We start from the raw sequence: 144,179 nt of genomic DNA on the forward strand, positions 1-144,179 counted from the left end.
AACAACAGGGATAGGGCCGTAATCATAAAAATGACACATGAAGAGGTTTGAACTCATTTGGATTGGGAAGGTTTTGTGTTTCGTGTGGATCGGGTGAAAAGATTTAGCAAGATCCTTCTAGGGAATAAAATGCAACCCCTTGTGAAAAGGAGGTAGGCCTACCACCCCAATAAGCATACTTTTAAAAAGAGTACTTATTATGATAATAATAGACTTTAAAAAGAAAATACTTAAGTGCTAACTTAATGTAATGTTTTCAGACAGTTAATTGCATGTTATTTACAATTAAAGGTACACTATGTAACTTTCATTTGTTCAAAATACAACAATTCAGCATCAGTCCTTCTTTCAAAGTGTGTTTTTGTCTTGCCCTGATTCACTATGGTAAGTGTTTATATTTTATATATATATATATATATTTATTTATTTTTTTCCGGGAAATTGTGTACATGCATCACTTGCTCATGTGTGTTTCGTTATGTCAATGTTGTAGTAGTTTTTCACGGACGTCCCAGTCACGGCAGTGTTAATTTAAGCGTGTGTTCTCCACATTTCAAGGATGAGTGACAGTTGAGAACAATCGCAGTTTGATGCTGGCTTTGCCAGAAAACTTTTGTACAAGATAAGGCCGTGTGGACTATTCTGGGCTACACAACGACGATGCAAACTGTAAGTAATGTAGGCTATTTAAAACTTAAAACTTTTTTAAAACGTTAATTGCAGTTTAATTCATTATGAATAATCACCGTGTTTTTTAGCCTACTTATTGTTTTATGACCGTCATGTTCATGCCCCGTAGGCTATTAAAAGATGTAGGCTGTTAAACTGACAAAATAGTTTCACACTTTCTATGTGGACGGGCTGATGCATTCTTAGTTGTGTTGATGGTTCATTTCCTCTGATTCCGACTCAAACATCATTGCAATCGCCTCGCACGCATCACCCGTTACTATGGTAACGGTAAACACAGCTCCGCAAAATCTGCACGTTTTGACAAGGGGGCGTTAACAATTGATGCATAGGCACTGACGTTATCCAATCATAACAGTGGGTGTTAACACTGAACTCTTAAAGGGGAAACACCCCCAAAACAGACTGTTTGAATCAGAGCATGAGAAACAGGGTGGGAAAAGGTCATAAATCACTAAATTTTAAACGTTTTTTGTCCAAAAAACTATAGTAATACTATAATTGCACCTAAGGGAACACAATAAAAGAAAAGAAAAAACCATGTCATGACCCCTTTAATTGAATAAAAAATTATTATCGTTTAAATGTATATTATATGCTAATAGTTGTACTTTTAGAGTGCTTTTTGACCCACTTAAAGCTGTAGTCCGTAAGTTTTTTGGGTTAAAAATGATCCTAAATAAATTTCTGAGCAAGCACATAACCAGCCAGTGTTCAAAACTCTCTGCTTGCCTTCGCTCGATTCAAAACGGTAAGCTTGTAGTAATGTTTTTAATTCCAGTGGTACTGGTGGATTTCCGCGGGAAATTCGAGCATGTCTTTGCGTCATTACGTCACATCTGTACACATAAAGAAGAGTCCTGGCTAGTAGGCTATATTGCGTGTGAAGATGTTGGAGGTGGAGATTTATAGCCTTTACTCACAGCACTTGATATAAACGTATCAGTTTGATGGTGAAAAACGACTATCACCAGTGACAACTAGAGATTCACCCGTTGTAAAATGCAAAAGACTTCAGAGTGGCTACAGAAAAAAAAGAGACTGCAACCGAGCCCATGCGAAAACAAGGATAAATATCAGAAGGGCATTTAATGTAGTCACGCAGTGCTGATGTTGTTAACAGTAACAATTTGAGAACAAAGAATAATTTGCATGGTTTGACGTGATATGATAGCGATCGTTAGATTTAATCAGCGTGATTTACTGCAATGCTTTTTTTTCCCCTTAGTTGGTCAGAACAAAAGTGGATGTTACTTACTTGTTCAGACGACATTTTCCAGTGAAAATTCTAATGTTGGTTATTCTTCCAAAAAGTAGAATCTGTGATTGCGAATGCCAGTATCCACACCGGCGCGGTGACTGACAGCCGCACATTCTCCTCAAAACATTGGATTCATCCGCGCTGTGCCGTGCCGAGGTACAACCCACGTAAAGTTGATAATTCAAGCGAATAACTGCAATTGCAGATTTCGAACAGAGATGCAATCCAAAGAAGAAAAACTACAGACTGCAGCTTTAAGTATGACTGAAGTACATCTTTATTTGCAATTTCATAATTACATTTATTGTCTTTGAAATATAGTTAAAGTATACTGCCAAAAGTACTGACAAGCATCTCAAGTACTTTGCATGTGCTTTAAAAACTATTTTTTTTATTTGACTATTATAAAGTGCACTTTATAAGAGCGTACTTAAGTGTGTTTATAAACATAGCCATAAAAGTGGACCTTTTATTTCATTAATATTATATAATCTGCAGGCACAGTTTAATATTTAATATGATAATATTTGAAGTGCACTACAGGAGCACATTAATTGTTTTGTTCAATGAAATGATCGTACTATATTTTAGTTGGATAATGTTTTTTATTTAATATTTTGTATTTTTAGGGGATTTTATGGTACTAAATTATATTTATGCTATAGTCATATCCATTTATTCACTTTTTGAGCATAGACCTGAAAATGAAATTTCTAACTTAAACTGTAAAGTCTTGAATGCCTTAGAGCACAGACTTAAAGGAGAACTGCGGTCAATTTTAACATTGAGCTCATTTTTTTGTAAATTTGGAGTGCTGTCAATACAGAGAACAACGACAAAAATCGGTGTTGCCTACACCGTGTTATCCTCTTTTTAAAATTTGCACCCTGTTGACTTCAATAGGGGCAAGTTTTAAACCTGCTTTTAGCCTGTACATCCTTGATGTGTCATTACAAGTGCACAGCCAATGTGAGTGATTCCTTCAGAGTGAACACGGGTGAATCTGACTGCAGCAGATGTGAAAGATATGAATAAAAGTGATGTTAATTCAGCCAGCGCACATACCTGTATTTACTTCCTGTTTTCGGTCGAAGTCCAAAGTAGTCGATTGTCGAGTTCACGCGCGTGATCATAGGTAACTAAACCTATGCGCGTGAACTCGACAATCGATTACTATGGACTTCGACCGAAAACATGAAAATAAATACAGGTATGTGTGCTGGCTGGGGGGGGGGGGGGGTATTTACGACAGTGCAAGTATTCCACAGCGACTCTAGGGGTCGCTGTTTGACAAAAACACAATTTCTCCACAGTGTGCCTTTAAGTGCACTTACATCAATACATTTAGGAATTGTAATTTAACAATAGTAATAGTAAACATTAAATATAATTCACTACAATACAATATTTGTGTTTCTCATGGATTTAAAAGGCTTATGCTTCAGTTCAAATGAGTTTTGTAGAAAGTATAAATTGTGCCTACATTTGAATTTCATTGAAATGCTAATGTGAATTTATTTTTGTAGTGGATAGTAAATGAAAAGTAGCCCATAAGATGCGGCAAAACTTTTGACTATTATTGTATGTCCTGAAATTCTCCCTCAGGATTACCATGTAGCCACTGTTTCTGGGTTGTAATTACTGTTTTGAATGGTCTTCTCAGATAAAGAGTCATTTGTGAGCATATTTATGGCTGTGTTGTTGAGGGTCATGCTCTGCCACGCTGAACGCTGGGATATATCAGCAGACATTCCTCTCACTGACTGACTGAATGCCTGGCTGCTCAACAGTTGTTGCTGTTAGATGCCGTGAGCTTCCAGATTGATTATGTGTGGACTAAAACTAGAAAATGTGCTGACGAAAAATTCCCTCAACCTCTGCTATCTATAACATGTATATCTGCTCAGGAATGTCGAATGCCATGAATACCCCACTTACAAACATGGTGACAATTTAGATTTATGTAAAAATTTGTCATCTGATGCTTCATAAATTTAAACGTAGTGTCATTACACACCTTGACATAACAAATAATGAATGAATAATATGATTTAATGTAAAATTATGAAGCATTTGTATATCCAAATACCATTTTTGCTCATGTCTCACACCTGTGGTCTCAGTGTTAAGATATCAGCCCATTCTTTTAAAACATGACATTATTTCAAATGAATTAGTTTCATATACATATTACTTTACACCATGTTAAAGTTCCTTTTTTTGTTTGCATGATTTTTTTTATCTAAACCTGTCCCACACTTTAGAGTCCTTACCGCAACACTGAAAAAGACTCTTAATATGACATTTGTTCAAAGCCAAACAAATCTAGTTTCTATGGAAACAGAAATTAGCATGTGAGCACATGTCTGAAAGATTGGTCCATCTCCATTAGGTCACTCACAAGATTATTTAAAATGTATTTAAAACATTTATTTAAAACTTATTTTAAATAGTAATAATATTTCACAATATTACTGTTTTTACTGTAATTTTTATCAAATAAATTCAGCCTTGGTGAGCAGAAGAGACATACTTAAGCAGAAAAATTTCAACATTAAAACACTAAACATAAAGTCTTGCCGACCCCAAACTTTTGAACGGTAGTATATCATTTGCATAGTTCTTGCTTTGCTTCTGTTTTTTTTGTTTTTTTCATAACCTGGAAACTGAACTGAGCTGGACGATGGCATCACGTTTTTCTCCATAGTGGCTATATATATATATATGTGTGTATATGTATGTATATGTGATGTAACCATCACTGAACTTCCTTAAGCTGGTCTATGACACTATTTTCTTCTAGATCTGCTGTACAGCAGAAACAAACTTTGTTGCATTATTTTCCTGCCATCATTGTAAAGCTGCTTTGAAACAATCTATATCGTAAAAAGCGCTATATAAATAAAGGTGACTATTATTATATAAAAACAATACAGGTCATGCAAGTAATAAAATGACTGTATGCCTATACCTCAAGGCGTCTCGTAGCTTATTAGTTTACTAATTTCTAAGGTTGTTTTTTTCTCCTTTTGAATACATTTACATGACATCAAGCTTTTTTGAATTCCTGAACTAGTGCCAGTTAAGCCAGAGGATTTTGCATCATTATCAGGGTTTAACCCAGGATTACTTCACAGGTCACATCTGAGGTGGTGCGATTACATAACAATTTAGATTTGGGTTCAAGCTCATTTTAATGTTCATGGATTTACATTTCATGATCAACTCAACCAAGGTTCCAGAAACTGTGCAGACTTTACTTTTTCATAGGAAATTCTCAAATCTGTATTCACATCCAGCCAGTTTTAAATAAAGAGATATATAGATCCACTGCACCCTCTAGTGTTGGAGCGATCCGAAGACTCTGTAAACCGCGGCCTCTGATGGGTTATAGCCAAGGAAATGAAAAATGTTACACAAAGAGGCATTTTTAGTGGAATCTTCATATATTTATAATCTTAAGAATTACCACAGAAGAAAGTCTCTCACACACACATACACACAGAGAGAACATATTTTATGCCTAAAAGGACATTTCTCAAATTTCCAAGCATGACAAACGGAGGTTTATGATGTGGCCTTGAGACGGCAACCATGACTAAAGCTAAGCATCACATAAAAGACACTCACTGTGCGGCTACAATTTCAATTCATCATTTTTTATGCAGTGGTGAACATTAATCAAAGATGTCTAAACAATTCAGCTGACGCATGAAACTAAATCATTGAGTATTCTGTGAAATAAGATTGTCTTTAATTTTGTCCTTTTTTTACCTGAGTCTCAAAAGACTGAAGGCAAAAATTGGCTTGACGTTTGCATAAAACATATTTTCAGTGACAGCAGTTCACCAGCAATGTAATGTGCTGCTCATCTAGTCAGGGCAAACTTTCTATAATAATTTACAAGCATCAGCAAACTATTATAGAAAGTTTATTAATCCACATTTGAGTGAATCTGAGAACATTAAGTTGATGAAAAATAAAGAAAATCAAATTGGCTCTGAACATTCATGTACAAAATTATTCAACCCCAAAAAGTCAAACTTTGTGCAGAATCTTTTATTCTTTATAACCTCCAAATGCTGCCTATAAGTGCTTAGAAGCTTCTGTCTCCTCTCTACATGCAAACATGGCCAATTCCTCGCTTGAAAAAGCTTCCAGATCACTGATAATCTTTGGTTTTCACATCACCATGCTTTCTTCATATTTCCGCCAAATATTTTCAATGAGATGTAAATCTGAAGACTGTACAGGCCACTCAAGAACGTTCTATGACTGATCCCTAAACCAGGCTTCAGTAGATTTGGATGTATACTTTGGGATGGCAGGAAAGTCCATTGATCATCAAGCTTCAGTCTCTGCACTGAAGGTATCAACATCTTTTGCCAAAATGGCTTGATCCTTCAAATAATTCATGATGTCCTTCATGCAGTCAAGATTTCCAGTTCCTGCAACAGCAAAGCTCCCCCATAACAAGACTGGACCGCCTCCATGTTTGACCATGTTCACCTCCATGTTCTTCATTAGCTTTGTCTTTTTTGCACCAGACATACCACAGTTTGGTCATATCACTCCATAAAACATTCTTCCAGAACTCCACAGGTCTTTCCAAGTGAATTTTAGCATATTCAAGTCTGCCTTTTATGTTCTTCTTGGTCAAGAGTGGCATTCGGCAAGATGTCCCGACATCAACCCAGACAGCAACATAGTGTCGGCCCAGATCCGGCCCACATCTGGGCCGTGTGGAATCCACGTGTACCAGATGTGGGCCGGATCTGGGCCGACACTATGTTCCTGTCTGGGAAGTCCATGCTTGTTTTTTCCTTCTTTCATCAGGTCATCTTGCAAGTCTTTAGCAGTAAATTGAGGGTTTTTTCTCAGTTAATAATAATAATAATAATAATAATCTTTTATTTTTATCCCCCTGAATGATATTGTGTTTTTTCTTCAAAACCCTCAATGGTTTTCTGGTACAACACATTTTAAACTTATGAATAAGGCTGCCAGCTGTGTCTTTAGGAACTGTTAGTGTTTTGGAAACCTTCTTGTAGCCATAGACTTTCTAATGTAATAAAACAATTGGTTCTCTATAGCTTTTATGAGAGCTCTTTTGACTTGGCCATATTTGCTACTCAACTTTAGCACATGCATGGGGTAAATGTAGCCTATGTATGGTTAACAGCACAAGCTAATTCAGTTTTGTTAAAGATCCAGACATACATGTAGATTCAACGTGTACCAGATGTGGGCCGGATCTGGGCCGACACTATGGTGCTGTCTGGGGAGTTTCCAAAGGCTTGACTGTGTTTTAACACTATTTTGTATAAAAATAAGTGACTTAAAAACAGCAGCGTTGAATAATTATGACATAGATGTATAACAAAACAAAACAAAAATCCTATAACTCAAAACATTACATTATTGACAGTATCACTTTTAATTTGCCACTAAACTGTTATATATGCAATTAAAATTGTATCTTTAGAAAAGCCTATATTTGTAAATTACAGTCTCTAGGGGGCTTGAAATTGATTGCCAGTGTATATAAAATCCCATTATCATCTCAAATTTCAAAAATCTTTTGCATTTTGATCCAGTTTAATAAGTAGAGATGTAAAAAGTCATGGTTGATATCAGTTCAGATTCATTGGAAGTTCATTCAAACGGAAGGAAATGGAAAGTAAAATCGAGAGATGCTCTTTGTAATATTATAAATTATATAAATTATAAATATAAAAATATAAAATAATAAGTATAAAGATTCTTATTTAGATATTATATAACTTATAAAGTATATAAATATCTTTCTTATTTATATAAGATATATAATATTCTTTAACATTATATAAGATGCTTTTCTTGTATAATGCACATGTTGGCAAATGTAGTAGGTGATCCAAATACTTCATCCATACTGAACTTTTGTTCAGACCATCCTCTATAGGCCTACTACACAAATAATACAAGTAATATGGTGGTATGCTATTCTGAACATATAAGCCCGGGCTTCATGCTGTGCTTTGGAAGAGAGCACACATCGTGATCAGTTGAAGGACAGATAAAGTGCATTATTAATAAATGGCAATTTTTAAAGGACACTGCAGATAAAATGGCCATTGTCAAATAAAGATGTGCCACCTATTATAGGTCCACATCCATATTTTTGTCCACTATATTTTGGCCTAAGCTTGTTTGCAAAATGATTCTGTTGTGTGTAGCAATAATACAATGTACAGTAGGGATTAAAAGTGATGTCCAGTCTAGGGAAATTGACATCTATATTCAATCTTAGCTTTATTCAAATATTATAAAAAATGTGTTAAAGAATTTGTAAGCATATTGCATAGTTGTGCTTGGAGTCAATTGTTGTATTTGTGATAACGAAATAAAACATGAAAAATTGAGCGGACATAATTTTTGGCCAAGCTGTCATACAAAGAAATTATGAACACATGCAAAAACAAGAGAGATCCATTGAAACATTAATAACTGTTTATGTTGTAGTCAATGTATGCTTTTCCTGTGAGTTTTTGTTTTTCTATACATTTTTTCATAGTAAAGCCTGTAGCTGTATTTCGCCTCCTTTTTGCCAAATAATTTTGTCAGATAAATACCTTAATCAAGTTTAGTGTTTTGTTCTTCCCTCATTTCAAATATATTCATATTTTGATGATTTAATCGAACTTGTAGGGTCATTAAAAACAAATATCTCCTCCGGACATCTCCTCCTCGGACTTTTGGCCACTACTATAGGCCTACTGCAAATTGATCATTTCACTAGCTAAAACTGCAGCAATAAAGTCTTCAACACTGCAACAAACATCTTTCAGTCTGTGTTGTCCATTAGCATGCAATAGTCCACGGCTAGCAGTGCATTAAACAACTTCAAAGCAAGACGTGGAGGCAAAGAACTGAGAGAGATGAGAAATGCGTGTGGATTAGGCTACCTGTGTCTGTTCAGCGCCTCTCTCAACAAAACTGAGTTTAATTACTTCAAAAACAGCGGTTACCCCATCGTTGCTGAGAAATATAATGTAACGATTCAGTAGTGAAGCTATTTTATAAATAGCAGTGTTGGTAAGTTTGTGTGTGTGTGCGCAGCACAATCTCTGTGTGTGTGCACTTCAATGAAAACGGAACATAGATTCTTCAAACATAGAATGGTGATTAAGCTGACTGGAACTAAATGTGCATTACGGTAAATGGTTTTATTGCACAAATACCAGCCAATCAGAATCACTTTGAAATTTCAATGGTTCACCGCTGAGGATGATGATCTCAGTCAACCCATGAATCATGAGTCACTGAGAACCAATGAACAAGTGTCTGCGGGTCTTACCAGATCTCTGATCAGTTTATATATATATATATATATGTTACCGGAAAAGTGTGAAATCCCGGCATTCTATAGAATACCTAGGTAATGTATAGAATTAGTTATTGTATTTTTTGCAAAATACATCAGGAATTCTATACATTGCCTAGGCATTCTATACAATACCGGGATTTCACACTTTTCCGGTAACATATATTATATATATATATATATATATATATATATATATATATATATGCTTTATTTAAACAGGAAAAGTCCCATTGAGACACAGTCACAGTCCTGTATAGCACAATTTTCAACCATGAGCTGAAAAACAATACATTACGTAAATTAAAATACAATACAGATTTACACAAAGTTTACAAAATATTTACATAGAAAAAAAAAAAAGCAATGAGTTTAAAATATATATACAAACGAAATAAGGACTAAAAGTCGAGATCTACCTACCATTAATTAAAAAGAAAGAAAGACATGAACATGAAAGAGATGTTCATGAAAGACATGAACATCTTGGATGGCATCGGGGTGAGTAAATTATCAGGAAATTTTCATTTTGAGGTGAACTAATTCTTTAAGTCTCTTGTTGGCCTGTTTCGCAGAGCCATTCATAGAACAAACCCTGACAACTGATAAAACAACATATAGACACTTGATAATCTTATAGGATGATTAGATAATTGCATTTGAAATATTTTACTTTCAATAATAAATTTGCAATCGATTTGTAAAAGGTGTTTTTATGCATGTTTGGCCTGGTGTTTGTGTTGCATTTAGTGTTCTGACCACTAGGGGTCACTGTGGAGACGGGTGTCGATTGATTCGAAGCCTGGACACTCACATAACTGTTTCGCTGTTCAATGAAGCCTCGATCTGCCCACCCCTACTATTAGCAATACAGTAGGATACTTCTGATCCAAAATACTGTGCAAAAATAACCAAGTCATTATTTAAACAATTAATTTTTATTTTCATTCACAAATAAAACAGTTATGAGTTATTTCACGATTGGAATCACTTCTACAGCAGAAGCATGACTCAGACCAGACTATACAGAGCAACCTCAGACTCGTAAAGATTCATTACTGAAGCTCTGGGGTGTTGCTAATAAATTACAGGTCGGCGATAGGCTTGTACGGCCAGTATGGATATTTTTCCTTGTCCAGCTTGGTCTCCGGGAAGGTGTTGTTGAGATCCTCTATGGTCATCTGGTCGAAAGGAATCATGTTCCTGAACTTCTCAAGCTGCCAAGGACAAACAATCAGAGAGGGAAAATCATTCAAATGCTTCATACTTGTGAAATTTGATCAAATCATAATTATTTAATACATGAGTATTATGGGAAAACTTTATTAGCATATATCTTTGGTTCTGTAATAAGTACCATAATGTGATGGTGCAGGTTGAACTTACCCCTTTCTCGTACTCGGTGATACGAGCTTTAGATGCTTCCAAGTAAGCAGCTGCAGTTTTGTTCTGAATACATCAAGAGACACAACATAAGGATATGTGAAAAAAAAAAAAAAAAAATTATATATATATATATATATATATATTTTCATACATATATATTTGGCCTGGTACAGTAAAACTCCCTGCATTTTCAGAATGACACCTTGACCTGCCATTACGATTAGCTACTTTGATTCAAAACTCTGATCTCTTCAATCTTTAATTTGCATTAGGACTTAAAGTTCACTGAAGCATTGGCCCTCCAGGAGCGGCATTTGATCTAAAACATCTCCTGGAGAGAAGAAAAACTGAAGTATGAAGAGAGACTCACAGAATCCTGCTCCTGGGAATCAATCTTCGCAGTCTGAGTGTCCACTGGCTCAGGGACCGTCAACGCAGAGAACTGGAGACAGAGAGACGGGCAGACAGAGAACATAAGACACACTGCAGAGGAAGAGATGGGGTCAGAGAGGAATCACTGGATCTCACCTTCTTCTCAAACTCATCCACCATGCCGGCTTTGGCCACAACTGTTCTGTAGTAACTCCAGTCAATGGGAGCCGGTTTCTCTGGCAAGGATGCAAGTCTGCAAGTAAACATGGTTCAGCACAAATTTATAATTGACTTGACGGATACAATCATTTCTATATCTAAAAACCTTGACAGTCAGACTTCATTTTTAAATGTTTTTAGTTTATAAAAAGCCTCTTATGCTCACCAAGTCTGCATTTATTTACAGTACAGTAAAAAAACAGTAATATTGTGAAGTATCATTTCCATTTAAAATAACTCTTTTCTATGTGAATATATTGTAAAATGTAATTTATTCCTCTGATGCAAAGCTTAATTTTCAGCATCATTACTCCATTCTTCAGTGTCACATGATCCTTCAGAAATCATTCTAATTCTTATCAAATCATTTGGATAGATAGATAGATAGATAGATAGATAGATAGATAGATAGATAGATAGATACTATTTAAAAAAGAAAGCAAAAAAAAACTTTATTTAATAGTTTTATATTGAACACAAGAAATTGATACAAAACATTTATATTTAATATAAATGTTATGTCAATCTTTTTTTCCATCAAAGAATCCTGAAAAAAATGCATCATGATTTCCACAAAAAAAATATTAACTGTTAAAATATAACTGTTTTCAACATTGATAATAATCAGAAATGTTCATCAAATCATCATATTAGAATGATTTCTGAAGGATCAAGTGACACTGAAGACTGGAGTAATGCTGAAAATTAAGCTTTAATCACAGGAATAAATTACATTTTGCAATATATTCACATAGAAAATTGTTATTTTAAATGGAATAATACTTCACAATATTACTGTTTTTACTATACATGTATAAGCATATTAAGACAACCTGCTTTTAAAAAAAAATTAAACAAGAACCAGAGATACTGGTTCATTATCATGAGAAACATGAATTGCTATTTATGCATCAGAGCTTTAACGAAGTTTAGCCAGCTTGTCCATTGACCTGCACCTGACCTATGGTGTTTTGCTCAAGGGCACAATGATGATGGCTTATGGATCATCCCGTGCTGGGTTCAAAACATACCTTTAAAACCATTAGCTTCCATCACTCCTGTATAAACTACATGCTGGAGATTGTGCAGTTCATGTGCAGTGATGTAGAGACTCACTTTGCTGTGATGGAGTCACTGCGGGTCTTCAAGCTGTTGAACATGGCTCTCTGGTTCGGTGGGACCCTCTCCGCAAAAACCAGCCAGTCAATGGCCTTTACAGCTGCACGTCGGCCTGCCATCTTTTACTCCTGTCAAAACATTTTATGAAGTTATGGTTATTAAGAATAACAAAGATCTTTCACAAGTTAAGCTAAGAGGTTCCAGCTGCATGTCAAGCAAATTGTACGGTCAAGTCTGACTTTAAGAAAACATATCATAATAGTGAAGCCAAGCACATAATAATGATTGTTTTCCACATACAAGACATATAATATATTAAAAATGTAGCCTAGATATTATCAGTCACAGAATACCAACATATAGGACACTAGCCAGATGGCTCTAATGTAGCATACTAAAACACTGTTTTCGCATTTAAACAGTATTTATAACTAAAGTGTCACTGTTTTCTATTTTGATTACAGAAATTAGGTTTATAAGAACAACTGAGATGTAAAGCCTTCACTAATGCACACAAGTCGACAAGACAAGGTCAGCGTCCGGATTATATGTGATAAAGACAAAAATAACCACCACAAAACCGCGACATTTCTTGTAAACATGAAAGATAAAGACTAGTATTCATGGTTTAATCGAGTAAAAACAATCGGGCGCTGTATTATTTAATAAATGACTAGATTTTCGACACATACTCACTGCTCAAGGATCAAGCCGCTGCAATGACAGAAGCGTGATGGCCGCCGGACCGAGAGCGGAAGCGCGGTTAAGAAAGCAGCGCTCGTTACTGACACCCAGCGGACTGGAGAAAAGCTGCAGCAGACCTGCGGGTCCACTCAATAGTACACTTGCGGATCCACTCAGTCAGTAGTAGACTTGCATGTCCACTCAATAGTAGACTTGCGGATCCACTCCAGTTTGTCGCTTTCAGCTCACCTAAAAACAGAGGATTTCAATCCTTTAGAATAGATGCATCATGGACCCCATCCTAAAATTTAAAAGGAAGTTATATATTTTTATGTATAAAGACCAAATGTATACGGTGAAAACTACTATTATAAACGTGTAAAATAGACTAGTATTTGGAGAATATTTAGTTTCTATTATGTTACATTATTCCATTTTTTTCTACTCACTATATTACTGTGTTGTAGCCTGTACTGTAGATGTACTATTTATTTATAAGTATTATTTATTTATTTACAATACTTAAATATTTTTTTTTAAATAAATGTCTTATTTTATTACATTTATTTGTGTATGGTTTTTATTTATTTAGTCAGTTAGTTAGTCTAAAGGCCTGTTCACACCAGGAACGATAACTATAAAGATAACTATATTAGCGTCCACACATAGCCTACAGTCTTTGGTCCACACACCAAAGGACGATATCGTTCTGATTATTCTAAGCACGTGCTTGTCTGTCACTTTAAATGCTCGAGCTTGTTACAACAGGATGGATTCTGATTGTCTGACAATCCCACTGCGCATAAACACGTCGAAACGACGTCTTTTCTACGTCGTTTTTGCACGTCCAATTTTGCTCCCCTGAAGGTGCAGACTGTGACGCCAGATGACGTCTTTTTTCCGACGTCTTCCGCACGTCTAATGTTGACGTCAGTCCACAAAAGTTCGTTTGTGGGAAAAAGGAGACGGGGTCGGCTTGCTGTGGATCGTGTGTTTTATTAGTTAAGTGTTTTCCAAACAATAATCGCGCTCAGTGCGCTCAAACAAAAGAGCGGCTTCTCCTCATGAGACCGACCACACACACACACACACCTTGCTTTCACTGTTTGAGCTACAGCATCACACCTTGTACGCGTCTCCAGTTATGGTTATCACCTGATGCTGAGACGATCAAATGGAGTTTTTGGGAAATGATCTTAAATAATTATTATAAATAATCTGTATTCATATGTATTAATCATGTTGATAATAACAATGTTGATATTTTTTAATGTTGACCATTTTTCCTGCCGACCAAAATTTCGTTATTTCAAATGTAGGCGCATTGCGCGTGGCAAGCGCGCTCATAATGTAGGCTAAGAGACGCCGGCGCGACCACAACATTGCCCAACATCAAATGGCAAACGTAATGCAAGCGGAACGAAACTGTTCGTTATTGTGTGCTGGTTGAAGGACCGTTTATCAGTTTGGACCATGGTTTGGACCAGTGCAGCGCGAGCCGATCGTGATCATGCGACACTGTTACCGTACTACACAGCGCTAAGAGATCCAGTAAAGAAAGCATTTGAATTCGCCACAGAAGTAATAACATCGCTGCGAGATCTAGTGAGAAACATTCACATTTCTCCGTTATTAACGGATCAAACAGCGCTGATGTGGAAACCAGGAAGAAACATTGTGCCATGAATGAACGCAGTGTCCACAGATCAGCAACATTCACCATGGATTTACTGTAGTAACACTCACTGCAACCATGGAAGTTTGGCAGGAATAGTAGGCATAATGCCTTCAAGTAACATTACGTCGGTTTTATTTTGACATTATGAATACAATTGCTGCCCTCAAATGTTAATCTGAACTAAAATAAACCTTTGTTTATAACTACAATAGCCTATTACATTTCATTTTTTCCAAGGAGCTGTTTTGTTTTATATGCTCTAAGAAGAGTCAATTATAGCTCTAGAATTGCTCAAAGTAAAAAAAATCATACTTTATGATTTTAGTTTTAATAATAATAAAAAAAAGAATAAAAAAAAATTAAATCAAGGAAATTTCCCTGGCATTTCTTTCTTTTTGCTGTATCAAAAAAGTACCGAACCGTGACACAAGTGTATCGTATATATCGAACCGAACCGTGAATTTTGTGAACCGTTACCGTTAAACCCCTAGTAATCATGTAAATTTCCTGCACCTGTCATAGACGTCCAAATGACGTCCAAAAAATTACCCAGTTCAAAGGTCCAATGTTGAACGTCAATATGACGTCCAAGTTGGGTCATGGTTGGACGTCCAAATAGTGGACCTAGTTTGGACGTCGAATAGATGTCCAGAATTGGTCATGGACCGACGGACCCAATATAGACATGATCTGCACGTCTATCCGACATCCAATGTTTAGTGGGATGTTTTATTGTTCATCAGCTGGATAAAATCGCTCTAAAAGTGATTCCAACAATAGTTGTGGTGTGGACTCTGCTATTCTTTAATATTTAGAATGCTTTATTTAACTATATATTTATCTTTATAGTTATCGTCCTTGGACCTTTAGTTAATCGTTTATATTATTATTATTTTTACGAGCAACAAGTTGGTGTCTGCAGTTCACTTAACGGCCACCGGTGTCGCTAAACAAGCGTTTCTGAATTCTACATAGAGCTCGCTTGATCAATTTCAGCTACCCTCAAGTTCAACTGCATCCATGCTCCTGTTATTTTCATTACCATGGTAAATTTACTATTTTCATTTTATTGCCATGGTAAATTTTATGGTTATGCTAAAGGTCAACGAGGTACTCCATATGAAGTAGCCAACATTTCCCCAAAATACAACACAACACAACATAAAAAATCTAATTAGCTGTTACAGTAGGCCTAATTGGATAATAGATGACCCTTACATAAAATAAGCATTCAAGTTCATTTTATTAAGCATACTTAAGTAAAGTTCAAGTATATTTTAAGTATACTTTATGTAGTAAGTATACTAATTCCAATGTGCTAGAAGTATACTTTTAAGTGTACTGTTTTACTTACTGGCTCACTTTTTAATTTATAAAAGTATAATTTAAATATACTTTAAGTGTAAAAGTACTACACTTCGAGTACTGTTTTTACTGCAACTATACTACAAGTAAACATATAGGTATACTGATAGTTTAGTCAAATACTTTTAGCACATTTTTAGTTAATGAAAGTACACTTTGTAGCTGTAGTAGTTTTATACTGTAAGTATACTTGTTGTTAGTATTCTTTAAGTCAACAACATCATTCTTATAATGTATTATTTATGTATTATTTTAGCACTCTAAGTACACTACTATATGTTCCTATTTAGATAATTTTTTTTAATACTTAGGCCTAACTTTAACTACTTTAACTCCTTCCCTTTTAAAAACATTTAAACAAAAAATCTAAATTCAATGTTCAGCTGCCCCATGGCATGTTACCTTGACTGAAGGGTAGCTGCTCTTAGCATTGTAAGTTTGGCATTGACAAAGGTCGCATGTGATAGAAACGTTTGCCTTTTTTATCAGTAAAAGCACTTGACTTTATCTCGCTTTTTGACGTCTTTCGTCTTTTGTGGAGTATGGAGACTTTTTTGAAGTGCCTATGATATCTTGACATCTAAGAAGTGAATGACACAAGTTTTCTAATAAGGCAAAGCCATTTTGACCTGTGACAGTCAAAATGTCTTAAATGTCACCTGTGACTGTTTCTGTGACTTGTTGACTCTGTGGCTTATTCCACGAAACGGGCCCCTTTTCCGTTTATGTCACCCAGCATGGTCAGCCATAGCCTATACTATTGAAATAGCTTTGTCAATCAATGCACAAAATACATGTAATTAACCCACACATCAGCAAAACCAAAACTTGTTCTTCTCACAATTAAATAATAAAATAGACTAGTGAAATGATAGATTGGATTAAAAGAATGAACTGAGGTGTAAGCCTATATAGGCTACAACCTATCCCTAGTGGTCAGAAGGACTACATCAAGAAAAATATTTTATGAAACACTTCATAATGGTCTTTGGCCATACGCATTGACGTGGCTGAAATTGTCGAGAACGTCATTTTATTACGTCAGAGTAAATAGCGTGGTAAAGGGGCAGTGAGGAAGAAATCATGATGGAGTTGACAAAGTACTGTCACGAGCTCTCTCTAATCCCGTCTAGCGCGCGCACCACTCACTCAGTGCGCGCCGCCGTTCACTCGCGCGGGTCACGCTCGGGCCAGAGGGAGCGCGACTGGTCAACAGCAGCACACGCGGAGGAGGACCACTTTACGTCAAGCACAGATGTAAACGTACTAAAGGTGCACCTCTACGTACCTCTACGTACTAAAGGTGAGGAAAAAAACATATAATGTATTCAGAAGGACATAATAATACCCTGCTGGCTGCTTTATTAGAGTTGATGGTTTGGGTGACTTCATGACGGATGAAAAGAGCAGGTGTGATGTATTTATCTCTTTATCTCAGCTTTGTTTGCGTTATTGTTTAGGATGGGTGGTTTAAAGGTTAGATTTCCGATCATATAGGAAATTTAACTCGTGTTTCAGGGAGTCAAGGCAGTTTTGTGCATGATTAAATGAATTAGGCTCTACTGTGCCAAAAAAAAAAAAAAAACGATAACCTGCGGCGCGTGCAAGTTTAGCTTGTCAAACCGCTCTCATGCTGTGAACAAAATATGAAATGTAGAGACGCATAAAAAAAATTACTTTCGTAACAGGTGCGGATTACCGGTGCTGTTCACGAGCTGATCTCGCGTTAAAGGCTATGCGCGTGATGCTGCCGGTGAAAGTAGACTTATTAGCCTCTATGAACAGAATAATTATAAAAATCTTTTTCGAAGTGAGGAGGATTTGAGATTAAAATTGACAGTCAGAATGAAATCTATAGGTTACTACAGAAGATTAAGACTATTTAAATGTTTTGACTAATGCACTTAATGCACCATATGTTCAAAAATGTAAATGAGAAAAGGCAAAAATGCAGAAACCCTAAGATAAATAGACACAATGGTATAGACATAACCAATAACAAAATAAAACATTGAAAAAAATATGTATAGCCTATACACAGCCATGATATAATGTAATTTATTATAATACAAATATAATATTAAAATATCATGTGAAGAAAAAATGCAATATTGTAAAATGAATTTAATTAAAATATTATTCTAAATGTATATGCACACAATGTTATAGATATAATCCTAACCTTAATGGCAAATTAAATACTTATATTTACACAGCCATAATATAATATAATATAATATAATATAATATAATATAATATAATATAATATAAAACATGCCTCAAACACTGTAACTGAAAATGATTAAAATAATGAAAAATATATTTATATTATTTTTTCCACTTTTTTTGTTTTGCATAGTCACAGGAGAATTTGGCTTTCAGTGTTTGACACAAACATGAATCTAAAGAATATCAAGTTGCTCAGCACTCAATCCCACAGAACAAACAGGGTTTTGTGGCAGAATGTGACGATTTCCATAGTGGAGATTTAAAACCAGAGAACTTTACTGCATGCAAAACAAGTGCTTATAATCAACCCCTAGTAATATAAACAAGAAAAAGACTATTTAAGGAGATGTGTTTTTTAGATAGTATTAAGTAAAAGGATGATAATTAGCTTGTCTAATCCCACAGGCACTTGAGTGAGGAGACGCAATGACGGAGGGTGCAGAGATTCATCAGACCAGGGCTGATGCGGCCAGGACGTCCTCTCTGCGGGCCGTAGAAACAGATTCCGGCCCGGCAGAGACGGCCAGCTGTGAGTCAGAGGAGCCGGAGCACCAGGAAGAGGAATCCTCCTCTTTTCCAGAGGTGCAGCATCATTCCTCTGCAGGGCCGGAGGACAGTGGCCATGTGGCACCCGAGGGTGGCTGGGGCTGGGTGGTCGTCGCTGCTACCATTCTGGTCTTAGCCATGACTCTGGCTTTCCCTTCGTGTATCGGGATATTTTACACAGACTTGCAGAACGACTTCCAAGCCAGCAACACTGAGACGTCATGGGTGCCAGCTATCATGATGGCAGTGCTGCATGCAGGCGGTAGGGAGGGTTCTCTCATACTAACCGATACATGCATTTGATCCATTAGTTCATCCGCACTTTGTGACGCAATCCTCACGGCGCTCCCGCATTCACCCTCACCACAGGGTCAGATACAGTATCTGAAAAACACTTCTATCAAGTTACTGTACTAATCAGTTGTGCAACACTGATCTGTTTCATAACATGAAACATAAACAGGCACAGAGGTCAGAGGATGACAGCGGTGGTCTGTTCACTTCCAGTGCTCTTGAACTCTGGGATTGTACTCAAGTTCTTTGGCAATCTTAAAGGGTTAGTTCACCCAAAAAATTGTATTATCCCATAATTTACTCACCCTCAAGCCATCCTAGGTGTATGTATACTTTCTTTGTTTCAGAAAAAACACAATCAGAGTTATATTAAAAAATATCCTGGCTTTTCCAAGCTTTATAATGGGAGTGAATGGTACCTTGTTTTTTGAAGTCCAAAAAAGCGCATCCATCCATCATAAAAGTAATCCATAGGGAGTTTAATAAAGGCCTTCTAAAGCAATATCCATATTTATAACTTTATAAACTATAATCACTGGGTTGCGGTATCTAGTTCCGGCGGAAGAGTGACCTTTGACCCGACGCATTTCGTAGGATGTAAGCGTAGCGTAATCTTATGTGAGAGTCAACGCCTCTCGCGGTTCAAACTAATAGGGCTGGGCAACAAACTCAAGCTCCTCCGACATTTCTCTTTAAAAATTCTCATTTTAGACTTCTAATTCATGACCGGTGTTTTGTTTTGCTCTTTCCTCTGCGCTTCCGCGTTCATCAATACATCATCCATCGGGAACTAGACTTGCTTACTGCCAGAAGCCAGTGATTATAGATTATAAAGTTATAAATGTGGATATTTTTCTTACAAAAATGCATCACTTCGCTTCAGAAGGCCTTTATGAACCCCCTGGAGTTGTATGGATACTTTCATGATGGATGGATCTGCTTTTTTGGGCTTCAAAATCTCAGGTACCATTCACTCCCATTATAAAGCTAGGAAGAGCCAGGATATTTTTCAACTCCAATTGTGTTTGGCTGAAAGAAGAAAGTCATATACACCTAAGATGGCTTGAGGGTGAGTAAATTAAGAGATAATTTTCCTTTTTGGGTGAACTAGCCATTTTAGTGTGATTCTTAATCGTAAGGAGTACACATGCTCAGTCAGGACTCTGCATTAGAAACATGTGTTATATCCCTTCACTGGGAAATTCATCCAGTCATTGCGGTACAACTCAAAGAATAGCTGATGTGGAGAAAGGGATTTGGGGACTGGCATTTTTATTCAGCTTAATGCAGCTCAGTATTCGTTTCTAGGCAGCAGCAGTTCAAAGTACACCATGCAAATATTACAATCCATTAGCATGGGTTACATAACAGTAGAATACAAAGGGTGTATATGCACAATAATTTTGTGAACTGTAGTGAACATATACAAATATTGCTTGCTGAGTGTGCAGGGAGTTGTGAACACTGCATAGGGACAGTCAGCTCTGAGTCAGGCAGGAGGTTGCTATTGCTATTATATTGCTGAGCTGGCTCTGGAACAGCCAATATGCCATTGTTCTTCTGTGAGAAATGTTTATTTGTCTTTGTCCAAGTTAGCGCCAAAGACAATGTTAAGGTGATCGCTATTGGTTTATTTTCACACAGTGCCGTGACACCTAAAGCATTCATTTAAGCAGTGCAAATGTTCAGTCTCCCTTGGGGTTTTAAAGAGCTTGAAGTAATTTGCACTATACTAACTGCTGTGCTCAGTGGGTGCAAAGTGTCACATCAAATCAAGTTTCTCGTTTTACAAAGGGGCAAAAGTATGATATTGTGTGACACTCATTTCCCCTCTTGATATGATACCCACTTAGGTATAACTCAATCGATAAAATAGCTTTCTAAAAGTGTGTTGTTTTTTCTTATCCCAGATTAATGTGCAAAGACAGCTCTAAGTTAGCCTTATAGGCTTGTTTCATGAAAAGTAAACAATTTCAGGACATTGCTCTGTTTGTTTGAGTCGTGTCAACGGCGTTTGAGTTTGGGGCAGGACTAGGAGGATCACTATAAAAAAAAATATTCCAGTATAAATTACTAATTACTTACTAAAAATGGTGTTTAATACTGACATTTATAGCAAACTAAAATGTACTTGATGTCATTTATATTTTAATGCTCATGCTAACTTTTGTCAACTTTACAATAAGTAAATCCACTTCACCAGCTAAATACTCTTCGACAGCGATGCCATAGAAATATACAGAGCTACCGCAAAAACGGAAATTCAAAGACAAATTTCTTAAGATGCGCGCTTGTTTCTCTCGCGCATAAGGTCTGTAAGTTCACTTGTAGTATGGTTGCAGTACAAACGTTTACTTCTGTTACACTTAAAGTATACTCACTTTTAGACACTAAAAAGTGGGCCAATTTAGCTTCAAGTAGCATTGAAATACAGTATTTACTATTACTAGTACATTGATATTAGTAGCCTATACATAATGAAATGAACTTGAAGTGTACTTATTTTTGTAAAGGCAATTAAGTGCACTTCTTTTTCACAAGGGACCAAAATGTGAATAGTGATGCAAGTTTAACAATTCAATATTGTGAATTACAACAGGGCGAATTTAGTCAGTGAATACTTCATTCGTGGGCATGATATGCATTTTTCCCCCCTCCTGCATGTCATGAAATGACATGACGTAGGGGCAACGGTAACTTGTCCTTAGTAGTGAACACACACACACACACACACACACACTGCAAACCGTGGAGACACACACACACACACACCCGGAGCAGTGGGCAGCCATTTTTGCTGTGGCGCCCGGGGAGTGATTGGGGGTTTAGTGCCTTGCTCAAGGGCACTTCAGTCACTTCCTGCCGGTATAGAGAATCGAACCCATGACCTTCGGGTCACCAGTCTGACTCTCTAACCATGTGCGGGTCTCCGTATAAACCCAGCCCATGTTCAGGAGGGCAGTACAATATTACTGTATTGAAATGGCAGCCTAATTCCATAATCAAATTTAAACATTTCTGTCAAAGCCTATCAAATACAATGAATGAACTTTAATTTGCATATATATAGTGTTTTAATACCAAATGTAAATAGCCAGTGGTTTGGGTGAAAGAAAACACACGATTGTTTGTCATCATCTGCATGTGTGTGAGCGTGAGGACATTAAACAGGACCATCTGTAAGTCAATGCAGCTATTGTGCTCACACCGTGACCAACCATGTTCATTATTGTTCATATTACAATGCCATTGTCTTTCCGTAGGCCCCTTATGTAGTGTTCTCGTGGAACGCTATGGTTGCCGTGCAACAATAATCATCGGCGGGATCCTGAGCGGACTGGGAATGGCAGCCAGCTCATTTGCACAGACAATGGTAGAGCTGTATATCACTGCTGGCATTATCACAGGTGGGTATATATTACTTTCGCAGAAACAGTGGTGTGAAAATGATTCTTGCTCAGTAGGATGAACCACATGAAATGGACTGAATTCTCATCTTTCCTTCAGGAATGGGGTTCTCTTTGTCTTTCCAGCCATCGATCACCATGATGGGCCACTACTTTGTGCGTCGCAGGGCTTTCGCCAACGCTCTGTCTTCCACTGGCACTGCACTCGGGCTGAGCACCCTACCATTGCTGGCCAACTATCTGCTCAGCTGCTTCGGTTGGCGGGGCAGTTTTCTGGTGCTGGGAGGGGTTCTGCTGAACTGTTGCGTTTGTGGGGCCGTGATGCGCCCCCTTGGGGCCAAACCAAAGAAAGAAGCCAGAACCGGACCTACGGACAATCACCACCTCAAAACCAATTGCCTTTCCGTTCATCAGGAAAGAGAGGGTCTGAAGGGTCGCCTACGGGCCACTCTCTCCACCGTCATGCCTTTCCTGCGCAGACACATGGCTTTTGACCTGCTGTGCAGTAACCCTTACTTCTGTGCCTATGCTCTTGGGGTGTCCTGGATGATGCTGGGCTTCGTGGTGCCCCTGGTTTACCTGGTTCCCTACGCCACCGCGTACGGTATGGAGCAAGACCGGGCCGCTCTACTGATGGCCATCCTCGGATTGATCAACATCACCGTTCGGCCCGCGACGGCGCTGGTTTTCGGGTTGCCTCGTTTCCGAGGAAGCCATTGCTTTGCCTACCTGTTTGCCACGGCGGTGCTGATCAACGGGTTGAGCAACTGCATCTGTGGGATAGGAACGAGTTTTTCAGTACTGCTGGCGTATGTTATAGTGTTTGGGTTTTCTATGAGCCTTGTTGGCTCCTTGTTGTTCACCGTACTTATGGACACGGTCGAGATGAGCCGCTTCCCATCCGCCCTGGGCCTCATCAGCATTATGGAGAGCATCATGCTACTGCTCGGCCCCCCATTAGCAGGTGATGTAATGTTTCTACAGTTGACGTCTCTGACGTCCGTTTGACGTACTACATTTATTAGTGGGTGAAAGCAGAATGCCTGCGTGTATTTGTCAAGGCCAACAAATATTCACCCTCATGTTGTTTTAAACTCATGTGATTATTTTTGGAAGTACTTACACTTTACATGCTGCTCTTTTCCATGAAACAATTACAATGAGTTTCAAGCTCAAGGAACAACAACAACAAATAACATAAATGTAGTTCCTCTAATGCACTATGTAGACTCCCAACTCATGCTCTATATCAAAGACTATAGATAAACCAAGACGGTTCATTCGTATTGCTACGAATGGGAGAAACTGTAACGTGCAATATGGCGGAATAAGTCCCGCCTTCTAAATAAAAGAGCCAATCGCCAATTGATAAAGTCATTGCGTCACAGTAGCTGTTGTTAAAGCTGCAGGTCCCATAGCAAGCTTTTAGGACTTTTAATGCTACTTGAGCGTAAGAAACAACCCTTATGAGACAGCTCATGTTAAATAAAATGTTATTTAAATGCGAGTTTGTCAAGCAAATTTTGCCATTTCTTCATACATGTAGATAGGAGTTGGTCTTGCATGAGCAAAAAAGCTCCCTAGAGTAGGGTGACAGTCCTGAAATTAGGAGCTTTGTTCCTGCGTCCTGCAAGAAGTAAGCAGTTTCCTGCATTTCAATTATGTCTGTATTATTTATCTTCCCTGAAATTACAATATCACAATAAGAATAATTTTTTTTTTTAAATCATCCTCATGTTGTTCCAAACCTGTATATGAGTTCTGTTGAACACAAAAGAAAATAGTTTAAAGAAAGTCGGCAACCAGACAGTTTATGGTAACCGTAGACTTCCAAAGTATTTTTTCCTACTATGGAAGTCAATGGCTACCATCAACTGACTGGTTACCGACTTTCTTTAAAATATCTTCTTACCTAACCTTAACTAACAATCCCATTCAGTACACAGTCTTGTGTACTTTATTTCATCCATGCATTTTCCTTTGTGAAATGCACATGGAGAAAATGAATGGGAAAACACTTCTGGGGAAAAAAGGCCATTGAGAAATGACCAGTTCACTCTATTTCAGGGATTGACTTAAAAGTAATTTATGTGGCTTATTAAATTAATTTTTTTTTACAGGAATCCTGGTTGACGCCACTAGGCAATACGCCTATGTGTTCTTTGCCTGCAGCATAACCGGGTCCACAGCTGGTCTCTTCATCATGCTGTCCTTCTACTGGCTGGACAGAAAGAAAGACAGAGAGGTTAAGAGCTCCTCCACTCATAAAGACACTAATACACTGAAGCCAAGCATTAAGATGACCATAGACTGTGATTATAGTCCAGTGCCTTTGCATAGTAAGAATGACAGAGACAGAGAGACTGATGTGTGATGTGTGCCAAGACACCACCTTGAGTGCACTTTACCACAGGCTATTCATTTTTACCTTAAGCCTTCTAGTATTTACCCATCCTCCTATTATTGGTGGACAATCAGCTGTATTTGCCATAGATTATGTACACAAGAGATAAAGCATACCATTTCCTGGACTGCTGTAGTAAAAGGATCGTACCAGAATTGCAGGTCTAACTTTTCATAGTGCCATATGGAACTGTTATCACTTCAGATTATCTCACAAAAAACATTTGCAAGGCAGGGTCATGCAATGAGTGTTTTTTTATTATTATTATTTCTAGATGCCTTAAATGATAAATGTTAGATCTTATATATATATATATAAAAAAAATGTTTAGTTTTGTATAGACACTGCTTTTTAAAATCAGAAAGTTATTTATATATTTGTATGTATTAAAGAAAATGTATGCAATTGTGTTGTCTCAGTTTTCCTTAACTAAGCGCTCTTTGTGCTTGCTCTTCTGTAGTCAAATCACGCTGTAGAGGAATTCCTCCAGTTGTGCCATAGTTTGTTTTAGGGTGTTCACACTTGGCAGGTCTGGTTTGAAACTAACTCTAGTGCGATTGCTTTCTTAGTGGGATTATTTGAAGGTGTGAACGCTGTCTGAACCCTGGTGTGCACCAAACAAGCAGACCAAGAACCACATTTCAGCTTCCAAATGAACATAGTGTGGTTCATCTGAAATATGATCGCAACATGGACCAAAGGCATCTAAACTAACCAAAAACTGGATGTGATGTCACAAGATGCGACCCTGAAAAAGGACAGATGCTCAAGCATATATTCAAGTTATGTTGCTCATTACCGTCACGTCGAGCTCTCAGAGACGAGAGAAGGCCGGATCCAAGTGCAGAGTAAATTTGATAGAACAATATCAAACAAAACAACCAATCAAATACAAGAGAATCCAGATAATAGAGTTGTGACGTTCGCGAACGAACCGATTCTTTTGAACGGCTCATAAACATGAACGATGGGAGCCGAGTCGCGGCTGGAGGGGAGCCGTTCTTTCTGTCGTTCTTTTTTCCTATGCGTGTTTCACACAGATGCACACAAATTAGCTTCTCCGCGAGACAGAACAGTTATAGGGGGAGGGGCGCACCCAGCGCAGGGGTGCTACTGCCTAACAGCATGATGATAGTTGTGCACGCATCCTTCACGTGAATACTCCAGTGGAAAAAAAACCTGCGTGCCTCTGTCATGGGTAGGAGCGGAGCCATGACTTGTGCACGCTGCCGTCACATGCTTACTCCAGTTAAAACAAACAAAAACAAAAAAAACACGTGCGAGTGCCTCTCTGTCTTGTTCTTGTTCTTGTGTGATAACAATGTTCTTGTGTGGAAGTGTTTGTAGTAAAAGCTGTTTTGCACAGAAATTCATTGCAGCCGGCTTTGTTTTTGATGTTTATTTGTGAGTAGGTATTGTATGAATAACCTAAGTCAACGTAGCTTTACACATACACACACTTTGTACTAAAGGTAAATCCAAAATAGTGATGTACACTGTCTAAGCAGAGGGATGTTGTGCAACCCTATGTAATATAGTCCACACATGACAAATGAGGTAAATAATCAATATTTCAGAATAATTCAAACTCAGATATTGGTGTGTGATATCTGAGTTTTAATTATTTGACTACAAATCTCACCTCATCATTCCTCCCAGTGATTATTTCCAGGATAAACTGAGATGCCCCCAAGCTGGCTTCTTAAAACTGACTAAATATTTAAAAAGAGCCAAAAGAGTGTGCATTTTGACTCGGAATTGGCTCGTACTCGAACATATTAGGACTCGGACTTATTCCCGAGTCCACTCGAGTCCCATTCAAAATATTTCATGATTGTTACTGTATGTTAATATTTCTTTAAATTGTTGTTTGATTGAAACGTCCAATGATTGCTGACTTTCTTGTGCGCAACTGCGCATGACTTGAGACTATAACGTTCGCGCCACGCAAATGCAGCAGGAGCCTGGTCAGATGTGATGAGCCTCTAGCTCAACTATGTATTGAAAATGTCTGCCTTATATAGATATCTTTAGGTCTGGTTTTTAGACCCAACCTTAGGTTATCCAACCTCTCTGGTCTCGGTCTCGACCCTATGGTCTCGACTCGACTCGGACTCGACTCTCTCTGGTCTCGGTCTCGACTCGGAGTCGACTCTCTTTGGTCTCGGACTCGACCCTCTCTGGTCTCGGTCTCGACTCGGACTCGAGTGAGCTGGTCTCGACTACAACACTGTGTTTCTGCCACAAAATAAAACATTTTAAAAGATAGCCTAATTGCGACTTTTTATCTCGCAATTCTGACTTTATATCTCACAATTGCGACTTTATTTATCACAATTCTGACTTCATATCTCGCAATTGTGAGATAAAAAGTCGCAATTATTATTATTTATTTATTATTCAGTGGCGAAAACAAGCTTATACCAGCTGCGCGTTCTCGCTCTCTATTTTCTCAGACGGCGAATTTACAGTTTGACACACCGCCTCCTGTCACAATAGTGCTTGCACATAAATTTACTCATTCCCGCAGGTTTTGCACTCACACCACTGATCTATACAAGTTGCGCTCTCATAAAGCCGCCTCTCAAACAGCTCACGAGTACCAAATTGACTACTTTTTCGTGGCTTATTGCAATTAAACAGTCAAATACATACAAAATGCCTGTCTTGCCGAGTAGGCTATTCATGTAAATACAGTCTGTTTTGGAACGTAAATAGTTGAGAGAAAAGGCATGTTGTGTAACAGGCTATATTGGATCTGTGCATTAAAGTGTCATGTTGATAAAAGAAAAGACAGAGAAAAATCACACTGATCTTTTTTTGTAACTTTAATTGCAAGCATTAATCCTTATTTAATTTTTACAACGGAAACTATCCAGTGTTATTTTACATTTGATTACTTTCATTTTTGTAGTATTTCTTACCCGAATAGTCTTCGACTCATCATGAAAAACTTAAAGCCGTGTTTGTTTCATTTGTCTCTTCATTCTGTTGTATTTATTTGTGCTATCGTTTGCAATTGGTTTAATTTTTTAGTTCAATGATTCAAATAAAGCCTCCTTGTGCTGTGTGTAAGCTATTATAACAAAATTACCCAAATTATCAACAAAAAAAGTGAGATAAATTGTCTGTATGGTGGTATATTTGTTATCTCACATTTTTTGTTTTTTTTGTTGATAATTTTGATTTAAAAAAAAAAGAAAAGAAAAAAAAGATATTCAATACCACGGGGAAAACTAACATATCGTATATATGGCCCGTGGTATCAAATACCGATATTTTTCAAGGGATCATATTGAAGGTGGAAGTTCCGGTATCGTGATTCGTGACAACACTAATATGTTCAGTGTTAAAAATGTCAGTGAACAATAAGTGAACAGGACCAAAAATCTGAGAGAACCGAAAAGACCAGATGTACGTGTAAGAGTTAACTAGAGCTCAGTGCTGTCTATATTGACCTTTATCTATGTTTGGCTGCTTGTGCAGGTTTTCGAACTGATTTCAAATAAATGATAGGGGTTTTCCAAAGCAGAGCAAACTTCTCTGTGCAGATAATGTCTCTAAGAACCACAAGAGGGCAGTCATGTTGTGACTTGTGCAAGATAAACTCTCAGGCCATATACTGAATCATTCAAAAGCGCATACCAACTAACCTTTAATACGTGCTTGTATAATTTTTACATTAGAGGTGCAAAAGTTCTGATAGGATTAATCTTTGTTTTAATTTTTACCTCACAAAACAGCTGTTTTAACAGTGGTGTGTAGGAGACTTTTATATCCACTATAAAACTTCCTCTCTTCAGATGAACACAAAGGGACTCAATCATGAAACACGAGCAGAATGAATTTGTGGAAACCATTTATAAAGCCTTTGTGACAAATTTTCAGATTTATGAAAGTGGATTCAACGAATTAATTTGCCCATATTGGTAATATTTGGTAAGATATTAAGGTAAGGTTAAATTCACACATAAATCACTAGATTTTAAGCTATCTGGTCAAATGAGGTAGACAAAGACATAGTCCACTAACATTAAACCATGCGGCCATTTTAATTGATTAGATGAGATAACCTATAAATCTGAGTACATCAGGTTTATCAAATTTAAGTTCTTTACAGTACAGGTTGTGTCCACCCTGTTACCTTTCCACCCTTTTCCAACAATTAACTAATCTAAATAAAATGTTGACATCCTTCCATGAAGTGTCCTTCCTTACAGAGCTCAAGAAATGGTTTAATGTCTGTTAATAGGCCACTCCTTTAAAATGTCAACCCTTTTACCATGATTATACAGTAAACGAAAAGTGGATTTTTGTGAAGTATCTACATTAAATCCTATAGTAAGCGTCTTATAGTTTCAGCTTGGGTACTATAGGTCAAACTATAGATTAGTAAACCATTTCTGAAGGCAAAAGTACACCATATTGCATAACATTGATGACTTGATCACACTTGTAAAATTTCATGAATTTCCCAGACTCCTGTTTACTGTATGATTATTAAAGAAACCTTAACTCAACACTCATTGTATCCCTTTATTTATTTGCGCATATTAGACAACCAATTTTACATTTTGATATATGCTTTTAAACAAATGCACAGTATGTAAAATTCAATCCTTGTGTCAAAACATGCCATAACGTTTCTGAAATAAATTAAACAGCAAATCAGCCCAATTTTAGTATCTACAGGCTTTACTGGGCAACGCTGCTAAGTTTACAAATCTATATACATGAAATATAACAAGACAAAAGTGCGTGTGAAATCAAAAAACTCAAAGGAGTAAATAAACACTAACAAGTGCTCCTATACTTGAAGTTGAAGCTTTGCATAAATTAACTGAACTTAAACACTGTGACAAACAGAAGTTGGCTTCCGTTCCATGAGTGAAATAAATAAACAGTGAATATCAAACTCACCAGCAGATCCAGAGGCACATGGGATAGAAATGAGGTTCGTACAACCACTGACAAAGTTCTGTGACGACGGTCACATTGCACAGAGACTGAGTTACAGTCAAAGCAGTTTGTGTGTCAATACAGGGTGATGATGACCATGAGATCTTACACAGTAAACACTTTATAACCGTGGAAGTACAGAGTGGCAAATATAGAAACATACATACGTTTTGAAGCCCTAAAAGAGAGGTTGCATTACGCAGACTGGTGTCCAGCCAGCTGGGTTAATAATTCATTAAAGGGGCTTTTAAAGGTAGGTGAAGTGGTGTAACATGAAGGTTTTCTTGCATTCATTCTAGTTAAACGCATCTGCTGACCTCCACATTAAGACCCTTTACTGAACATGTAAATCAAGGCTGAGGGGACGTTCATATCTCACACATGCCCCAAACACTCACACAGTGACGTTCACCTCAAAGAAAATCTTTTTCCATTTTCATTCTTTTTAATCGTTTTTATATTTGCTAAACATCTTTTAAATTGTGCGGCTCACTAAAAACACTCACGCTGAAGCTGCGGTCCGACTCGGACCCTTGTCGTTTTGCTGGCTTTAAGTGAGACCTCGTGAGAACAAGAGATCCACGCGGGACGCTCACAGGAACACCCCCCCCCTTCCCGCGCCTGACATGTATCTGTCAGACGCGCTCGAGGCACGTCATCTCAGTCTCTCTTACGCACACACTCACACATTCTCTCTCTCTCTCTCTTTCTCTCGAGTGTCCTCTCCATTTCCACAATGTGTCCGAGCTTGTGTGGAGGTGGGACGTCTGTCACACGCTGAGAGGGAGCATGCCGGGAGGAGACACGGCTCGTGGGGAAGCCATGGCGGTCAGGGCACCAGGGTCCAGTCCATTTATAGTCCTGTGAACAACAGCCATGAGCAAAACATCAATAAACACAAAATACCATTATTTCACCAATAATACTTTCACTAACAGAGGGGGCTGCAAGCTACGCGCTACTTTAGCCATGACACACTTAACCTGGACGTGATCAGAGGACACCATTATCGGTTTAATGGTAGTTTGTAGTATGCAAAATGGACATAAGGTTTTCTGGTTTCATGGTAGTCACACACTATTAATGTCAAACTAAATTAATACTGTTTATTTTGTACTACATACCATGGTTCCACACACACACACACACACGGGTGAAAGCATACCGCAAAATGAATAACTAAACAATAAAAATAATCAACTAAATTACACTTGCAACAACTACATTTGCAGAAAGCATATACATAAAAGCAAAATAATAACCCTAATTATAGAAAAGATCCATTTTCAAAAGCACAAACATAACATTTGTAGAGTTAAAAAAGCTAAATTACTGTATACAGTATATTATTTACGGTCTGTGAAAATGAAAACATTAAGTACAATTTAAAAAATATATTTTTAAACAAACATCATAATTATAAATTATTAGAATAATAAATGAAACCCACAACAATTAAAAAGCAAAATTTACAAAAGTGTGTTGTCCCCGTATTTGTAGTTCATATATAATAAGTGAGATTTCAATGATATTTTGACCACTGAACTAGGAAATGTCCCTGGTTTACATTTCAGAAATCTGGTTACCTTAATTTAGACATTCCTTGGAGAATAAGAATTAAAAAAAAACCTACTACTACTATGGCAACAGCAATACAAACACTTACGTCTTGTCAAAATACGTAGTGTGGAGTGAATGAGAGAACTTGGTTGCGTTGCTGTTGAGGTTTCCATTTCCTGTGGCGTAACTTTTCCGTGCCGCCTGGTCCTTGGCAAAGTTCCTACAGGCTGCTAGTTTAGACTCAAGAGCCTGCACAGAAACAGACATCCCATGTTTTCCCATCAGTATTTGTATCTCATTTTATTTTGAATCTGTTTGGATATAGGGATCACACAAAAATCTTAGTAAGGATTGAAAGCATTCAGGAATTACCCCGACTTTCCGCAGGAGGTCACCAACGATGTTAAGGGCTGAGATGCGTGCGGATGGTGTGAGGGGAGAGTTTCCATAGCCATTGGTCAACCCTTTGGAGAAAAAACATAAAATAAAGGTAACATGAATGTTACTGCTGTCAGTCAGACTGTTAAAAGAGTTTGCTAAAATAACATGAATATTAATGGATAATACAATGTTGATATCATTCACATAAAATTTTACAAATAAAAAACAAAGAAAATGTTTCTATTTTACAGTATCCACTGGAAAAACTAGGTAGATTTTTTGAACGGATGCAAAGGAAACCACCTCTACTGTTCATCGGCTAAGAAGTGAGAGTTATTGGTTGATACTAATAAACACCAACCTTTGGAAGCAATGAAAGGGTGGTCCATGGTCTTATTCCCCACAGGTGTGGCCGGGAGGGACAGGGACGCTTGCACGGCAGAGTCTGTCTTATCAATGTCTAGGGTGGGAGAGCTGGGGGCCGACATCCTGACAACATCTGAAGTCCTCTCTCGTACAGCCAACTCTTGCCGCAAGTCTACGTGAACATGCACATTTTGCACTGATAAACCAGAACAAACTGAAATGGAATGTTTTGTTCAATTCTTCAACTTGACAGTATCTGCAAACATATTGATCACCACAGAAAAACATGTTTGTTTGATAAGTCGGCATTACAAATACCTGTCCGTGGAGATTTTGGTTTCGATTTCTGCCCAGAATACCTTGACTTCTATTGTAAGTTTACATGGTACACTCCTACAATACAATCCATTCCCAATTGACAAAATCAAGTCCTGTCCTACGTGTTTCTTCCTCATTTGATAAATTGCAATTGGGAAGAAAACTTGGTCGTAATTTCCGCTTAATCTCCTTGAAAAGCTGAGCAGTGAGTCAGTTTGTGTCAGCTACACGCCTTTAATTGCAGTGTTGCAATGAGGTGTGTCCTGTAGCAGGGCTTGACATTAACACCCACAAACCTGCCAAATGCGGGTGGATTTCAGCAGTGGTGTGTAACGCAGTCACTCCTACTAGACAATTTGGCGGCTCGAATTTTGGCGTGGGAATATTGTGCGTATTACACATAATTGTACTCATTCCCACTGATTTTGTGCTCAAAGTGTGCGCACAAAGCCGGCTCTCAGCACTAAATTGAGTTATTTTTCACTGCTTATTGCGCTTAAACAGTCAAATAAACACAGAATAATGACAAAATGGCGAGTATTCACATAAACAGTCAGTTATGTTTTAAGTGAACGTAAACAGTTGAGAAAGAAAACGCATGTGTAACAGTAAAATGGATCCGTGCGTCAGGTCTTAAAGTGATAGCAGCCAAATTATGAGATAATATTAAAAATATCTATATGGCAGTTTTTCCAATGGTATTGATGTCAAAATTGTGGCCAGTGAAAATGCTGAGTGGCTAGTAACTTTGGAAAACCACAAGCCACAGTGGCTGATGAGCAAAAAAGTGAATGTCAAGCCCTGTAGTAAAGTTTACCTCTAGCTTCATCCTTCAGCCTCTGCACTGAGACCAGGAGTGACTCCTTCTCGTCCAGTTCGCTCTCCAGGAATGCGTTCCGCTCTATCGCCTGGTTTAGCCTCTGTTCAAAGTCCTCCAGAGATGTGATGGTGGCCCTGCACAAATCCAGACCGTCATTGTAAATATATCTTTAGCACAACACTCGCTCCATGTAGTTTGGTCAGGGTTTGTTGGACATTAGTGCCGTGTAAGCTAGTCTTGTCCCATATCTAAACGGTCTATACAAAAGTAGTCTAGCAAATCAGAGCAAAGTTAGTTTAGAAAGACAAAACAATGTTGTCGTGTACCTCTTGGCTCTCTCGAGGTCGTCGTTGGCCTGCTCCAGCTCTCTGACATATTTGTGCAGCTGTTCCTTGATGCCACGCGTCTGGACCAGGTCGTCCTCCAGCATGGAGATCTGCTTATAGCTCTGGGCGTACTGCTGCTCCAGTTTATCCTGCAGTCAGGGACACAGGGGAGACAAAGTCTGAGACACCAACCCTCATAAACTATCTGAACTTTGACAATGGCTGGTGAGAAAACATATCAGCTATAAATACTAACAAAGAATTCCCCTTAAGACAGGACTACTTTTCCTTTCGTGTTCTTGTATCAAACATTTCAAAATTAAGAGGCAAAACCATATCAAGAGCACATGACACATCCAGACATTCCCACCTCAACTACAGAGAGCAAAGTCCTATCCGGATCAGAGATCCGTTCAATAACTGTAGCTCAAACATTGATTTGGAAACTTGCTTATGACATTGGATTTATTTTTTATTGCAGTGGCAAAATGGTGAAAAGTCGGCCTCAGTTTCTTAAAGAGAAAACAATATTTGTTTTACTTGCTTTTGTCTTAATATTTGGTCAACTGTCCCTTAAATGAGGAATCGCAGTGCACATGGCAACCTTCCCGACTTCTCCTGTAGGTAACCTACTTTATCCACCCCATTTCTTTTAGTCTAAATAAGCATATTGTTTTGGACCATGGTAAAATAATGAGTGTCCTATATTTTCCCAAATGAATGCAAGGACAGTGGGCAAAGGCTAGTTCTATGTTTTGGAGCATGTGATCAGTTAATGATCGTGCTTTCTGGGACATCACAAGCAATCCGTTTAAATGTTATTTGGGTAAGTAGACCTTGCCCAAATATAAGCAAGCTGTACAAATCAAGTGTCTAGCTAAACTCAAGCCATTATCAGGATATTTCTGTCAGGGTCTTAGAGGAACAACTGTGCTACAAGTGAACTTTTGTGCTGAGCCATTAGTCTTCCTCTTCATCCGGACACCCAATTACAGCGCACTTGGGATTAACAGAGACCCTCGACAGCTCTCACACTGGGCTCTGCTGCATCACAGCACTGTGGGATGTTCTTGACTGAGCACATGGGCTAATCTTTTAGAGATAAAACTGCAGATTAAAGGTGTGTGGAGATATCTCCGTCATTAGGTGCTTTTGTATCCATTGAAGGGCCAAACTGTACACTTTTGTTGCATTTGATTTCCCCAAAGTCCACCTGCTACATACTCTTCATGCTCTCAAAAACATCATTAGGTTACTAGTACCTACATTTGTATTTATTTTTTGCAATTCCCATTCTTCTCAGGCTAGGTTTACACATCTGGATACAATTGAAAACAGGGTTTTCATTTAAAAACGCTCTCCGTCCACACTAGCGCATCTCATTCATACTGAAACTTCTTACATCCATGTACTGCGCATGAGTAAAACATAATACGCTTTGACGTGTCATTTCTGTCAGGCGTTTATTTACTTTCTGCCTCTTTGATGTGTTGCAGCAAATTCGAGGACAGGCACAAGTTTTTTAAATGGAGGGACAATGAGGTGGAGTTGCTGTGGGTAAGAAAAAGTTGACATTAATCTTTAACAATGCTATCAAAATGGAGAGCAGCCAAAATAACTGTGGTACAACGTTGTCCGCCTTCTTGCTTTAGGATGAATGATTCATATGACTAAAAATGCATCATTGTTTTCGAAAGCCTCCATTTTCAGTCCACACTACAATGTGAAAGCAGCGTTTTCAAATTTTAGGCAGAGAGAAAAAGATGTGTTTTCCAACAAAACGTATTAGTGGGGACAAGGCCTCAATAGTGATTATCACTAGTTTACTGAATATTGCTTACAGTATTGGAATAAAAATATCAAAATTCTAAAATATAACTGCATAACTGAAATACACACAAATACTACCATTATGTGCATACAGTACTGGAATATTAGAATGATTTCTGAAGGATCATGTGACACTGAAGAGTAATGATGCTGACAATTCAGCTTTGCATCAGAAATAAATTATATTTTAAAGTTCAAAACCATTATTATAAATTGTAATATTTCATAATATTACCGGGTTTTTTTCTGTATTTTTGATCAAATAAATGCAGGCTTAATGAGCATTAGAGACTTCTTTCAGAAACATTAAAAATATAATTTTTTCCAAACTTTTGAACGGTACTGTATATACATTACAATTTAAATAAATTATTTTTGGCAGTACTATAATGAGAATTTGGCTGGTAAATGACAATTTATTAAATATATTACATTATAAATTAATTTACCATAATAATTCAGACAATAAATATAACAAACCAAAATATCAATAGTTTGGGGTTGGTAAGACCTAATGTTTTGAGAAAAAAGTATCTTATGCGCACCAAGGCTGCATTTATTTAATAAAAAATACAGAAATATAATAATGTAATATATGTTAAAATGCATTTTATTCCTGTGATCAAAACCCCATTTCTGTCCTGTGATTTTCAGCATCATTACTCCAGTCTTCAGTGTCACATGATCCTTCAGAAATCATTCTAATGATGATTTGATGCTCAAGTAACTTTTCTTATCATAATCAATGCTGTTTTTCTGCTTCATAATTTTGTGCAAATATTTTTCAGGATTCTTTGATGAAAAGAAAGTTCAAAAGAACAGCATTTATTTGAAACAGAAATATTTTATAACATCATAAATGTGTCACTTTTGATCAATATAATTCGTCCTTGCTGAATAAAAGCAATTTCTTTAAAGAACAAATATTGATCCCAAACCTTTGAATGCTAGTGTATATTTTAAAAATGTATCCCAAATAGGCTTCATTTTAAGGAAAATATAATTTACTATTTCTTTCTTTATGCATGTATTGGAATGAAATATGTCCTAGACATGCTAGACAGGTTTTATGAGATTCTCTCCAATAATGTGATGATTTCTGAAAAACCCATTTCCACAGCTTGGTTTCCGCAAATGGCCTGCCTGGATTTTTTGTGTCCTTTCAAAAGAGCAAGGAAATTCCTGCTCTCGTCTACCTTGAGTGTGTCCACCTCGCTCTTCAGCCGCTGGTTCTCGGACTGCAGGTCTCGGATACGGTGTTCAGCCTGACCCAGCTGTGCTTCCAGCTCGGCCTCCAGCTCCCGACTGCCTTCCTGAAACTCCTGCAGCTCCTCCTGAGCGTCATGACAACTGCAGATACGCAAACATATAAAACAATCACACGTCACCAGCCATCTGGAACAGTGGCGGCACATTCATCACATTAACTATGCAATGCAAATTGACACCCAGACTGCAACAAAGAGCTGACACGCTACAAGCATTTAGGCCTTGACAGCTGGTGCTAAAGCAGATAATGAATTACGGTCACTCAGGACTGTGGCCATTCAGACTGGAGGTCCTAAAAGTGGTCCAAAGGTGACACCCAGTTAAGTCCACGACACCGTGTAACCTAACACATATCAAAAAGAAGAATTCAGCAGTTCCTGTTGTTTGATAGTGAGTCGGAGCATTTCATGACCAGAAATGATGCGGTTGTTGAAAATATCTACTTCATGCATCTGCACAGCCAAATGTTCACTTCGAACCCTTGAAGGTCAGGGGTCAGGGGTCAGAGACTGGCTGGAGATGAATAGTGCGGTCTGGTGGCAGGAAATGAGCTAAGCAGAGTGAATGCAGGGTCCTGGTTGTTTTTAGACTGCGTTTCCGAAGCCATGTGGTGCTGTTTGACATGACACATCCCTTTAACCCTGGTCACTTCCCTCAGGCCTCCTTGTGTAATGTGCAGGGAACCTTAAATCTGTCACCTCCTCCCTCCTTCCCCAAAATACCAGACACGTGCGGCCCGCCTCCTCGGCACAAAACACTCACTCCACAACAGGAAGCTGCTCAAATGCACAGTCAGTCCATGTTGAAGGTATTACTCACTACTGTTCAAAAGTTTGAGGGTCAGTAAGTTTAAAAAAAATAAAATTAATATTTTTTTATCAGCATTGATACATTAAACTGATCAAACGTGACGGTAAAGACATTTATAATGTTACAAAAGATTTCTATTTAAAATAAATTTAAAAAAAATCTTACCGACCCCAAAGGCACATATAAACCAAGTTAATGAGTAGTGTTTTCTCACCAATCATGATGTCAGGGTGTTGTGGGTGGTTGGGTGTTTGCTTGCGTCTTTTAAGGCTTGATGTTCTGTCAAGTGAGTTAAAAGGCAGACTCATTTGTGTGGCTATTTCCAGGAAAGCATGTTTTGCTCCTTCCTCACCAGGAAATTCCTGGGATTTGAGAACTTCCTGTGCTCCACCAAGGCTCCGAGACAGTAAAACCACAGCCCAGGAGGAGCATGTGCACGTGTTGAAACTGTGTAGGAGTTCAGAGCGAAACAGAGAGAGACCACCAGCAGACTCACGGTCAGCATTAGTGCCAGCACCAACTGCCGGCCAGCTCAGTTTTAGATCAGAGACACTCTTTCGGTCAAGTCAAGAACACGTTCTGAGCTAAACAACACCTAAACAATAAAATTGTCAATAAAATGTCTCAGTGAATGATTGATGTTGTATTTAAGTTTATTGCCATATCAGCGTCACAGGCTATTGAATAACAAACTACATTTAAAAATTATAATAAAGTACTTTCCATGTGCTTTAGTATGCAAGTCAACACACCAAAATAAGTGCACTTAAAAACACAAAAAGAGTATTAAAACAATTATTTAAGATCTACTACAAGGCAAAACTAAGTTTAACATCATTTTTTAAAAGAGTACTTAAGAAACACTGAAAGAAAATGGAATATCTTCAAGTACATTTACAGCTAATTCAAACTGCACCAACATAGATCGACCAACGGCAACAGGTACATTCGTCAGGTTTTGTCGGATCAGTGCGTTACCCCTGTTAGCGTTCGTTGGTGGCCGTTTTAGCCGAGTGAACGTTAAATCGGCATTTGTTGGGTTGTAGAATGATATATGAAACAAACTAAAGTGTTCCGAGGAGTAGTCTAAGATAGGCTCGCTGGCAAATCACATAATTGCATTGAGTGCATTTTGGGCCTGAAACTACATGCATTTCCCACCACTATTGTTCTTGTGAGAACTAGGACATACTATTTAATTGATCACATCAACCAGTTTCTTCACTTCAAGCACTGTGAAAGGAAATCAAGCTTGTTGACTATAACGAAACCAAGAGCTCAACATCATATTTCAAGCATTACATGTTTTACAAATGACATTGTGAGATGCCCAACACAATAACTGGAACTGTGGAGCATTTCCACAGTGTTTCAGTGCATCTCTTTTGTCAGGAGCAGTGAAAGGCTCTGTGTGTTGTGGCATCTTCTCTGTTTTTCCATGACAAAGTGCTATAGTCATATTTACAACCATTCACCACCTGCAGGGCTTGTGATTGTAGGTATGACTATGAACACAGAGACAATCATTACTGCCTCAGCCAGCCAAAGTTTAACTAAAATAATGTGGCCATACATTATTTTATTTTTTTTTAAATCCAGATTGCTTGTTAGAACATAAACAGCGGACTCCCCATGGCTTTTATGTGAAGGTAAACTGCACAGTTGTAAAAAAGCTCAGCTAGTTGCTACATAAAGGCTAGTAGTTAATGACTTCAGCTTACCTCTTCTTGTATTTGAGAGACAAGCATTTCCAGTAATCGATTTCCTCATCTTTTGAGGAGAATTTTGGCATCATCTCTGTGTCCATGGTAGAGACCTGTAGAAGCAGAGGGGAATTAGAGCAGTCCTGAGAGACACACTGAGTCTGTTCATTTGCACCTCCAACTGCAGTTTTGTCCTGGTACAACCCCACAAACAGATCCCAAGGTGTGTGTCCTCATCTGACACAAGGCCAATACATTTTTTTGTTCACTTAGCTCTTTGTTTGTAAGCTCACAGTTTTTCAGGTTGCAGCCTTCGACATTTTAGATTTTTACACCAGACTAATTTAATTTCAATCCTATATCGAAAGAGAATTAAGGGATGGTTGACCCAAAAAATGAAAATTATGTCATTCACTCAACCCACAAGACTCTCGTTCCTCTTCGAAACACAAACATAAAGACATTAATAATGAAACCAGGGAGATTTATCTCTCACCATTGAAAATACATATGCAACCAAAACTTACTTTTTAAAAAAAAAAAAAGTTTAAAAGTAGGCTATATAATCTACATGAACTGGGCAGTTTACTCAAAGTCTTTAGAAGAGACAATTGCTGAAGTGATATAATTTAAATTGCATCTCTGGATTACGATTACTTTCGCGATGTCTTTTCAAAGCCTCAAAGTTTTGGTTGCAGGACTTTCAATGGTGGGACAAATGTCTCAGTTTTGTTAACTGGTCATAGTTTGGTGACCAGCAAGGACATTCTGTCTAAGGTCTCCTATTGTGCTCCACAGAAGAAAGTAATAGAGGTTTAGAATGAAATGGAGGTGGGAAAAAGACAACATTTTCAGTTTGGCATGAAATAAGCCTTCACATAGATCACATGTGAAACCATTTATCACAGTAGGACAAGAGAGCAGTCCTTCCCTGCTTAAAAGCTTGCTCAAATTAAGATAAATGTTTACAGATATTGCCCTTTTTAAAACATTAAGCACACTTGGACGTTTATGTGCATCTAGAAGTCACGTGTGACTAAAACAACGTCTCATTAACATTCTTCATCCTTGTCTTGTTTTGGGAAATCATTTGTTTAGCAAGCACAGAGATCCAGTGTTTTTCAGAAACTTTGACTCAATTAATTCCTATCGTAGGTCATTTAGTGCGCAATCGCTCATTAGATCTGACACGATGAAGAGCAGTGAGCCGAAGACATCAGTTTCGCTCAGCACAGGGCCTCTAAACTAGTAGCAGATGAAGCTGTTCTGCTACTAAAACAGTCCCAAATATTCCACACATCTCTGAATTCTCCGGATTCTTCTCCGGATTCTCAGCGATGTCACATGATGCGACCCAGCGCTTTCCCACACCTTCTACATTCCTGTTGCAAATGACTAGGCATACAATTGGGCACATTTAAATAGTAAGTGGAACTATCGCACCCTCATTATTGTAAATATGGAAGAACAACAAGCAAACTAACATCAGGTTTCAAACTTCTGACTTAAGATTTCAATGATCACACTTGAAGTCGGCATGAAACAGAAGCTGCGATAGTCTTTTCTTGCCTATTCTTGTGACGTATATCCGAGTGAAACAGCTTCTCGAACTAGAACAAATTTAGTACAGGACTTGATTTTGTCCATCAGTAGCCTAATTGATTGGATGGTTGTGGTTTTCTATTGGTGGATGTCATGTGAGTGACAGGTTGATCCCGCCCTCACGCCAGTAAACACGTCATCAGAGAAGAGATGAGATGTCGCAGCAAAAGGGAAGGAAAGTTATTTTGATTAAAGATTATGGATTAATTGTTTATAATAATGCAATATTTAGACATCGGACGATTTTACCGATAAAGATTATCATGTTTGATTCATCAACCGATAGTTTTTAAAATGAACACTGACTGAAAACAAACATAACACATAAAATAGTACTGAACTTTAAAATGTACTGTACTTTTTAATATAAAAAATATATATTAATTATAGCCTACCTTGATCATTCGTTAGTTGATTGTTAGTGCATTAAGTAATGTTAAGAGATACAACTTTAAAAAGTAAAAATGTATTGGTTAATGATGAAATTAACAATGAACAATACTTTTATTAGCCTTAGTTAATGTCAACTTACAAATGGACACTTATTGTAAAGTGTTACAATCATATAAATCCAAACAGTCATGCTTAAAGATGGCCATCTTTAAATATCTACACAAAGGCCACAGCATCGAAGTGTCCCACTCTTTGCCGAGCGCAGTTTCACGTGTCAAAACAAACACCACGAGGCGTCAGTGATAGTTTTGTATTTCACCTCTAGAGGTCGCTCTCGCACTATATAATGACAGCGCACCCTTCTCATTCGCTCCAGCAACGGATGCAACCAGGATAAACTATGGGTATGGGTATTTTTTTCGACAACCGGTTGTTCAAGCAATCGGTTATCGGTGCCGGTTAATCGGCAAAACGATCAATCGTCAACCTCTAGCAATATTCCACAGCAAAAGAATTGTCCATTTTGATTTCATGGTGACTTTGAGTATGAAGGTTTTTCCAATCCATTTATGTCTGTTCCAGCCCTGGATGTCACAATTTTAAAATTACTTTCTTTGAGGTTATGTCTAACTTTACGTTTAAAATGCTACACATCATTAACTTGAGAGTAGGTGGCTGTACAGAGTCAAATTATAAAAAAGGGCAAACTATAAATTGAATAAGTTATTTTACATGTGAAAACCGTTTCATGCTGAACACAGTTGTGTAGTAGTGTGCGTTGTTGGGTATGTTCTTTAGAGACTCAACAAATGGTGCCATTTATTGGTTGGATTCGATATTAAACAACAGATTGAGCAGAAAAGGACAAATAGCCTAGCCTATTCATTTTAAAAATAATCAGAAATGTCCCTCTAATTTAATGAAACAGCATGCTAAAGAAATCACACCTGTCCTGTACAGAACAATCAATCCATCAAACACAAAAACAGCAGTGTTTTTTTGTTAACTAGCCTATGTAGCAGAATTTGGCTCCAATGGGATTCACTCTCCTGAAGGCAGTCAAAGCTGATGTCATTACAATTGTTGTCATTTGTAATGTCTTAAGCCGCCACGCAGAGTTCCTCACCCCTCCCAAACTGACTCCTGACAGCGAGGCCATCTGTCCGGCCACAGAGCGCCTGTCCCGCACCCCAGGACAGTGGGATGGTTCCTGTCTAATGCAATGCTTTCCGCAACCTACACTCTGTGCCAGTGACTTACACACAGTCAGAGGACTACAGGATAGGCCAGAATTTTTTTTTTTTTCAAGGATGACATTATTCCCAAAATCACAATCCAGCACACCATATCCTGCTGAGTAATGCACTACAAACATGTGCCATATCCTAAATGATTTGGGGATGAAATCTGTTCTACCATTGAGTTATCTGAACTGCTTTCAAGTAGCGTCACCGTCAATATAGGCAACTTTATTTCTTCTTTTTTACCAATACTTAGTAGGCTATATTATTATTATTTTTTTGGTATGACAAGACTGAAATGACATTAGAAATCTAATCAAACCCAATGTCACAAACCTGTGAACACGAGAACAAAACATTTCTGCATTTAATATTTGTATATATGTGCAAGACATAACTTTAATAGCCTATTTATCATGAATGTTATACCGCAAGACAAACGACAACAGATGAAAGAACCTTATCATATAATCTAAACAGTAAATAATCCAAACACAATGTTCATGTATTTCTAACAAATATCTATGTGAAGATGTGCATGACTTGTCAAACAAATGCTAAATTTGTTTAGCTGAGGTTAAGACGTAAGACCAATGAGGACATATTACCAAATCAGAAGACGACCAGGGGTCAACACTCAATATAAAAACAATAATGAGCCCGAAAATTAATATTAAAACATTAGCACAAATAACGTTACTTGATTCGTTGAGAATCGAAAACCGCACGTGAATCATTTCGGTTGATGTTTCTCCCGGCAGGCCAGCGGATTTGACCAACGTTTATAAATAAAACCCAATACAGACTATTATATAGCATTTAAATCATTACTATCACAACTCAATAAGCTGTGGTTTAAATTCCTCACGATATTAATCGTTAAAGGCGTTTTGACTGTACGTCAGAAGAAACCGGCACTTGAAAAAAAAAAAAAAATCATGTTTCAACAACTGTTGGTCTTCAGTGGGCAGAGAATGACAGCTTAAGATAACAGTCTGATGAAATTATAAAGCCTTTCATTTCATTACCGCCCTTTGAGTGGGATTTATTATCATAAATGAAAGCATAAAGGTCAAGAAAGTGTACCTTCTCATGTCCTATTCCTGAGGTCTGCGAACAGGCTCGGCTTCGTCTCCCCTGAGCTCGAGCGTCGGCTGATACAAATGCCAACGCGACTCCTGATTTCCCTCTTCAACTTCCGGTAAGATGACGACACCGCGTCTTTGCGTCATTCTAACGTCAGTGAAACGCTCGCAAGCCGCGTTCTTGTGTTTATGAGGTACAGACTGTACACAGTAAATAGTAAAGGTCCTCTGAATCTGAAACTGACGCGATCAGCGCGTATGGGTGCTTTTAAAACGGGGAAAGATCAGAGATTCATGTTCCAGTTTACCATTGACCAAATCTCTTCTGTAAATCACACCACACGATGGCGCGTTAGGTCTTTACGTAAAGTTCATGTCTGCCTGGAAATAATAATTGGCTAATAATAATAATAATAAGTTAAATGAAAACATATTTTTGTCATTTCATCTGAAGATCAACATTTGTGAGATTTAGTCAGGCAAACTGATGTAATTTTGTGTCTCTGGAAAATAATGATCCATGGCATTGTATTATCAAAGTTTCTGTGTGTCTATTTGTAAATGAGGGATTTGTGGACACATCAATGTTTTTAGATTTGTGGAGTAAAAGTTTTTTTATTTTTTTATTTGGAAGTAAAAAGATCAAAAGTAGACCCTTGGGGTAAGATGAGCCACCACAGAAGGCCCGAGTGGCATGTTGTTACTAGTGTTATCATTTTTAAATGTAATATTTTTTGTAATTAATGGGGTTATTATTCTGTATTTACATGAATTAGATGTACTTTTCAGACATCTTTGCTTTTATTAAAACCTATAGGTTAGTTGAGTGAAATCATTCCATTTTTCATAGTGTTGCTATGGCATATCTTCAATTAAAATATGAGCACTTAATATTCATATGCCTGCATAAGTGATAGAATAATTTTACCTTTCAGATAAATCTCTTTTAATGAGATTCTGTTTTGTGTTGTCAGTTATTACATTATTCAACTAAATGGTCAAAATTAAATTTTAAATAGAATAGGTGATTTAGTATTTTACATTAATGACACTTTAAAACAAATACATACATTAATAAGAATTATATCAAAAGTCATTTTTTGGCTAACTTACCCCAGGACTAATATAAGATGGCCTCTTTGAAAAAAAAAGTACATTTTACAAATAAATGTCTCTATTTATTTCCTATAACACATTGGCTGATGCACCATCATCCTGCACAAACTAAACTAATATCTAAATATGTTACAATTTAAAAAGGTGGTATAATGCCTTTTTCACAAAATGTAAAATATGTCTCTGATGTCCCCAGAGTGTGTATGTGAAGTTTTAGCTCAAAATAACCCACATATATTTTTATATAACATGTTAAAGTTGTCACTTTTTGAGGGTGAGCAAAAACGCACCGTTTTTGTGTCTGTCCCTTTAAATGCAAATGAGCTGCTGCTCCCCGGCACAGAGGGCGGAGCTTCAAGAGCTTGTGTCCTTTTACCTCACACAGACACGCACTGAACATTTCAAAAACTTTTAGCCTTTTATGTTCAAACCGAAGTCAGAATGATGGAGAGACTCAAGAAGAAGTGACAACATGTAGACAACATTTCTGAATGGTTAGTTGGTGAATTTATGTAGCTTATGTGTATCTATCTTCTAGTCATTGATTAGCATATTCTGTCTTGATAATCTATAAATCGTGTTCAGGGGGCGGGGTTTATGTAAATTTTAGGGTTAGTGATGTCACTAACCCGGAGGACTGTCGTGCAGTCCCTACCAGCCGTTTGTTGTAGTCCTTAAAAAGCGATTTCTTTAAAAGAAAATATCTCTCTTTGCTTTGAACTTTGAGCATTGTAACTTTGCAGATGTTGTTTATACTCAAACAGCAAGCTTACACACTAACTAAAGTTATAAAAGTGAAATCATATTCAACCACCCCTTTAAAAGTAAATGCACATTGTTCTTAAGGGGGGATCTTCCTCCATGTTACCCTATGGAACAGTCTTTTTTTAATGAAATTATCTTAGTTTCCATTCAATTTAGTTGCAAACAGGCCTTGTGTTTTCGGCTATGCGTTTATTTATCCTTTTTTTTTTCCATTTCTTTATATAGACCTAAATGCTTCATACACTGTAAAAAGAATAGATAATTAATGTGCTTCAGATAACATAATATTTTGAGTTTAAATCTCCATCATATTAACTTTTTTTATTTTTTATTTCAATGAACTCAAAATTGACTTACTTTTTTAAGTTAAACCAACAATAATTGTTACAGTGATAAATAATAATAATAATAAATATTGTTATTAGGCAATTGAAAATATTACATAAAATAAGGGAATTATTCCATGTGTTTTTAAACTTTAATTTCTCTCTATAAATGTTTTCATATAATATTATTATCATCATTGTTGTTGTTGTTGAAAATACTACATAAAATAACAAAAGTAGCCAAAAGGCACAAGTACTCGGCTATATAGCCTACTAAAAAAACAGCATAACTGGTCTATTTGGAGCTATTTCCAGTTTCTTTAACAACAGATCTAGTTTTTCAACATTCTTCGCGTGGCGATGTCTGTCGTCACGGGTGTCAGCATGTTATCTTATGGGAGTATCGGTTACCTGTGTCAGTGTGTGTGTGTGTGTGTTTCCGAAGGCTGACGCTGTTCACCTCGTCCAGCATCTCGAGGCGATCCAGCTGGACTTATCGAAAGCGGAGAGTCATCATGGATGAGGAGGCTCAGGAAGACAGCGAGTGTCCGGTGTGTTACGAGAGTCTCACGGACAGCGCCAGGACGCTCAGCTGCGGGCATCACTTCTGCCATGACTGCTTAGTGCGAACCCTGGTGAACACCATCCAGAACGGCTCCATTAAACGGGATGCTATCATCTGTCCTGTCTGCAGACACCTGACATTCATCACAAAGCACCACAGATTAACATTTTCCCCGGCTGAGGGCAAAAGGATCGGAAGGACACTGGAAGTGCCACCCGTCCCCACTCCTGTGTTCCCAAGGAATTCTGTTCCCAGGTCTCACAGTGGCTGTATCGGCAGGTGTCTAGGGAGGATTTCATGTAGACTATGTAGACGAAGACTCGTCTGTCCTAAAGACGCTTCAGAGGTGTTCATCATTAGTGAGTTGGGTCGACCCATGACAGAAGGGGATGTTATTGACATTGGGACAGCTTCAGGCTTGCAGAGGGACTACGGCAGTAATGGACAGAGACTTTGCACCATCTCCTGTTGCCTTCTGATCTTAATGATCACTTTCACCTTATTGGCACTGGTGGCTGCCACACTTCCATGGGTTCTACTGGCATAAAGGCTCCAGAACTGCTACCTCGCGTACGATCAAATGCTTTAAGAATAGTATATATTATTATTAAGCCACGCTTTCTGAAAAAGAGATGCATTGACTGGTTTCACTCAGTCACAATGAATGTTTTATGAAGAACAGACGGTTAATCTGAGATCATTTCCAAGGCTTGTTCTGACATGTCTTGGAGGGAGGCATTCCGGAGAAGGTTTCATTACAAAAACAAAGTCATTGTATATAGTGTTACTTAATGGATAAACAAGTATTTTGTTCTGGATCTGAATCTAAAGGTGTTAAGAAAGTTCTTGAGCTTGGCACGCTTCCCTTGAGCTACTGAGGGGACGGGAGACGTTTAAACCTTGAGAAGCAAAGATGAGCTTGTCGTCTGGTTGACATTTGATCTTGGAGAAAGAAAGACCGTGGGATTCAGTTGCAGCTATACCGTGGACACAGCAGGGTTGAGAATGGAGAAAAGGGAAGGGTGTGATGATGAGGCTTTACATTGAGATTTTCTCAACTGCTTGCAATGCCTGAAAGGAATGATACACACCCTCGCTTGTCCAGAAATTCTTGTAGCGCGGGTTAGCGCTTAGATCCAGCCATGACATGACTAATTCTTCACATTCTGCACAAGTTATCAGTCACTTCTTGATTGGAGGGTGTTTGTGTCACGTACCTGGGCAGCAATGCACACTTGAACCCTTAAAAGTCTTCATGTGTACATGTTCGTACAGTAGGTGTGTCTTCTCCCAGAGGACAAATTTTATTGTTCAGAAAGTTTCTTTCATGGTTCAGGTGACGTAATGGATTTCTCAGTTTTAAGCATCAATTTGTTTAGTGTTTCTCCTTTTTTTTCCCATTCATTTATCTCATAGGGAAAGCGTTATAAGCACTAAACCAAACCAATCAGAGTTTAATCACAACATTACAAAAGTTTATTTGAAGCAAAAAAAGTATTTGAAAGTCAAACAAAAAGACAAAGGTATACAAGACTTTGTACAGTAGTGGCCAAAAGTGATGTTTGTAATGACCCTACAAGTTCGATTAAAATGTGAGGAAAATATTTAATATTTTTAAATGTGAGGGGAGAACAAAACACTAAACTTAAGGTATTTATCTGACAAAATTATTTGGCAAAACAAAAGGGGGTAAATTACAGCTACAGGTTTTATTTGACTTTGCGAAAACAAATGCATAGAAAAACAAAGAAGCTCATAGGAAAAAGCATACATCGAAACATAGTCAGTTATTAATATCTGACAGTTCTCTTTTGCATGTTTTCATAATTTCTTTGTATGACAGCCTGGCCAAAAATTATATCCGCACAATTTTGCATGTTTCATTGCGTTATCACAAACAAAACAATTGACTCCAAGCACAACTACGCAAAAAATCTTTAACAAAAATTGTAATAATTTGAATAAAGGATGAAGATGTACATTTATTTCAAGGCCAGACATCACTTTTGACCACTTTACTGTACTTAACGATAATTGAGGGAAAGAACTATATCCCATGAAGCACTGCGAATGACATAATCTAATTAAAACCGATGGAGAATTATAAAAGTATTAATTTAAAGTTGTTGATTATATCTAGAAACAAATAAGTTTATTGCAAAATATGCATAAATATTCAAATTTTTCAGTATTTTGAGAGCATAGGGAGATCTACTCGATTTGCGACATTCGCAGTGCTTCATGGGAGTGGGCGGAGCTAACGTCATGTTGTTTCGACTCTCTGATTGGTGTAATTTTCAGTACAGCATCATGGGTAATGTAGTTTTTCACCACAAATTCCACTGTTAAACAATTATTTTATGAAGAAATATTCTTAAAATTCTAGATGAAATGTTCATCTAAACATTATTAAGATGAAATAATGCAGGCTGACGGCTGCAGCAGAAGCAAATCGTGTCGATTAACAACCTTGTCGCTCACAGTAAGGCTGTCTTTAAAGGTTTATAAGTTATCATTAAAAATAATTTTCCCTATGGAGAAAATTAATGGAGTTTTTACTTCCGGAACTCAATTGTTGCACTATATAGTCAACATTATTTGGAACTAGATGAGAAATGTTTGAGTTTCATATTGAGATAAACACCTGATTTGTCAAAGATATACGGCAGTTTCAGACATCAAGCTTTTCAATTATTTCCCTTACAATCCTATAAAGGCATGCATGCCTTATATAATGTCAGGACATTGTTATTACAGCAGTTTGAGGTTAACATCACTTCTTAAAACACACAAAAGCACTTACACCAGAAGTATTATTACAAATGTAGAGTTTAATATATATCTATGTATTTCTGACATTCTGATAAGGACTGCGGCAGGCTTCACAGTACAGACTGTGTTCTTCCACTGATATGCTAAGCTGAGGAGGGTGATTTACAGGCAGGTTTGTACATTAGTTCGGTAAGCAGAGCTGGAGAGGGCTGTACATTGTTGGAAAATGTGCACTGATCAACCTTTAAAGTTCACACATCCCTGCTTCATCACTGACTCCCTTTATTATCTGGTATCATTTTAATGAACACACACACGATTATCTAAAGGGAATAATTAAATGCATTCTCTGTTCTGCCACTCCAACTTGCTGGCTTTAACCGGATGATGTAAATGGGCAATATATCAACCAAAATGTTCAATACAGATGATTGAAGTGTATTGAGAAAGAGATCAGATCTTTAGTTCAGTTTGTCTACTTTATAAGATTTGTGGGTTCTTTGTCCATTCCGTTCTTTTTGAACATTTAATTGTATGCTGAAAATGTCACAGATAAATTAATAAATACATGTATCTGTATAAATTAATGTATCTATCTGTTCATTTTAAAATGGTCTTTTGAAAAGATTATTCGAATCATACATTTCCTTGTTTCAAGCAAGTAATGAGAGTCTGTTTGACCCTTTGCATGTTGATTTAACATATTTTGACTCGTATGATAATGCTTACAGTCCCTCAATAAGAATTTAACACATCTTATCATTTAAACGTCTTTCTGCACTGATTTCCCCCCACAATCAGTACATAAAATGCAAAGAAAAGCATCTGGGTGAATTTCACAACAACATGTCCAGGTAAGGCCATTTCACTACAAAATCAAAAGACACTAGTAAGATTTTTTGTTACATCATTGCCATGATAAGTGCATTAGAAATTACTGCAATACAAATATTTTTTTTATTTAAATCTACATCAGTGAAGTACAAATCATACTACGATATAAATACAATTGAAATAATTAAATTTTTCATATTATAGATAGTTTTTTTTTTTTTTTTTTTTATTGCGGTAATGACATTTGGTTGTGAAATTGTGCTTAATTATCATGAAAATTATTTAATGTAATAATTTAAGCTTCATGTTCTTTACAGGAATACAATTTCTTGTTTGTTTTCTTCTAATTTTGGGGTGAACTATGACCTTGACAGTTTTATGACATTCACCTGTGCAGATTCTGTGTCAATCATCAGTTAAAATTATGTTTGTACAGTTCATCAGCTGTGATTCTTTAAAAAGTTCCATGGCTATTACATCCATTCTGTTTTGAGTAAAATAAAAAAAAAAAAAAAAACTGAATTTGATGACAGACTAGCTTAATTTACAGATCAGATTGAGGGTCCGTTTACATGACAAAGACATACTAAAAACAGAAAAGTTTTTCGTTTGCGTTTTTTTTTTTTTTTTATGCGTACAGACAACGTTGCCAAAACGATCCCCATTCAAACGGATCTGCGACTAAAACCGCTGTATTATTCATGCCAGGCCAGTAGATGGCAATGTCACTTTGTAAAGAAATACGATGCGCCTATAGACTGAACGCGTTACAGGCATGCGCATGACGTTACCGTTTTCACAAATACTCGTTTTTGTAGTTACACAGAGACGATAGCGGTATTGCTTTCAAAAACTTCTACTTAGAAACCCATTTTCTGTTGGCGTGTAAATGAACAGCCAAAACGCATTAAAAAGTTTCAGTTTTTAGTTGTGTAAACGGCCCCTTAGATAACGTATAGCTGTGCCTTTTCAGCTTAGAAAAGCGTGTAGTAACCGATGCAGTGTTGGAATGAGAATGAGAATGCATGTGCACACTGTATAAAACCCCCCCACGTATTCATTAACAACAACATTAGCATTCATTATGATTGCTAACAGAGAGAGATGAGCAAAAGTTTTCATGTTCATAAAGAAAAAAAACCATGCTTCTATTGCAGCTGCAATAAGGGGCCTTTACGCTAGTGCACTTCCAAGTATAGGCTAAATCACATTCAGTCAGCACACTCAAACAGACACAACGGCCTCCTCACAGAACACCGCGGGAAACGGCACAGACAGAACCTCACGTACGCACGAAACTCGCCGTTAGCTTCAGGTTATAAATACTGAATGTGAGGGCATCATTGTGTAATCACTACAACTATTACTCAGTCACCAATAATCATTAGACTATATTTCATCAAGAACACACACTGAGGCATATCACAGATTTCAGCAAAAAAAAAAAAAAAGTCCTTTTGTCCCTGACGAACACCAATGCTTATTCAAAGAGAAAAACAGAAGCCATGGCTATCCACCGTTGGAAGTAGAGTCCTTCGTATATCAACAGAGATTGTGTTGTGCCCATTCCTTCCACGGGACAGAAGTGAGCAAATGTTTCTTTGACCTTAATAAAGTCCTGCGTTTTTTTTTTGTGTTTTTTTTTTGTAAAAGTTCAGACAAGAGAAATTGCAGCATCTGGTAGTCTCGTATAGTCTTGTTTACTGATGAAACAAATGGCCAGACTCGTGCCATCTCAGTGTGGCATCCGACTACGTGTCTGGGAAAAGCAATGAGACTCTGAAGGATTTAAGGGCCTGATATCTTTGAACTGACGTTTCACAAAAAGGATCCCTGCCAAGTTATAAATCAGTATCTTTCCATTGATTTTATGGGGAGATACGCTATATAGTGGCCCTAAAAAGTATGTGGACACATTGTGGTTGTCAAACATTAGTGGATCGTGTTGATACTGTAGTTCATGTGATGAACGACACCAATGGGGAACTGACAATGTTCATCCACTAAAAACCACTAGTTGATTAAAAGTAATTGGGGGGAAAAATGGCTAGGTAGTTAGTTCTGAGAAAAGATCTAACATTTGTTTGTAGACATTTTAAGTGTCCAAAACATTTTAGGGCCAGTGTATTTTTATTTATATAATCAGCCAGTTGCTGTACAATACTAAGAATGAACAGATATACAGTTAGTATAATCCGTCGACGACTTAACATATTTTCTAATAATAAGTAGATTGTGTTGTTGATTTATGCTGTTGATTAAGGCTGTTATTGATAAAGTCGGTTTAGGGATAAAATCTCTCTCGGGAGCAAGTCTACCTAAACTTCTGCCAAGTCTGCATTCATATTTCTACATCTAGTTCATGGCTTACAAAAGTGCAAAAAACTCACTTGCTATGTGAACCTGACAAAAAGTGTTCAGGGACAAAATAATACTTAGAACATTATCTCTATACAAGATAAATATGGCATGTCACATTTATGAATATATAACTCATATTTGCCTTTACATTTGTCCTCTCGTTGACGCTTATCTACACATCTTTATATACAGTATTGGTATATACATAAAGGATAGTGTGGCACTGCATTTGAAGCACTTTGGAGGGCATATGGATGCGGAAACACAACAGAAAATGCAAGGCAGTGGATTAGAACCGAACCAGTGGTTGATCTCAGTAGTGGATCCTGATAATGAAGAAACACATTTGCAGAAACGTGTTCGCAGTGACCCATTTTAGCACAAGTACTGTTTCTGTTTTGTGGGTAAAGGGTGAGGAATCGATATTTCCAGGGTTCCCACACCTTCTGACCAAAGAATTTCCATGAACAGTTGTTCTAGTTTCCATGATAAGGATTTTGAAATTGACTTCACAAACAAGGAATAAGTATAATGAGCATATACAGAAAAAAAAGAAAAAAAAGAAAAAAAATCAGACTATAAAAAAAGAAAAAAATCCATATTTTTTAACAGGAATTTTAAAAATGTTATTCTTTTCCCATGACACAATTAACATTCCCTGATATTTTTCATGACTGTGGGAACCCTGGGTTTCCTACCTTGCTTTCAGACACTTTTTTATTTATTGAGTCTTTAAGAAAATACACTCTAATGCAGCAGTTGTCACTGTGTTGCTATTACTGTATTATGTGCGATTCTGGATAATGTTGTAGCGCAGATAAACGCACAAAACATTAATTGAATTGACCCTCCGCTAAGATCCTTACCTCAGTTTCTATTACTCACTCTGACAACCTTTACTGAATCCCCCACACTGAAAATAAAGTTGCTACCTTACATTTTAAGTACAATCAACTGTTTAAGTCATTTCAACTTAAATTACATTAAACTGACTTAAAAAAATTAATAATGAATAAGTTCAAAATTGCTTAACTTATTTTGATTTTGAGTTAAAGCAATCTAAAAACATGTCATAACTTATTGACCATATAATTCATGTAATTTAAGTTGTAATTTAAATTAATGTAATTTAAATTAATGTAATTTAAGAAATGACTTAAACATCCAAGTTGATTGTACTTAAAAATTTAAGGCAGCAACTTTTTTATTATACCGTGTGGGTTTCTTTTATCACTATTTGAAGAGCCCCAGCAACAAGAGTTTATTGTATTCTTTGATAATTTAAATTAAATTCCATTTAAAACTATCTTAACACATAGGACTTCCATAGATCTAAATTTGCCCTGCATTCCATTGTGAAGGACTTATACCTACGCCCTAATCCCTTTGAAGGGTGTACCCTCCAAAGTGAGAGCTTCGAAGGAATGAAGGGTATAGGGACCAAAAAAAACACACATCTTTGCCGAGCCAATTAAAGATGTGCCGTAATCACACAATTGTGTGTGCTGCTTGTCTGTGCAAAGAATCATGGGAGCGAATGGCCCATTAGTTGTACTCTTCGAATCCTTCATTTCGAAGGGCCCTTTGAAGTGGCCAGTTTTGAGCACTCCGATTTGGAACCACCTTTCAATATGGCGGCCATGATTGTTCTCACTTCGAACTGCCCTTCTGAAGCGGATTTATCCAATTTGGAACGCAGCCTAGATATGAGCACTTGTCTGATAATATAATAGGTGGAAATAGTTGCTAAGGCCAGAGAGTAGCAGTAGCATTTTAAGGCGAGGCTTAGCGAAAGGCCAATTGGATTGGATTTCTAAAGTAGTGTATAGTTTAGATTTGGATAGATAGATAGATAGATAGATAGATAGAAAGAAAGAAAGAAAGAAAGAAAGAAAGAAAGAAAGAAAGAAAGAAAGAAAGAAAGAAAGAACTCAGCATTGCAAAATTAGACTTAAACATGCTATATGCCAAGTGACCCATAAAGAGCATGGCATCGACCCTGTAGGGAAAACAACGATGTCCCACTCTCATACTGTGAGGGTGGGTCTCAGTTCCAAGCCTTCAGCAAGATAAAGTTTATGAGGTTCCTTTAAAGTCTGCAGACTGCCCCCTATGTGCATTGTATTGTAATTGCAGCTCTGATAAGGCAGAAATAATAAAAAAAAATCCATCCCAATCAAACAAAACCAACAACACAACAACAAAACAAAACAGACAGAATCGCTCAGAGAGAAACAGGTAACGTAACAAAAAACTCCAGGTTCCTCCAGTGGCAATTTGAACAAAATCCATTCTGTTGCTTTTTATGGCACCTGTTGTGTGGTTGGCGTCTTCTCTAGTCTAGTAACCGTGACTCAGGGTTTGGCCAAGATGGGGTTCCAGTTGGGCCTCAGCAGAAGATGGCAAGTTCTGGGCGAAGTTGCTTGGTGGGCTCAGGGGTCATAGCGTGGTGCTTTGGCCCTCCTCCTCGGACACGGACTCCCCCTCCGGAGAGCTGACCGCAGCAAAGGAGCTCCGACATGGGCCCACCCTGAACTCGTCCAACAGGCTATCCAGATTGACATTGATGGAGGGAATATCCAAACTGAAGTAATCTGCTACAGGATCATGGGAAATGAGAGCAATGGCCACAAAAGTGAAGTGACAAGACATGTTTACAGTAAAACAGAGAGAAACGATGGAAATGGTGATGATGAGGATGTTGAAAAAACACAAGGAGAGAGAAAGCAAAAAGTAATTTCAGTTCCAAGGCCACTGTTAGAGGCGAAGTCAGCGAAGGGTGTTGAATGTGTGTTGCAGCAGGAGAGGGGCACATCAGACTGTTTCCTGGCATTCTACACAGGGATTCTTTCTGTCACACCGAGCCATTGGGAAGGAAGGTGAAATAGGTTTTGTTTCGTATATGAAGCCTGTAGTGCTTGCTCCTCCTGCTTCAATCTCTGCTATGCTCATAAAAATATAAAGTAATACATAAAGCTTTTTGCAGTTTTCCAGAAAGTAAAAATAACTGAATCAGCAGTTCACCACAATCAGTGCTGGGGAATGTTACTTTAAAAAGTAAGGGCCGGATCACACAGAACGCGTTTTTGCTGTTAAATGTAAATGTTTCACGGAATGAAAAAAAGTGCAAAGTCTAGAGACGCTTTTTCTTTTTGAAATTTGAACTTCTTTTAGTTTGAGTGCTGCCTTTTTAGAATGCCGTGTTATGCGTGAGATGCTGCAATAGACATGACAGCAACGGTCGAACACGTCTGTCTAGAGCGTTTACATTGAAAAACAATGAAAAAGCAGCAAAGTGGAATGGCAAAACGAGTACTGTGTGAACGGCCCCTAAAGTGTTACATTTACCATGCTCCTAAAAAGTAGCTAATCCAGTTACATTGTTACCTTTTACAGAAAGTAACATGATATTTTGTGTTATATTGTCTCGCCGTCAAGAAGCCATTTGTTTGTTTTTTTGCTGTGAAAAAGTATTTGTCCCCTGACATAATTTGCCTGCAACAACAAATATAGCATGAAACATGTCACACAATGACTGCATTAAATGTTTTTACACAAGAATTACAGTAGCTGGAAACAATGCATAACACATTTGTCTCCATTTGTAACATGTTACAGATTATAAGGTGGCTTTACTATGCCTTTTATCCGCCAATGCACAGGATTTGAAGCCTTAATTTGACAGTATAAAGATTCTTTATGTTCTTTGTAATATTTCCAATTGTTTCGGAAAATAAGCCAAAAAGTAGTGTAACTTGTTACATATTACCGGTATGTGCCATTATCTGCTACGTGTTACTTGTTTGAAAAAGTATCTTAGCGTGAATTAAAAAAGTAACATTACTTGCTACCTGACACAAAATTTGATTACATAATGTGTTACCTGTAACGCACATTACCTGTAACACAGGTTACCTGTTACGCACGTTACTTGTAACGCGTTACCCCCAACACTGACCACAATGACTAAAATACTCCACACATAGACAACAAGATGGGAGCAAATTGAAGATGTGGTAACATTAAGAACGTTGTCAGTGGACTTTGTGGATTGGTGGACTGTATCTGATTGTGATGACCTCCCCTGTGTAAGCATGAGATGGACGCGGATGGCGTAGTCATGACTGTGCGAAGAAATGCCACCCTGTGATGGACTCGACTCAAAAAGAGTTTGGTTGGGTGTTTACCAATGTCCACCGATGCGGTGGTGAGGATATTAGGAGGGGGAATGGATCACGATGTGAGGTCAGGGCCAGAGACGTTGAAATGAACTTCATAAGCGACGACGTTGGCAAATATGTGGTGTTGCTCAGGAAAGTAAGGCCATAAGCCATGCACAGACCAGTCTCACACCATGCACAGACTACACTGACAGAATGAAGAAGCCAGAAGCAGTCCCGCGACTTGGAGAGAATGACAGAGCTGGAGAAGGAAGTGTTACGGTATGAGACAGAGAGCAAGGCTGCGGTAGGCCCCAGATTCAGCCACAGCACCAGGCCAGATGGTGTGAGATGAGGCTATGGCACGGGCACAGCAGGTTCTGGCTTACCCTAAATGTCCCCCTCACACTCAGCCCACACTCAGTCCCTGGCCTCACACAGCTGCAAGGTGCACAACGATGACAGGGGATAAAAGAGTCATACATCAATCAGTGCTCAGGAGAATGACTGACAGACACGCCTCACATGATAGAACATACAATCAGTGCCATACAGCGGGCCACTAGAATGATACAAAGACCACAGAACCTTACTTTAGGGAAACAGTCGCACACTGAAGCTGAGAAAACAAGTAGGGCTCGCACTGAAGGTGAAGTGTGTAATTTTTTCTTCTTCTAGGTTTACTCAGACTTTCGCCATAAAGACGTGGATTCCTACTGAAATGATTGGATTTAGCTCATGAAAATTCACCAAACTGTAAATGCTTGCAAAATCTTCATGGGGAAATCTTTCACCCTCGCATGTAATTCTCGTTTTACGTGGATTCCTATTGAAGTGACTGGATTTCGCCCGCGAAAATTCACTTAACAACTCTAAATGTGACTGCACTTTCAGTGCGAAAGTTGAAAGTTAAGCTAGCCAATTAAATTGGAGTGGATGATTTTCAGCAAGTGCTTGCTAATTTTTTTTGTACTGTGGGAATCGTCTGCAGGTTGACTACTCTAAAGAGTCTGACATGTCCATCAGCTTCTTGCTCAAGTTATAGCATGAGTTTGAGTTTGGCGTTTAGTTTGTGGTGGGGTGGAAGGGTTCGGTATAAAACCTGAATGGAAACATTCATTATTTTTACATTTCCGTTGGTTGTGCAAAAATTACACACTTCACTTTCTAGTAAAATATATGCTACATCCCTGGGTTTTGAGTGAATTCCCTTTGTTTCCACTATTTCACAATTTATCGAGCTAAAATATAATCATAGGAATTAAAAAAATAATTATCATAGTGTACATCTCAAAGGCAACTGAATCTATGGGTGCCCCATATTTAAGACAAACAAATCTCTTCACATTTCATAGGGGATCTGGCTCTTTAAAGTCCATCGCTTGCGTAGGATGGAGAGACAGACAGTTTGAGAGAGGGACGCTGGACTCCCACTCGTGATGTTGCCACTGAGGCATGTTTACCTGTGGACATGCTCTCTCCAGGGGACAATCCGTCAAGTAGACCCTGCTCCAGGGGCTGGGGGACCGTAGGAGGGACGGTGGGTGGCTGGGGAGGGGGTAGGCTGGGTCTCTGCCTGGGCTTTGGGGTTGGCCTGGACTTTGTGAGCGTACCAGTCAGAGAGGGCGGCGAGGACAACGTATGGGGTCCCCCTAATGGGGTCTGGCCAGGGGAAGAGGTGGGCGCGTGTCCAGTGGGACAGCCCAAACCGTACGGGGAGGGGGTGCTTGGGGGAGTGGGGGACAGGCTAACCGGAGACGGCTGACCTGTGGATTGGTCTGACATCCCCCCCGACTGGCAGTAGGGAATCTTGGGCGGCACAGGGGCCAGTTTCTTAGACGCTGTAGGGAAAGAGATAAGACAAAGTCAGATGCATGCTAGTAGCTTTTACTCCACGACCCCGTTTAAAACTGGTATTAACATCTGTTTTGGGTGAAGCGTGAATTATGTGCAATGCATCTTGGGAATTTGTTTAAATTGAATGACTCTAACAAGTATTCATTACTTCAATGAGCTCATTATTTCTGCCTTAAATTATTACAATTTAAATTATTATTTTTTTAGCTAACTGTGATTTCTATATGTACATTTCTGAAATACGTAACTTAGACCGTTACCTCTGATAACAGATCACTCTAAATTGTAAAGTGTAATTTTCTGTAAAGCTGCTTTGAAACGATTTGTATCGTGAAAAGCGCTATACAAATAAATGTGAATTGAATTGAATTAAATTAAAAATGTCATGATGTAATTATCAAATAAAATGAATAGCATTTTTCTTTCACCTTTAATGCATGTGTGTACACATCTTAATCATCATTTTCATAGTTTTTAAAAAAATATTTTATATTATATTTTATCAATACTTTATAGTTAGAAGTATTTTTAAAATAATAAATAGATATCATTAAGTTTTGGGGGAGTTATTAAAACAATTCTTGCTCGTTTTTTGAAGACTTGAAAAGCAAAATTATGTCTCACGTTTAAGTCTTGTTTTCAAAATGAAGTGTTTATGCTTAAAACAAGTTTTTTTTTATTTTTTTTATCTAAAGTAATTTTCCTTCTCAAGTAAATTAATCTTGTGACAAATCTCGTGACCAAATCAATGAAGACGTGTATACACTGATCTGTCTGATCACCCAAGTCAGATGTTATACCAATTTTAAAGAGGATTTTATCTCTACATGAAATTTTATAAAACCATAAAAGAGGAACCCCACTGGGACGAACCATTGCGTAAGGTGTGAGGACTGTGCTCGGCCGAGTGGGGAGACTGGCTGTTGCTCTGCTGACCGCTGACAGGGGGCACTGTTGCTCCTGCCGCCTGCCCAGCCTTGTGGCCAATCACAGGAGAGAGCTCCTTGCTCTTCAGAGTGCTGGAGAGAGAGACAAACATGACTGCCTGCCATCAGTCTGCACACACCATATCATTAATGACAAGGACCCCTCATGTCCCCAATCATCAAAACTAAAGTGCTAAACAACATCCTGCCGGTTTTGATTGTGTCTGAAAAGACCTTGACAAAGCATCGACATAATTGATCTGGGAATCGAACCCATGTTTCTGGCACCATGCTTAACCAGATGAGCTAAATATAGAAACTTGTTTCTGCCACAGAATAAAAATTAACTTTTTAAAAAGTTTATAAAAATAAACTTTTTTTTCTCACTATTGTGAGTTTATATCTCACAGTTCGGACTTTATAACTCACAATCGTGAGTTTATATCACGCAATTCTGACTTTATTTCTCGCAATTGCGAGGTTGTAACTAGCGAATTCTGACTTTTTTTAATATAAACTTGCAATTGTGAGAAGTCAGAATTTAGAGATAAAAAGTCACACTTATCTTTTATATTTTTTCTTCTGTGGAAGAAACAAGCTTCCATTGCTAAAAAATAAAAATAAAAAATAAAAAGCAATAAAATATTTTTGTTGCTACTGTAAGTTCTCAGATAACATGAAGGAGATTTTAAAACATCCACAACTAAAATCTGCTTTCATGTGAGTGTGATGTTTTTGTTTCTCCAAAGACATGTGAAGGTGGATTTACACCGGGTTTCTCATCCACATCAGCAGGAGGGGGATTGAGTGTCCTTGCCCAGCAAACACACACACACACACACACACACACACACACACACACACACACACACACACACACACACACACACACACACACACACACACGCACGCACGCAGCATGTATCTTTAATATGACTGAGCATGTGAAGCTTGTTTTTCACTCTGACAGCTCTATTCAGGCGCCTCTCTGCTAATCTCTAGGGAAGATGCATCTATATGCACACATGGACACAAGTCGTCCACATATATCCGTGCAGACATGCAGAGAACGCCTCAATGTGACTATGTTTTGAAATGAATCCGTCACATCTATGACTCAATCTCTGCAGTTCCCTTTCCCTGCGACTTTTGAATGAAGGCTCACAAGGGTATATGGGGTGGGGAACTTGTACCATTGCAATACACAGTCAACATCATTGGTAAAATGGCTAATACTGTGCGTTTTGATGCTTAGCGCTCCTAATAAAGATCTTAGATTGATATTTATTGCATTGATGGAGTCTGCATGTGCAGAAAGCGATTGGAATTCTTGTTATTCCATTGACATTCCTCCAACCCTTCAAACAACTCGGGACACTGATGGTCCAAAAAAAGAGCATTCATATACACAATTCCCACCTCAATTAAATTTGTGGCCTACATTGCTGTGAAACGTTTGAATTCTAATTTGATTTGGTAAGCGTTGTTTCATTTTCCAGTGCAGTTGTCAAATTCAGATGGCTACTCAGTAGGGAAGACTTAAATCTTGCTCAAATGATTACATTTTAAGTGGTCATTTCAGTGCTTTGTTCCAAAAATCTAGTGAGTTATCGCAATGTAAAAAAAACATGTTGTCAAAACTTATTGATCATATAATGTTTTTTACAGTGTGAACAAACCGTGTAAGAATTATAAACTTTTGTTGATGCTTATTTTCTGCAATGATCCAAAAGCCAATGGAAAAATCCTGGCTTTTTGTCGAGGGAACCAGGCCTGTGTGATGCTAAATTTCAGGTTGGCCTAAAGATAACCAATATAATCACTGCAGAGCTTCAGATATTACCATAATTATAAGCTAAAAACTCAAATGCCACACATAAATATTGGATTTTACTTCAATGGAACTTCTCAGTACGGAGTAAATGTAAGTGCCTTTACAAAAGAGTTCATTGCAATTGATTTTGGGAAGTAGTCCTTACATTTCTATTTTCCAACGCTATCTTATAAGGCAGAATAGATCAGTTTCCCCTTGTTTGTAAGAGTGTTTGTGTTGCGAGAGCGCCTATGATGACTAAAAGAGCTTAGGTAGGTGGGCAGCTCATTAGGGTTTGGAACAGAGATGCTGGTGTTTACGTACTTGCACATCTAGTATGACTATCCCAGTGAGCAAACAGACCTCATGACTCAATCAATACATTCATAAGCATCCATGTCACCATGTGCTGCTCCATCCACGTACTTATTTCTAGCAGGGGAATTATAGTTCAATAAAACTGATACTAAAACTAAAAGTAAACTGAAATAAAATTAAATGAAAAAGCTTAAACATTACTCATTTTAATTTAATAGGGTTAAGTTGAAGTAAAAAAAAACAACTAAAGTTATAAGTTATATATATTTAATATATATTTTTCAGATATTTAGTTATTAGTGGTCAAATCAATTAATCGCGATTAATCGCATTAAATATATAATATGTGTGTGTAAACTTTTATATAAAAAAATATAGATATATACACACAAACACACACACACGCACACACGTATGCATACATACATACATCAACACACACATACATATATAACTTTTATTTTAGATGCGATTCATCATGAATTATTGATTTGACAGCACTAATAATAACTAAATAACTAAAACTGAATTTAAAATCAATAAAAACTTTATAGATATACATTTAAAAAACAAACTACTAAAGATGAAAAAAAAACATCAAAATTACCAACATTTTTAAAACAACAACAGAAAATACAAAAATGAAAACCGATTAAAAACTACTAAAAATGACAAACAACAAAATTACTGTTTATCTAACTAAAATGAAAATGGAAAATACAAAAATAAAAACGGATTCAATATTGATATAAAATATATAGACATATTTGAAGAACTACAAAAAATGACAACAAAATTACTAAAACCATTAGTTAACCACAACCAAAATTAAAATGAGAATGCAAAATATAAAAACAGATTCAAAACATTAATAAAAACCATAATGGTATTTCAGTGCTACTACAATAGCACTGATTTCTATTTGAAGGATACACTTTTGCTAAAGGCCAGTGACATCATCGGTTGCTAGGCAACCTCAGGCTTCCCTGGACAATGACAATGTTACGGAATCTGTGTGATGAGGCTGATAAAGCAATAACGTCACAAAGAAAGTAAAAAAAAAAAAAAAAAAAAAACGGGATGGAGCCAGTATGGAGTGATCTGAGGTGAGCGCTCAGACAGTGTGGGGAGCCCTGGTGGACGTCACAGTGTGTTGCGAAGGCAGGGTGGCCGCAGGCAGGTGGTATTTACCTAGTCAGCCTGGGGGGTCCTCTGTCGCGGGCACATGGACAGGCGGCCCACGGCGGGGGGGCGGAGGAGGGGAGGCTAGGGGGGTTTCCGAGGGACAAGTCGTGGCGGGTCAGCACGAGAGGGGTTTTAATGTAGAGGGGCGAGGCATTGGCGTCAGGCGGAGCGGCATGCGGGGCGTCACACACTGGGCCGTGTTTGGGAAAGTGCAGGCAGCTAGGCTTGGGGTTGGAGTTGATATCGAGTGAGGAGGAGGAGGAGGAGGAAGAGGAGGAAGGAGGTGGCTGGGGCAGGGGCAGGGGCAGGGGCAAGGGTGGGCCGAAGCCGGTCCAGCGCAGGGGTGGAGGCGGGGAGCTGGGAGGCTGCGACTCGGGGCCGGGGGCCACGGGCCGAGCGCAGGGAGGGGGTTTGGGGTAGAAGTGGTGGGAGGACGAGGAAGGGTAAGGAGGGGGTGGCCGCTCCTCCACGTGGGACGCATAGACATGTGAGGAATCCGGCCGATTGGGCGACACGTCGTCTGAGCTGCAGATATTGGAAACAATAAAGAGCAAACACAGGAGAGAGAGCTCTGGTCAACTGCACACGGATGGATGTTGAGCTCCAGCTGTGGCTCGCTGGCGTTATACAATACTGATCACACTCTCAGGATCCTTCGGTCCGCATGTTTGTCTCAAGCTGGTATGAGCATTTAGCCAGTTTAGCGCACGGCAATGAGCAACAGGTTTAGCAAACAGCAAGCGTAGCAACGAAAAACAGGCGCAAGGAAACGCTTCCATCTCCGTTGGGAGGAAAAGCACAGCAATGCATTAAAATGGAAAAACTGAAAATGACCTTGTGTCTGCGCACTGCACCAAGGGAAGAAACAAAAATCTCTGTTAAAACAACCAAACATCAGAGAGAGTTTGGTGAATATGCAATAATCTATCTAGAGCTGGCGCTTAAACCAAGGTCTCCAAATGCGATGAAAACCCAGAGCAGTTAAACACAGACACAAAAACCCTTTCATTGCCTGAAAGAGTGTCAGAGGAGGGGAGGTAAGCCAGTCAAATCATCAGCCATCGCAAACCCTAAATGCAATGACTGAACCATGGCGTGACCTTTACTTCATTAATGTGTGATTTACATATGGGCTTATGGGTAGAGTTTTAGTGAAATCAAATGAATGGGAACAGCAAGAATGTCTTGCATTCATGAGATAAACTGTTCCAAACTGTGACATTTTAGGCCTGTACACACTGCCAAATCCAGAAGTGAATCCTCTAAATTGGTCAGTGTAACTGTTCATAAAGTATTAAGCATTTTTCAGCACAGGGTCTTGTGATATATATGTATGTGTATTTGATGTGTTCTTTTATATATGTTGGAAATTGTTCTTTGTTTTTTATGCTGCATCTTGGCCAGGTCTCTCTTGTAAAAGAGATTTTAATCTCAATGAGATTTACCTGGTTAAATAAAGGATAAATAAAAAATAAATAAATAAAAAATATCGTTTTGGGTGTGAACAAAATACAGGAGTCACTCTTGAAATTGCAAATGAGAAACTGTAAATATATTTTTAATGTCTTTTTGTAAGAGTTTATTGCAGTTGATTTTGGGAAGTACTTACGTTTCAAAAACTATCATATAAGGCAGATTAAATCCCTTTTATATTGTTTGGAAGAGTCTTTATGTTTCGAAAGAGCTTATGATGACTAAAATAGCTACCTAGGTCGGCATCATTAAAAGCCTTTACTGTCACTTTTGATCAATTTAATACATTCTTGCTAAATAATAATAATTAAAAAATTATATTAACTCCCCACCTCGCAAAAAAAAAAAAAAAAACTCTTTATTTTGATGGTTCATTTAACACGTTCTTGTTGACTATAAGTAATGTTGCACCTACATGTCTACTAACTCTCATTAGAGTATTAGTATAGTATTAGTAGACTGGTAGGGTTAGAATAAGTTGACATGTAGTTCCTTATAGTCAGTAGAATGTCTGTTGGGGAGTATCAAAATAAAGTGTTACCCCCTTACTGACCCCAAACTTTTGAATGATAGTGTACCTGTTTCACTAACTGTTTCTTGTCCCGCTCCAGAAGAAGAGAGACTCACATTTCGCATGGGCTTTTAAGGCAAGACACTACAGATGAATAGGGTAAAATTTTGAACTAATAGATATCACGGTAGCACTTTATTTTACAGTCCTGTTCCCCATGGGCATACTATGTACTTTTTATAGTTATTGCAATAACTGGGTAATAATTACGTACTAACCCTGAACCTACTTCTAAATCTAACCTTTACCCATGTAGTTACCTTATATTGCCCAGTATTTTCTTAGGTAAGTACACTGTAAGTACACGTACTGTAAAATAAAGTGCAACCGATATCACCATGAATTCCCTAGTTGATTAATCGCAGTACATGAAGACAATTGTTTTGTGGACATATCTCCATTTTGTCCACAAAATTATGTTTTGTTTGTCCACACCATAGACTGTAAAAAACGACTATTGCACACTAAAAGGTCCACACTATTTCTCCATAAATTAGAAAATACTGTCAACAGGCAGGAAAAAAAATACACTTTCACCATGATTTTAGGAATAAAATGTTATATAAATGAGGTGAATTATATATTAACAAACCATTCTGTAAAAAACGTAAAATTATTGGTAGTAATAAAACTTAGTAATAAAGATTTCTGACTTGATGCATGAGAAAAAAAGCATTTGAGAAAACAGCCTTTGTAGTGTAATAGAAATCTGCAGATGCAAATAGATACAGTGTGTTAAAAAAAAAAAAACTTAAATGTGTATTTTGGATGTTTTCTTTCCACTAACCTGAAAAGAAAACAAGTTATGCGAAGAGTCCAAAATCTCAAAATTGAGCAGTGCATTAGACAAAGAAACTAAAAAATAAATAAATGTTTTTTGCCTGTAGTGTCTTGCCTTAATTACTGTATGTTACAAGAACTAGTTGTTGAGGTTGGTTCTGTACACACAGCACAGATTTAATGTAAATGTGATTAATTCAGTTGCAGAATGCGGATCTCACTCTGGAAAACAACTGAACTCAGTGTGTACAGAAAAGGATGGAGGACTGCCAACTGTATTCAACTGCAGTGTGTACGCGGCCATACTGACTGCACTACGTAAAGAAAAAATAAATGACGTCTATTTACATAGACGCGGTGAGGCAAAAATAAAACGGTAAGTACAACGAGAAAAGCATGAAAAAGCTGAGGAAATGTCATTAATACACAAATGCAGGGAAAGCAAGAGAGTTAATCGCTGAATGGAAAACAATGATGTCACAAGTTAATTATACTGTGAAATGCATACACAGTACATTGAAATGTCAATGGAAAACAGGTAGAGGATCACGTGTTGTTGTTGTTTTTTTTTTACCTGCCCCTGTCTCCAGGAGGGGGGGTGGGGATTGGAGATGTGGCCAGCTCACCGGGCTGTTCAGAGATCAGCGTGTCCGCAGGAGAGCCGGGCGGTTGTGCGCTGGGAGGCGTGGACGAGGATTTGCGGGACAGCGTCGAGGTACTTTTGCCCTTCACCCACGATGTGTCCATCACTCTGACACCCACACTGCCCACAGAAAGACCACAACTGAGTCAGTCGTAAACACAACACAACATCTAGATGCACTGCACAGAAGCGGTAACCCTCCTAATCATTACATCAACTTGTGCGTTGTTACATACAAGCCAGCATGGGTCATTATCTTTGAGAGCAAAAACAGATGTGGTGAAGTACAAAGTATTTCTGGAACATACATTCAAAATATTGTCATTTATTGCAGATGCCAGATGTGATCAACCCTCAATTATGATCATGTATATTCTTATAAAAAGAAACATCATTTGACATTTACTAATTGATGTCAAAACACTTTATAGTAGCCTAACTTTTATAGTTAAAATTAACATTAATTATTGTAATTATTACAATATATAATGTAAAATATTTTTGTTTTCAATTTTGATTCATACTGTATTCACCATTGTTTAAAAGTTTGGGGTTGGTAAGATTATTTTAATGTTTTTGAAAGAAGACTTATGTTCACCAAGGCTGAATTTATTTGATTAAAAAAAATGCAGTAAAAACAGTAATATTGTTAAATATTATTACAATAATTTCAATGTATTTTAAAATGTAATTTAATTCTTTGATATCAAAGCTGTATTTTCAGCATCATTACTACAGTCTTCAAATGATCCTTTAGAAATCATTCTAATATGATGATTTGATGCTCAAGAAACATATATTATTATCATCAATGTTGAAAACAGCTGTGCTGCTTAATTCATTTATTTTTTCGGAAACCGTAATAAATTTTTTTCAGGATTGTTTGATGAACAGAAAGTTGAAATATTACCTATTGTAACATTATAAATGTCTTTACTTTTTTGATCAGTTTAATGCATTCTTTAAAAAAAATTACTGACCCCAAACATTTGCAATAATAAGGAACGTTAATTAAAGGGGTAGTTCACCCAAAAATGAAAATTCTGTCATCATTTACTCACCCTCAAGTTGTTCCAAACCTGTATGAGTTTATTTCTTCTTCTTTGTGTTCAGCAGAAGAAAGAAATTCATATGGGTTTGGAACAACTTGAGGGTGAGTAAATGATGACAGAATTTTCATTTTTGGATGAACTATCTCTTTAAAGGCACACTATGCAAGATTTGTACTTTAATATAACAGCTTCGAAATAATTTCGATGGTAAACAAACTCGTAGTAGGGCGAATCATCCCGATAGCAAAGCAGGGGGACGCCGCTGGCAAAACCAGCAATGCAGGTTTGATAGGTGGGGCCCCGCCAAATCTCACGAGAATCACGACTTTGCGGCTTTACGGCACGACGTCACATACATCAACAACATATGAAGCAGCCTCTATGGAAGACACTAGCACGCATTTCAGACGTGAATCATGGCAGAGTCGACGAAGAAAACGAAGAAAGCGCGGTCGGAAGAGTGCAGAGACGGCTCTGCGTGAGTGGTATTCACGACAGTAACGTTAAATACAAGTACTCCACAGAGACTCTAGAGGTCGCTGTTTCAGAAAAACAGAAACTGCATAGTGTGCCTTTAAGTTATAAAAAAATGGATCCCACTTTATGTCTTTGACTTTAACTACTATGTACTTACGTAAAAAAAAAAATAGTTAGGTACAATGTTGTATTGTAAAACACTTTTGCTGCTATTGAGGTAGGATACGGGTAAAGAGAGATTAAATAATAAAAGAGATTATTATTATGTTTTTCAGTTAAGACTACATACTGATACAGAATATCTGTGGAAGTGTTACTAGTATCTGATTTCGCAAATAGTTGGTTTCTGAATACAAAAAAATGTCAACACGTAATGCACTTGCTCTGCCACTAGTTTTGGATGAAGAGATGTGCTTGTTGTTGTCGTTTGTTATTGTTGTACAAGCAGAATGTGGCGGTTGGTCGGTGTGGTATTAGTCCCGCCCCTCCTCCACTGTGATTGGGCGGCCGGGTAAAAAGTGACAGTGATGAGCACTGCGTTTTACCCAAACTTGAACATTCTTCAACTCTCGGCGACAGGTAAAAAAAAATAATGCAGAAGCGATTAGTGCTCAGGGTGAAATAGATGCTCAGCAATTCATCTCGCTGCTGTCTTTTTTAAAATATGCAGTGCTCCCATTGAAAACAATTGGGAAAATATGCTAACCCCAAGAAAGAAAGAAAAAACGCTTTGATGGACACACGACCTAATGGAAGGGACAACAGTGACGTAATTACAGAAATCAACTACACCTGTAATTACATGCAGGTATTTTTAAGATATAAGTACAATGTAAAAGCATATATGCACACAATATGTCCATTGCATCAAGTGATTTATTTGAATGTAAGTACATTGTAGTTAAAACACAATATAAATTGGTACCAAAGGTGTTACCAAAAAAAAGAAAGCTCACAGGATTACAGAAAATGTGGTGGACAGTACCTTTGAATTTTCCTAATGCTGCATTAAGTGAAGATAAAACAATGATTTTAGAGGAAACACAGTGTGTTTACATGTGTATAAGAAGGAAATGACATGGAGACAGGGAATGGCAGCTGAACGATGAACCATGTAGAGTGCAGTGGGGGACATGTGTAGTTTGACAGTGTTTGGTGGATCAGGGCGGTCCAGAGGTGAGAACATGTCAGTCTAAATGAGCAGCTGGCACTCTTTCCTGCTGCGACACCATTAAGCCTCATTTACTGTAATTGCCTTTACCCCGGGAGCTGTGGACATAAACAATTAGACACATATCCTCTGCTTTAACAAAACAAATCAGTCCTAAAATACGCTTGATCCGCGTCATTAACTGTTATCTATACATCATTTTGTAAAATATATAGTATATCTCTCCTCTCCCACTGTTTTCATCTTGATTACTTATGAAGTTTCCATCAATGAACTGTGCCTATGTGGCTTGGATTGTGAATAATAATTACATTAATTGATTTGCTGAATAGTTGACCTTGGAAAGTCAGGGTTACACATAAACAATTTTCAGGTGGGATTAAAAGGACAGTTCACACAAAAATTACATTTTTGTCATCAGTTACTCACCATCATGTTGTTCATCTTTAAAACACTCTGAAGATAAACCTGAGAGATTTTGGTTGCTCTGTTGAAAGTCAATTTATGTAAAACATGGTAAAAAAAAATCAAATTGAGCAGATGAAAGATTAAATTTAGGCTTTTATTCACAATTAAACGGAAAATGGAATAGATTCTGCTTTGCGACCACCCGAAAAGCTTCTCCGGCACCAGAACCATCGCTGATATTGCCTTCATTGAAAAACTTTTCGATATTTGTACTTTAGTTTATATTGAGTATTTGTAGCAGTACTAATACTGACAGAAAAACAAATTGTAATCATAATTGACTTCTATTTTTATAACAAAGTCTGCCTCCTGGGGCATAGATTTATGACTTTCAGCCAGAACAGACCACGGAGAAGTCTTCTGTCAGATTTTAAGTATTAGTATTTTAAAGTGCTTATAATTTAGGTCAGATTCAACTTACTTACCTAAGGTGTCAGTAAGTTGATATATATATATATATATATATATATATATATATATATATATATATATATATATATATATATATATATGTAAGTATATATATATATATATATATATATATATAACGTTACATTTTCATAGATTATAGATTCAGGGCCCACAACTTAAACGATTTCAAGTATTTAGTTGTTTATTTGTACATAATTTGGGCTTCCAGCTCATAAAACCCACGAAAACAGGATTTAAAAAAATTAGAATATTACATGAAATCACACAGTAATTACACAGTGATACCATGGTCATTGAACCAGGTTTTGGTTCTTTTGGCAGTGTGGGCAGGTGCAAATCCTGCTGGAAAATGAAGGAAGCATGAAGTGCTCTGGAAATGTCCTGGTAGACGGCTGCATTGAGTGGACAGCACAGTGGGCCAACACCAGCCGATGACATGGCTCCCCAAACCAACACAGACTGTGGAAACTTCACACTGGACTTCAAGCATCTTGGATTGTGTGCCTCTCCATTCTTCCTCCAGACTCTGGGACCTTGGTTTCCAAATGAGATGCAAAATTTGCTCTCATCAGAAAAGAGGACTTTGGTCCACTGTGCTTTATTAAATCCAGAGTCAACGCAGCCGTCTACCAGGACATTTTCAGAGCACTTCATGCTTCCTTCATTTTCCAGCAGGATTTGCACCTGCCCACACTGCCAAAAGAACCAAAACCTGGTTCAATGACCATGGTATTACTGTGTAATTACTGTGTGATTTCATGTAATATTCTAATTTTTTGGAATCCTGTTTTCGTGGGTTTTATGAGCTGGAAGCCCAAATTATGTACAAATAAACAACTAATACTTGAAATCGTTTAAGTTGTGGGCCCTGAATCTATAATCTATGGAAGTGTAACGTTTTGAATGGAATTATGGAAATAAATAAACTTTTCCATGATATTCTAATTTTTTGGAAAGGGTCTGTATATATATATATACACACATAATGTTTTGACACATCTCTGCAGTTAATATTGCCATCAATGTTTGCCAAATGTTTGCCAGAACTCAGTATTTTTCTGTAAGGGGGTCTGGAGTAGGGCTCTGACTAACAGAAGTCTGGATATCCTCCTCCGTATGCGGTATTTTTCCACCTGCTGGAGCATTGCAGGTGGCATGAGTCAGAGCCTGGCACATCTGCCACGTGTCTGTCGATAGAGGCAGAAATCCAGCCCCCTCAGTGAATGATAAGGGAGCTGCGGCCCTCCTTCAACACTCCATCCACGTAACCATAGAGACCGTGGCAGCCCATCAGCCCGAGACCAGCACTATTCGAGGGAGATTGAAGGAGTCGCTGAGATGTTTCCGGAGTTCAACTCCAATTGAGAACAAATGACACAGAAAGGTTACTGGATAACGACATGACTGACGTCCCAGTCTAAGTGAATTACTCGCTGAACACATTAGCTATCTGCCGCTGTCTCATCCGCCACTTCTAATTGGTTTAAGCGGCACTATCTAACCCTGCCGGTAATGGGCAGTTAGTGCAATGATAATAGTGCAGTGTTTAATTTAAAGGGATAGTTCACACTCACAGGAAAGAATCCAAATCCATTCTCAAAACCATGTGACTTTCTTTTTTTAATGGAACATTAAAGGTAATCATCCTGGCCACTCTTCTCTATATAATTAAGGTGACTCTGGATGAGGTCAAGCTCTAAAATTATTTAAAAGACAACCTAAATGGTACAAATAACTCAGAGATGAGTTTGTGAGGAGCGGAATTTACATAGTGCCGTGCTTCACTCTGAAACACGCAGTGCATTTATTTAATTAAATCAGCCATATTGCGATTTCGGTTTCATTTTGATTCACTGTCCAGCCCTAGTAGGCAAGATATTCTTCAAAAATTCACCTTTTGTTTCATGAAAGAAAAAAAAGTCATACAGATTTGCAATGACATGAGGGTGAGTAAATGATGACAGAATCTTCATTTTTGGGTGAACTGTCCCTTTAAGAAGTAAGGCTGGTATGAGAAGGTAATGAAAGCGTGTGGGAGGGGAAATGAAAAATTTAGTGATGGAGGAGGCAGACAAGAGCGCAGAACAACCTACCCATCCTTCTTGTAGAATTCAAGCATCATGTTGTCAGTAGCAACACTGAGTGGGCGTCGGCTCTGCTCGTGCTGCTGCTTGCGATCTGATTGGTCCATATCTGGCGAGGGCATGGAGCTGTAGTTGGAGTTGTGATTGGTGTGTACCGGGCTGCCATAGCTGCCTGTCAGGTTGAACTCAATATCTAAGAATAGCAAAGACAAATTAGTCCAAATCTCACAGGAGAACACGCTCGTGGTTATGTGCGAATATGCTTTCACAACTCTTTCTATCTAACCTCCAGGGAAGAACCAGTCAGCATGCTGGATGATCGGCTCAATGATGCCAACGATTTGCAGGGACACGGTGGTCATCATTTCCGTCATGTTTCTGTGAAGAACAATGACCCATTTGATCTACACATTTCATAATATAAAACTACTAGATCCATTAAAGAAATAGTTTACCTAAAAAATGTCATTCATTCATGTCGATCCAAACCTATATGACTTTTTTTTCTTTTGTGGAACACAAAGGGTTACATTTTGAACAATCTTCATGTAGTTCTTCTCTATAAAAAAAACAATTCATGGTGACTACATCTGTAGAGCTCCAAAAAAAAAAAAAAAAACTCAAATTTTAACATGACTTCAGATATGGCACACAAGCCATATGAATTACTTTAATGGTGTGTATTGATGTCGTTCTTGAAGCTTGATAGATGTGGTCACTATGAATGGTTGTTGTATGGATTCTTCATTCGTTCTGCATTGTCATTTTAAAATAATTGATGTACTATTGTAGTATTATTAATATTTTGAACTAGCTTTTAATTTGACATTTTTAGTTTTCATTTCATTATCGTTTACACCAGGTACTAACACAGTTTCAAATGCGTCTCATGTGACCTCTTCTGTTCATGGAGTTCATGGAGACTCCCTTCTTATTTCATGACACTCTAGCCTACATAATTTTCACTTTCAGTGGACATATAGTATTGAATGAACGAACCCGTGTTAAGCGGCTTACGCGAATGAATCCAATATAATACAATGTAGTATAATATGTATCTTTCACTTGTTAAGAGTGGTGCTCTACCTCTCAGAAATTAGTTTTTGCAGGCTGGGATGTCTGGAAACTGCTATATTAAACACTACATGTAAGGTAATATTGAAAAAAAGCAAAATGGGGCACTTTAAAGACAATATTTAATAGTTTTAGTTAACAATAACAACACTATGCTCCACATAAGAAAAGTAACAAAGTCATAAGTCATATGTATGCACTGTAAGCAATAACAGAATTTTCATTTGTCACTGAATTGCTTTGTGAATTTGCTGCCATCCACATAAATGAGAGAAGTAAGCCAAACATAGGACATGTACTCACCCTTCTGAATGTGTCCACAGAAGGTTGGGTCCAAGAACTATTGCAATGTTACCTGGTGTCATTTTATTAGCGTCTTGATACTCTGTGAGTTTGGCTAAGAATTTGATTAGATATCTGTTTAGAAAAGAGAGGAGAAACAGTTTCAGTTTAAATCTCAGTTTGACAAAAGGGTTTAGCCCTGGCATTCACTCATACATTTGCTATTCCTGTCGCTGTATATTATCAATATTTCAGTAGGTCTGACTCAAGCCAGGTGCAGTCAAACAGCAATGACCCAAAGCCTATATCTGGAAACCTTGTCATGTTGGATAGAAGTAAAGACGTGCCAAATATTCACAGGATTTGACAGTGGCATTGTAAAGAAAATGCATAATCAATATGAACAGGCCTCCTTATTTTCTTAAACCGTAGCTTTGTTCGAATTTATTCCTTGATGATAATGATACAATATTCATTATTGTGGCTTTTAGCTTAGCTGTCTTTAGCCACGTCATTTAGGGCAAAATGAAAGGATGAATTTGTCCTAGCTAGAAGACAGCATCTATACAGTTGGCACATTAAACAGCTTAGACTAAATGATATTTCCAAACTCAAAAACATTCTCAGCAGGGCTAATGAACTCTGAATATGCAGAAAAACACACACTTCCTGACAGTGAAGGAATTGCCACATCGCTCATGATATGACAGAGATGCGACACTCCTCTCTATTAATGAGCTGTTGCATTCATGACTCATTTAAAGACAAAGACCCTGTCAGAAATAACAAATAATTAAGTAAATAAGCACCACAAACCTGAAGTTGTTCAAATTGTCTGATGATAGTTTCTCACATGTACCCAACAGGGCTTGAAGCCTTTTGTCCATATCTTGAATACTAGAGAATGGCCATAAGGAGAGATGCATTAAGGTACAGAATATGGATAAACTGCTGTATGTTCATGCATGGAACTGAACTTGATCTCTTTTGCTATAAACCTACACATAAACATATTTATATTGGGTTGATTTGACAGGCAGCTCTTCCACGGTATGAGTAAACTGTAAGTGTGATGTTAAGTTCACTAAAAGAAAACTTACAAGTATGCTTTAATACTTTTTAAAGTATGCTTTAACATACAAGTATGTTTTTTTTCTTTTCAAAGTATGCTGTATAAAATTTATGAAGTTGGCAGTTTTCTTGGTAGGAAATATTCTTCTGTAAAACTCTGAAATAGTAAACTTACAAGTGTACTACAAATACATTGATGTTAATATAATTTCTACATAAAATATACTTCTTGAACTTTACTTACTAAGTATATTCTGTGTAAGGATATGCTCAACTGATACACCGTATGTCTCAAATCAATATGAAAATGGCAAATGGTGCTGGGAAATGGCATGTGTGTTGGTGTAGACCGTCAGTACTCACTTTGAGGCTTGAATCCATTCATCATAGAGTTCAAAGGACATTAGAGGTTCGGGAAGTTCACGAAGATAAGACTTCAACGCCCCTGAGGGAAGCAGATGAGGAAGGGAATTGGTCAGTGGAGAGAAGGAGAGAGTGAAAGAGGCAGGGACATGGAGAAAGAGGGAAACTTAGCACTTGTGATAGGATGTGTGTGTAGGTGTGCTATTCCCTGCTTAAAATACTAAAGGGAAGCCTGACAAATGAGCTGTCAAAAGCCACAACCAGCATGTAGCGACTGTCATCTGTGCCCCCTTACCTGGCGGCTACTAGGTCACGCTTCAGGCCCGCTGTAATGAGATCAAATTAACCTGAGACAGAATTTAATGTGAACTGCCGTGAGCCTTTGTAGCTGCGATCGACTAAAAGGACACTGCGGTAGATCAGTGAACAATAGGAAACTAATAGGAAAGTAACAGATGCTCACCTGCGATGGCATGTGGGTCGGCTGAGTACTCCTGCACATCAAGAACCCCGCAGTCCAGTGACGCCTTGAGTTTCTTCAGCTTGGAGGCCGAGGGAGCCACCCGAAATAAACCCTGAAGTGACAGGAAGAGTTCTCAACCAGGAGGCCAGGGCCCACTAGAGGGCCTCGGCAATTCATTCATTTAGTAATCTTGAGGCGCCAAAATGGCAAAAAGTATTTGAATTAATAAATTATTAATATATATATATTTTTTTATTCTTTCCTAAATGAACATAAACTGAAATGTATTTCTTATATAATATTATAAATATCTCAATAACTGTTGTTGTATTAATTACTGAATTCACAAAAAAAAATGAATTTGGTTTATTTTGTATATTAATCCACCCAGTTTCTGTTAAAAAAGGTTTGAAAACAAGCAGCTTTGTCTTGATTACAGCAGAAATACAGGAAATAGCCTATATTGGGTCCCTTCAAACATTGTGTTGCACAATGGGGGACTTTTGAGTAAAAAAAGGTTGAGAACCACTTGAATAGTCCACTCACTGTAGGCTAAACAATGGAAAGACTTTGAAGAAACACATAGGCTAAAATGCTAATTGGGACACCATACAGCAGTGTTGTCCAATTCTGCTCCTGGAGAGCCAATGTCCTGTAGAGTTTTGCTCCAACCTGCCCAAACACACTTGCCTGAATGTTTCTAACGGCAAAATCGCATACTGAGTAGGTACTACATATGAATTTATTTCAAGAAAAGTGCTTTAAAAAGTGTGTTCTTTATATTATGAATGATGTACTTTATCAGCCATGTTGTTACTGTCATGTGACAGTCGCGTCTTCATAAATCCTCTCCCGTATCCATTGTATGCGTACTCCGGAAGTAGTAGGTCTCCAGGTACTTTTCGCCTTCTGTTTTTTTTAATACTATGTATTCAGACATACTATTTGCCGTACTTTTTTTTGTGCATACTTTAAAGTAGAGTATTCCATTTTGGACGCAGCATAATAATCCTGAAAACCTAGATTAGCTGGTTCAGGTGTGTTTAACTGTGCAGGACCCCTCCAGGAGCAAATTTGACTTCCATAGTATTTTTATTTTTCTACTATGGAGTTCGATGGTTACGTCAACTGTCTGGTTACCAACATTCTTTAAAATACCTTCCTTTGTCTTCAACAGAAGAAAGAAACTCATGCAAGTTTGGAACAACTTGAGGGTGAGTAAGTAATGACAAAATGTTCATTTCTGGGTGAACTATCCAGTGAATATTTAGGGTTATCTACAGTATAATGTCTCTGAATGGCATCTGTGAAATGCCGTTGATTACCACAGACAATAGTTATGACTCGTCCCTCAGTTTGTTAGACAAACTGTGTATACATAAGGCACGTCGTGTTATTTCTCAGCAGTCTCGCACCTCTTCCTCCATGCCACATTCTAGCAGCATGGTGACGCACGCCTCGATAGGAAATGCAATCTCCCTGCCACTGATGGCTAGATGTTCCTCTAAGGCCTTTCCATATGAAGGCTTCTCTATCCAGGCCTCTGGAACACATCATGATAGACGTTAAAATGCATCATTTTCAATCTGTTAAAAGCTTCAGAAACAAGTTTACTAACAGATCCACACACGCATTTGAAAGACACCACTTAACCAAACTTGTACGTTCAGACACTGAAGTGGAGAGTCTTACCCTGCTGAGCTTTGATCTGTGGCAGCACACTCTGCAGAATCTCCAAAGACTTCTTGTGGTACTCTGCCTGAACCTCTATGAGCTACAGCAAGACCAATAAGAGGACATACACATGTTGTAAGCGTTCCCAAGGTATTCCCACCAAAAGTACACACTTCACCTCTAGTGTCCAGAGGTACTTGCCGTTTGAAAGTAGTTTGCATAGTCTATTTCTTTGGCCACAAAGTTGTACATGTCTGCTGATAACTGGTCCTACAGAGAGGGAAACAGGTACATCATCATGAATATCTGTAATTTCTCATTTCTAATAAAACAAGCAAAACATTTTGAGATGGAGGCTACTAAGTAAGAGTATGTAAGCTTTGCTTTGCTTTTAGTGAATTGTTTCATTAAAGGCCCCCTGAAATCAAAATTATTATTTTTTAGCTTTTAGTATGAATATGTTAGCGTTAAGGTTATGAATAAGCTGGTGTGTTCCAAAACAATGACAAAAATTTGCATTTAGGAGATATAAGCATTCAAACTTACAGTCTCTCACTTCCGCTAAAATGGATCACAGATTTTTATGACATCACCGCGGACTTCAGCTTCTAATCACATCTTCTGTCCAATGCTCTCTACAATCTAAAGCTCTGCCCCCAATGCTATAAATACCACCTGGCCAAAGCGACCGATGACACGTCACAGAGCAATATGAGTTGGAGACGTGTGTTCGGTTGCTCAAATGCTCGAGTTTTATTCCGTTTTCCAACTGTACGTTGGTTAAGAATGAAATGGCTAGAATTTATTCACAACTCTACTATTGAATCCAACGTATCATCAGCGCTCGGATTCACTTCCATGGTGCTGTCAAGTACGACTTGCAGTTTGTGAGGTAAACTAAACGCTACTGGCTATTTGAAAAGTGGGAGGGGCCATTCAGTATGTCCCGCCTTAGTTTCCTGTTTCAGTGGAAATTACGTCAGCGCATTATACAAAGCTGTGCGGTCCAAGGCACTTCAGTGGGCATTTAAATGCAGAAGAAAGAGTGAGAGAAATCGTCACCCTGCAGATCTCCATCCGATTGGCCGTCTCCTCCATTTCCTCTCTCAAGGCATCAGACTTGGCTCCGCCCTGCTGCACATTACTAGGGTGACTTGAAGACTTGGATGACTGTTGCCACCTACAGCCCAGGAGGACAAATGACACCATCAGAGCACAATGTGGATAATGCGTAAGAATCAAATCTCAGGAATCAACCATAATAGTTCATACCGTGTCCTTGCAGAATCCATGTCCAGGACAAGTTTGGCTAAATGTTTTCGCTGTTTCTGAATGTTCGGAATTTCCACCTTAACATAAAACGGTGCACATATGAGAAATAAAAACACGACCTTCATGGATAAATTGAACGCATTTAGGTTGTAAGGCATTTTGTAAGGCCTTTAAATGATCAACATAAAAACTTTGCTGAAAAAACTGTTGTAAACTAAATCTAGTACATGCCTTCTGTCATCTGACTGACACGGTTCATGGTTCACGTGTCTTTTTGCTGTCAAATCTGATTTTTATAAACTAAACATAAGAATAATTTTTATATTGTTAGCAATATAACATGAACACTTATTTGACTGTATTGCATTGCATTATATGATTGTGGAAAAAGTACACAAGATGTGGATTTCAGCATAACATTGCAAGAAAAAAAAAAACATGCTCACCTCAGCCAGCACATACAGAGGCTCCACAACATCTCTTTCAATCTGTAACTCAAAGACGAGCAGCTCTTGAGCCAACTTCTCCTCCGTTTCGCCACAAAGATTTAGCATCTTACTGCAGAAAGACCACCAGACAGTCAAACTAGTCAACGAAATCAGGACTGCATCCTGGTTCATTCACAAACATGAGTGAATATCATGAAAGCTCTCAAGAAGTTGGATGTGAGCATGACATGCTAGCCATATCTTTTGATGCTGATGTCAAACGGAGTGTGCCCAATCAGACACTGTGGTACTTTGGTGCTGTTTCATCTGTCCCTTCATATAAACTATCCAAATGCAAAACAATACAGGTTGCATGACAAGAGACATTTAGAAACCAAACTTTCAAACTATGAAGACAAACCAAAGAACTCAAGGCCTGTCATGTTAACATGATCCCATGATCCCTGCCCTGCAGGTATGTGCTATAACTACGCCACCTGGCTGCAAAAAACATCTTTCTTCTTTTTGACTGGGTTTACTGGCAGGTTGCAAAACAACTTAAAGAGATGCATGCTGACACCTATTGTGCTGGAGTGTGGTTAATATTGAGTCCAATGCCGGTACGTTTACAAGACAACGATATACATAGTTTTTCCTTTGAGTTTTCCGCGTACAGACGACACCATAGTCAAAACAATCCCCATTCACACGGATTCGCGAAAATGACTAAAAACGCTGTATTCTGCTGCCAGGCCATTAGATGGCGAAGAAACACTATACTGAACACGTAATACACATGTGCATGACATCATCATCTTCAAAGATTCGTGTTTTTTTTTTTTTGTTAACACGGAGACCGTTTTCAAAAACTTGCACTTTGAAACCCCTTTAGGGGCTGTTTACGCGACACAGTTTTCAACTAAAAACGTAAAACTTTTTATGCCTTTTGGCCGTTCGTTTACACGACAACGGCGTTTTGGGTGCCTGAAAACTTTTGAAAACGGATTTCAAAGTGCAAGTTTTTTGAAACCGGTCTCCGTGTAAACAAACAAATAAAAAACATGAATCTGTGAAAACGATGACATCATGCACATGCGTATTACATGTTCAGTCTATAGTGTTTCATCGCCATCTAATGGCCAGAATACAGGGTTTTTTAGTCGTTTTCGTGGATCCGTGTGAATGGGGATCATTTTGACAACGGTGTCGTCTGTACGTGGAAAACTCAAAAGGAAAAACGTCTCTGTTTTAGGCATATTGTTGTCGTGTAAATGTACCCTAAGTTTATAAGGAATATTTGCTATATGTTTAAACTTTAAAAACATTTTATCATTTTACCTGCTTCTGGTCATTTTGAGGAATATTGTGTATTTTGTGAAGATATTGCCCTGACACAGTGTTGTTATTGTTAACTAAAATTAAAACTAAAACAATTAAAAATCACTTTTGGTCACTGAGATAAAGCTCATATAAAATAAAATATAAATATTAGAATACCATGAAAACTCGACTGAAGCAACTTAGGTTTACTTGATCATCCATACATCACTTTTTAGAAAAATCATCTTAAAACCTGAGTATCAAATATGATCCACCCGGCTTATGAGGAATGTTTATTTGTACCTCTCCATCATCACTGTATTGCATTGCATTATATGTTTTATGTTACTGAAAAAAATAATAAGTTGAGGTACAAAAATAATGAAAACTGAAATAAATTTAAGCTAAATAGAAATATATATAGAAAACAAAAACTAAGCGACAAAAGCACAAGAAATTACTAAAATTTAAAGGGGTCATGACATGGAATTTTTTTAAATGATGGTAATATGTTCCTTGAGAGTCACTTATACAGTTTTAAGCACACAAAAAATACTTTTGACTTTCATTCTGACCCTCTGTCTAAAATGATCAGTTTTTAAGGGGCGACTCCTTTAAGGCTTGTCAGTAAACGGCTACTGTTATGATTGTTAATGTCATTACATAGGAAACAGTATCAAAGCGCACTTTTCTATTACATGTAGGTGTTTTGAAAACATTATCCATATAAAACCATCATTTACAGACAATGCATTATGAAATCTTTTACTTATGGTTTGTGATGCAGCTGCTGTCAAATCCAATACGATGCTGCCTCATCTCTCAATAAAAGTTTATTTATGAACTCTTCATTACACTGTGCCTCATTTATAAAATAAAAAAAATGCTCCAAACAAACATATAATCCTCTGACGCGATCCAGGGCGCCATTTAAATAAACCATTCGCATGTATCAGAAGCTGGGATCCTTCTGAAGACACAAACAAGCTGTTTAAACTGGACGCGTCAAAGCAAACATACTTTAACTCTTGCATTTGTCCTGTTGTTGACAGACTCAAGCGTGAGGAGTATTATCAGAAACTGAACATGCATCTGTATACTGCATCCAGTGTAGACAGCGTCAGTGATTATAATGGGTTTTATTGCTTTTGTCGTGACACTCACATCCAGTTTAGTAAGGTGTCAGCTGTTAAGCGACTGAACGCCAGTGGGCGGGGCCTATGCTGTGATGATGTGTAACTATGTGCCGATGTCTTGCTCTGAAAGCAGTCATGTGCAATATATTTGCCCATGTGACATGACGTAACAAACCCCGCAATATCAAAACGAGCTATTTTTCGAGCTTGATTAAATAAATGCTTTGTTTAATGGTAAAAAGACCTCTTACTGTATATGTCAAAAGATCAAGGACAAATTTATTTCTCATGTCATTGCCCCTTATACCCCTTGTAACTATATTATTACAATGAAAACTAAAAATATAAAAAATCTCATTAAAATAACAGTAGATACAATGATAAACACAAAATACTAAAATATCACTGAGTGTGATGCATAGTTCTCCTGTCATTTATTTAAAGCTATGATTCATTGCTTTAGTTCTGCTTTGAGCAATTGTTACATTTGGGTTGCCCAATCAAAGTCATTGATTAGCCATTTAATTTCAATATCAATCTGTATTACAATACAAATAGGCCAATAATTATATAATATCTGTCTGGAATGAGTGAAGGCTGAGGAGTGATACCACTGAATCTGATCATTTCACAACTTTTTTTTTTTTTTGGCTTCATGTATTGCTACCATTTTTTAGTCCCATCTGTCAATTTCCCACATTTTCCCTTTTTTTTTTTTTTACTCAAGGACATAAAATACTGAACCTGTTCATCTAATATCTGCACTTCAAAAAGTGATTTTCTTACTCATTATTTTGTCTTGTTTCCAGTACAAATATCTGACATTCTCAAAACAAGAAACATTTACTTGAAAAGCAAAATGACATAAATCTTGTTTTCTGAAAGCCAAGAAAAATAATCTGACGGTACGATAAGAAAAATAAACTTGTTTTCCCTTTGAATTGGGTTTATTTTTCTTTCCCCGTCGGCAGATATTTCTCTCGTTTAAATATTGGTTACTTTGTCATTTTGCTTCTTGTTAGATAATAAGTCTTGTTTCTGAATAATTTATCGAAATTAAATGTATAATTTCTGGGATTACTGAGGGGGAGGGTGGGCTGGTGGTCATGTGAAAATCTGCAAAATGGTCTTTGTGTCTTTGGTTGGAAGAAAAATAACAAACGGGGCAAAGACCATTTTACTGATTTTCTTTTCTTTCTTTTTTTAAGTATAATGTATACAAAGAATATTTGCCAATGAATGAATTCAGAATATAAACTTATTTTTCCATACCCCGCAGGATGATAGTTTTTAAGAAAACAAGTTGAAATCGTAAGTCATTTTGCTTTTCAATTAAAGGAACACTCCACCGTTTTTTGAAATAGGGCTTATTCACCTTCTTTCCTACATTTAGATAGGTGGGCAAATGCATTTTTGTCTCAGTGCATGCATTGTTTTAGTTTGACAGGGTCGGCGCTAGCTTAGCTTAGCATAATGAATGGAATCCTTTGTTGCCAGCTAGCATGTCCTGAGTAAAAGTGATATAAAAAATATAAAAAAAACAAAAAAAACACCTAATTACTTCTTGTGGCCTGCGTATTCACAACAAGTACAAATAGCGATGCAGATTAACACTAGGCGATTTCCTAGGCAGATATGGACTTATATATTAAGGACTATATTAGGGGGAAGCACAGGCGAAGCACTGCTACTTGGGCGTGATGCGCCCAAGTAGCAGTGCTTCGCCTGTGCTTCCCCCTAATATAGTCCCAAGTCAATATCTGCCTAGGAAATCGCCTAGTGTTAATCTGCATCACTATTTGTACTTGTTGTGAATACGCAGGCCACAAGAAGTAATTAGGTGGGGGGGGGGGGGGGGGGGGGGGGGGGTTTATATCACTTTTACTCAGGACATGCTAGCTGGCAACAAAGGATTCCATTCATTATGCTAAGCTAAGCTAGCGCCGACCCTGTCAAACTAAAACAATGCATGCACAGAGACAAAAATGCATTTGCCCACCTATCTAAATGTAGGAAAGAAGGTGAATAAGCCCTATTTCAAAAAACGGTGGAGTGTTCCTTTAAGTTTCTTTCTTGATTTAAGAATGTCTAGATATTTGCACTGGAAACAAGACAAAAATAGTGAGCAAGAAAATCACTTTTTAGCAAAGTGGATTTCAAAGCATAATCTCCATTGATGCCCATTCAGTGCAACATGATCCTGGATGCATTAATCCTAATCTGGCATACTATACACAAAGGACAGAATGTGAATAAGGATTCAGCCCAAGAGAAACAGCTTGTCGAAATACAAAGGCAAGTACTTAATGTATGCGAGCTCTCACCCAAAAAGAGAGTCGTCTCCTAACACAGCTGCTCCCTCCACCATACATTGAGCAAGTGTCGTCAGGGGCAACTTTTTCTGTTTAGGGAAAAATCACAATCAAGTTGTTATGAGAGAAAACTATTGCAGTGCAGAAAACAGAAGTAACTGAGTTGTAAGAACTGACTTACCGCGGGCGATTTGACTGATCTCTTGTCTAAATCGGTGCCTTGTTGTCCCTGCAGACAGGCTGTCAGCTTCTTATGTGTGCTATGAGAGACCTGCTTTACCAGGTCTAAACGCTTCTCCACCTGAATGCAAAATAAGCACGTATGAAACATGCAAACAGGGTAGTGTAGATAAGAGTATAGACTACATTACAACAGTGTAGATTAGAGCAGTAGATAAGTATATGCCGTATGTGTGTGCGGTTGTGTTCACACTGATCTCAATACAGATTTATTCTCACCTGTAGCAGGTCTTCACTCAATACCTCTGTTTTTTCAGCCCTGTAATATTATAGAAAACAGACATTAGCTGTTGCATGAGCAAGAGGTTGAATAATTTAGCTATGGGAGCACCTCGGAATGACTATAATTGCCTTCTGTAAGTATTTATTAAAGCTGCAGTCCGTAACTTTTGGCGCGTTAGCAGTTAATAAACAAAACTGCATGAGTCTTGCTAAAGAACATTGTAGCCGGAGCTACTTTTCTCTGTTTGTTTCTATGACTAGTCACGCAGATACTGTGCTACTCCGCAGTAGTACGACCCATACCAGTCTAAAATAGTCCCAATATAAACGTTTGTTATAGGTTTAGCCTACCGTAGTGATTCAGGATAAGACAAAAACACGGTTTGGAAAATGAATTAATGATGTACTCGCTTATTATATGTTGTAAATTTTGAACACAAAAAAGTTACTGACTGCAGCTTTAGGACACAATATGCAGAAACACATGCTAAACATATGATTATGAATGCAACATCAAAAAATGTGATAATGGCTTTGAGTTGTATTTGAGTTAAAAAAAAGTTTTTTTAATAAATTGCTGAAAAAATGCTCTCTGTATACAATATAAAACATCTAATCCACAATGAAACTTGTACCATTAGAATTTATTATTGACTTCGAAAGAAACTCTAAGCACCAACTACTAAGACACGATTATGACTGGTTCTGCCCTTATTACCATTCTGTCATCTGACACCAGACCAATATCTTGCATTGAATAGGCTATACTGTAATATCATAAGAACAACAAATCAACATTCCCTAGATACTATGACTGGCAATTCAAGCTGAGGAGATAAACTTTTCAGAAATTAGTGGATGGTCACCTCCGCCCCCAACCCCCTCCAGGTTACATACATTCACGTGCCATGAAAACACTTTCATGGTCCCCTATGAATGCAGCGTATTGAACTCTAGCCATTATACATTCATAATGAATCACAGCAAGTCTGAAGCCACAGCGAGGATGCAGAGCAGGTTCTCTTTCTGCTGAGGCTCAGATAAGCAGCATGACCCATATGGCGCTCACATACATACAGAAGAGCAGGTTGCCATGGCAGCAAATGCCGGTGAATGAAAATAGACATAGCACATATCCTTCCCATCCACGACGACAGTGATTTGTTAGTGTAAAAGAGGGTCTTGATGTACTGAGAGGAGCATTTTATATCTAAGGTAAAGAAAGCATTGTGTTTAAAGCGCCCCTATATTTTGCTTTTCCGAATATTACCTTAATTCAGTGTGTAATAGCTGTCTATGAATGTAAAATGTCTGCAAAGTTTGCATGACAAATAAAGCTGTTGTCTCCTAAAAGAAAGAAACGATACTGAACAGCTGAAATGAGTCGTCAGTGTCGTCATATCAAATTCAGATATGGTAATAGGCATTTTGTTTCCGACATGTGCTGTTAACGGTAGACCAATCACAACAGACTGGGCCATCTGACTAATCAGAGCAGAGTTGACCAATCATAACATACTGGGCCATCTGACCAATCAGAGCAGAGTTAGCCATCTGACCAATCAGAGGAGAGCAGACCAATCACAACAGACTGGACCATCTGACTAATCAGTGCAGAGTTGACCAATCACAACAGACTAGGTCAACTGACCAATCAGAGCAGAGTAGGCCAATCACAACAGACTGGACCATCTGACAATCAGAGCAGAGTAGAACAATCACAACAGACTAGGTCAACTGACCAATCAGAGCAGAGTAGGCCAATCACAACAGACTGGGTCATCTGACCAATCAGAGCAGAGTTAGCCATCTGACCAATAATCAGAGCAGAGCAGACCAATCACAACAGACTGGACCATCTGACCAATCAGAGCAGAGTAGAACAATCACAACAGACTGGACCATCTGACCAATCAGAGCAGAGTAGACCAATCACAACAGACTGGGTCATCTGACCAATCAGAGCAAAGTAGACCAATCACAACAGACTGAGCCATCTGACCAATCAGAGCAGAATAGACCAATCACAACAGACTGAGCCATCTGACCAATCAGAGCAGAGTAGACCAATCACAACAGACTGGGTCATCTGACCAATCAGAGCAGAATAGACCAATCACAACAGACTGAGCCATCTGACCAATCAGAGCAGAATAGACCAATCACAACAGACTGGGTCATCTGACCAATCAGAGCAAAGTAGACCAATCACAACAGACTGGGCTATCTGACCATTTAGGCAAGGCATACGTGAACACGGCAATCAGGCTCGGATCCGCACCAAAACAATTGCTCCGGACAGATTGCAAATTAACTCTGGGGCGGTTCGCTTGAGGTGTGAAAGCAATCCGACCCAACGGACTAACGAACCTAATGGTATTATAATTCATAACGGGAAATGTGCTATAGCAGTAGTGTCTGATTATGTGAGCACATTAGTTATCACAGTTGAAAACCAAAAGAGCACCTGTTTATCTTAAAATGTTGTGTAATTACGCAGTCCCGATAAAGCCTTGATTCCTGCTCTAGCTCTGTTATAACATTCATATAGTGTTTGCGTGTGTCTTGACACTGTTAACCTCTAGAAAGCGCTGGGAGACAGCACGTTCGAATTTGCTGCAGTATTAATACGAATGTAGTATACAGTATAATATAACAGCGAGAATGATGCCCACATTCATAGTGTTTGCGGGTGTCTCGACAGTTACAAATAAAGCCACAATAAGCTCATGGAGCGAACTTGTCAATCATCTTGATGGATGACGCAGAGGAAACGCTGACCAATAAGAGGACAGTTGTACTCGCATGTGTGACTCGCGTGAACATATTTTGGTGCACTTTGAAAGGTTGCCTTGTGAAAGCGAACTGAACCAAGAAGAAAATGCAACTTTGTAACAAATTAAGTCCCTGTTTCGGAACAAAACAAATGATCTATAGGTGTGAAAACACCCTGAATCTTCGAAATGAATCGTTTCAGACGCTTTGAGAAATGAGGTGATGTGCAATGTATAGCCTATTATGAGAAAATTAAGGTGTTTTTATTTTATTTTAGATGCATGTAAATCTATTGTAGGATACCTCCAAAACAAAATTAGGAACTTTTAAAATATCATAGTGGCACTTTAAAAGAAAGAGGCAATTTTAGAGCAGTGTTGCAATTTTCAAGAATTTACAAGGTTGGAAAATACAATACAAATGCAATGAAAAAAGCAAACAAATCACTGTTATAATTGGCATACAAGTAGCCTTCACAAACCGCAAGAAGGCTTGGGTAAGTGTATCTCTGAACGACCTTTCATAATCTTAGGTTAGGGTTAGGGTTAGGGTTAGGGTTATTCCTACACCTGAAAATGCACATTTAGAGGTCTGCAGTTCTAAAACCTTCCTGTAGAGCTACAAGGGTAAAACTTATTACTTACAGTATATATGTTCACCCCAGCCTGACAATAAATAATAAATTACACTAAAGGAAACACTATTGCTACACATTGAACACCATTTGGAGTAGTTTGGGATCTGCTTTGTGAATTATTTAAACCCCTGTATTATGTTCAGAATCTATGATTTTTAAGGAGGGGAGACAAACTGATTCAATAAATCGGATTCAATACAAATCACCACAATTTATAAATTACATAATCGTAATAGACATTTTTTTGGCTTTAGGCATTTCCATGACCCTAAATGAGAAGAAGATTTATGTCAATTATTTTCTAGACTGCAAAATTAGCAGTGACCATGTTGCGGCTTGGGCATGCTGGAACATTAAAATAAATAAAAATATTTGAATTAAATTATTTTTAATTAATAAATATATAATTACAATTACTTAATATTTTATTTAAATAATTATTAAAATGTAATAAATTTGTAATTATTTAATCATTACATTTTTAATTCAATTATATTTTAATTTATTAGATAACTAATACACTCCTGTTTTATGGTATTAGGTTTAGGGCACATTTAATCCTATACCTTCAAATTTGAGCTTTTTTCTTTTTTTTTCGATTCTTCGACTCATACACGACTTTTCAAAATCTGAAGCCCTTTATTTTAGCCCCTATTTTAGCAGCAATTAATAATTAAAATATAACATCCTCCTAAACAACATTTGTCAATTTCGAGGGATTTTTGCCCTTAACATCAGAATGCTGGTTTTCCTTCTGTTGGTGACTCATCACTCAGTCTGTCTGTTCTCTTTGAAGACGACATGAAACAGACCCTATTGACTTTCCATATAAATGTCCCTAGTCTTATTGTGCATGATTCATCAGTGCACACTATTACAAAGAAAAAAACTGTTTGTTTTCATAATCTTTCACAAAACTGTAGAACTTTTTCTGCAACGACTCTTCTAATTCAGTCTGTATGAGAAACATAATGTTATAAAATAGACAGTTCTGACTCTGATTAGATGAGTCACAATTATAGCCATTTTAAAATAGCCAATACTCACACCTGCGAGCAAACATACTATATTAATGATCCAAGATGCTACACCGCATGCCAATCATAAATAGCCTGCAGTTATTTAAATTATTATAATTCCTTACGTGTCTTTTAACAATTCAGTTTTGAATTTGAACATGCTTTTGGGCAGCAGTATCCTCCTTTTTCAGGTCTATTGATTAAAAAAAAAAAAAATCTACAACAGATGCTTCAAGCTGAACTGCTCTCCTGCTCTGCAAATTTCCCAAGGCAAAGAAAAAACAAACAAGCGGCCTGGCAGAGGAGAACAGATGATGCATGTGAATGGCCTAGTGCTCAGAGAGAGCCAGCCTGCTGGGGCCGGGCCAGAGCTGAGGCACTGACCGGGGAGATTGTCCCGCACACATCCACTCGGCCTGTCATGAGGTTTACAAAAGCTCTCCTCCACTCACTCTTCAAAATGACTCGCGGGCAGCAGCAGAACTCTCAGATGCAGCAATTAGTTTGCAAACACCTTGCAGAGATGTTTCTTTTTTTAACGAAGGTTGCAATGCACTGCATTGATATTTCCCATTTTCGCCGTTATTGTTCTAGTGGGGTGGACATATAGTTATCAACCTTGGTGTGAACGGGCCTTTAATCCAAATTTTGTCCTGTAAAAAAACTATCGTGATTTTAACAGTAAAAGACTGTAAAAATGCTACGGTGAAAAACTGTTAATTGGTTAACAGAACGTTTCCGTACTATATACGGTTAATAACTGTGATAGATCTGCCATACATTTAATGTAATTTTACAGTAAAATACTGTTAAATTCACAGTTTTTGGAAGTGAAAATAAAAAGTCATTGTATAATTTACATTGAAAACCCGTAAATTGACATTCCCACAATTCCCTGCGTGACACTTCACATTTGATGTATTTTTGTTGAAATAACTACGTTTCTTCATAGTGTTTCTTAGTTTTTTCTAATCAGTTATGCAAGTTAGGGTTTTATGTTACATGTTATGTTTTATGTTATGTTGTTAAATTAATGTTTATTGCATTTTAAAAATGTCATGTGTGTTACCATGTTGGTGTTTAGTGTTTGTGTGAATGACACTGTGCTCGTATTATTTTTCTAGGTTTGTAGAAAAGCTGCTTGTGATGAGCCTTGGATTATCATGTGACTCATCACCTCTGTGATTGATGGTTGTCAGTGTATTACAATGGTACAAAACAGATATTAGTACTTCAATACCTTGGTAAATTAACATTATATCAGATAATTTTTAAGTTTTTAAGTTTTAATTATTGTTTTAATAAGTTTTAATTTTTTACTGTAAATTTAAGTTAAGTCTGTAAATCCTAAAATGCTGCTACTGTTTTTTTTAAAGAAAAATTTCTGGCAACCACAGCTGCCGTTTTTTTTACCGTAAATTTACCGGAATTTTTTTTACAGTGAGCGACAAGGGATTATATTTTAGAAATAAATTTGTTCTATTTCTTGCGCTGTCGCGGCTTGAACAACAACATCCAAAGTATGGCAATAATAATCTCAGGTACTAACTATGTGCTTTATTTAATGTTAAAAGAATTCAATGTGAGTTTCAATGTCATCTTGCATTAAATTTATAGCCATAGGAGAGACAATGGATAATTCACCTCAGATCATGAAAATAAATGGAAAAGGAAACTCGGTGTGAACAAACAAAGATTGTTTCAGTCACTCATTTTGTATTTTTAATAATGTTAAAATGGAGCAATATTTGTGAATTTGGCTATGCATGTCACGTGTTGGTGCTGCAAGAATCACATGGCTCAGGAAATAAAAAGAAAAATCCACACTCCGCTTCGCGTCGGGCAGTTCTGTGCCACCACGTTGTGCATTAAAATTGTTTCTAGCCATGGATTATATATATATATATATATATATATGTATATATATATACACCGTCCTTCTAAATCCTGGAAAACTGAGTGAATGAAATCACTGCCATTCAGGTCTATATGAGCTCGGTCTACTCCCAGCCAAAGATTTCCAAACTCAGCCTGTCCCGTGGCTTCCTGTGTGAGCGGGGTGGTGCCTGACACCAAGGGGACCGCAGGAACAATGTGTGTACGTAGCGCCCTGATCACAGACCTCCGAACAGTCAAGACAGCAGCCACACAGGCTCAGCCTTTCTCCTTCCCACTTCCTGTCCCGTCTACAAAACCTCTTCCTGCTATTGTGACTCGAGCAGAGCCACGCCGCTGTCGGGCCGATCCGCATAATAGCCATTCTACTGCTTTTATTTAAGGACAGAATGAGACTTTATCACTGCAGAGAAGAATAGTGCTGCTATCAGGGCTCTTATCTGATGCCAACAGCCCTGTGGTGGAGGGATTGTTTTTGCCATCTGTTCCTTGGCTCCACTTCTTCCTCCATCTTATTTCAAGCACTTTGTCAGGCCTACAACAGTTTGAAGACTGTTCGGCACTTTCGAAGAATAGGGTACAAAACAGGGCTCAGTAAAAGGAGGAGGTCAGTAAAAGGAGTTCCTCTTAATATTAAGTCATTAAAGTCCCCCTGTAGTCAATATTTTTATCCTTTAAAACACCAAAATTACATATTTAAACTTTTTTCTTTTCTTTTAAAACATTCTTCATGCCTTAGCTTGAATGTATCACCCTGTCACCCTTGCCTCATTTAATATACGCAGTTCTATGAATATGTAAATTATCCCCGCCTCCACTCACTCACATCAGCTCAGAGATCCACTCGTTGACGATCACACGTTGACCTGATTGGTTACAAGGTAGTTTTTGACATCAGAAACACCAGCGATTTCAAACTGCGTTTTTGAGACTGCAGAAAATACTTGAGACTGGTTCACTGCAGAAAATAGTGAGCAATGGTGTTGACTTATTAATTTGCCTTAAAGCATATTAAAAACACCACATAGACATATAAACAACATTAAAATATTGATTTTCACCACAGGGGGACTTTAAGGATGTTCTACATGAATACAGAGAAAATAAGAAAGTAATATTAAAAGACTGTGAGCAAAAGATAATTTTATTTGCCTGGACCAAAATAGCAAATATGGAAATTAACAGGTGTGTAACGCAAAAAATTCTGTTTTCTTGCATTTGGCAACATTTTTTTTCATCTTCATCCTGATATCCTTTGCAGATCTACATGCAACATGATGCAGAAAGCAGAGCATCTGTCATCCTGCATGTGTGCAAACAGCCCTCGAGGAAAGGTTCCTACACTGCAGAACTCTGCTGGAGCCTTTAACGGAAAAGAAATGCGTTCTCCATTGACGGCCATTTAAAATTAGAAATACACTTTTAAATATAGTTTTTAAGTATCTTGTTTTAGGATAAAAGCAGGAGTGATGACAGTTGAAGGAGAGATGACCAGGCCTTGGACAGTTTAAGATGTTGTAGTATTATGTTATATGCAGCACTGCTGCATCGTTTCATAGTTTATTTCACCAGCCACTTTATGTACACCTTGCTAGTACAGGTTTGGACCCTTTGCCTTCAGAACTGCATTAATTATTCATGGCATAGATTCAACAATGTGCTGGAAATATTCCTCAGAGGTTTTGGTCCATATTGACATGATATCATTACACAGTTGCTGCAGATTTTTCGTCTGCTCATCCATCATACGAATCTCCCATTCCTTCACATACCAAAGCTGCTCTATTGGATTGAGATCTGGTGACTGTGGAGGCCACTGAGTTTAGTGAACTCACTGTCGTGTTCAAGAAACCAAGAGATGATTTGAGCTTTGTGACATGGAGAGTTATCCTGCTGGAAGTAGCCATCAGAAGATGGTACACTGTGGTCATAAAGGGATGGAGATGATCAGCAACAATACTCAGGTAGGCTGTGGCGTTTAAATTATGCTCAATTGGTACTAAGGGGCCCAAAGTGTGCCAAGAAAATACCCCACCCCACACCATTACACCACCAGCAGCCTGACCCATTGATTCAAGACAGGACGGATCCATGCTTTCATGTTGTTTACGGCAAATTCTGATCCTACCATCTGAATGTCTCAGCAGAAATCCAGACTCATCAGACCAGGCAACATTTTTCCAATCTTCTATTGTCCGATTTTGTTGAGCCTCAGTTTCCAGTTCTCATCTGACAGGAGTGGTGTGTGTCTTCTGCTTCTGTAGCTCATCTGCTTCAAGGTTTGACATGTTGATCCTTCAGAGATGCTCTTCTGCAGACCTCCATTGTAACAAGTGGTTATTTGAGTTACTGTTGCCTTTCATCCAGCTCGAATCAGTCTGACCATTCTCCTCTGACCTCTGGCATCAACAAGGCATTGCCAATGTTGAAAAGAGTTGTGCTGCTTAATATTTTCGTGGAAACCAATTCAAATAGAAATCTTTTATAACATCATAAATGTCACTTTTGATCAATTTAATGGATCCTCAATTAATCCAATTGTTAATTTCTTTAAAAAAAATCATCATCTTTTGATCAATAGTGTATGTATACCGTAGGCTATATTGTCACATGCCACGGTGTAACCAGAAACGGGCATTAAGAAAGTAAATAGGCAATTCATATTGACTTTTGAATTTGAATTTGTTCATATGACAGAGTTTAACTTTCACAAACACTCGCCTTTTTCCTTTGCATTTGGAAACCAGTGCTGTTTAGGCTGCGAGAGACCGATACCTAAGTCCAGCAGGAAGACACATCCATCCAGTTGAAGCCTTCATTGGTTGACTACACTGCTTCAGAGAGCCATTTGAGCCCGACAGGTAGTCGGACCTCAGAGAGCGGCCTCAGAGAGCGGGCAAGATGACAGGAGCATATGTTTAAGCAGACACTTCAGTGACTCCCACAGCCCCGGTGCCACTCAGGCCAGAGGGCATTGTTCTCAAAAGTAAGATCAAAGCCAGGGCTCTGTATCAGCATGGATCTTTAAAGAGACAAGCTCCTCTACGCTGTTTGTTTTCAGAGGGAGGAGTTTCCTCCTGGGATTTCTGACATGCATTTGAACTGCCTATCACGTCAAGTGCCGAAAGCCAACTGCACAGTTGCATTTTGGGCAGACGGGATATAAACCCAAACACTGTGGTCTTACTGACCTCAAACATAGACAGGATGTGGAAGGAAGGACGTAGTTTGTATGTGCGACTATTTGTGACTTGTAAATACTGTATGAAGTGGCCTACATCAACTTTATAAGAAGTGGATAGAGAGAGTGCTGTAATCGTGTGGGAAGAAACCCATTTAGAAGTCATGCAAAAGCAGTTTGACACTGACATCTGTCACCATCTTTCTGTACTTACTTATCCTACAGTACATGCACTGACAGAATTAAGATGCCTGAAACTAAAGCCTTAAAGGTACACTTAATTTACTCCCCCATATAATGTCAAACTATGATTAATGTTAGTTTTTCTATAGAATAAAAAAAAAAAAAAAAAAGATTTGTACATAATTCAGCAATAAGTGACAGGAAAGTCATTTCTAATGTTACAAAGGTTTTCTATATCAATATGCTGGTCTTTTGAACTTTCTATTCATCAAATAATCCTGAAATAAAATGTATCACAGTTTCCACAAAAATATTAGGCTCAACTGTTTTTAACATTGATGATAATAATAATAATAATAAATGTTTGTGTGTGTGTGTGTGTGTATATATATGTACATATTATATAAAGTAATTAGTAATAACAGCCAACAAAACATTTAATCTGAAGATGTTCAACAGACTTCAATCAATGTGATTTGTTTGTAATAAATAGAATGAAAAGGCATATTATTCATATATATGTTTGGTCCTTCACAGCCTGCACTATAATTCTAATTTGTTATAGTGTTAGACGTTGAACGTAAGAAAAGGTATTCACAGGATTCAAAGCAATCCCTTCGAAAGAGAAAATGACCCTTTAAAATAAACCACGTTTTTGCTCATGTACCTTTAAGGCTTCAAAGCAAATTAGCTCTATTATGATTGGCTAATCTCTGCTTACTGACAGTCACACTGTTGTTCATCATGCCAGGCCAAGATGCTGAATAGGCTACTGAATAGGCACTGATATGTGAATGTGGGCGGTCATACTGTATGTTCACATGCTCATGGTTGTCAAGGCAATACTATCCCGGTTTTTGTGGCTTATTTTCCATAAAAGATCTGTGAGGACAGAGCTTTGCATTTTGAATGTCAGAGGACGTCTACACACTACATCGAACTGTTATATTTCAAAAGAGCAAAGAAAATCCTATTTTCCATGAGATTCCCCCTTTAACAAGCGCCTCAAAGCTCCTGGTTTTAACCCCAGAGGCGATTTTTGGATTTTAGCTTTAAGACGGTTCAAGCCCCATAACAGAATATGAGATGATGTGGGATTCTTAGAGGTCACACTTGCGATTCGTCCATATTCGACCAGGCTGACTTTTTACCTTCCAGCACAGCCATGAAAAATGGTGCAGAGGAAACTGGCAGCTCAAACTCTTCCTCCTCCTCCTCCTCCTCCTCCTCACTCTGCACCTAAGATGAGTATATCTGATCTAGAGAGAGTAATACACTCCTCTCCCACTGTGCCGCCCACTCTCCCTCTCACACAAGAGATGCTACATTTTAATAACTGGGAAACGGAGAGAAAGAGAGAACGAGCAGGAGGAGGCCTGGAGCGTTGGCGGTGAACTGCATTTTCTTCATGCGAGACCTGCTTTTAGAGTCTCTCTGTACAGAGTATATTTATGAAAATTTCTGCCTCAAAATGCAGCGAGACACATAAGCGCTACCCTGAGATGATAAGAACGAAAGCCGGGGAATGACACGAGACGAGTAAAACAGAGAAACCCACTTACTGAGGGACGTGCAGTGAACTAGGTCACCACTCTGTTAAATATGCAAGAATAACTGCAAGGAACACACACATTCTGAAACATCATTCATTCAGGGAGTGTAAAATCTGATTTATAAAAATAGCTAAACCTTCCTTTCCCTGCAGCACATTACATATGCCCAGATGTCTGACCTGAAGGTACACCATCAAATGCAAAACCCATCAAATGATGTGCAAATGTTTTTGCTCAGATGATAATCTTTCACAGCTGAGGAGATTTAATGGAGTCCTCAGTTGTGTTTTAAAAGGGGTCCTATTATGCTTTTTTTACATTTTCAACTTTCTGCCCAAGGCATAAGCAAAATAAAGGGGCGGGTCCTGGTTGAGTTAGTTAGTAGTGTTGAAACTCACGGTTATGGTAAGGGGCGTGTCACACGACCAATCACATCACACTGATCCAGCTGACCAATCAGAGCACATTGTGCTATTCAGAAGGAGGCGCTTCATAGAGACAGGAACTAAACAGAGTGTTACTGACAGACTGGGAAGAGAGGTGCTGCAATAATGTCAAATATGGGAAAAATAATGTGTTTTTGATCATTCGAGCATGAAAACATTTTCTAGTAGACAGCAAAAACAAAATCAAGACTTATGTTAAAGGGCATAATAGGTCAAAATTCTAAATGTCCTTAAGCTTTTGACATATAAGAGGACACCATACTATAAGAATATCCTGTAAGTTGTTAGTCCAAAAACAGCTTTTATTCAAACCAAGCCCAAAGAACGACTCGTTTTGGAATGTGCCTATTATTTATAACGTCACAGATATTTGAAAGACTTTATGTAATGCAGCAACATGTAATTAACTGTGTTAATTCTAATGCCTGATCTGTGACCAGTGATTTCTGATATGTAATGATTCATGTACAGTCATATGTTCTTTGTCTATGTGTCAGAAAATCAAACCAGTGACTAAACGGTCAACTTCACATTGTTTCTCTTAGTAGGATGAAAATAATATGTTATTTAAACTGTGATTAAATTATATATAGAAAGCGATCTAAGAATGCTCCCTTTTCAATCGCTGGAGCTGTCAATCAAACAGCGCAAGTTTTTCAGTGACTGAGTTCTGGACGCTCGCCAAAACTCCCGTTATAATCAACGAATCTCTTATTTACATTGTGTTTGCACTGTTAGTTATGATGAAAGCATTTGTTAGTGTGTAGAAATCGAGTTGCAATGATGAGATCACTGCATTCATGCTCAACATGTCTGTGACCACAAGCTACATGCTCATCACGACAACCTTTCATGCCACGATCCAAATATTGTGCTATAGACCTAAATACTGTATAATGCTACAATCAACACTTTTCATAATAAGATAACCTTGAGAGCTGAAATAGTAAAAAAGTTTTCAGGGGAGTTCCACATGTAATACTTGGCTATTTCAAAGATGTCAGCCAATCACAGCAGTGGGCGTTTCCACTGAAGTCACAGCAGACATGCCCCTTCAAACAGAGCGTTCAAATCAGAGGCTAAAATCAGGGTAAGAAAAAATCCCTTTTATTTCTAAATTATGAACATTTTTGATGTAATCATACTAACATTATAAGTGCACCCCAGAACGCATTATAAAATAATAAAATAATGCAGTTCATGACCCCTTTAAGTATCACCTTTATCTAAGATTTTTCTCCTACAACTCTTTAGGACACATATGAGATAATTGCTGACAAAGTAAATACAGAGATACAGAGCTACAGTGAGGAAAATAAGTATTTGAACACCCTGCTATTTTGCAAGTTCTCCCACTTGGAAATCATGGAGGGGTCTGAAATTGTCATCGTAGGTGCATGTCCACTGTGAGAGACATAATCTAAAAAAAAAATCCAGAAATCACAATGTATGATTTTTTAACTATTTATTTGTATGATACAGCTGCAAATAAGTATTTGAACACCTGTCTATCAGCTAGAATTCTGACCCTCAAAGACCTGTTAGTCTGCCTTTAAAATGTCCACCTCCACTCCATTTATTATCCTAAATTAGATGCACCTGTTTGAGGTCGTTAGCTGCATAAAGACACCTGTCCACCCCATACAATCAGTAAGAATCCAACTACTAACATGGCCAAGACCAAAGAGCTGTCCAAAGACACTAGAGACAAAATTGTACACCTCCACAAGGCTGGAAAGGGCTACGGGGAAATTGCCAGGCAGCTTGGTGAAAAAAGGTCCACTGTTGGAGCAATCATTAGAAAATGGAAGAAGCTAAACATGACTGTCAATCTCCCTCGGACTGGGGCTCCATGCAAGATCTCACCTCGTGGGATCTCAATGATCCTAAGAAAGGTGAGAAATCAGCCCAGAACTACACGGGAGGAGCTGGTCAATGACCTGAAAAGAGCTGGGACCACCGTTTCCAAGGTTACTGTTGGTAATACACTAAGACGTCATGGTTTGAAATCATGCATGGCACGGAAGGTTCCCCTGCTTAAACCAGCACATGTCAAGGCCCATCTTAAGTTTGCCAATGACCATTTGGATGATCCAGAGGAGTCATGGGAGAAAGTCATGTGGTCAGATGAGACCAAAATAGAACTTTTTGGTCATAATTCCACTAAACGTGTTTGGAGGAAGAAGAATGATGAGTACCATCCCAAGAACACCATCCCTACTGTGAAGCATGGGGGTGGTAGCATCATGCTTTGGGGGTGTTTTTCTGCACATGGGACAGGGCGACTGCACTGTATTAAGGAGAGGATGACCGGGGCCATGTATTGCGAGATTTTGGGGAACAACCTCCTTCCCTCAGTTAGAGCACTGAAGATGGGTCGAGGCTGGGTCTTCCAACATGACAATGACCCGAAGCACACAGCCAGGAGAACCAAGGAGTGGCTCTGTAAGAAGCATATCAAGGTTCTGGCGTGGCCTAGCCAGTCTCCAGACCTAAACCCAATAGAGAATCTTTGGAGGGAGCTCAAACTCCGTGTTTCTCAGCGACAGCCCAGAAACCTGACTGATCTAGAGAAGATCTGTGTGGAGGAGTGGGCCAAAATCCCTCCTGCAGTGTGTGCAAACCTGGTGAAAAACTACAGGAAACGTTTGACCTCTGTAATTGCAAACAAAGGCTACTGTACCAAATATTAACATTGATTTTCTCAGGTGTTCAAATACTTATTTGCAGCTGTATCATACAAATAAATAGTTAAAAAATCATACATTGTGATTTCTGGATTATTTTTTTTTTAGACTATGTCTCTCACAGTGGACATGCACCTACAATGACAATTTCAGACCCCTCCATGATTTCTAAGTGGGAGAACTTGCAAAATAGCAGGGTGTTCAAATACTTATTTTCCTCACTGTATATAATATAGCATTTAAATGTAGAAGAATCTGATAAACAATATTGAATATACTGAAATCATATTGTATCTTGAAAAATTGTAGCACCATTTGAGATTGAACAAGATTGAACACAAATCTAGATTGAACACAAATGAGAACTTTGTTTACTGTCATTGGTATATCCAAGAAACCATATATCGATATAAGTCGCAATGAAAGTAGCATCAGATCTTTTCTTATCTATTGTAAGATACATCCTAGTGAAACGGATTAAAGGAAAGAACAAGAAAGTAGTGCAGAGACTTGTTTCTATCCACCGTTTGTTGATTGGATGGAGGCAGATTGAATGAGAGCAGTTGATTGTAAGAAGTCCAGCATACAGTAGAGAGAAGACTGACATTTTAATGGAAGGATCGAGTTATGGAACTTTTATTAAAAATTACAAGGTCATTTTTTTATGAAACATGCATGGATGACTAAATTATATTATATATATTGTATAATAAATAAATAAATAGATGTTTTTTTCTAAGGCATGTTTATAAAAGCTACTTAAATGTCCTAATTAAACTAAGGCTTAATGCTAGCTTAATCTAAGCCCTATCTGTGAAACCAGGCCTAAAGTTTGATTATAAAGCTATGCTGCATATTCCACAAATTACCTTCCCTAAAAATAATATGCAACCATTTAATTACAGTATATCTCTGTAGGGTACATTTGGGCTCTGCTTTGTCTTTTCACCTTCCTGCAATAACAGGATGTAATTATCAATATCAAGTAGGCAGCATGCTGTAGATGAACAGGCTTTGAAAACCCGAGATGCATGGTTACTAGGCAACCAAATGTGAGATTCCTATATCATTAACAGCCAAAACAAAGTTCTGAAAAAAAAAAAAAAAAAAAAAATGGACAGTGACCGTGAGACGAATACAGATCTAGAGAGGGAATTTAGCCTGAGGAACAAACAAAATGGAGCACTGAAACAGGCATATAAGATCAGCCAGATCTGTAGCGTTTATCAATACTATACAATTATCAATACTTTTATCAAACTAATTTATTCTCAAATTATACATATGGTAAACCTTCAGGTATGATGAAAAAAAAAAAGGTTGAATAAGAAAATATTATAGCGACATATAGAGCTATTACATAAGTGTGGATATATATAGCGTAACTAAATGTGGAAGAATCTGATTAGGAATATTTGAGTTCATACTGAAATCGTACCTTTGAGCACAATTTGATTTCAGTTATTTTTTCATTTTAGTTTAATTAAAGTAATTTAGGTTCTATCTATCTATCTATCTAGCTATCTAGCTATATTTCTATTTAACTTCTATTTCAGTTTTAGTAATTAAAGTAGTACTTACAGTACTTCAGTTTAACTTATTTTCAGTAAGTTGCAAAGGCAAAATTTCTTTTTTGCTTTTTTTAAGTTTCTAGGTGCTTTCACGCCATATCATTATTACCATAATTACGAGATTACAGTTTGTAAAAAGCATTCACATCCTAGTAGAACTGGTAATTTTCTGAGAGTTCTGGCCATCTGTACCACCTGACCGCTGCAGATTCATATTGGCATTTATAGTGTTGACATAGAAACGGACATAGAACAGCTCCTAGTAGAACGTGATGCGTTGTCATCTTGTAATTACGGTAATTACAGTATTTAATCAAAGTTTTTCATCTTTATTTAAATTAACAAAAACAATTTGAAATAGCTTTAGTTAACAATATCAATACTGACCCTAATGTCTCAAGTTCTGATAAAGAATTAAACCCAGTGAAAGTAGCTGAAAGGGTCAACCTATGATTCCGATATTTTATTTCATAGAATAATAGTGCTGGTAAAAGGCTTCAGGTGCAGTTGTAGTTGGCCAAATGCAGTTTTGTGACTTCACCTGCTAGCACTTGGTTAAATGTTTGTAAGTTGATTAAATCTGTTTGTATTGCCAGCACTAATCAGTCAGCAGCTGTACGGTTGAACCATTTTCAATTTCAGTAACTGTATAATGTTCTGAAACAGCTAATCTGACGGCCGCTCCAACTCAGCTGTCTATCTTTTATTGGAAACTCCTGCAAAGACCAGCAAAAACAGAAAACAGCTTTCAAGATTTTACATCTATGAGAAGGCAAAACCTCGACTTTGCAGTGAGAAGTTTCTTTCTTTTTGCTTCTCTCGGTTCCTTCTACTGCTCATTGAGAAACATGGCCATGTTTTATGCATATAAGAACTTGAATAATTTAAAAAGGCATTTTAAAAAACCATTCAATGTCACTTCGGGGAGCCAAGTTGTTACCAAATGCTTGTGCATGTTCAGATTATCCAAAGAAATTGTGCACAGAACATGTCGTGCTTTAAGTTTTAAAAAGCTTTTTTTTTTCTTTTTTTTTTTCTCCTCTAAATTTCTTGCGATGCAAAACAAATGTGCGACTTGAGGCATGCAAACTACACTAAGGTGTATGAACGAGGTCTGGAGCCTTCTGAACAATTTCATCACCAACAACAACAAAAAAGCCCCCCAGAGTGGCCTGCATGATCCTGAAGCCATCGAGAACAGTTAGCTACCGGAGGGCGGCAATTTAGCAGTTATTCAAATCATATGCTCGGTAAGAGCTCCAAATGGGCGAATGAGAAATGGATGAGTCAGTCAAATAATGAGCGCTGCTTAATGCAGGTAAGGAAAGTCGTGCAGAGTCTTGAACAGTAATGACATATCCCTGATTCAACCAAACGTCCAATCAAGCAAGAAATCCTGACCGAGAAAGCCTTGTTAGGCCTCAAGAACTGAATGATCCCCAGATAGCATATATCAGGGCCTCATCTGGGCCAACTATGGCACATATAGCTCAGTTCTGGCAGCGGCAAAGGTCATATGGGTCGTATCTGCCCCACACACATCAAGCCGGTTTTAGTGGGAGTTGTGGCTTGCTGTGTGTGGCCCAGATGTGGCCCATGTGACCTTTGCCGCTGCCAGAACTGAGCCATACGTGGGCCCAGATGAGGCCCGGATATGTATGATATTGCCAGCCACAGTCAGGTTGAGGCATCGCCGTCATTCCATGCGGTTTGTGGGCCAGAAGAATGTGGTAGATGTGGGCCACAACTGGGCCAGATGTCATTTGCTATCTGGGTCTCACCGAATAGCTCATCTCCCGAGAAAAAATGAATCAAGTTCAAAATGTTCAAAGTAGATGCACAAAGTTGATTCTTGTGCACAGTCATGAAAGCAAGAGAAGTGCTACAGATTGTCATGACAACAGAAAAGTTTGATTCGTAAGAAAAGAATTCGGAGAAAAGATTCTCCCGTATTTTACCTTGCTATCCCACTATTATCCCGTTTAAATATTTTCCCGTATTTCTCCCGTATTTTTTTAAATCTTTCTATAAAAAAATTAACCGTTGCCGTTGTTATGGTCATGCTCCATTGTTTGAGTGTCAGGAACGCACCTTTACGTTTAAAAGCGCCACTGATCAATCTTAAACTGGCAAATCAAAGTTGGTTTGACATTCCAGATCAAATCTGGATCTTCTACCTGGAGCTTTAGGAACAACATCTTGTTGTTGTAGCTGCCAAATCCAAACCTTCGATCATGTGAATCACTTGTTATATTGCATGCTTAATTGCAAAGCTTTGCCCACCTATGCTGTTGATGATACACTGAATCTTTTGTATTCCATGAATGGGGTAAAGACTTCAATCTCAGATTATAATAACATAAAAATATGGTTTCATAAACTATGTCTAGCTGAAATTAGGCTAAAAATCTGAATTGAACCACACTGGCTCAATGGTAAAACATGCCTGTGATGACATTTCTGCAAAATAATATTACATTGCTTCTTGCATGTTTAGCGACACTTTCAAAGTGAAATGTCCAGTGAGTTGTGCTAAAAGCTTGTTTAATTTTATCCGCAACAGATGCATGAGAATCTGCCAACGTTGTTGTTTCGCTGCAGTTTGGAAATGAAATGTATGGTGAGTGGTGCTAAAAGGTTAATGCTCTATATATGGCGTTTGGAAATAGCATACCACCCACACTAAACTGTACCCTAAACATAACCGACAGAGTTAACAAAAGGAAACATGAGATAAAATGCATTTGTTAAAGCAACCATGCCATTCAGGTCTTTTTATCATGCTTCATGGGACTCGTATCCAACTGAGCAAGTTTACTATTTCAGAAAAGCCATCCATATGGAGCTGGTTATGTCATGCAAACATCAAGATGTTTTAGTTTACAAATCATACACTATGGTAAAAAGCGTTGTACAAGGAACCGCGTGAAAAATACGTTTTTGTTAACTGATAATCTGCCCCGCATAATGTGTAGAAAAGGAATAACATTTGTTGGTGTTTTACTGCCACTAGTGTTCATTTCATCTGGAAACTACATCTTTAGAGTTCTGTTAGGATAGGAAATGAAAGAAAAATAGTGTAAAAAGAAACAACAACAACTGTATGCTAAAATATAACATACAGCTTAATTCTGCAGGCAAAACAGAGGTTGGAAACAGGAGTAATCAAATTATATTATAATATTGACAAATAAGACACAAAAATGCATAAAAAAACATTTATACTATAAAGTTGGCTTGATATTTTAGGAAGAGGGTCTCTCACATTGAGGATCATCATATTTGGGGGCATCAAAAAGTCTGAAAACCCCTGTACAAGAGCAATAGGGCGATTGAACAGTCAACAGTCCCTGCTTAGTAACCCTAGTCAATCTGGGTTCGATTTGCGACTGCAAATGCTTGCTTGTGGTCAGAGGGACGTCATGAGAAGCCTGTGTGCCAGCTCAGCGGTAATGTATTCCGGTTGAGAGTGTGTGCTTTCTGAGCCAGGCAGAGGGGCGAGACAGATTGACAGAGACAATGAGTGCAAAAGAGGACTGTCCATTCCAAACAGTGGATTCGTTCGGGTAATTGGACCGTGCATTAGAGAGGGGCCGCCTGCCCTTAATTGCTACAGACATCTATTACTGCGCAGCAACGTGTATTATTTCAAAAGGCCTGGGCTTTGGAACAAGAGCAGTGAGTGAGAGAGAGAAAAAAAGGGGGAAGAGTGTCTGTTGGTGGCTACAAGGACCTGACGCTAGAGGTCTCAGCTAATATGTTCTGTTCCGGAATGTTCTGGAATCCGTGGAAAGAATCTTGATGTGCTGTATTTATCAATTACACTTCAAAGTTGCTTTATGATTTCAACACAACATTCATCCTGAAGGTTAATTTGGAGCAAGTTCAATTTAAAGGGGACATATCATGAAAATCTGACTTTTTCCGTGTTTAAGTGCTATAATCGGGTCCCCGGTGCATCTACCAACCCAGAAAACGTGAAAAGTGACAACCCAGTAACTTTGTTTGGTAAGCCTTTCTCTGCAAGCATGTTAAAAAAGAAGCCGATCAGGTTTCTACGTCAGAAGGGGATCTTATTATAATATTACCGCCCCTTAATCTGCAAGTTGGTTTCCGCAAGCGACAAAACAGTGTAACCCAGGGGTGACAAACTCAGTTCCTGGAGGGCCACAACCCTGCAGAGTTTAGCTCCAACCCTAATTAAACACACCTGATCAGCTAATCAAGGTCTTCAGGATTACTAGAAACTTCCAGGCAGGTGTTTTTGGAGCTGGTTGGAGCTAAACTCTGCAGGGTTGTGGCCCTCCAGGAACTGAGTTTGACACCCCTCTAACGCAAAAATTTGTGAAAAGCATGCAAACTGTTCTGTCGCCGCTGCACAGACGAGCACACAACACTATTTGACGTCACAGCTATTAAAAGTCTGTCTTATAAAGACCTCAGGGAACTGTGTCAACTTGTGTAAAAGTTAAACATGAATCAATGTAACTCCACAACAACTACATAAATGTATCCACTAACCATTCAGTCCAGGTGTGTCTAAAAGTTACAACCTCTTCCTGAGTCTCTCTGTAAGGGTGCACTCCGAGATTTTGGATGAGTGAGATTACTCACGTGTTTTTTTATTCCTGGTGTATCCGAAGCTCGTCTAAAGAATCGTCCCTCTTCTGAATGGGGGCGCGGAGTAGCAGCTCAATTGCATTTAAAGGGACACACACAAAAACGGCGCGTTTTTGATCGCACCCAAAAGGGGCAAGTTATCTGGGGGGTATTTTGAGCTGAAATTTCACAGACACATTCTGGGGACATCATAGATTTATATTACCTCTTGTGAAAAGGGGCATAATATGTCACCTTTAAAGGTCTCAAACCCCTTATTGACTTACTTCCAGGCCACCTTAAAAAAGAGGGTGGTCACTATTGTACTCGATTGCCACTGAAAAACTCATATCGGTCATCTACTCTCTCTCTGTGTGTGTGTGAACCCACTGCAGAAACTGACTGCCACTAACCAGTGAACACACACCAGCAGCACTGGCATGAGTTTAGTCTCATTGCTGCTGACACTGCACACCTGCACTGCCCCAGAGACACTGGGGGAGAGAAGAGAAGGAAGGAGAACTTCCTTATAGAAGCGTATCCCATCTAATTTAAAACTAGGCCACTGCAGATACATAGACGAATGGTCGCCATGATGTCTGAAAAAAGAAACTGTCCCTCTGACTTACATCAAATATAGGCTAGGCTAATGATAGAGCTACAGTAGTAGGGCTAAAGGCTCAGCTTCTGTCCCAGGCTGGCACACACTGACCCTGCCTGTTTTAGGACAAGTTTTAGAACTGGCGAAACTTTAAAGCATTTTCTAGTAGGCTATCCTTTAAAGGGAGGCATTACATTGTTTACAAGGCAAAGAATGATAATGTCAGAGAAACAATACATAAACTAAAGCATTGGACTACAGGGATGTGCAATATATTGAAGACTATATAGACCATAGTCTGGCTTTAGTTTTAAATTAAATTAAATTAAATTAAATTAAATTAAATAATGATACACTTTTTCTACTGATTATGATTTTAGTGGTAAAGTTATATCTGAATTAATATTATAATAATAATTAGATAAAAGGTTTTAAATCAAGTACATTTGGAGCATTAATCATATTAAGCTACAATGAAAAAGACAAATCAGCAAAATCAACAAGCTAAAACACAATAAAACTGAGTAAATAAAACTATAGGTCGACTGATATGGATTTTCGAAGATATCACCGATAGTGTTTGCAATTATTCGAAAATGATTAAAAGTATTATTAGAATTATTGCAATTATTAGAATTGTTGCACAAATACAATAAACAAATGAAGACGAGCTTCTGTGCATGTACAGTCTCAGCACTGTCAAAATAAAAGTCCCACTTATGACACTTACCAGCAGAAGAGAAAAAACACATCAGCTGATGCCGTTATTTAAAAAAAGAATGCGATATTGAAATATTGGAGATATATATAATTTGACCACTAGTTTAAAGTGCCTAGTTTAAAGTTTTTCAATATTACCTTCCATGTAGTGAGTAATATAGCAGTTTAAATGTAAAAGATGAGCACTAGCAGGGCTGTTCCTAATGGAGTGAAAGATTATGAGGCCCAACAAAATCCAGCAGTTATACTATATACAGGCCCTTGTTCTGTAAATAATTATAATATTTGTATTAGTTGAATGCCTGAGATATGAATGAAAACCATAAAAACATGCAATTTGGTAAAATAAGTTTGCCAAATATCTGCTCCTCTCCCCTCCCTAAAAATGGTTTAGTCTGAGTAGAGTAGAACAATCACAACAGACTGGGCCATCTGAGCAATCAGAGCAGAGTAGACCAATCACAATCTCTGAATCTTGTTGGTGTACAAGCATTTTTGGGCTGTTTGAAACCGCTTATACAATCTCTTTAGTGCAAGTCCAGAGCGGAGGGCAATCCTTAAAAGACTGCTCCCTTCAACGCTTGTCCGAGACCAGGTGGGATGCATGCATAACTGCAGTTAAACCTTTTGCAAACCACTTGCCATCAATCATAGAAGCTCTGGAAACCATCCCTGCTAAGCGCAGTTTAACCAATGATGCCAGGTCAGAGGCCAGTGCTCTAAAACTTCATGTCCACTTCATGACTTCAAAAAAGATCAGATTCACCCAGCTTGCCAGTTATAAGTGAGCAAATATTTGTGTATTTTGCCTTTGCTGATGTTCAGTAAAAACCTTTATTTGCATTTAATGATATCTGTTTTGTTATTTTGTAAGAAATCCCTGTTAGGTTACATTCGGGCCTCCATGCTCATATCTTCTACAGTATATGATATGGGCGGAGGGTGGTTAGGGGCCAACATTAATTTCTTTTCACACACATTATATATTTACAAACTTTTATGTTAAATGCGATTAATCGCGATAAATTGATTTGACAGCACTAATTGTAATACTATAATAATCGCGATAATTCACATCTAACATAAAAGTTTGTGAGTGTATATATATATATATATATATATATATATATATATATATATATATACACATTATATATTTGCTAACTTTTATGTTAGATGAGATTAATCGCGATTATTCGATATGACAACAATAATTATAATACAACAATAAAGGTAGAATAAATCATATAAGCGTTTGGTATATATATATATATATATATATATATATATATATATATATATATATATATACAGTACATGCATAAAAGTATTCCCCTGCAACATGTGGGCACTCACTGTTGTGTGGGCACGTTTGTAACGCGGGGCCATTAATCAACATACACACTGTTCCCAATCTCTCTGCTGACGGCGAAAAACACACACAGCTCCATAAGCACTTCCGACGAACTGTTCCCAGTAAAACCAAGCTGGCATTCTGAAGGAAGAGGGAGGCTGCCATACTTCCCGAGAGAGAAAACACTAGAGGCATGGTGCACAACCCCACCAAAAACCCCCACAAACACTCACTGCCACAAAAACATGAATGAGAAGACTATAAATATAGTTTCAGTGAGAACACAGAGAAGGTTCACAAATACTGGCCCCTGAGCTAGACAAACACAAATACACACACAGAGCAGCGGGTAGTCGTTTTCATTCAAAGAGGGCAAGAGGAAATGTGATTTACAAATGATGACAAATTAAAACAGTAGGGAGGGTGGGTGACACAGCTATAAAAGCATCTGGACAAATGTCAAATACATAAAGGGATGCGCATTATTGCAGTATGACAGTATCACAGTACAGTGTGATAAATATGTTTTGTTGCAATGGCTTCAATGACTCGTCCAAACAGAATTTGGTCTGAATTACAGTAATTCTGTTTAAAAGTTTCAGATCAGTAAGATTAGTTTAATGTTTTGAAAGACGTTTCTTGTTCACCAAGGCTGATTTTACTTGATTAAAAAAAGATAAAAAACAGTAATATTCTGAAATATGATTACTTATTTAAATAACTGTTTTTGGTTACACTTTATTTTAAGGTGACGTAGTTACATTGTACTTAAGTACTGAGTAATATTAATTAACTACATATACTTACAGAGTTACAGTTAGGGTTCATTTTAGGGTTAGCTACTTGTAATGCATACTTTACTGTTATTACTATAGTAAATACATGAAGTAACGTAACTATGTCACATTAAAATAAAAGTGTTACCCTGTTTTCTATTTGAATAATGTTCCTGTGATGTTAAAGCTGAATCTTCAGCATCATTACTCCAGTCTTCAGTGTCACATGATCCTTCAGAAATCATTCTAATGTGATAATTTGCAGCTCAAAAAGACTGGATAAAATATTGTGGAAAAAAAAATATATACTTTTTTTTTTTCAGGATTATTTAAGTTTGTGTCCTTATTAAATTAAAAGATTAAAATTATTCATGTCATTCATTTAATAAAATAATAATAATAATAATAATAAAAATACTTGGCCTAAACTTTTAAACTGTACTGTTTATAATCTGTTTATAATGTTGGTTTCACTTTTTAACTCAAGTGTTAAATAATGGGAGACATATCATTCATAAGTTAATAAATAATTGTATATTTTAAGTTTACCTTCATCAAGTTCCGAATAAAAACAGAAAATAATCAAATCATTTCACTCTGAAATACATCAAAATGGCTCAAATGCTTCAAATTTCCGTGCCATGCGCATAAAACATTTGAGAATAAAGCAGTGTTTCCATCCCATGTGTTTAAGTGAACAAAATAGACAAAAATGGAAGTTGCTGCAATCGGGGAAGCCATTGTGGCTCTTTATTGCTACATCATATATGAGAGATGAAATGCAATAAACACTGACATGTTATCTGTTATTTGGATGCTGTTGTTTGTGAATGCAATCGTGTGAGACGCTTCTGGGAGGGAAATAAACCAAATCTTTTTGATGACAGACTCTGGCTCAGGCATTTCAGAACGATCAAACCAACATTTGAGATGCTGCGATGCGATTGGTCCACTGGTTAGTCCAGTTATCCAATCACATCCATTGTTGAGGCTAAATCAAAAAAAGGATTTATTCCGTGAATGTGTTTTTCCATCGTAGTTTATGCGCATGTCTTCTTATCGGATAAGAAATGTATCCGCCTCATTTGAGTGTTTTTTTTTAGAATTTAAGCTCATTTTAGCGTCTCTTTCCATGCGCATAACAAAGTAAGCGTTGCATGATGAAATAAAGGGAGATCTGAATGCACGTCAGCGGAGCGAAGACAGTCATCACAGGAAGAATAAGATATAACATTATGATTCAAATTTTAGCACTTTTTTATCACATAAAAATATATTTATGCATGCGTTCACAATGAGATCAGTAACACAAATGAATAAAATAAAGTCTAATTTGATCTCATGCTGACTTTAATTTAAGTAGCAAGCAAAAGTAAAATGGTGTTGATAATGGCTAACATATGTCAGTGACGTACCAAAAGACACTGGACATCTCTTACACTGCATTACCTCTGTAAGACTGTCAAGGTCATGAACGTGGTTTCTAAGTGTCACTCTCAGCTGATATGGGGAGATGCGACTCTGTACTCCTGACAGGAACATGCAAATCTATTTTCCAAAGCAAACATCAGTCCAACATGCCCTTTCCGGCCCTGGAACATATTATTAATGAGTCAGGACACTGTGTTGTTCAGGAAACATGTTGTTTCTCATTACTGCACAGCTATACAGACAGAATGCCACCGTGGGCCGCTGCCACAGTTCCCTGGACATTACCAAGGAAAGGTAGGGAATACTAATGCAGAGCTTACGCACAAATACACACACACACACATACACAAAATCGGATGCCCTGAGCAAAGCTGGAAATGGTTTTGGGGAGCTGGGCTTGCCATTTTCCACTGGCCTGCTGATGCCAGCCAGAGGCGGTAAAAGAGAACCGACCCTACTAACCACCCACTGAGAATGCATCTGAAATGATGACCCACAACATCACGCTGGCATAACCACCCAGCAAGGAGCTGCCTGATAGCGATGCACACCTTCTGGCCCCATGCAACGCCTTGTGCACGACAAGCCCTCCTTATCAGGTGAGAAGAGAGAGGGGCGAGCGAAAGGTCAAGCGTCGCACACCCACTCCAGCGTAAACAGGATAAATGTGGCAACCACATCAACCTTTCCAAAACAAACTTCTTTTTTGCAATCCGCAATGCATACTGCATTCTAAGTTCTGTGTGCGGGGAAATTCAAAGCTATGCATTCTGAAGCAACGATGACCTTCTCCATCACTGACAGATCTTGCTGATGTACTGCACCCAACTCCTCCTTTTTTTTCTTATTCTCTCTCTCTCTCTCTCTCTCTCTCTCTCTCTCTCTCTCTCTCTCTCAGAGATCAGTGTGCGATGAAAACATTGCGCCTTTCACATTTTCCCACTCATCCGCATCCATCCACTGCATCAGCTGGCACTGGAGACATGTCATTCTCCCCATTCAAATCAACGCGTGCTGATACAGCAGAGCTACATAAAGCTGCGTTTGATGGAAATGCATCCGGGAGGCTCGTGCATGAGGGGGGGTGTTGTGTCAGTGCCATGGGGAACCTCCGAGAAGCATTTTTTTTTTTTTTTTGCTGGAAGAACTGCCTCTGCAGTGAACCCGTTACGCACAAGGCACGGATGCACAGCCTTTAATTAGCTATGCCTTTATAATAACGCATAGGTATGATAATGAATAAAGCTATTTTCAGATGCATTGCGCAATCAAGATGACGCTATTAGCAGTATGGCTCAGAACAGCATTTGTGTGTTTAAATATGCATTTAGCTTTATATTAAGAAACAGTGAAAGTTTGAATGGGAAAATATAGCCTATGTGAATAGGAAGCTACTGCAGCTAAGGATGGTTTCCCATTCTTTTCTGTAAATAAATGATAGTGATAAAAAAAACTTCCGTCACGCATGTAAAATGATCGTATTTAAGATCATAGCTCTCACCTGCCAACAGTCTGGTTGGCGAGCTGTCGCATCCGATTGAATTGCTTCTTCATTTTTGTATCTTTTTTTTCTGCGTTAAAACCTCGAGCGCAAAACAATCCGCATTTCTCTCAAAATAAAGAGACGTAATCCGGTGCGAACATCCCCGTTATTCCCATCACACGCCCTCATGGCAAACCGAAAGCGGGTGGAAATGTCCTAAGATGCGTGTTTCAGTGCATGTTTGCGCTGCTGCTCGGCTGAGATGCTGCTGGGCGATTCTCGCATCGGCGAACTGACAGCAGCGGAACGACGCGAGCGCGGTGCAGCATGGGAAATGTAGTCTTATTACACACGATCCATGTGCGGAGCGCTTTTTTATTTATTTATTATTATTTATTTATTTGTTTTTTTTTAATGCTGGACAGGTATACATGCAGTGGAGCTGATAGTCTGTACTGCAGAGCAATTCATTGGTAGCATTAATAATGCTTGTAGACAATAATACACTGTGAAAACAATGCTTGGATTCAAAAGGGTCTTACAATATAGGTTATTGTAGCCTATATGATACAACTTTCATAGGCTACTTAAACGCCAGGTAAAGAGGCAAGTCATTTTTTAAATTGGAGTAGCAATGTTTTTAACCATGGGTTGTGAAATTATGCTTCAGAGCAGGTTTCGCATCGCTTTTGTCGCGGTTAACTCTAAATACAGTGTATCCTAGCAACAGACAACCAGGTTCTTACCTCATTAAATATTCATGAAGTTTGTAGGCCTACAGTAGGAGCAACTTTCCCGCTGTGTTTAAAGTCTCCATATCTGAGGAAAATGTCGGACAATGAGCACATTTATTTTAAAAAGCAGATTTTATAAACACAAAGCTAGAACACAGTTAAAAAAATAAGTTGCCTTAAATTAAGTACAATCCACTTGGATGTTTAAGCCTTTACAACTTAAATTACATTAAACTAACTTAAAAATGAGCTGAACCTTGAAACATATGAAAAAAGCTGAAAATTGCTTAACTTATTTAACATAGGCCTATTGTTTTACAGTGAATAGGTACAATTATTACCATTATTTATTTGTTTGTTTGTTTGCTTAAGCAGATTCTGACCTTTTTCAGATTAAAGGCACACAATATCATACATTTATGGTATAATACATTGTTGCGATGTTAAGCATAATTATAATCATTTACTGAATGAGCACTGTGCCTGTTCGTCCGACTGTTTGTTCTGTACTGTATTTTATTTTTCTAAACTGTTTTAATTATTCTTATTTCTTTTTATTATTTTAATTTCTTCTATGTAAAGCACTTTGAATTGCCATTGTGTATGAAATGTGCTATATAAATAATCTTGCCTTCCCTTGCCTTGCCTAATCTGTTAAAAAATCTTGGATGTAAACGCACCTATTCAATGCGTTAAGTAGAGTGATGAAGATAGCTATGCCTACTCTTTTTTCTCCTCTTTTTTGCTGTTTGTATCAGATATGGTTGGCTACAATTTTGCAGATGAACAACAATTAAAACAGGTCGCTGGATTTGTCCAATCAGTGCTGTTGACCTTAAATATGCAAATAAGGACGTTAATGCTGTAACCCAGGATTAAATAGCCTATGATGAGCCGTGAAAAACATGTAGGCCTTACAGATAACCCAGGATATCAAAATGCTGTAAAAATCCACCAGAGAAAGAAAGAATAATATACACTTTACACAATATGAACACTCGATATTAGTTTTGCGGTGTGTTATTTCCGCTGGGAGCTGAACAAAGACTAGATATGGTTTTGAGAATGTTATTAATTTCCACTGGGACCTGAACTTGAGCGGAACTCCGGGGCTTTATGAAGATAACAGTGCCATCGTGTGGCTGCATTCGTGTAGTTAGACTTGCATGATAAGGGATTTCCACAGTCCTGACAGCCAGAAACTGCATTATTTATAGTGGAAATCAGATTGCACCTCAGGAAAGTTTCAGCGATAATTTTTAAAGCGGGGCATGTAGGCTATTCATGCAACCATGCCAAGTTTATACTTTCATTATTAAAAAAAAAAATGATTACAGATAAATCCAAAGATTCTTTACAGAACATGAGAAAACAATTCAACTCTTCATATGAAGATGGGGAGTACGAGAAATCAAACTTATACATATAGGAGAATTCTGAGCCATGTGTAGTTTTAAAATAGAGAGGCGTTGAAATGGTGATGACAGGCTACCACATGGTCTCATTTTGACAATGTTACAATGGATAAGATAATTGTGATACACACATCCAACACACCAGAAATTTATTTTATTATTTGGCAGATGCTTTTAATCCAGTTCCACGCACTTACAGTCGTGAAGTAGCATGAGGTTAAAGAAATGAAATGGTTTGACAACTTTCTTTCCTGTGGTGACATGCTGGAAACAGAATGTTGGTGCTGTACACATCCGTATCTATTTCTGAAATAGCTTTTAATAATATAAAAAAAAGCCACTTTTGCTGGTTGATTACAGGAAAGAAGATCTATAAAACCTGGTGAAATCTATCCGTTAGCATTCCCATTAATAATAGTTGCTTGGCCTCTCATCACTGCTTGCGTAAATATAGTCGGCATGAAACGGAAGTTGCAATAATCTTTTCTTCTCTATTTAGATGTAGCCTACATCCGAGTGAAAAGGCTTTGCAAACAAGAACAAATATAGGGCGGGACTTGATTTTGTCCATGGGGAATTGATTGGATGGTTGTGGTTTGCTATTGGTGGATCCAGTGATAGGTTGCTCCGCCCTCATGTCAGTAAACACATCATCAGAGAAGAGAAGAGATGAGATGAAGCAAGAGGAAGGGGAAGTTATTCTGATTCAAGATTTTGATGGCACACAAATTAAATAAAAAATAATTAGGTGCACGGATGAATCATAAATAATGAAATATTCCATAAAGCAAATACAAAACTTAACACTTACTTCACTAAAACATAATTTTGTAAAACATAAATTAATTTTAATGTCATAATAAAGTCACACAACATTACCCACATATACATTTTAGAGTAGGGGATCCTGAAGATGGCCTGCCAGTAGTGTTGTATTTATCATTTCACACTGACATTCTAATCTTCCAATAACCTCCATGATAACCTCCAACCTTTCCAAAATATTCATGAGCCTCAGAATTCTGTTTTGGCATTGGGATACAATATCAAGTTTAAATGCTCATATTATTATTATTATTATTATTATTATTATTATTATTATTATTATTATTATTAACCTTTTAATATTAATCCTGAGACAGAAAAGGTTGTTGTAAGTCAACAGGGGTAGACTATAGGCCTATATTTTACATTTTATCTGGCAGTGTGAAATGGCAACAGGCAATAGTTTTATTGCTGGAATTCACAAAAGATGAATGTTTTCCACATCTGGAATCTGCAATTTGTTTTCCATTCTAATCTGTCATTTTTACTATTGACACTTGTGTAACTGATTCAAATGCAGATTTGCTCACAGCAATCATCAGGGTCCAAGCAATAATGACTCTTGTGGACAATAAGATGTTGCGGTTGAAATGTATCTTTTCAAATACATAATTAATTAATGCATACATGCATAATTAATGTGCAAGTCAATATCCTGATAATAGTTTTATTCCCCAAGCACCTTTTACCAGTTCCATACCACATCAATCTTAATAACTACTATCAATTTTGTATATAAAAAATTATAAGTGATATTCCATCGAGGGCTAGAAGTGAAAAAACAACAACAACAAAAAAAAAAAACACACACCTTATATACAGATGTGCATAATGCTGGACAGCGAAATGCTCATACAATCAGCAGGGCCAAAAAGAAGAAAAAAAAACGCATGTTAACTGCAAAAGACTTCAAGAATTAAGGTGAAGAATTAGATGTGAAACCATGAGGAACCCTTTAGTCTCCAGTGCTACAATTTTCCAGGACTGCAACCTACCTGAAGTCTCCAGAAGTACGTTTGTCAGGTTCTCAGAGACTTTGCTATGGTAAAGAATCCTGAAATATGACCTCCACTTAATAAGAATCACAAGCTGAAGTGCTTTCACGCATAGTGGTCACTACAGTGGACAGCTATTAAAAAAGCATTTTCTTGAATTTGCACGGGTTTTTATGGCAAAGTTGCACATCAGCCTCTTCATTGGACCCTGGTGCATCATCCTATAAATTGCAACCAAGTGGCAAGCCTTTGTGTTTCGATTTTTTTCTCCCTCCAAACCAAGATGGATGACATGGTCAGTCAGACATGCCAAGTTGCTCCGGAATATCCACCCATTCCTTCTATCCTAGGAGACTCTTGTAGGTAAAAAAAAATATTGCAGCATCAAGCAATATCTAATGAGTCATATCGCAGTAAAATTTTCCAAGTTTTGATTTTAGATTGAGAGAAAACTCTGATTAATCACATGTCCACTGTAGTGGACGTCATGCATCAATTGCTATATTTCAGCTACAATTCATAATTATAATGTGAATATTGTTTTTGAAATTTAAAACTTAAAAACTTAATCTGCAGTGACTTTTTTTACTGTAAATAAATGTACTTGCATTATTATAATGTAATTTTCATTGACATCAAAAAAAGTCATGTGATTACATAATGTATGACACTTGTAATGCATTACTTTACTTGTTAGATCAAAAAGTAATCTGATTTCGTAATGCATGTTATTGTAATGCGTTTTTTTTACTCATAACATCAAAAAGTAATCTGATTACGTAATGCATGTTACTTGTAATGCGTTTCTTTACTCGTTACATCAAAAAGTAATCTGATTAGGTAATGCATGTTACTTGTAACACATTACTTTACTTGTAACATCAAAAAAGTAATCTGAATGCGTTATGCATGTTACTTGTAATGCATTACCCCCAACACTGATCATTTCAGATGAGATTGAAAAAAACGTATCGCTATAGGAGGGCTATGATAGAAATGTGCATGTCCATCTTGAACATAATCAGAATTATCAGCTAATAAGGTTAAATCTCCATACTCTGGTGCACTGGAGAGAGCATCTGAGTGGTTTCCACAGTTGTACCTTGACAGACTGTAGAAAATTCTGATGGAATCGCGTCCTCATGTTCTGATATCAAAGATACGCGAAGTGCAACTTGTATGAAGTTGTATGAAGCCTTTGCAATATTTTGCATTTATATTTTTGGTAACACTTTACAATAAGGTTCATTAGTTAACTACATTAGTTAACATTAACTAATAATGAACTGCACTTATACAGCATTTGTTCATCTTTGTTAATGTTAATTTCAACATTTACTAATACTTTATTAAAATCTTGTTAACATTAGGTAATGCACTGTGAACTAACATGAACAAACAATGAACAGCTTTATTTTCATTAACTAACATTAACAAAGATTAACAAAAACAGTAGTAAATGTATTGCTCATTGTTAGTTCATGTTAGTTAATACATTTACTAATGTTTAATAAAGGAACCTTATTGTAAAGTGTTACCATATTTTTTGTATATTTTTTATAGTTTTCACATGATTTTATATAATTGTATTGATTAGTTTGTTAAATTCACATACTTTATCTGTTTGATTATTGTCTTATATTTAATATAGTATATCTTAAGTTTAAACCTACCGCATGCTGTCCACTCAAGTGGACATCTGAAGATTTCTTTGAAAAATTTGTAAAAAAATAAAATAAAAATCAATTCTTGTTTTTCATGCCCTAAGAGCAATAAAAACACATAGGAAAAAAAATCCTGACTGAGGTTATCATAATTCATGCATGAAAGGGTTAAAACATGAACAATGATTTTTAAAAAAGTTTTATGGGTTGAGAGTGCAATTTATAGTATTGCATTAGAATTGCATCCTTCTCATGGGCATTCAATAATTTTTTACTTTTCAGAGTTAAATCTCTTATTTGTCCCATTTTTCCTCTAAAAGAAAAACCTGCTTAATAATAATACACATCTGAAAATACAGCATTTTTCACTAGCTGCTCTCGTTAAAAAATATCATTATATGAATTGAGCGGTTAAGTCCAAATTTTCTGAAGAGACTCGATTGCTTTATATATTGAACAGATTTAATTTAGGCTTTTATTCACATTTAAACATTGATTAGTGAACATAAACAGAAGCTTAACCGAACCTGCTTGACACGTGGGGATCAAACTTCATTGTTTCTTGCAAAATCTCAAACGTGCTGCGTACGAGAATGAACCTGATTGGTGCTTGTAGAAGCTCAAATAGGCTGCGTGACACATAAGAATTAATCTCATTGGTTCTTACTGAAGTTCAAATGTGCTGCGTAACACGAGAATGAACCTCATTGGTTTTCGCACATCAAGCGAACATGCTTAAGCTTCCGTTTACCACAACTGATGTGTGAGTCGATGAATGTTTTCATGTGAATATAAGCCTAAATTAAATCCGTTCATCAAATAAAGTGACTGTCTCTTTATGAAATTTTGGAATGACATGGGGGTGAGTAATTAATGACAGAATTTTCATTTTTGGGAGAACTATCCCTTTAAGATGTGGTTTGGAATTGGTCAAATGTGCTTGGAAAAAAATATGATCAGAATATTGACTTGCATAACAAATATGTACACAGTTTATAATGTGGTCTTTTTTTACAGCACAATCCATCTGAAATTTTCCCTGATAATTAGGCTTTAATGAAACAGGTTACAGAAACACACACTGGTGTCAAATGGTACAACTGACATCCAAAGGAAATATACACTTTCCCAAATACAACTATACTCTAAAATCTCTATGTTGAAGGTTCATGAACATTTGTCATGGAATTTGTCAACTACAAATAGAACAATCAAAGCTTTTCAAAGAAATGGACTCAAACTACAAAACTAACTCACCCCTGCATCACCCCTCCCCTACAATCGGGCGGTTGTGCAGTCCATTAGTAGTTAATGGGGCAACAGGTGGGCAGTGCACTGAGGCCTAAGGGTTCAGAGGCGTCATTGAGTAAGTGATACTGAAAAATAGCCACTCGCTGCTCCTACCACAGGGGCCCCATTAATCTGGATGGCTGGAAACCGAGAGGACATCCTATGAGCCTTGATCTCGACCCTCTGACCCCAACACTGTCATTCGTTTTTATTAGTCTGGAGTCAAATGTTAATCACATCTAAGCATTGACGAATCTTTTAGGGCTGCCAGACCTGTGCAGGAACCATGAACGGGAAAACAAGCAGTTTTGGACGCTCTCCTGACTATCTTAAATCAATGTGAAAGGGGGTCCCAAGCATGTACATTCCCCCCAAAAGACCCCTGCCTCTGTATTTCTACCCAAAGCCCATGCACTTCATCATGCATTTGCCATTCTGAGAAGAGACAGGAATGTAAGAGGGGAAGAGGTCAAAGTGGAAAATGGATACTGCAGATATGATGAAAAACGTAAAGTTCACGAAAACATTTCTGATAGTGTGTTTACCATATGATTCATAAATAATCACATGGAAAATAAGCTACTAACCTTAAAATCAGGCTATTGTTGTGCCTTCAATACACTTTGCTCTCTGGTGACTGGTGATTGTCTGAAGGCAGAGCTGTTACTGAGCTAATAAAGCTGTTTCCTCAAAGTTCACAACCTTTGGTACCACTGACCTTCGCTGTTGATGGTACCATGCTTTCCATTCAAACTCGCATGTGGGATATTCCTGCTTGATATTGCCGACTCCAAAGATCTTCCTGATGTTAATACAGACGATGATATAAAGAAAAAACCTGGCAGCACTACCATTAGCTTTGCAGGAGTGAGACTGTCAACAAATAAGTATCACAACTCAAACTGCTATTTCTTCTTCAAGTGATTAATACAGAAGGTGTCACGGTTCATGAATTCACTGTTTTCTTCGTGTCTCGTGTATTTGTTGTTCTGTGTGTGTGGGTGTGTGTGAGTGGGCGTGGCTGCTCATTTCAACTGATCAGCGCTCCACCTGATCTCATTCCCCTCACCAGCTGCTGCCAGTTTATTCATCTATATAGACTCATCGCACTCTCCTTTCTTTGTCAGATCGTTGTTTTGGTGTCTTCAGTGTGTGTCGTCGTGTGCCATTCCAGTCCTGTTCCTGTTCCTGATCGTGTTCCTGTTCGGTGTTCTCTTGGTGTTCGTCGCGTTGGATGTTCACTTCACTGGATTCACCGTCACCTGTCTTCACCATCTCGCTGACCATCAAGTCCCTGCGCCACCAGCCCACCCGTGTATTTTGCCTTGTGTCTACTGACCCACAATAAAAGAGTACTTGCAATTTTGCTTCCGCTTCATGAATTATGACAGAACGATCTGACCAAGCGATGGGAGCAGCAAGTGGATCCTCTTCTCCTCTGGATGACTTCATCAGAGCCACCATTTCTCGGATTGAGGCCCAGGAGAGGACTTCTAATGAGTCGGGTCGGGCCATTCAAGCTCTCGTGGCGCAGGTGTCCGAGCTCACCCAGCAGCTGCAACAACTACGAGCTCCCACTGCGCCACCACCCGCACCGCCCGCTCCCCCAGTACCACCACCGAGCGTCTCCCAGTCAGAACCCCGCCTACCGGTTCCTGAGTCGTATAGTGGTGAGCCGAACTTTTGCAGAGCATTTTTAACACGCTGTTCTATGCATTTTTCTCTGCAGCCCAGAACATTTGCCACCGAACAGAGCAAAGTGGCGTTCGTGCTCACACTGCTGACTGGGAGGGCAGCTCTATGGGGGACGGCGGTGTGGGAGAATCAAGATCCGTGCTGTGCCTCGTTCCAGACACTCGCCGCCGAGATGAAGATGGTGTTTGACCGCGCGGTCGCGGGAAGAGAAGCAGCACGAACCCTGGCGGACCTCAAGCAGGGAGGTAAATCTGTATCGGATTATGCCATTGAGTTCCGGACCTTGGCGGCTGAGTGTCAATGGAACGAGGAGGCGCAGTGGGACATGTTCCTGCATGGGCTGGCTGACCGCGTCCTGAAGGAAATCTACGCCTTGGATTTACCCGCTACACTCAATGGACTTATTGATCTGGCGCTTCGCGTGGATTCTCGTCTCTCCCGAGTGGAACGGATGAAGTTACCAGCTCGGGCTTCTGCAGCCGTTGAGACCACGCAAGCCAGCGGCGGGGACGCGGTCAGCCCCGTCTACGATCACGAGCCCATGCAGGTCGGGCGAGCTCGGCTTTCCCGGGAGGAGAAGGAAAGGCGGAGATCCCAGGGCCTTTGCCTGTACTGTGGGACTGCTGGTCATTTCGCGTACAAAGGGCAAGCCCGGCAGTAAATCTGAGGCTACTGTCGGGTGGGATCTCCGCTGAGAAGACCTCATCAACATCTACGCTCCTCCCGGTAAGACTTAGATGGTCAGCCAACACTCACGACTGTCTAGCACTTTTGGATTCCGGGGCAGAAGGTAACTTCATGGACTACACATTCGCTCACAAGATCCACGTTTCTTCTGTTACCCCTCACCCACTCCATTGCTGTTCACACCCTCAACGGTCAAGCTCTTCCTACCATTTCATTCACCACTGGACCCATTACACTTACAGTATCCGGAAATCACACAGAGACTACCTCATTTTACATCCTGGACTCCCCCCTTGCACCTATTGTTCTCGGTCACCCCTGGCTCATCAAACATAACCCCAAGATAGACTGGCAACAGAGATCAGTGTTGGAGTGGAGTAGTTTATGTCACGAGTCCTGTCTTGTGTCTGCTTGTCCGTCTGTTGTTGTTTCTGCGTTACAGGAGGAGGCAGTGGATTTGTCAAACGTGCCCACGGAGTATCTGGACCTGAAGGAAGTGTTCAGTAAGTCTCGGGCTGCTTCTCTCCCTCCGCATCGTCCCTATGACTGTGCGATAGATCTACTGCCAGGTACGTCTCCGCCTAAGGGCAAGCTTTACTCTCTGTCTATTCCCGAGAGGGAGGCCATGGAGAAATATATTTCTGATTCTCTGGCATCCAAATTCATCCGACCTTCCTCTTCTCCAGCGGGGGCGGGGTTCTTTTTTGTGGGGAAGAAGGACGGTTCTCTGCGACCTTGCATTGACTACCGAGGGTTGAATAACATCACGGTAAATACTTACCCTTTGCCGTTGATGTCTTCAGCCTTCGAGAGGTTGCAGGGAGCGTCGGTCTTCACAAAACTGGACTTACGTAATGCTTATCATTTGGTCCGCATCAGGAAGGGGGATGAATGGAAGACCGCTTTTAACACCCCCAGGGGGCACTTTGAATATTTGGTTATGCCTTTTGGGCTGTCCAATAGCCCAGCGGTCTTCCAGGCACTCGTCAATGACGTGTTGAGAGACATGGTCGATCAGTTCATTTATGTCTACCTGGATGACATATTGATTTTTTCTTCGTCTCTCCAGGAACACGTTCAGCACGTCAGACGAGTGCTTCAGAGGTTGCTAGAGAATGGGCTTTTTGTCAAGGCGGAGAAATGCGCTTTTCATGCACAGTCTGTTCCTTTCTTAGGGTACATTGTGTCGTCTGAGGGGATGCGTATGGATCCTGAGAAGGTTAAGGCTGTGGTGGATTGGCCAAGTCCAGATTCCCGTAAGGCCCTACAGAGGTTTCTGGGGTTCGCCAATTTCTTCCGGCGGTTCATTCGCAATTTCAGCCAACTAGCCTCGCCTCTGACCGCCTTGACCTCCCCCAGAACTACGTTCAGGTGGTCAGACGCAGCTGAGGCTGCGTTTGCCAAACTGAAAGGCCGCTTTGTTTCAGCCCCCATCCTAGTTACCCCTGATCCATCACGTCAGTTCGTGGTGGAGGTCGACGCGTCAGAGGTGGGGGTAGGTGCAGTGTTATCCCAACGTTCTTCTACAGACGACAGAATGCATCCGTGCGCGTTTTTGTCTCATCGTTTGTCCCCTGCCGAACGTAATTATGATATTGGTAACAGAGAGTTGTTGGCAGTCAAGTTAGCATTGGAAGAGTGGCGTCACTGGTTAGAAGGGTCGGGGGTACCTTTTATCGTTTGGACCGATCATAAGAATCTGGAATACATTAGAACCGCTAAAAGATTGAACTCTAGGCAGGCTCGGTGGGTACTTTTTTTCGGACGTTTTGACTTTACTCTCTCGTACCGCCCGGGCTCCAAAAACATCAAGCCCGATTCTTTGTCACACATTTTTGACCATTCCGATCGCCCGTCTACTCCCGAGTGCATTTTTCCGGAGACCCTAATTATCTCCACACTCTCATGGGAGGTCGAATCGAAGGTCAGGACGGCCTTAGAAGGGGTAACGCCTCCGCCCGGTTGTCCACCGAACCGTTTATTTGTGCCAGAGGAATTACGGTCCAACGTCATTCAGTGGGGTCATTGTTCCAATGTGGCTTGTCATCCAGGAGTCACTCGCACCACGTCCTTAGTTAAGCAACGATTTTGGTGGCCACGTATGGCTCGTGACGTTCACAGTTTTGTTTTGGCTTGCTCAGTTTGTGCCACTGGTAAGACTTCCAATCGACCCCCAGACGGGCTCCTTCAACCGCTGCCGATCCCTTCGAGACCCTGGTCCCATATCGCACTAGATTTTGTTACCGCCCTCCCACCCTCTCAGGGTAACACGGTAGTTTTGACCGTGGTGGACCGGTTCTCGAAGGCGGTCCATTTCATTCCCTTGCCCAAATTACCCTCAGCCAAGGAGACAGCGTTAACAGTCGTTAACCACGTCTTTCGGTTACATGGCCTCCCGACAGACGTGGTTTCCGACAGAGGACCCCAATTTGTGTCCAAATTTTGGCAAGAATTTTGTAGATTACTGGGTGCGACGGTTAGTCTGTCCTCAGGGTTCCATCCCCAGAGCAATGGCCAAACTGAGAGAGCCAACCAGGATTTGGAGAGAACGTTGCGATGTCTGGTCTCCAAGAATCCTTCCTCATGGAGCCAACAACTGTCAATGGTGGAGTACGCCCACAATTCGTTACCAGTATCATCTACGGGCCTATCACCGTTTGAGTGTAGTCTAGGTTACCAGCCACCAATTTTTCCTAGTCTGGAGTCTGAAGTCGCGGTCCCCTCCGCTCACGCCTTTGTCCAGAGGTGTCGTCGCACTTGGACTAGAGCCCGCGAGACTCTACTCCAAGCGGGAGCGCGCACCAAGGCTAAAGCCGATCGCCACCGGTCTAGGCCTCCCGTATACGTCGTTGGTCAAAAAGTGTGGCTTTCTACTAAGAACATTCCTCTCCGTTCCGTCTCTAATAAACTAGCTCCCAAATTTATTGGCCCATTCACTGTCACCAAGATCATTAGCCCGGTGGCAGTCCGCCTCAAACTCCCTCCAGTGTACAGGAGGATTCATTCCGTCTTCCATGTTTCCAAAATTAAGCCCGTGTTTCGTTCTCAGTTTAATCCGCCTGTCCCGGTTCCTCCCCCGCCGCGTCTCGTAGAAGGGGAACCTACGTATTCGGTTAATCGTATTCTGGACTCAAGGCGGAGGGGACGCGGATTCCAGTACTTGGTGGACTGGGAAGGTTACGGTCCGGAGGAGAGGAGTTGGGTTCCTGCTAGAGACATCCTGGATCACTCTCTTATCGATGATTACAATCGACAGGTAAGGGAGTCTGGGGACGCCAGGAGGCGTTCCTAGGAGAGGGGGTACTGTCACGGTTCATGAATTCACTGTTTTCTTCGTGTCTCGTGTATTTGTTGTTCTGTGTGTGTGGGTGTGTGTGAGTGGGCGTGGCTGCTCATTTCAACTGATCAGCGCTCCACCTGATCTCATTCCCCTCACCAGCTGCTGCCAGTTTATTCATCTATATAGACTCATCGCACTCTCCTTTCTTTGTCAGATCGTTGTTTTGGTGTCTTCAGTGTGTGTCGTCGTGTGCCATTCCAGTCCTGTTCCTGTTCCTGATCGTGTTCCTGTTCGGTGTTCTCTTGGTGTTCGTCGCGTTGGATGTTCACTTCACTGGATTCACCGTCACCTGTCTTCACCATCTCGCTGACCATCAAGTCCCTGCGCCACCAGCCCACCCGTGTATTTTGCCTTGTGTCTACTGACCCACAATAAAAGAGTACTTGCAATTTTGCTTCCGCTTCATGAATTATGACAGAAGGTGTTTTTCATACCTGTCCTTGCAATCATTACAATAAGCTCCATTGTCGAAATCTTACTGAATCACTTGATATATAATATATATATATAATATATAATATATAATATATATATATATATATATAATATATATATATATATATATAATATATATATAATATATATATATATATATATAATATATATATATATATATATAATATATATATATATATATATAATATATATATATATATATATAATATATATATATATATATATAATATATATATATATATATATAATATATATATATATATATATATAATATATATATATATATATATATATAATATATATATATATATATATAATATATATATATATATATATAATATATATATATATATATATAATATATATATATATATATATAATATATATATATATATATAATATATATATATATATATATATATATAATATATATATATATATATATATAATATATATATATATATATATATATAATATATATATATATATATATATATATATATATAATATATATATATATATATATATATATATATATATATAATATATATATATATATATAATATATATATATATATATATATTTTTTTTTAAATAGTTCCTCTTTACAGAAATAAATAATATACTTATTTATTATATACAATCTGAATGTAATGTTTTCAGGCAATTAATTGCATGTTTATTTGAATTCATTGAAAATTAATTATAGTTTGCAATTAGCTGATCTTTAGATTTTTTTTTTTTTTTTTTTAAAGTAGGAATTAAAGGTACACTATGTAATTATTATTATTATTTTTTTCATTTACAAAATATTCATCACCAATCCTTCTTCCAAAGTGTGTTTTTCGTTTTACCCTGATTCACTATGGTATGCCTATTATAAGTGTGTATATTTTAGACCTAGCGGGATGGTTTTTGCGGGAAATTGCGTATTTATGTCACTCACCCGTGTGTCTCGTCATATCCGTAAATAGAGAAAGCTTGCTCTGGCTCCTTTGACGTGTGTATATGAGAGTGGCGGAGGTTAGTTGTCACAATGAGCAAGAAAGTTTGACATTAATCACACTAAATTTAAAACCTCCGCAAAATGCAGTTTTGTTTTTTAACAGCTTCCAAAGGTTACATAGTGTACCTTTAATTATGTAATGTCACAATTCTATTTTTTTAGAAATATAACGTTTACTGCCAAATGTACTGACTAGCATTTACATAATCTAAACTATACTTTAATGTAATTTTTGTAAACTTCTGTCAGGTATTTAAATATATTTGTAATAAGTAGCAAAATGTTTCATTCCAATTATATTAACTTTAAATTTAATATTGATTAACACAGTTCAAATCATGCTTCAATGCTTTACTATGTTAGTCAACCCATAAAAATAAGTGTATGACAAAAATACTTAAAAATACATACATGATGTAAAATGTACTTTAAAATAAAACTTTTCATTTGACATTATTACAAATTGTTCTTAAGAGTGTGACATTATTTGACAAAAGAAAAGTATGCTCTCTTTAAGTACACTTAATTGGCCTTTTATTTAATTAATTTTATATTATCTCCAAATATAGTTTTTTTAAAAATATATGTTTGCAATTTTAAGTACACAACAAGTGCACATTCAAAACAAGCACACTTCTTTTTCACAAGGGGAAGGTAACGCAACATAATGCTTAATGTCTTTAATCCCTGTGCTTACGCCATGAATCACCTCCTCACTGTGTGATGTAGCTTTTTGTGATGCAAATGTTGTTATCTGATATCCTTTTCATTTTGTTAGCACTGATTAAGAACAAAGCTAACTGAGGCTAACGGGCACAGTTGTTGTTAAAGGTATCAAGTCCAGGTTGTGACCTGTAGCAGGACCCTCCCACTATCTGCAGGGGAAGTTCATACAGAACATATGTGATCAGCCAAGGCCACAACTTGTTCACAAAGAGTGTCATTTTACCATCTATTGAGAAGAAGTTTTGTTTGAAGCTGTGTCTCTTACCACCAATAAAGAACTTCATTAACAGTGTGTGTTGCTTCATAGACTGACTTCTAAAGCATCTAATGTTAGAGGCCAAGAGCACTGTTATTACCAACCTGTCTGTGCATGGCACATGCCTTTAAACAAGAGTACTGGGATTAAGATGCTCTTCCAGACTGGGGCAGTACAGAGACCAGACTGTGAGTTCGATCTTTAAAGGGTCCTGGAGTCATGGCTATCCCTTGCACCCTGGCTAATGAAAACGCTGTGAAATTAGAAGCATTTGCAAGTCTAAACTGGAAAGGTTGTTTCTAGGTGGATAGGGTGACAGAAAATGATGGCTATCTCCACAGCTTTGAGACGCTAAATGCAGGGAAGGTCGATGGACCTGATAAGCCAGTGAGAAGATTGACCTCCTCATTACTCTTGGCGTCACTCCAGACTAGCTAGCAAAAAGTCGTCTATTAGACGTTGAATAGACGTAAATCTTCAACGTCTAATTACGGTCCACTGAAGGTTGAAAATTAAAATTGAAAAGACGTCAAATTTGTCCGACTTTTCAACGTTGAAAACAGGTCAATCTTCAACGTTTACTCGATGCCTATTGACAATTGTCAATTCTCAAGTCTCAACACATTAACATGCCAAATAACATTTTAGATTAACATATGAATGAAACAAAGCTTTAAAGAGAGAATAGCTTTATTATACTTAAACCAGCACATTTTAAATAAAATATAGTGCAATAAAACACAGATTTCAGATTCCAAAAGCACATTCCAAGAGTCAACACAAAACACAACTCACACTTTGCAACCTCCACCTCCAGCTCTCCCGGGAGCATGTTTAAGTGTCTCAGCCATAGCAGCCCTGATTTCAACTTCTGTGGCAGTTTTACTCCACTTCATTACTGCAGCTGCAAAATAAAATATATTAGATGGTGCATGAATAAACCACGTCTTACACCATTAAGGCTCCCAATACACATTGTATTTACATTTAATCAATTAACAATTGCATGGATTTGCATACCTTCCCAAAAGAAATACAATTGGTAAGCTAAATTAGATGTATATATAAACATGGAAAATGCAGTTACCTTTTACCACAGAGTAAAAAATGGTATCCTCTCTCGGACTGTGATGGCCTTCGAACTCCACGCTGAGGTGTGAGAGAACACTCTCTCTCTATATATAATCCGAAGTAACTACCCAGACGGCATGGTAACATTGATTCAATATTGAGTTTTGATCCAAACCATCATTTTGGTTGACATCAAAATTTCAATGTTTAAAGTGTGTTGGATCAGCATTGAAATGTTGATGAAAGGGAACAGCACACATGAGTGAAGACATTGACATTGAACTAACAGTGAGTCTTAGTTTATGAGCACAATATCTTGCAGGCATGTATCTGTGCAAAACACTACTGGGTGTTTCCCAATCAGTGGGGCGTTTCAGTTCATGATGGGCACTTTCAATGGTGTTACCTCATTTGCTCTAATACACTGGGGGTTTGGTTTAGGGGTGGGCCCTCATGATTTTAGCAAGTCTTTTGAAAAATGGTTGAAAAACACCAATTGTAGTTTGAAAATTGGCACTAATTGGTATATGCCCATTTTGGTTTTGCATGTGGGCTTCTCAGTTAACTGATGCTTCCTTATTAGAGAGAAAACACAATGTGCGTCCTATACGGAAGTCTTGTGTGTTTGACATGCATGAACTCTCCGAGTTTCAAACAATGGTGCATATAATGTATTTCTGTTTTTAGCATGCTTTTTACTTGCATTTTATGTATTGTTATTAAATCTACTAACATACATTAATTTTCAAAGTAAGTAAAGTGTTGAAATAAATCGCACAGATAGCATGGGAACATTGATACAATGTTGAGTTTTGATCCAAACCATAATTTTGGTTGAGATTGACATTTCAGTGTTTAAAGTGTGTTGGATCAGCATTGAAATTTTAATGAAAGCCAACAGCACACATGGGTGGAGACAGTGACATTGAACTAACAGTGATTTGTAGTTTATGAGCACAAGATCATTCAGGCATGTATCTCTGCAGAACACTAGTGGGTGTTTGTCTATCAGTGGGGCGTTTTCAAACCACAATGGGAATTTTCAACCGCTTTACCTGATTTGCTCTAATCCATTGGGGGCTTGGTTTAGGGGTGGGGTGGTTTAGCAAGTCTGTTGAAAAATGGTTGAAAAACATTTATTGTAGTTTGAAATTGGCCACTGATTGGTAAACGCCCATTTTGGTTTTGCATGCGCACTTCTCAGTAGTGTAATGCTTCCTCATTAGAGAGAAAACATAGGTGCATCCTATACAGAAGTCTTGTTTGTTGAAGCACCTGACATACTTACATCACTTCTCTAGCACAGTTTCAAACAATGGTGCATCTACATACTTAAACAATGCACATTGCTTTAGTAAAGTTTATTATGAATTTCCTGAATAAAGTTCTAACGTCATTTAACACATTTCTTGAAGTGCAGGAGACATGAACATAAGCAAAAAAGTTACACTGCAAACATAGCCCATGCATCCATCAGTGTTTGCATGCAGAGCAAATATCTTGATGATATCCTGTGCCTTATCACTGCTTAATCAGGTAATCATTCATATTCCTAAATCTGTATTAAATTTGAAAAATGTAACTGATTTCCAATCAGTTTTGCTTGTTTCCACTGAAACACAATAACAAAAAACATCTTGTGTTTATTAAGAAAGTGACTGACATGGCTATTTTGTGATATTTAAAGAGATTAAGGTCTACATAAGGTGAATCTGCAGCTTTAAAGGGATGGTTCAGCCCGAAATGAAAATTCTGTCATCATTTACTCACCCTCAAGTTGTTCCAAACCTGTATGAATTTCTTTCTTCTGCTGCACACAAAAGAAGATAGAGTGAAGAATGTTGGCATCCAGAAAGTTGATGGTAGCCATTGACTTCCATGGTATTTATTTTCTACTATGGAAATCAATGGCCACCGTCAACTTTCTGGTTACCAACATTCTTTAAAATATCTTCTTTTGTGTTCAACAGAAGAAAGAAACTCATACAGGTTTGGAACAACTTGAGGGTGAGTAAATGATGACAGAATTTTCATTTCGGGCTGAACCATCCCTTTAAAGAAATTTTCATTGAAAAAACCTAAATTCTTTTATTCTACAAGATAAACTTGTTACTTGAATGCTATGTAGTTTCACAGAAAATTAACTGAGATATTGTTAATGGCTATAGCTCAGAGGTGTTTGTTCCTCTTCATGAAGTCATGAGTTTAGCTCCAACACCTGCATGGAAGTTTCCATTGATCCTAATGACCTTGATTAGCTTGATTAGCTGCTTGCTAATGCAGGTGTGTTTAATTAGGGCTGGAGATGCGTTTTGAAGCGTTAATAGATTTTAGAAAAATAAAGGAAATAATCAGAATTTAACGATACTTTAATCATAGTTAGAATATTTTTTGTTCAGCAACTTTTTTTAAAAAGTGAATCATATTGTGTTTAGTATATTAACATTCTTGAATGTGGCAACTGAACTGACTTGTTCTCGAGTAACATCATGCTTTCTTTTTCAGATTTCAGAGAACCCAAAGGAAAAGAGGCAGTAGTCTGATGTAAGACAGATATTTAAAAACCTGAACCGTTGGACCACCTGTAGTTATGACATCAGACTTCTGAAGCCAATTTTATTTTTAAAGGTTGAAATGCTTTTGTCCTATTTCTCCCCCTTTCTTTTTTAAAGAATGATCTTTTAATATATTTTTGTCATTGATTGATTGAATAAAATAAATTAACTCAACAGCTGTAAAGGTGTAATTTATATTTTAAAAGGTTTTTGCCAAATTTTTGGTCAGGAATTTGACGCATCATTGAAGTGTAGTTGAAATATTAATGTTGTTTCAACATTAACTTAGTACATCAGATGGCAACATTGGTTGACATTCCTTTTCAGTTGTATTTTCAGTGTTTCAACAAAATGTATTTAGAATCAACATCACATTGTAACATTGATCAAACCATATTACCAAAGATTATTTCTGTTAATTTCAGTGTTGATTCAACAGCAGTGATGTAGATTCAACATCATATTGTAATGTTGATTCAACAATATTGCCATCGATTTTTTTTTCCGTTAATTTCAGTGTTGATTCAATAGCAGTGATGTAGATTCAACATCATAGTGTAATATTGATTCAACAATATTACCATTGATTATTTTAGTTAAGTTCAGAGTTGATTCAACAGCAGTGATGTAGATTCAACATCTTAGTGTAACGTTGATTCAATATTACCATTGATTATTTGTGTTAATTTCAGTATTGATTCAGCATCGGTGATGTAGAATCAATCATAGTGTAATGTTGATTCAGTAGCATTACTATTGATTTTTTGTTCAACAGTTTCAATATTAACTGAGGGTGCAAAAGTGATGTTGATAAAAAATCACTTTGTAATGTTGAATCAATACTATTACCGTTGATTTTTGGTTGAAACAACATCACTTTTTAATGGTGAAGCAATATTAACACTATTGATTTGTGGTTGAAATCTGAACATTATTTCAATATTAACTGAGGGTGCAAGAGTGATGGTAAAACAACATCACTTTCTAACGTCATTTCAATGTAATCAGCGTTGACGCATCAACACTGACTCAACATTGTTTCAGTGGTTACATGCTATCTGGGTAGTAACTATCTACTTGAGTTTTTTCATTGGATACTTTTTACTCTTACTCAAGTTATTACTTTTACTTTTACTTTGAGTAAATATTTCTATAAGTACTTGTACTTTTACTTGAGTACAGTTTTTGGATACTCTACCCACCTCTGTGTGGGGTGCGGAAATGTAAAATTAAGTAACAAAAATGCCTCATCTGACAAGTAAGACCTAAATAGATTGGAAACCAGGTGAATGCTTCTCAGTGCATAGCTGTCAAGTTTAATCAAGCTTAACAAAATACTGTAATAAATAAATACTGTAGCTCTTAAAGCCACACAGAAGGTCACCAAAATGAACATTCTGAACATTTACTCACCTTCACGTTGTTCAAAACTCGTAAGACTTTTTTTCAATAAACACAAAAATAATTTTGCTGAATGTCTCAGCCACTGTTTTGTGATGAACATTTAAGGGTTACACTTTATTTCGATGGTGCACTTTAGACATTCTACTAATAATTTTGCAACTACATGTCAACTAACTCTCCTTTTTTCAGCAATTTCTTTCCTGAGACTTATAGTTTTCCTGAAACTACATTCTGTAGCTTTAAAACAGTAAGCATTGATTGCATTTTGAAATGAGTGATGCCAATGAATAATACTAAATGTACTCTTGAACCTATCCCAACATTTGTAATGGGTATCTTAAGTGGTATCTGTCATCAATTATTCCCCTCATTTTGAATATTATGACCACCTCCCTTACTACTGGTATAGTTACGAATGCCCGAAAGTTTGCAGCTATTACACCAGTCTTTAAAAAGCCTGGATGTGATAAGTCTGACATCAAATCTTCCCTTTCTCGCTAATGTTTTGGAACATGTCATTTTGGAACATGTCACTGTGGCACAACTCCATTCACACTTGTCATTTCAGCAAGCTTTTTGAACCATTTTAATCTGGGTTTAGAAAGGGACAGAGAGACTGCCTTGGTCCGAGTAATGAATGACCTGCTTGTCTCCGCTGACTCTGGAGCCTCCACTATCTTGGTGTTTTTAGTTCTGTGTGCAGATTTGACAAAGTGTGCCACTCCATTTTGCTCAATATGCTTGAGAGTTGGCTTGGTATCTCTGGTACTGTGCTTAAATGGTTTAAATTCAACCTTACTGATCGTTTCCAGTTTGTTGTCTTGGGAAACAACAAATCTGACACTGGACAGGTCTGTCATGGTGTTCCTCAGGGATCTGTCTTGGGTCCTATACTGTTTAGTATTTATATGCTTCCTCTGGGGCAAATCATTAGGAAATATGGCTTAGAGTATCACTTCTGTTCAATGCTGATAATAGCCAAATTTACATCAGCTCCAAATTCAATATTACCGTCACCTCTACAAATGATATTTTATTAATAAAGTTCGGGAGGAGCACATTCAGATAATCTTTCCAATCAGTGCAAGAGGAGGCTTATATATAGAGCTGACATACCTCTCTTCCACGACATTTTTTTTCCAGCATCCCTCCTCCACCCCAACTCCGCACTTTCGATTATTCCTATCCCAGCCAGGGATGGGTGGAGTGCTTTGGGTTCGGGCCAAATTCCGAGCTCGGAGCCCTCTCCTCGGAAAGCACACCAAATATGCATAGTTTGTACTATATCTGATTATACTGTATGTAAGTGTGAACTCATGAATTCTCTCAGAGTGTGTGCAGGAAATAAAAAATGGTTTTAGGTTTGGTAAATTGTTCCAAAACAGAGGTTATTCTTTTTGGCACACCAGCAGCTATTCATAAAGGTAGCAATTTTATGTTGATTATGGATGATGGTGTCGTTCTCCTCTAATTTGTTACTTTCGGGATTGATTAATGTAATACACTATTTGTTGGTCCAGCAGGTAAATCTATCAAATGTCTGCAGTACATCCAGAATTCAGCAGCATGTGTTCTCACCTATCCTCCGTCACGTCAGCGCATCACAGGCGTGCTTTAGCCTATAATCTGCATTGGCTTCCTGTTCAGTTGCATATTGATTTTAAATCTCTCACTCTAACATTCAAAGCTGTACATAGAACGGCCCCTTCTTATATCTGTGACTTAGTTACCCCATACACACCTTCTCGTTCTCATTGTTCTGCTGATTCTTATACTCTTCAGCAGCCTCTATGTAGATTAAAATCCAAGGGGAAGAGAGGTTTTTATGTCGCTGCACCCGTTATGGAATGAACTTACTCTTACTGTTAGAAATTCTCCCAGATTAGCCATCCTTTAAAATTGCTTACATAGATTAATATTATTAGTATTTTATTGTATTGATTAGTTGTATTGTAATAATTAGTGTTTTTGATTATTGTTTCTTTGTACTGAAATTTTTGTTTTATTTGCTACTGTTTGTAGGGCTTTGGGTACTAGATAAGCACATTATAAATAATGTATTATTGTGATTATCATTCTCCTTCTACTTGCTGCGACACCTCTTCTCTAATGATGTGTTTACTGGCTTTGAGGGCGGGGCAACCTGTCACTGTCAAATAAGATCCACCAATAGAAAACTGCAACCATCCAATAAATTCCTGATGGCCAAAATCACGTCCCACTTTACCTTTTTTCTTGTTCAAGAAGCCATTTCACTCTGATATACATCACAATAGGGAAGAAAAGGTTCCATAAACTTTTCAAGCCGACTTTGAATGAAAGAAAGATAATCATATGGGTTTATGGGAAAGTAGCAAAATGTTAAATTTATTGGGTGAACTTTATCTTTAAAGGTCAGATCAGGAGCTTCTATATTACATTTTATGGCTCAAAATATTATACCACAAAACTATTTCATGCCTGCAGTCAAATGAATCACCAAACTGGAATTCTCAGACTAACAGTGATATTATCATTACGTCTATATTTATCTATTTCAGATGTTTGACACTGTTGTCATTCAGACCTCCTGAGAAGCAATCTTAAACAGTGTGGGACTGCCAAAGTCAGTCTGTAGGTGACAGGTACTATCCTCAGGCAAGGCCCACACATGCAGCACAACATCTTAAATTAGCAGTGTCTAAAACACACCTCAACACACACCTGAAGAGGAATGACCAAAGGTGTGCAGTGAGTGTATGCGTGGTTTGTGCAGTTTAAGTGTAAAACAGTGGGGCAGCTGTTCAGGAAAAAACATTACCATCGTGTTGACACAGAGGAGAGCAAATGAAAACCTAAGTAAAGGCCTCTCTTTGTTTTTTTTAATGACAACATTAACTGAGGCTATTCATTAAACTACATAAGACAGTTTGAGAGCAGATTGCTCACAGTACCAGTGATGGGTGCCAGATAACTGCTCTGCTTTTGGTTTGACAGATTAAAGAGGTGTTCAGATCATGCTTGATTGGATGAATGAAAGATGGATGAAGTGATTCAGTAGTTTTCCTGTGATTTTGGATCTTATTTTAAAGGTAGTTCACCCCAAAAAATTATTGTTTGCTTACCCTCACTGAAACCCATATGATTTTTTTTTCTTGGATGGAAGAAAAAACATGATTTTTTTATTAAGCATTGCCGGGCCATATTTTTCATGACAGTAAAGATGGATAGATGCTGCCTGTGAAGACAAGTTTTACACCGCTCTTTTTCATAGAGTGAAAGCATACACTGATCAGTGGCTGTCAAGCTCCAAAAAAGACAAAAGTCTGTCAAAAATATTCAAAACAACTTTTATGATTTTCTGTTGTCTTCTCAATCTTATGACATTGTGTGAGAACAGACTGAATTTTAATGCAGGATTTAATATAATTTCATACACAATATCAGCTAAATTTTTGAACGATCTGTTTGACGTAGAGTGTCGTGGTGATTCGTAAATGACAATGGGCATCGAGACAAAGAATCAATCGTTTTATTTCGTATAGTGTGTCATAGTGAGCGACAACTGGCAATTGGGTTTAGAAAGGGACAGAGAGACTGCCTTGGTCCGAGTTATGAATGACCTGCTTGTCTCCGCTGACTCTGGAGCCTCCACTATCTTGGTGATTTTAGTTCTGTGTGCAGATTTGACAAAGTGTGCCACTCCATTTTGCTCAATTGAGAGTTGGCTTGGTATCTCTGGTACTGTGCTTAAATGGTTTAAATTCGACCTTACTGATCGTTTCCAGTTTGTTGTCTTGGGAAACAACAAATCTGACACTGGACAGGTCTGTCATGGTGTTCCTCAGGGATCTGTCTTGGGTCCTATACTGTTTAGTATTTATATGCTTCCTCTGGGGCAAATCATTAGGAAATATGGCTTAGGGTATCACTTCTGTTCAATGCTGATAATAGCCAAATTTACATCAGCTCCAAATTCGATATTACCGTCACCTCTACAAATTATATTTTATTAATAAAGTTCGGGAGGAGCACATTCATATAATCTTTCCAATCAGTGCAAGAGGAGGCTTATATACAGAGCTGACATACCTCTCTTCCACGACATTTTTTTCCAGCATCCCTCCTCCACCCCAGCTCCGCACTTTCGATTATTCCTATCCCAGCCAGTCATTAGTTACACCTTCTCGATGACATCACACATATCGTTAAAGATGGCAAGTGATAATTGGTCGGGAAGCAATGTGTAGTAGAGTTGTGGTACTCGACTCTGGACTAGAGTAGACTTTTGTGGACATGGACCCTTCACAGACTCAGATGTATTTTCACTTGGACTTGACTCTGACTCAAGCATTTGGGACTCGAAAAATGTTCCTGAGTCCAGGTATTCAGTGAAATATGCTAGGGACAGTTGATGGAATTGTCACTGGCCAGATCGGGCCAGTACTGCATTGTCATGAAAGTCAGTCATTTGCATGTGTCTTTAAGTCTTGCCTGTTTATACATTCAGTTTGATACTTGCAAGCTGTAGATCCTTTTCCTATTTAGCACCTAAACTTTGGAATAATCTTCCTAGCATTGTTTGAGAAGCAGACACACTCTGTCAGTTTAAATCTAGACTAAAAACACATCTCTTTAACTTGGCATTCACATAGAACATTATACATTTATATTATTCAAATCAGTTCAATGATTGTTAGGCTGCATAAACTAGGTCAGCCAGAACCGGAAACATTTCCTAAAACACCTGATGTACTCAGGTCAGGTAGGACAGCGAAAACATTTTCTCAGAAAATTCCAAGTTCACAAGTTAATTATGACTAAACTCCAAGTTACACCTAAACCCGACAGGAAAGTGGATCTCAACTGGAAACGTTTGGCATTAATCGGCATATCAAGAGACACATCATAGATAGATAATAATCCGAAAGTGCGTATCTATACCACAAATTTTATTTCTCGTGCCATTTGTACGCCAAAAATAGTTTTTGCGTGCATATGATACGCAGTTCTTCTTTGGCCAACGAACAAACAGAGTATATGATTCAGGCAGCATTACAGGTCAGAAGTCGGATTGGATTGGATTGGAACATTCAGAATATTTATCCAGTTCCATCTGGTTGAAGATCGGATTCGTCACGCCGGTATGGAGACGGGTTTGTTGAGGATCAGTGCCGATGGCTGTCGTGTTGATGAGGCCTTCACAGGGTAAAGTCGACAAAATCTCTGCTGACACTTCAGGGATGCGTTGTGATCATGTCTGGCTGATTACAGTAAACCTCGGGCTAACCAGAGACACTAACATTAGCATAGATGCCATTATTCTTATGATTTATCGAGCAGGTGTTTTAGGAAATGTTCCCGGTTCTGGCAGACCTAGTTTATGCAGCCTAATAATCATTGAACTGATTTTAATAATATACATTTATAATGTTCTATGTGCATGCCAGGTTAAAGAGATGTGTTTTTAGTCTAGATTTAAACTGACAGAGTGTGTCTGCTTCTCAAACAATGCTATTCCAAATAATAAAACATCATATTTAATTGTTACTACTGTAAATTAGGATGGGATCTCAATCTTTTTAAATAATTTTGTTTCTGTATTTTTTTAATTAACATTAATTTTAATGATATTTATTGAACAAAAATGAATTAAGCGCAGTGCTTCTGGGTTGTACGTCAGCACGTAGGCTCACTATTGGCCGACGCTGGTCATGTGTGTGACGTACAACACAGAAGCGCTGCGCTGTTACACTATGTGAACTCACATAGAAGAAAATGAATAGTTGAATAAAGTCGTTATTTTTGTTGTTTATTTGCACACAAAAAGTATTCTTGTTGCTTGATAAACTTAAAGGAGCATTCCGTAAGTTCTGAAATTTCTAACCGTTACTGACACCAGTGGCCGTTAGAGGAACTGCAGCCAGTCTCATGCTCGTTCTCGGTGCGCACGCTCGTACGAGCACGACCACATCAACCAGGGTTGCCGCGGCAACCACTGACGGCTCATCGAGATTCACCACTCACCAGCATAATGTTTGAGGTAGGAAAAGTTACAGTACTGTAAGGTTATTGTTTGACAGACCATATTTTAGTAAAATGTTGCAGTGCTGCTTTATATTATCAACTAAAGTCTACTTCTAAAAGTATTTTAACACAACACTGTAACACACACTCCCAGCACTCACAGACCCCTTATTTTGACTATTGTAGAGTAACGCTAAATTATATAACTGAGTTGAAGACGTTATGCTTATTTTTAGATACAGTACAATTACTATTATAGTTGTACTACTATACTATTTTGTAGAATAGCAATAACATTATGGTATTAAAGGTAAAGGAACTTTAACCTTGATGTATGAGCTTGTCATGCTTTATTTTCATTCAGAATACCACATGAAATTTTGCACTAAAAACACTTGTCATAGTAAATAATTCGTTTTTTTTTTTTTTTTTACACTTCCGAGGAGTGTCGGTGGGTGTCTGAGTTGTGCTGGGGGCTGGTCGCTTCTTTCCATCCGCAGAGTCCATTTGAAAACACCGATTGCCGCTGCTTACTATAATGGCTGCCGTGCCGTACGGTTGTAAGCCCAAGTAGACGAGAACGCGCATGACGTCACATTTTGTGAATTTTCGCGCCGATTCGGGCCCGACTCCTCCACACACGATTGAGCCTACAGGCTGATAGAGGCAACCGTGGTGGACAGTCGAGGTGTCATTCTTTTTATTACATCATGGTTGGCTCAAACATGTACAAATGAAAACTCTATCTTAAAGATTTTTTTAAGTAAAAACCTACGCAATGCTCCTTTAAGGTTGAGCCACTGTGGTCACTTGGACTATTTTAAACATTGTCTTTACTAACTTTCTGGGACGGCAAGTTTCAATAACCCTATGAAGGAGTGAGCCAGCTCTCAGATTTCATCAAAAACATCTTAATTTGTGTTCCGGAGATGAACGAAAGTCTGGGTTGGAACAACATGAGGGTGAGTAATTACTGACAGAATTTTCATTTTTGGGTGAACTTTAACATCGGTATTTTGATTTGTGAAGACATTAACAGTACAGTTTTAATCAGTTAACCCTTCTCTGAGTCTTTAACATCAGTATTTTGATTTGTGAAGACTTTAACAGTACAGTTTTAATCAGTTAACCCTTCTCTGAGTCTTTAACATCAGTATTTTGATTTGTGAAGACATTAACAGTACAGTTTTAATCAGTTAACCCTTCTCTGAGTCTTTAACATCAGTATTTTGATTTGTGAAGACTTTAACAGTACATTTTTGGCTAGTTAACCCTTCACTGAGTCCTTAACTTAACCATTCTGATTTGTGAAGTGTTTCACACATGCAGTTTGGGTCAGTTAACCCTTCCCTGAGTGCCGAACTTCACTGGTGTGATTTGTGAAAGGTTTCACAGTACAATGACAGGTACTATCCTCAGGCAAGGCCCACACATGTAGCACAACATCTTAAATTAGCAGTGTCTGACACACACCTGAAGAGGAATGACCAAAGGTGTGCAGTGAGTGTGTGTGCGGTTTGTGCAGTGTAAGTGTAAAACAGTGGGGCAGCTGTTCAGGAAAAAACATTACCATCGTGTTGACACAGAGGAGAGCGAACGAAAGCCTAAGTAAAGCCTTCAGTTTGTCTTTTTAATGGCAACATTAACTGAGGCTATTCATTAAACTACATTTGAGAGCAGATTGCTCACAGTACTAGTGATGGGTGCCAGACAACTGCTCTGCTTTTGGTTTGACAGATTAAAGAGGTGTTCAGATCATGCTTGATTGGATGAATGAAAGATGGATGAAGTGGTTTTCCTGTGTATGTGGATCTCATTTTAAAGGTAGTTCACCCAAAATACCTCACTGAAACCCATATGATTTTTTTTCCTTGCATGGAGGACAAAACATAATTTTTTAAAGCATTTCTGGGCCATTATTTTCACGACAGTAAAGATGGATAGATGTGAAGACATTTTGAACAACACTGCTCTTTTTCATACAGTAAAAGCATACTTAAAAGTCAGTCAAATGTATTCAAAACAACTTTTGTGATTTTCTGTTGTCTTCTCTAATCTTATGACTTTGTGTGAGAACAGATTGAAATTTAATGCAGGGTTTAATACACAATATCACCCAGATTTTGGAATGATTTGATGTAGAGTGGCTGCATCGGAAATTGCATACTCCTTAGGTAATTATTTTGTATGAGTAATTACTTCACAATCTATATAGTTCTATATAGTATGAATGTGTGTAGTATTAATATAATCTGGAAAAACTACATTCAACCATATTGTCATTATCACATGACCTACCAGCATCAGTTGCATCGCTTCACTGCCATTCATAAATCCTCTCCTGTGGGCTCATGGGATAGTAAAGTGTCCATCGTATGCACACTTCAGAAGTATAGGTCATCCGGGGACTTTTGCCTACTCTTTTATGAATTCGGACATACTTCTTTGTTCACACACTGTTTTTAGTACACACATAGTACACGATTTCAGATGCAGTCGTTTTGGAGGACGAAAACCACATACTAGTCTGCCCTGCAAAAGGGTTGTATTAAAATGTGCTAAATAAACTGGATGGGTTATCAGAGGTATCACATATGCTAAATAAGGTGCAGATGTTGATTATACTCTTATTGAATATGTTTTTATTTTTTGGTACAGTTTTATAGGCCCATTTCATATAAAAAAGGAGTAGATGTGCCCAAACCATGTGTAATGGTGCATTTTATCAAAGCAAAATTTGCATTGTAGAGACCTCTGTTTGTTTCTCTCTTCTAATTTCTGTTTGTGGTTAAAAGGTCATTGCTGACTCCAGGTGATGTTTGGACCGAATCCTTGAGCTTTACAGTATTCCAGAAGTATTACTTATTGCAATAACACAGCTCTGCTGTACCTGCTTGAAGCATCTTTTTTAAAAACTTCAAGATGAAAGCTCTCCCGCTGGAAGGCTCTTGAATGCTATAGTAATAATCTGGTTTTATACTTTCTGAAATTTGTCACGAAGAATGCAGGCTTGCAGCTTTAATTGTGTTGCTTTAATGGATGACCTTGTTTCCCTCAGCCTTTGGTTGAACTCCATTTAGATGAGACTGCAGTCTGTAATTTAAGGAAGCCTCCTATCATTTCTCTCTCTTTCCGGCCTGAGGGGACATACGGTTCACTGACGGTCACAAACTTTGGGGTATGGTATGTCAGCAGGGGTAAATGCTAAAGAGAACACTGCAAATTGAGTCTAATATCATGTTATCAATTGAAATTGATGGCAGATGTCTTTAAACAGATGTCATTATTTGATGGTCTTGGAAGAGGAGAGGTTTCATGCATTTGTATGTGTCCCCCAGCCCCCCTTTCACCATGTTTTGACTCTGGACGGCTGAGTGCTTAGGGTGAGGGACCTCACAGGTTTGTCATCTCGGTCCTGATCAAAGATAACGATAGACTTGGCCTCTGGTGAAGTTATTAAAGGTGGTCTTTTTTTTTTTTACTTTTCACAATTTAGACTTTTTTTGCAATTGCGAGTTTATATCTCACAGTTTGGACTTGCGTATGACATGCGGACAAAAAAAAAAAAGTATATTGTAGCTACAAATGAACAATTCGTTCCCTCGACTTACTAATACGTCATCTCATTTTTCTAATTCGTTCCCTCGTTTTAAGTAAATCATGGCCACGTTGTAACAATTCTTTCCCTTTTAGTCCCGATTAGTTTAATCAAAATGAGGGAACCAGTTAGTTCAGCGCAGTCACGATTTACTAAAACGAGGGAACAAATTAGTAAATCATTGCCACGATTTACTAAAATGAGAGAACGAATTCTCAATTCATGATATATATCTATTTTTTGTTTTCATGTCATGTGCGGGGCTCCATACATTTGTGAGTTTCTCAAAATCTCAAAATTCAGAGAAATAAAGTCAGAATTAAGATTACGTGATAGAAAGTTATACAATAAGCTTTATATTTCGCAACTCTGACCTTTTTTTCTCAGATTTATGAGATTAAAAAAAAATCTTAATTACCTTCTTTAACTGTGAGTTTATATCTCAATTTAAAAAATAAATAAATAATTGCACATTATAAATTCGCAATTGCAAAAAAAAAATGCCACACATTATATGTAATTTAAGTTGAAATGACTTAAACATCCAAGTTGATTGTACTTAAAAAAAATTAAGGCAGCAACTTCTTTTTACAGTGTAGAATTACGATATATAAACTTGCAAATGTGAGTTATAAAGTCAGAATTGTGATAAAAAGTCTCAATTACCTTAATTTTATTTATTTTTATTCCGTGTCAGAAAAAAATCTTTGCAGTAGAAGTTTTGTAGTAGTTCTTTTTTTCAGAAAAATAAATAAATATTGTATATGACTATAGAAAATAAAAGCACATGTTGGGGAAAAATCAAACAAAAACAAACAAAAACAGAGTAGCCTATAGGCTAATAAAGGTTGACAAAAGTTTCATGAATCCATTTCAATTTACCGAACAAGCATATTGTAATTTACCTGACTTGCAGTGAAGAATCCCGGAAGAGTTTGAATAATTAATTCAATCAGCCATAATCATCAGAATTGGGATTGCACTGTCATTCTGATGCCAGGCTTCAACGCTGATTATTTTGGAATAATATTATTCCACTCTAATGATTGCTGCTGGTGAGCCATGACTGAGAGGGAGCTCACCGTTCACAATGTTCTTTTCCTCTCCACTTATGATTTTGCATTTGAACATTTCAACAGTTTACTATTGGTATGATAACGTAGCTTGCATAATGAGGGCTGTTTGGGGTCCTCAACCTTCCCCCGACCCTTTCACCCTCCACCTCAATATCTTTCACCCAGATGCCTAATTTCCTGGCAGGCAACGTCTTTTGCAGACAGGCTGTTCAATGTCAAAATTACGCTCTACATCCTGATCAGCTTCCTGGGGCAGTTTGGCACAACTTTTCCCGAACTATTTCCCAACAACATTTCCAAAACAGTCAAACTCATCCCAGGATTCATCACAGTCTTTGCTAACAGAGAAGTATTGTAAAACAACCAATGAAAACTAGAAAGGCAAAGTTTGCCAAGACAAACTTTTATGTTGGCTTGGCAAAGCATTGTCAGAAAGTTTGGAAAACGCCTCAAAGTTTGAAGTTTATTTAGGGCTTTGTTTGAATACTGTAAGATCTGTACAGCGTTGAGGGTTGGATAAGATCACGGATCAATTTCTGTGTTTTGTCAACCATTTCAATGGCAATTTTGGTATAAAGGAATTTGTCATTAACCCTCATTAGTGAAGCTAATCAAATGCCATTTGTCTTCAAGGGAGCATTAAATAAATAATGTTTTTATTTTGGGGTTCTATGTTAATCTTTCCCTTATTTGGGGAAAACAATTTTGATGTTAAACAAATAATATCAGGCAATCCAGACATGTTCTTTAAATATGCATGCCTTGTAAAATAATGTTTTCTTACAACCCTAAAGTGCATGAAAATACCAGTTTTGAGACGACTTTGGATTCTGTATTTAGCCTGTGTTTCTGAATCAACCCTGTCACATCGGGTGGATGTAGAACATCTGGACTTCTTCACAGTGGTTATTGGGACTGATGGTGGTCTACTGTAAACCCAAAGTTTACTGGAAAAAGAACATATTCCTTCTAACTTCTGCTACAGATTATCATTTTGTTTTGAATGATTTTGAATCTATCTATCTATCTATCTATCTATCTATCTATCTATCTATCTATCTATCTATCTATCTATCTATCTATCTATCTATCTATCTATCTATCTATCTATCTGTTATGTCTGTCTGTCTGTCTGTCTGTCTGTCTCTCTGTCTGTATCCCTGTCTGTCTGTCTTTCTGTCTGTCTGTCCGTCTGTCTCTCTGTCTGTCTCTCTCTCTGTATGTTTGTCTGTCTGTCTGTCTGTCTCTCTGTCTGTCTCTCTCTCTGTATGTTTGTCTGTCTGTCTGTCTCTCTGTCTGTCTGTCTTTCTGTCTGTCTGTCTGTCTGTCTGTCTCTCTCTCTGTCTGTTTGTCTGTCTGTCTATCTGTCTGTCTGTCTATCTGTCTCTCTCTCTGCCTGTTTGTCTGTCTGGCTATCTCTCTGCCTGTCTGTCTTTATGTCTGTCTCTCTGTCTGTCTGTCTTTCTGTTTGTCTCTCTGTCTCACTGTCTGTCTGTCTGTCTGTCTGTCTCTCTGTCTCTCTCTCTGTCTCTCTCTCTGTCTCTCTGTCTGTCTGTCTGTCAATTCATTTCAATTCAATTCAATTCAATTCAATTCAAAATTGCTTTATTGGCATGACTGTACATATTACAATATTGCCAAAGCTTGTAAAAAGACATCAAAATAATAAAATATTATAACATAACTTAAATCTAAATGTACTACTTAAATTAATTGTACAAATTAACAGTGTAACAAATTCTAATATCTGTGAACATTTTACACCACAGTGTTTTAACATATATACAAATTCTAATATATGTGAACATTTTATACCACAGTGTTTTAACATATACACACAAACATATCACTGAGGCTGTCTGTCTGTCTGTCTGTCTGTCTGTCTGTCTGTCTGTCTGTCTGTCTGTCTATCTATCTGTCTGTCTCTGTTTATCTCTCTTTATGTCTGTCTGTCTGTCTGTCTGTCTGTCTGTCTGTCTGTCTGTCTGTCTGTCTATCTATCTGTCTGTCTCTGTTTATCTCTCTTTATGTCTGTCTGTCTGTCTGTCTGTCTGTCTGTCTGTCTGTCTGTCTGTCTGTCTGTTCAAATTGATTCTTGGGGTCACAATTCGATAAAAAATATTTTGGGATTTCAATTCGATATTTAAAGATTTGATTGTAAACTTTACATTTTATTATAATTATTATATTTTAACTGAAAAAATAAATAAAACAATTATGTTTTTGTTTTACTTTTATCAATCAATTTATAATATCTAAATATTTTATATTGAACTATTTCAGATTACTTTTCCTGCCTTTTCATTTTGTAGTATATGGGTAATACTGGTAATATTGTTTATATTTGTTCCTCTGGTACAGTTTTGCAGTGTCTGCTTATTATATTGCGTTTTAAAGGCAACAGTGCATGGCAACCCTTCACCTGGAGCTTTAATGAAGAGAGAGAAGTGTTCAGAAAAGCAGCAGTATGTAAACTGAACAGCAGATACATTTAGTGCCGATCGGTTGGGAGTTATTTCAATAAAGTAGTTTACAGTTTTTCTCAGTCGCTTTGGTGCATTTCTCACATCACTATTTACATTTGCACAACAGTTAATGCAGTTCTCAAAACAATTAGTACAAACTGCAAAACCTAGTTGATAACCTGCAAAAGCGTGTCACTTGCTCAAAATGGATAGCTCACTCCTCAAAAGCAAGTATTCATGTCAATGAAAGTGTCAGTGTCATCAAGATGAAAAGTCCTGACACCATTGTTTATGAACAAGATAGTCAAATGGC

At 37.9% G+C, this 144,179-nt stretch overlaps 5 protein-coding genes across 7 annotated transcripts; 2 read left to right on the plus strand and 3 right to left on the minus strand.

Annotated features, from left to right (window-relative positions):
* Positions 1-10,236: 10,236 nt before the first annotated feature.
* On the minus strand, positions 10,237-30,355 carry atp5pd (ATP synthase peripheral stalk subunit d). Of its 2 annotated transcripts, none has more exons than XM_084116713.1 (7): positions 29,942-30,355; positions 13,110-13,346; positions 12,411-12,541; positions 11,232-11,328; positions 11,074-11,145; positions 10,704-10,766; positions 10,237-10,534 (listed from the first exon to the last, which is right to left on the minus strand). In XM_084116713.1, the coding sequence occupies exons 3-7, from the start codon at positions 12,530-12,532 to the stop codon at positions 10,403-10,405; spliced, it is 486 nt and encodes a 161-aa protein (XP_083972839.1). In that variant the 5' UTR covers positions 12,533-12,541; positions 13,110-13,346; positions 29,942-30,355; the 3' UTR covers positions 10,237-10,402. The 2 variants fall into 2 exon arrangements, with proteins under 2 accessions (XP_083972839.1, XP_083972838.1); XM_084116712.1 differs by having other exon boundaries at positions 13,106-13,346.
* Positions 17,307-25,424, plus strand: slc16a5b (solute carrier family 16 member 5b). 2 transcript variants are annotated; one of them, XM_084135173.1, is made up of 5 exons: positions 17,307-17,443; positions 18,776-19,178; positions 22,474-22,617; positions 22,718-23,581; positions 24,738-25,424. In XM_084135173.1, exons 2-5 carry the CDS (start codon positions 18,797-18,799, stop codon positions 24,989-24,991), a joined length of 1,644 nt encoding a protein of 547 aa, XP_083991299.1. In that variant the 5' UTR covers positions 17,307-17,443; positions 18,776-18,796; the 3' UTR covers positions 24,992-25,424. The 2 variants fall into 2 exon arrangements, with proteins under 2 accessions (XP_083991299.1, XP_083991300.1); XM_084135174.1 differs by lacking the exon at positions 17,307-17,443 and adding an exon at positions 17,450-17,550.
* Positions 29,544-43,831, minus strand: ndel1b (nudE neurodevelopment protein 1-like 1b). The gene is made up of 9 exons (XM_084116359.1): positions 43,686-43,831; positions 39,382-39,476; positions 36,778-36,931; positions 33,752-33,900; positions 33,423-33,559; positions 32,283-32,459; positions 31,913-32,004; positions 31,647-31,789; positions 29,544-30,841 (listed from the first exon to the last, which is right to left on the minus strand). The coding sequence occupies exons 2-9, from the start codon at positions 39,465-39,467 to the stop codon at positions 30,751-30,753; spliced, it is 1,029 nt and encodes a 342-aa protein (XP_083972485.1). The 5' UTR covers positions 39,468-39,476; positions 43,686-43,831; the 3' UTR covers positions 29,544-30,750.
* On the plus strand, positions 43,677-49,808 carry LOC311084502 (RING finger protein 222). Its single transcript, XM_084116589.1, has 3 exons — positions 43,677-43,800; positions 46,337-47,829; positions 47,879-49,808. Exons 1-2 carry the CDS (start codon positions 43,763-43,765, stop codon positions 47,001-47,003), a joined length of 705 nt encoding a protein of 234 aa, XP_083972715.1. The 5' UTR covers positions 43,677-43,762; the 3' UTR covers positions 47,004-47,829; positions 47,879-49,808.
* A 5,076-nt stretch (positions 49,809-54,884) lies between these two features.
* Positions 54,885-111,190, minus strand: arhgap44a (Rho GTPase activating protein 44a). Its single transcript, XM_084116234.1, has 23 exons — positions 110,621-111,190; positions 83,688-83,727; positions 83,410-83,529; positions 83,241-83,317; positions 78,479-78,590; positions 78,033-78,109; positions 77,823-77,940; positions 76,962-77,030; positions 76,779-76,860; positions 76,502-76,629; positions 75,087-75,198; positions 74,624-74,705; positions 74,006-74,086; positions 73,211-73,324; positions 72,120-72,211; positions 71,843-72,026; positions 68,664-68,681; positions 66,081-66,269; positions 62,689-63,207; positions 59,314-59,459; positions 58,047-58,424; positions 56,973-57,024; positions 54,885-55,017 (listed from the first exon to the last, which is right to left on the minus strand). Exons 1-22 carry the CDS (start codon positions 110,671-110,673, stop codon positions 57,017-57,019), a joined length of 2,799 nt encoding a protein of 932 aa, XP_083972360.1. The 5' UTR covers positions 110,674-111,190; the 3' UTR covers positions 54,885-55,017; positions 56,973-57,016.
* Between the last annotated feature and the right edge of the window lie 32,989 nt (positions 111,191-144,179).

The sequence above is a fragment of the Abramis brama genome, assembly GCF_963993115.1.
Source record: "Abramis brama genome assembly, chromosome: 1".
NCBI lineage: Eukaryota > Metazoa > Chordata > Actinopteri > Cypriniformes > Leuciscidae > Abramis > Abramis brama.

Coding starts and splice junctions, on each gene's coding strand:
- ndel1b (XM_084116359.1), bottom strand. CDS start 39,467: ATGGACACAGAGATGATGCCAAAATTCTCCTCAAAAGATGAGGAAATC. Junction 33,901..36,777: donor GCGAGGTGGACACACTCAAG/GTAGACGAGAGC, acceptor CCCTGACTGCAG/GATAAACTGGAGCAGCAGTA. Junction 32,460..33,422: donor GCTGAAGGATGAAGCTAGAG/GTAAACTTTACT, acceptor ATGTTCACGTAG/ACTTGCGGCAAGAGTTGGCT.
- arhgap44a (XM_084116234.1), bottom strand. CDS start 110,673: ATGAAGAAGCAATTCAATCGGATGCGACAGCTCGCCAACCAGACTGTT. Junction 78,110..78,478: donor CTCTGTATGTGCTGGCTGAG/GTGAGCATGTTT, acceptor TTTTATGTTAAG/GTGGAAATTCCGAACATTCA. Junction 72,027..72,119: donor TGACTGGTTCTTCCCTGGAG/GTTAGATAGAAA, acceptor TGCTATTCTTAG/ATATTGAGTTCAACCTGACA.
- atp5pd (XM_084116713.1), bottom strand. CDS start 12,532: ATGGCAGGCCGACGTGCAGCTGTAAAGGCCATTGACTGGCTGGTTTTT. Junction 11,329..12,410: donor AGTGACTCCATCACAGCAAA/GTGAGTCTCTAC, acceptor GTTTACTTGCAG/ACTTGCATCCTTGCCAGAGA. Junction 10,535..10,703: donor TCACCGAGTACGAGAAAGGG/GTAAGTTCAACC, acceptor TGTCCTTGGCAG/CTTGAGAAGTTCAGGAACAT.
- slc16a5b (XM_084135173.1), top strand. CDS start 18,797: ATGACGGAGGGTGCAGAGATTCATCAGACCAGGGCTGATGCGGCCAGG. Junction 19,179..22,473: donor GGCAGTGCTGCATGCAGGCG/GTAGGGAGGGTT, acceptor GTCTTTCCGTAG/GCCCCTTATGTAGTGTTCTC. Junction 23,582..24,737: donor GCTCGGCCCCCCATTAGCAG/GTGATGTAATGT, acceptor TTTTTTTTACAG/GAATCCTGGTTGACGCCACT.
- LOC311084502 (XM_084116589.1), top strand. CDS start 43,763: ATGCCAACGCGACTCCTGATTTCCCTCTTCAACTTCCG. Junction 43,801..46,336: donor ATTTCCCTCTTCAACTTCCG/GTAAGATGACGA, acceptor GTGTTTCCGAAG/GCTGACGCTGTTCACCTCGT.